This window comes from Pollicipes pollicipes, unplaced genomic scaffold (assembly GCF_011947565.3).
Source record: "Pollicipes pollicipes isolate AB1234 unplaced genomic scaffold, Ppol_2.1 Scaffold_7262;HRSCAF=8765_pilon_pilon_pilon, whole genome shotgun sequence".
In the NCBI taxonomy this organism is placed as follows: domain Eukaryota; kingdom Metazoa; phylum Arthropoda; class Thecostraca; order Pollicipedomorpha; family Pollicipedidae; genus Pollicipes; species Pollicipes pollicipes.
In genome coordinates this window covers 15292981-15434474 of record NW_023597055.1, presented here as the reverse complement: position 1 = coordinate 15434474, position 141494 = coordinate 15292981, and the positions used below count along the sequence as shown (strand labels likewise).

General features: G+C 55.0%; 4 protein-coding genes, 1 long non-coding RNA gene and 1 other non-coding gene across 11 annotated transcripts; 3 read left to right on the top strand and 3 right to left on the bottom strand.

Annotated features, from left to right (window-relative positions):
* Positions 1–21870: 21870 nt before the first annotated feature.
* On the bottom strand, positions 21871–26236 carry LOC119114177 (zinc finger protein 2). Of its 2 annotated transcripts, XM_037238382.1 has the most exons (4): positions 26065–26236; positions 25797–25876; positions 25115–25245; positions 21871–23745 (listed from the first exon to the last, which is right to left on the bottom strand). In XM_037238382.1, the coding sequence occupies exons 2-4, from the start codon at positions 25838–25840 to the stop codon at positions 22382–22384; spliced, it is 1539 nt and encodes a 512-aa protein (XP_037094277.1). In that variant the 5' UTR covers positions 25841–25876; positions 26065–26236; the 3' UTR covers positions 21871–22381. The 2 variants fall into 2 exon arrangements, 1 of the variants encoding a protein (XP_037094277.1); XR_005095998.1 differs by lacking the exon at positions 21871–23745 and having other exon boundaries at positions 25231–25245; positions 25797–25930; positions 26106–26236.
* Positions 26237–26846: 610 nt separating this feature from the next.
* TRNAA-UGC (transfer RNA alanine (anticodon UGC)) lies at positions 26847–26918 on the top strand. Its single transcript has one exon. It is a non-coding gene; the product is annotated as a tRNA-Ala (tRNA).
* Positions 26919–34151: 7233 nt separating this feature from the next.
* LOC119113487 (uncharacterized) lies at positions 34152–39841 on the bottom strand. Its single transcript, XM_037237793.1, has 7 exons — positions 39819–39841; positions 39288–39402; positions 37307–37421; positions 36539–36688; positions 35562–35789; positions 34841–34867; positions 34152–34158 (listed from the first exon to the last, which is right to left on the bottom strand). Exons 2-7 carry the CDS (start codon positions 39388–39390, stop codon positions 34152–34154), a joined length of 630 nt encoding a protein of 209 aa, XP_037093688.1. The 5' UTR covers positions 39391–39402; positions 39819–39841.
* Positions 39842–39971: 130 nt separating this feature from the next.
* LOC119114398 (uncharacterized) lies at positions 39972–41963 on the bottom strand. Of its 2 annotated transcripts, XR_005096032.1 has the most exons (4): positions 41927–41963; positions 41657–41739; positions 40577–40666; positions 39972–40004 (listed from the first exon to the last, which is right to left on the bottom strand). It is a non-coding gene; the product is annotated as an uncharacterized LOC119114398 (long non-coding RNA). The 2 variants fall into 2 exon arrangements; XR_005096031.1 differs by having other exon boundaries at positions 41657–41956.
* Positions 41964–50011: 8048 nt separating this feature from the next.
* LOC119113878 (cAMP-dependent protein kinase type I regulatory subunit) lies at positions 50012–135775 on the top strand. 4 transcript variants are annotated; one of them, XM_037238110.1, is made up of 3 exons: positions 50012–50341; positions 123544–123699; positions 135520–135770. In XM_037238110.1, exons 1-3 carry the CDS (start codon positions 50147–50149, stop codon positions 135610–135612), a joined length of 444 nt encoding a protein of 147 aa, XP_037094005.1. In that variant the 5' UTR covers positions 50012–50146; the 3' UTR covers positions 135613–135770. The 4 variants fall into 4 exon arrangements, with proteins under 4 accessions (XP_037094005.1, XP_037094007.1, XP_037094008.1 ...); XM_037238112.1 differs by lacking the exon at positions 50012–50341 and adding an exon at positions 64227–64412 and having other exon boundaries at positions 135520–135775; XM_037238113.1 differs by lacking the exon at positions 50012–50341 and adding an exon at positions 98449–98810 and having other exon boundaries at positions 135520–135769.
* Positions 135776–138339: 2564 nt separating this feature from the next.
* Positions 138340–141038, top strand: LOC119113486 (cAMP-dependent protein kinase type I regulatory subunit; the record flags this gene model as incomplete). The annotated part of the gene is given in 2 exon segments (XM_037237792.1): positions 138340–138359; positions 140927–141038. Coding segments are annotated over 2 exon segments (132 nt in total), but the record flags the coding sequence as incomplete, so codon positions are not given.
* Between the last annotated feature and the right edge of the window lie 456 nt (positions 141039–141494).

Sequence of the window (141494 nt, the reverse complement as noted above, 5' to 3'; positions counted from 1 at the left end):
GCAGCGTTTTTTTTTTAGACACATAGCACTCGGGCATTTATCACTCGTTTTCACATAAAACGTGACTTTAGCGTTTTTGGTGCATTTCTCAAGCATTTTATTTCTGATCCGTAGCGTTTTTTGTTTTGTTTTTTTAGATACACTGCGCTGTAATTTGTACGACCGACAAGGGCGGCGGGCAGCGACGACGACTGCGGATGGGCGCAGCGGAAACGACAACCACATGAACGAAGCCCTAAATCATAAATGTATTGCCAAAGCTCACAAAACCGTGTAGCGCTATGCTTAGAGTTAAGTGAATTACACGTCTGTGTAAGGTGCATGCTGCCACGTGGCATGGTTTCGTAATAGTGGACATGTTGAACTGAAATAGCTCAATGTTTACGAAAAATTGCCTTTGACCTGACCTTGTGGGGTTGATCATTGATCTGGCAATGCGAAGTTATCGTTGCCAGTTGCGGGATCATGTTGAGACGATGAAGTGAGTTCAGTAATTTTTACGAGGCTTTATCTTTCTTAGTTTGGAAACGGCAGGGGAGTCACATCGCCCCCCCCCCCCCCCTCTGTCCTATCAGTACGCGTCACGAAACACGGTGAATCAGAGTGGGGTTCAGGCATTCAGCTATTGGCTTCCGGCTATCACACCCTGTATGAATATAAAACATGGGAAATGTGTCATTAATACAGCAAAGACGCATTCGCTGTCCCTCTGTAACGCAGAAGTCCATGCAATGCTTTGTCGAGATTATCGCTGTCTCGCGCGGATGGCGCATGCGTACCTGCTATTTTCTGAGCACATGCCCACTCACTGTCTGATAACTAGAAGGTAGATACGCTGCTGGATTTTCCATGAGGCATCCGCCTGGACGCAAGTAGCACAAGCTCCTACAAATATTGACGAAGCGCGTATGCCCACAACCCGTCGCCCGTCCCCCGCTCCCCCCCCCCCCCCTCCCCTGCATGCGCCAGTGATCGCTCTCGGTTGGCTAAATCCAGCGACCGGGCCGATCGCTGGGCGGATCTGGCTCGTCGCCGCGGGACAGGGATGGCCGGCGGGCTGGAGGCAGACGCGCTTCGTCAATATTTCTTATGGTAATCCATCGTAGCCGGCGCCCACCTGTCGCTGCCTCCACCCTCGGCAGGGCACAGCCCAGCCATAATAAGCTGGCCACCGGACGGCTGCCTCTCAGTATCAGGCATTCCGTGCCGGCATTGGGCTTTGTGCCAGCGGTCGGATCAGTGTCAGAGGTGAGGAAACGGAGCCGAGCCGAGCCGACAGCCGACTCGCGATCAGCCGCCCTGCTTACGTCAGAGGAGGATCTGACCTCGCTATATATACATGCATATATTGCACATATATATGCATACATTTTATTATCTATTTATTAGATATTGATGTTCTAATACGTACACACACACACGTACACACACACACACACACACACACACACACACACACACACACACACACACACACACGCACACACACACACACACACACACACACACACACACACACACACACACACACACACACACACACACACACACACGTTAATGGATAATGTCATCAAAGTGAATCCGTTTTTTTACGTTTCGATCAGTTCCATAATCATTTTCAAGACAATTGTTACGCTTTAAACATGCAGTCACAAGCACAGTATATTACAAAAGCTGGGTTTCATCGAACCTATGCAAATCAAGGTCATGTAATAAGGTGTGGTCATCCGGGTATTTTTACGGCACTTTTCCTTCACCATTACAGTGACGTCATTAAGTCGCAGCATGGCACCACCGCGCCGCCTGCATCACCTTCGCGTCAGCTACACCGGTACAACTACTAATAAATGCATCTGGTGATGGCCTCAGGGCACTTCAAGAAGTACTGTGAGGAAATTGAAAGGGTTTTTCTGCCACGCTGGTTGTATAACAGCGAACATAGGCCCAGGAACCAGGAGTCCATGTGCCATGGCACTCCCATTTGCTGAGGATGCAAAACAAAGAAACAAAACAAGATCATATTCGTCACGCCATGCAGCCAATTCATCGAACACACGTGTGATTCAGAATTCGCCGCATATTACTAAAACGATTCTTGCGCCCAGCCACACTTCATTGTGCACACTTGGCGAGGAAACAAAATAAACCGGGGGGGGGGGAGCGGAAAACGCAACCTATATATTTTTCAGCTTAAATCTAGAGTCATGCGACGTGAAAACCAGTCTGAAACAGCCTCAACGTTAAGTGCAAAGGAACCGTCCATGCATCAGACAGACACACAAGCATGCAAGACAAAAAAGAAGGCATAACGATGCTCGCCTAAGCTCACTTACCTACGCTCCCATAAACACAACAATGTTCACTTCACGCTGTCCTCCTGATATCGCACCTGTTTAGCCGCGCGCTTGGCAACAGCTCGCTCAGCCCCAGCCTAATTAGGCCGTCTGAGGCGCAGATGGATGCGCGTCTTCACCAGCTTCCGAGCAATCCGCTTGTCCAGCGCAGAACTTTTTCAGGAGGAGCTTTGTGAGGCGGTCCACGATACCAATGTCTCGGTCCATGCCTCGGCCCATCACTAGCTGGAATACGATCTCGAAAGCCCCGACAATGCTCGTCCAGGCCGGTAACGGCACCATCAGACCACCCTGGCTAATCGCGTGTATCCATCTGTCTGGCACACAGCTGGGTGGTGCCTCTCGGGTCGACAGTCCCATACTTGGATAGAGGTGTTTGCGCTTGGCCGCCACGAAGCCGGCAACGAAGGCCAGCGCCCCGTGCTCGAAGTTGACCTCGTCCATCTGGTCGCCGCAACGGGGGCCATTTTCGGTTCTCCTTGCCGTCACCGCCATGCTGCCTTTGTCCCGGCTCGTTGAACCCGTCGTCCTCGTTCACTTCGTTCAGGACGGGCATTGGAGGCATCGCGGCTGCTTGCTGGTAGGTGGCCTCCACAGCGTCCGCATGCGCTGCCGCTTCCACCACAGCTGGATCTTGGATCTGCGACATAACCAAACAGTCATTTCCGCGTACCTAACAGGCGCATTTATCAGACCCTTTTACAGTTCACCAGTTTTGTTTTTCATTACGACAGCAAAACGTCTTAGACCCGGACATGCCCATTCTTTCGTTATCGCATGCTCGTTGTTACACACAGACACTTTTTTGTTGTCCAGCGTGACATAATCCGGGCGGGTGAGAAGGACCGTCAACGGCCGACGAGTACTGCACTGCGTGCACCACACTAACATCTACGGCTCCTGGCCATAACCACGGACCTGTCTGGATGGCTCCGTTTCATGGTCTCATTTCACTGCATCGGCTTCCCCAGGGGGCTGGCGCCGCTATCACTGTTTTTTTTCAGACGCAAAAATACACGAGAACAGCACTGCCCTCCGAGGCTCCAACCCCTCCCCATCCATTCGTCTCTGCCCGTGAGGTTTAAGGCCTATGGTTTAGGCACAGCAGCGGTTTTTGTCACGATATAACTGTATGTAATCCCGGACTTTGGTGACCAGGCAAATAGCTTTTATTTGAAATCTCAGACACTACCATGGACAGTAACACGAAGGGCCCAAAAGTGGTTTATAAGTGGTTTATAAGTAACAAGTGGTTTATAGTGGTTTAAAGTGGTTTATAAGTAACAAGACTCGTATATAGCCGAGTGAACATGTACGGTACGCAGATGAAAGAACTGTTTAAGGCACCATGGCAAACCAATCTCGGAAGTTCATTGATGCGCTAGGTACCGTTTACCGTGCTGTATCGTACCGTACCATTAATGGTTGTGGAATTTGTTGGTCAGTTCACAGTGCATAGATGTGCTGTCAATGGGGCTGGGACTCGCTCGTGCAAACTTACCCTCCCCCCCCCCCGTCACAAACCCTGGCTACATCCCTGACCGTCACCCCCTTCGCCCTGTGTAGCATGGATGGCTGTGCCACTTGTGTGGTAGTTAGGCCCCACTTTACAAACAAGATTATGGTCGGAAAATCTCGCTTGAATCTCGTATTGTAGTCTACAAACTGCACAGAGTGGCATAGATTCTGCATGCATTACTGACTGTGAATCGGACTCAAGGATTTCTGCATAAAACAGACGGAAATTTTCCTTTTAAGCTTACTTAAGCATTATTACATACACATACCATCAAGCATTCTTACTTCGGCATGCCAGCGATGTCCAGTTGCATAGAAAGAACGGAATTTGGCCGAAGGTTTAACATTGGGTATGAGACTGGCCTTAGCCAGATGGCCGGGATCATAGTTATGATCTTGACGATGATCAGATCAGATTACTGCATTCTTCGCATTTATAATGTTAGTCCAAGATCAACGGCGCACTCATGCTTTCAGGACAATTGGATCCTTTTTTGGAAAGGTAAAAAATGCCTTTATTGTGTCGTTTCACATTCTTGCAAGAGGCCACTTCACAGGATGGCATCTTGCGGCCAAAAAAACTGCCTTTGATGCTCACTCTTGCCCCATCCTCACACACCACTTCAAATTTCTCCCATCCGGGATATAATAGCACTCACTGAAGCCACATAGCAACACTAACATGATGCCACACTGCACGATAATCACGATATTATATTTGATACATTACACTGATATGACACGGCCTTGCCGACAATAGACAAGACCAACCACAGTTTTTCAAGCGACGCAGTCAACGTTGCCATGCAACGCCGCCGCGCGAGCCATTGCGACTTTGTGATGTCACCGCCTAACGTTAACCAGCCGCCAGCCCGACCAATAGCTCAAGCTGCGATGATGGCCCCCTGATGCAAATAAATGTTCGAAGCATTTTAAAAAAATTGCTTCATGCAAGCTCTAATTCCAGGCACACTTCTATATGGTGGAAAGTTCTACGTTTCACTATATCAAGTTTACAGGTTACTGGTGCGGTAGGTTTGCATTACGGGGGGGGGGGGGGGACGCTGCCCTATTAGTCGCATGCCGTAGTGGTACTTACGTTAGTTGTTTGTTTTGTATGTTGATGATGCATGCCATATCTCTGATGCATAATGTTTCGAGTGTGGTCAGGCGTCTGTGGTATGCGCAAGTAAAGAAGCGTTCATAACTAACGCATTTCTGGTTAGTGGGGAGCCGTGGTGCGTACGTCTATGTCATTACGCAACTATGCAAGTGCATCGTTGGACGTCGGCTGAAACTTGTTATCAGGACAATGTACTTACATTCCCGTTACATATATGACAGGGGGACAATAGGCCGAGAATAAATAGGGCAAAATAGGGCAAATAGGGCATAAATAGGGCAAACTTACACATTCAGAGGACAATGGTCTGAAGGATTTTCCGTCGGTTCCTCCTCTTTGGCGTCCCCGGATCTCCCAGTGCACTGCGTGCCCTATTCACAACGCGCGCCGAGTCTTCCCCACGCCAGGCTCGGGGTGTTTTCGGGCGGTGTCGGCTCACTACGTCTCCCATGCGTCCGACTGAGCGTCACCCAGCGGCACTTTCTGCACTGCGCCGCCGCCGCGTGGAACCGGCTGCCTGCGGCGGGCGTCCGCGCCCCCTCGCGCCAGGCATTCTTGACTGTTTTAAATCGCTGACTCATTGACTGAAACTGTGCACCTATGCGTATGTGTGTATCTCTGCACTGTGTGTGGTTTTTCTTGTGCGACTAGGTGCGGACCTTGTTCTTGTGCGGAACAACCACCACATGGATGCGCCTGAAGTAAAATGACTGTAACTGTAACTGGACTCGCATCGTAGACTCTCATATCTACTTACATTGTCACTTTGCTCCGACAAACGCAAGAGGCCCCTGGAATTTGGGGCCCCGTCCTTGTCCCTGTTCAACAAATGTTGCCCTGGCCGACTCGAGGCCCCTTGTCGACACTGGATCCCCCGTTAGGCGCTCTGGCCACTGGCCAGCAAATAAGCCCTCTTTGCTTCAGGGGTTCCGAACAATGCAAAGCGCGGATTCCGACCTTTTCCCGGCTGGGAAAATGGGCCCCCAGGGCGCAGACCGACGAAGAGCCGACTGTTCGGTGTTGGTGGTTCCGTGACCACAAAAGAGACTCACATTGTCCCAGGGTGTCCCCAATTGGTGCCAGAGGCCCTCTGACTGACCTTTGAGGACCTGGTGTTGTGGGCCGTGGTCCTAAAGGTGATCCACAGCCAGCCCTTCGTAACCTCCAGTCGGGCGCCTGATCGTCGGTCCCGAGGTCCCGGGGGATCCTCCGGCTTCCCTACGGGCCCCTGGAACGCTGTCCCAGATTCACTCTGGGTTCCTTGTCAACACAGTACCCTTGTTAGGCGCTGTGGTCTCCTGACCGATGTAGGGACCTTTCATTGACTTAGAAACCCGACCAAGGTAAATCGCGGGTTTCCGCCCTGTCCCTGCTTGGAAAACGGGCCGTGCGTCCCAGACCTGACGCTGGACTATAATCTGGCGACGAATCTTACCCGAGTCACGTTCGTTTAGACTCCAACATAGAAGTGTATTCCGCAAAATAGGATGAATGGGGCCGAGAGGAGAAACCTGGCACCAAATAAACTAAAAGAAACATGCTGTAAGAAAGAAACTAAAAGAAACTGCCCGGATTTGATCCAATTCCCGTTCAACGTTATAGAGTCGGCGCCCCCCCCCCCCCCCCTAACAGGATAAGAAACTACAGCCCCAATCAAATACGTTTGCTTGCCCTGCCTCGGTGAATGATGTCGTTGTGCTTCGTCACAATTAAGTTTGACGTCGATCGTCGAAACCAGGTTTCGGTAATCGGCGAGGGGCGATGTTATGTGGCTTCATACGTTGCTGGATGCGGGCGGCTTCGGGAACGAAGAGCGTGGGTTGATTTGCACAACTATTAATGTCTGCCACGGAAATTCCGACTGTTTCCCACAAGGCGCGGTGTAGGCTGCAACTCAGGGCTCGTGTTAGTCATGATGGACACGGCTCGTGCTGGTGGTCATGGTCGGACGATGCCCGCTAGGTGGTTAATTCGGCTTGAGTTGGTAGTCCGATTTTTGCAATTGTTTCATAGAATATTCACTTCGAAACAAAGATCCACACATTTCATTGGTTTGTCAGAATGCAGGCAGGTCATAACTTGGTCACGTTTTTGGATCCAAATATTTCACCGGTTTTTCGTATTCCGATAGGACGTCATGGCATAACATCGCAATCTGCTTCAGTCTGCTTAGCCTTAACATCGATGAATTATACCAAAATACTTCGACATTGGCGCAAAACTAGACAAGCGTCGACAAAAAGCATTAACTGTGTGGTTCAAAACATGCAGAGCGCAACAACAACAGCAAAAAAAAACGAAAAAACTCGATTAACAGAATGCAGACCTTTTAAAGCGAGACTAGGTCAGTCAGGCGTGCTGAACCAAGCATAAGATCGTAGTTTGTATGTTCGTTGGTTTTTTTTTGCTGTGAAACAACCATTGGAGGCTTTCTTCAAATTTGATATAATTCCGAGTTCCTATTTGTAATGTCCTACCGGTACTTGGTCTCTAAAAGGTTTGGGTGGGGGGGGGGGGGGCAAGCTCACCGTTCGTAGGCCAGATTGACAGTGGGGCGGGGGGGGGGGGCAGTGGCCCATCCAAATGAATACAAATCGACGCTGGTGCGTGTGGACATCTTTATCGTTACGGTCTTAAAAAGTTCCGATTGTCGACGCAAAATGTGACTAACATCAATAACGGACGTAGTTTCAGGATCAGTTAGGGTATCGTAAACACACTCATTCCCATGCATTGCATGCAACATCCTATGTTTCTTTTCTTACGACTCGTTCGTTAGTGCGGGATTTGAGGCTTGATTAAGGTGTTATTCACAATCGAGGTAAAAACATTCTCTCTTCAGAAATATGCAACAGCCGAGTGTTTCCAAAAGACCGTATTGTAGTTTGCACGCTGTTTCATTCTTCAAAGAGAAAATGCCCGATCAACGCTGTTTCAGTGTCAACACGCGCTTGCTTGAGGTCAATTTGACACCTAAAGGTTTTTCCAGAACCCCGACAGCGACGCGGCGTAGCAGCGTCCAAACTCTGACTGGTTGGAAGCAATTGAATGGCGGGTCAGTTTTAAAACAAAGCACATTTTCTTGGTAAGGCCACTGACCTGTGGCGGGTCAAAGTCAGGGTACGCCTGTCAGCCAAGGTAATTCTTGGGGAGGCTTTAAATCGGATGTTTTAACGGAGTGATAGATGAAGCCATGCGTTTTTTGAGATAGTGCCATGGACATTTAGACAATTCAATTTAGAATTACGACTGGTTCAATTGACCTTGGGTGAGGTATGGAGGCCAGAGAGTGGTCCAAACCAAATCTCTCTTTTATTGGAGAACTTGCTTAAGTGGTGGTTTTTGACACTCACTTTGGTGTTCTTGATCACGGGACGTCGACAGAATTTTTTTTTTAAATTTCACGACGGTCAGAGAAGGCCACTGACCAACACTCACTCCCATTAATCATGCTTTCAGGAAGACACCGCATAGTCCTTGACGCTTATATAGATTTAAATATTAAAGCAATTTTGAATGCTCTTGTTTACTTTGGCCCCCTAAAGGTCCAATAAGGTCATTGAAATGAAATCAACCCTGGGAAAAATTTTCTTAGAAAAGGTTTGTAGGTTAGAGGTGGCTGCATCAGGGGTTCTAAGGGCACTTCGGACAACAACCTGGCGTTTGACTTCTTCGGCCTTATTTGACCCAAAGGTCATGACTTGGGACCTCAAAATTTGGCGCAAGTGGGTTAATGCACACCCCCTACCTGTCATATGAATTTGGTATCTCTAGCGCTTTTAGTTTTTTAGCTTCCAGGGGGTCAAATTTAACCCCCTCCCGAGTGCGTGGCATTCAATCGGCCACCCGGGCGCGTGTTAAAAGAGGAATCGCTCAAAAAGAAGTCCATTGTTGATCGAACGCACAAATTAAGAGTTCATAGAAAGGTGCACAACCTAAGAGCTCCAGTCCCTGGCAAGGCCACTCATTCAGGAAAGCAAATCTCAAAGATTTCCAGCGGAAGTGGCCGCTGTCGCGGCATCAGTCGCACGGAGCCCGACAAAATCTATTCGCCGTTGTTGTCAAGTGCTTGAGCTGTCATGCTTGGATCGCCTAGCGTCCCTGAAAAATGGTTTGAAACCACACCTTTAACATACCCTGGTGTACGGAGACACGAATGCCGATTTGCCAGTGGCTCGCTGTCAAACTCAGGCGGAAACGGAGCTTCCCTGACGATGTCTGGTTTACTGATCAGACACCTCCTTGCTCAGCGGCCGACTCAAATAAAAAGAATGCGCGTGGGGGGGGGGGGGGAGGGCCGAGCTCAATATCGTTGTTCAGCTCGACCTCCGCACTCAGTGAAGTGTGTCGCATGCGTGGCTTTCTTAATACATAGCTTCATCGGGACGTGCTGGCTCGGGGAAGGACGGCCGCGCGGTTGCAGTGAATAAGCAGCTATGCGTTAGGTCTTCTGAAAGCTCTGGGGCATCTAAGACGAGCATTCACATGCAGGCGTGTCTGTCAGCGGTTTTTATAGAGCGGGCTTCATGTTGTACGATAAAACGAAGACGCGACAATAATAAAATACTAAGAACGTGAAAAACCCACAAAAGCAAACACTGTTCTCTGTGACACATTGATAAAGTGCAGACATGAAGACAGGACGGCTTCGGAGACCGTAACAACTAGCGACAGGCTGTTCCAGGACCAAGCCGTATAATGGGACAACGCCCTGCGCATTAATCTAATAAAAAGCATTTCACGATGTCTTTCTGGCTGTTCTAAACTGGGAAGCGGGTAGCGCCACAGCGGCGGCCACCACCGACCTCGTGACGCGCTACCGACTACGTGCGAGGGGTGGGCAGCGGCTGGACCCCCGCCGGGATGCAGCGGTCATTCAGGGCCCTGAAGGCGCCAATGTGGCCACAGCGTGTAACAAGGTCACCCATACCGTGCCAGCCCGGCGACTCCAGCACAGATGAAATGTGATCTCGGTACCGCGCTCGCAAGGTGACCCAGGCTGCGGAGTTCCCCTCGTGCACTCGGCCGAGATGGCAGGCGGCGGCCGTGAACCCCAGGCTGGGAGGCAGTACAAGGTGGGAGGGAAAACACGGGCTTCGATAGCGAATTTGTTTGTATCAAATGGTGACGAATCTGATTTAAGTATAAACAAACATGATGTAATTGCAATTTTGACTTATTTCGAGTTCTTAGTCCCAGGGCAGGACACGATCGAAAATAGCCTCCAATATTCTCACGGGCGGCAAGAGGAAGGACAATGGAGTGGTTAGAATTTAATGGCTATATTTTTGGCTGGCCTGGGCTGCCCGGTCAAAGTCGCCTGGCTCATTAAAACTATTCTATTTCTGACTGTCTATGTCGCGCAGGGCGTTTCCATATCATGAGACCTCGCCCTGGAACCGCCTGTTGCCACTCGCTGCGCTCCCCTACCCCCCCCCCCCCCCCCCCCTAGAGGTGTTCATTATTTGCGTCGAGATTGCTTTATAATGCGACATCATTGATAGCGTTTGTCCCTTTGTGTTTTTTCCTTATGTTTTACGTCATGGCTGCGCCTTTTTTTCGTCGCGTAGCATGCAACCCATTGCGAGGGTAGAGCTTCGCGTTTCCCATTGGTGGTGTCAAACCCATGAACCTTGTCCATCCTATATCCGAAGCATATATGTTCACGAATTTTGTCCACTTTACTCTGTGGTCATAACTTGACTTAAAACAGTTCATTCTGGACTTTCCAACGTCCAGCGCTCCTGGTTTTTCCGTATGATGAGCCCGAAGTTCTTACGTTGGATAAACGACCTTCGATATATCCGGAGGCACGGGTTTAACGGCATTGTAATGCTAAACAGCAAGTATTTCGACGGTACTCAATATTTCTGGTTGTACTCATCCTTAAGAGCTCATCTCTTGAGGACGAGCACGGGACGGCAGATGAACGTTTGCATTTTAGTTATGTTTCTTTACAAACGTTTTATAACCTCCGGAACTTTAGTATGCCGATTTTGTATCCTGTTTTCGTTTAAAAACGGGTCATTTGCTGAAGATGAACTAGCCATTATTCGGCCATAGCACCTGTCTGTCATAGTGAGCACCGAAAGTGCCCACAAAGGTTACCGCTTCGAGGACGCCCCGGGAGGCTGCAGGAATGCAGCTGGGCTCCTCCCAGAGGTACCAAACAGAGGCTCAATAAGATGCTTCGTTAAATAACGTGATGACAATGCTCCAGGACTGTCTACATTGGACCGTCTCATTCTGCGTGTAATCAAACGGAACAGACAGGGGCGTATCCTGAGGGTGGGTGGAAGAAGGCGTGGGCCATGTTACACAGCCCTATGATCATTCATGAGGTTGTGGTGCTACGGCGGGGTATCACGAATGATTCTGGTGCCTCCTCGTGGGACAAAAGCTCATGGTGACGGAATACCAAAACCTTTATTTCGAAACCGCAAAGGCTTTATGTCCAAGAGACACTTAACTCCAGACGCATTGAAAATGATCGCAGGTTTCCATTACCGGGAGGCGCCGAATTCCAGGGTACTACAATACGTGTGCCTTGTCGTTTGATAAAATCCGGAATCGGCCTATTCGGCGAACGAGCACTAAAACCATCACATATACACCATAGCCTTGATTTTCAAGAGGCGCCCAATTCCAGAGAGCATCCGGACAGTGGTCGCGATACCGAACGAGGAGCCCTCTGCACTGCTTCAACCAGGAGGTAGCGGCTGGTAAGCTTAATTGGTGTCTCGACGCCAATTAAGCACTAGGCCCCTTTGCCGGCAACGGATGCTTTTACGTAAGTGACGTGTCCTTGCGTCGATCCTGTGTCAGATGCCCGCGTCAGAGGGCCTGCCGCATCAAGGATGAGACCGGTGCAGGTCGTATCATTTTGAGGGCCCCGGATCGACCAAGGCACCCCGGTCCCCGCATCGCCAGAATAGCAGTTGCTTGTCACCCGGGCTGGGACGACAGGGACCTTCAGTTCCTGGCCTGGTTTGGCAGCACCTTAGCTTCATGCTAATGTTCCATGACGCAATCAAACAATGACGTATTGAGAAACATATTTACTAAAAGTAGAGTTTATGTTATCTAAAGCAGTATGTTGCACTTAGAAGCGTACGCATAGCTATACGCGGGCTTATTTAATTGTGTATTATGCTTGTTTCAATATCTTTAAAAGTGTAACACTCCTGGAAGATCCGGAGATGCAAGAAATATTTCGGGAAAGAGTATTTTCAGTTGGTTATGGGGGCTTGTTAGCGTTTCGCGCAATATCAGCGTTTCATTTCATTCTGCATGTGCATGGTACATGAAATACATCTTGCCATAATGCATTTTATTATTACTCAGCTACCACACAGCAGGAGCGTGCACGTGAAGATAGCGGCTGAATTTCCCGCACGTAAGACGGTACGGTAAGCCGTCGATGTTGTTGCAGCGATTGCAAGATTATGAAAACCTATTCTCAGTGATGCACATGGTGCAGGTGAGTGTGTGACCAATTGTGGGGCCGTTGGAGGGGGGGGGGGGGGGGAGAGGTACTGGGGAAGCACGATTCCCTGGAGGTCTTCCTTAACTCCTCGGCGCTGACATCGTTCTGATCCTGCAAGTTAATCGTCCCATCCCATGCGCAACAGTTTGTGACCGCTCAAACATCGGCGGGCCTATTTGGTGCCGAATCCCAACGACGCCACCGGACGCAGTGTGTGCAGATCGATCGGTGTACGAGCTCCCTTGGTTACCAACTTACCCAGGTGGTGCAAAACGCACTTTTCCGTCCATTGCATCCCTGGAATTTTCATACCACTGAAAACTAGGATCACTGACTCCACGGGTTCCAACAAAAAGCCAATAAAAACACAATGGTCGTCTGTTAAATAAATATTACAGAAATATTTGAGTCTAAAAGCAACTTCATTCATGTACCGCATATAGCGAGACCGATTCCCTGCTTACGTCTCTTGGTACTCAAGTTCACCGGCCAAAAAATTCAATGCAAGTATTGTACTGGTATCAGACACTTATTCGGTAAGCAGCTTCAGTGTAAAACTTATAATCCTGCAGTGGCTGGCAGCTGCTGCAATTGACTAGTTTTACCGAATAGTAATGGATGGAATTCCCGTAACCATTGGCTGAAATAAACCATCCATCGGATGAAGATATTGAGTTGCTAAGTGCGCATTACGAAAAACTGACACCGCATTGCGAACCGAAGCCCACTGATTTTGCTAAGATCAAATTTTGTATATTTTTAGCTGAGAAGGTATCCCGAATCACGGGCGTAGATCACGTACAATGCTTAAAGAAATGGAATACACCTTTGCATTGTTTAACCGAATTTCTTGCTTGGTTCAACGCCAGTGATCTGGGCTAAGATCACAAAATGAATCGTGATGAAAATGGCATTATCTTGTCCAAAACTATGTTAGATGGATTCTGGACCACGAACATTCTGTTATAACTCAGAAGCCCATATAATGAAAAGAAAACGTCTCTATGCTCGATGTAACGTCTCTTTCGTTCGTGATCTGGCATAGCTATTCGAGCGCGTTAATGTCTCATGGATAAGACGGTAGTATTAGCATTATTCCTCCGAAACACCAGGATAATGGAGATATAGTTAGATTGGCATTTCGGCAGCATGCCTTTAACGAAGCAATCGCAGAAGTTAATTTTTATTTAAAGGTCACTTCTGCTGCTGTTTCCATAAAAGCATGTCGCCGAAATATCAACTTAACTATATTTCCATTCTCTTGTTTTTTCTGGAAATAAGGCTGATACTATTGTCTTATCTATGTGAATAATGTGACTCACTAATGCACTGAACAACTTGCGTTAAACTTTCCATAATCAAACTCCGGAAACCTAGATCCGAAACATGAGTTGTGGATTCATTATGGTATCTCATCCACGTACACAGTTTCTTTTTTTTGTTATCAGTATAGAAAGAACGAGTACGTTCATCAATGGCTTTGAATTTAAAGTTGAGAGCTCTCTAAATTTCTAAGGGGAAGATTTCTTTGGATTTCTCTACATTTGAAGATGTGGAGGCAAGCATAAGACTTGATGAAATAAGCTCGCTTGTGATTATTGGTTTGTTTCTAAGCGTAAAAGACCGCTCTAGACAACCAGCGCATGAACCGATTCAAGGCAAACTGATGTCCATTGATGTCACGAATCGTGCTGACGCACGCCAGACAGAAATTATTCGATGGTCATTTTTGTCTCGCCCCTGAACACTGCATGACCAATGAGGTGGCTGCTTTTGAGCAACGTTTCCATGGCGTTATCGTTGCCTGGGTAACCTTGAATGAGATTGCACGAAACAGCCTCCACATGGTTGCATGCGTCAAATTAAGAAAATAGAGGGTTTTAAGTCTCATGAAGGTCACAGCCGTGAATTGCAATGAATGATCCTTAAAAGGCTGTTTCAGTTTTAAAAATACTCATAAATGAGAAACACTCCCTTTGAAGGAGGAAATGTTTCTCGTGTGTATGGGGTTTTGAACTGAAATAGCTTCTTAAAGGTCATTCGGTTGAGATCACAGTTCTGCCCTTCTTAAGACCTAAATCCCTCTCTTTTTGGGCTACACGGCCGCGAAGATGCGCAGACTATGTCCGGTAGACCATTTCAAGGTCACCTTGAAGGCCACGACGCCATTTAATGTCATTCGAAACTTGTCATTCCACTGACATGCGGTGATCAAGGCCAAGGTAGATAAAATTGTCGAGTCGTTGACATGTGGTGTTTGTGGGCACGATATCCACATATAACGGCCGTCAACTCGCTTGTAATCAGTGCTGTGCAAGGCACGATGGCGTAATTAAGCAATAACGTACTGAGGAGCACATTTTCAAAACAGAGATACTGTGTTGTCTAAAGAAGTCTTTCCATTTAAAAGTATACCAATAGTCATAAGTAAGCTTATACCATCATAGATGTTGCTTGCTTAAATATCTTTAGATGTGAAAAAATTAGAGATCGCCTCAATTCACAACTTCTATATTTGTGGTGTACGATAATGTATTGCCTTTCAATCATATGTATTTGTTTTTTTCGTAAAAAAGGAATGATTGTTTGATTATATGCAAGCTGTACACCATGTGGCGATTTGTGCATTCTATGACTATTTTTATATATTACGTGTCATTAGTCATTTTCACGTGACGCGCCACTTGGGTTGAAAAGGCACCCCATTGACACGTCAGACCGGGTAAAATATACAAATTGCTTGATAGCAGTACACAAATGACGCATCGCAGAAAACCCAGTCAACCTTCATGAAAAATGCAGTTTAGGTATGATTGCACGATTGAACAGGTAGTATAATCACTTACACCTCAAGTTTAAGTTAACGAACGACGGTAAGCCTAAATTCAAGTCTATAGTAGCATTGATACAAATGTAAGGACATGTTTTGTTGCTTCCACATGACGCGGTATGCGTAAAATATGTTACGGCAGTATGTTCCTCGAGACCTCCGGCCGCTGGCTGGCAATGTCATGACTTGTTGCTACGGCCTCCTTATGCATGGCTCAGGCATGTGACACACAAAAGCCATTCTGTTTCATTTATCGAGGTCGCAGGTGCATAATTTACGCGGGCAAGGGGCCGACATTTACGGGAGTCAGCCCTGCCACAGTCCCATGATGCTAGTAAATAAAGCATGACAATGTTCCTGTGATAAGCACTGATTTCGCGAGCTTTTCAGACACAGGACGTGTTTGCAGTATTTCTCAAAGGTGGCAGCGTGGCAGCGTCAGATGGCAGCGCCAGGTGGCACTGTCTGAAGGTGGCAGGACACTTGAGAATTTTAATTGCATTACGTTGCACCTTATATGCCCTGTGCAAAAAATCCGGGCAAGACCACGGCACGGTCGGACACATCATGCCATATTGCAACGGTTACCTGCACATGCACATAAGAACAGTCTTTTGTTGCAGTTTTTTGCGCATTATAGCATCATGGCGATGGTCAAGTCAAACCAACCAGACGTCAAAGCGACGGCCAAGGGCAGTGCTACCGGGGAGGGGGCAGACGGGGGTTCCTTTCCCTATACGTTTGGATACGATGGGACGGTTCCCCATCCCAGCAATCTCCTTGCAGGAATTAGATATTATCTGTATGCATCTGCATTCATAGACCCAGATTCTAATTTTAATACCTTAATAAAGGTAAATCACACTTGCCAGATTTTACTGCAAAAGTGCGACAGTACTGAGGCTTACACCGAAAGATTATCCAAGCGAATTTAGTTTATGCAGTTCGTTGTTATTTGTTTGGGATAAGAGAAGATCACCATCTGCCTGAAAAGCTGTGGATATTAAAGATTTTAAGAATGGACACGTGAAATTGCTTACTGAAATTACTAACTGAAATTATGAAAAACGTGAGGTAGTGCATGCACTTAAATGTGCTAGACTTTCCCGAGTGCGAAAGGTGTTTCCGCATGGTCTGGTTTGGTAGCTATAACGTGTTGAGCGTACCGCCCTCTCTCGAACTTTGACGGCAGGTTTAGAAGACAAATTAGTTGTAAAAGGCAGATAAGGCAAGAATCTTTATCAAATATTCTCTTGACTAATGCTTGCCGAATTTGACGACCTTGCAGGGAACTTTTTTATAAGCTTGCAGCTCTAGTAGATTTGGAAACCCCATCTAGTAACTTGAATTTCAAACACTAGTATTATCTCTACGAACAGGTTTTCTTTGGAGCGACCTGGATGTGGCTACATCTCCATTTAAAATTACCACGGAGTCTAAGCGGGGCCTGACCGGGATAAGAACGTTAATTCGTCTCCATCAAGGTTTACCGAGCTTGACGACAAAATAGTGAACGACATCGAACAAAATTTTGGGGATCTCTTCGTTCATTTTTGTCACCTCACAGGCCAATTTTATGTTCCGAGCAAGATAGGTCGGCTGTCGAGGTAACAGACGACGCAAAACTCCAAACAACTGGACGCCGTAAAACTCCCCATAACTTATTTAACCATGTACTGATTTGGTGAAATTAACGAAGGTATCTTGTCATGTGTCATATGTGTTTGATACGTTTATATAAAAATGCCCTTCCCGCTCCTCAAATGAAGCTAAACTGATCTTTTTCCTTCTCCATTTCGATCCTGGCTCATTCTGACCGGTTATGACCTGAGAGGGCTTCAGTACTGACCAGAGTGAACAGAACATTTGACTCACCGTCGTGTTTTCTATTTGCAGGCATCTCATTTTTTCGGCATTTTATTCCAGACGGTGTTGTACGAAAAGGCACAGGAGGAATTTGCATAGCTATGATTATTCACGAAAATGCGATGCATTGAACGCATTCTGTCTTATCGTTTTTTTTTCAAGTGTCCTTGTGAGGGAGTTTTATTTCATCCTCTCCCCCGCCCCCTCCCTCCCGATGTTAAAGATTGGTTGCGCTGCCTATGACGGCGGCCAAATAGATAAAAACTTTTGTTGTTTTTGAGGTTTCCGCAATAGCGATGACTTTAGGTCATCATCTCTACACTAAAAATAGTTAGGTTTTCGTCCCATTAGCCGGTCTTTTTAAAAGCGGATAATAATTGGCATCGCGGAATCTGTGCTTCAAAAAGGCGAGCTAGACTCGCGCGCGCCCATTGTGGCGCACTGGTGGTCGCCACCTGGTGCACTGGCTGCAGCCGGTGTCCGGTGGCCACAAATGTCATTAGGCAGCGGCGGCTGATGTCTCCGAGGTCAGGCGGTGAAATGAATCAGTGTGGTTGGCCTCAGTCACTTGTGGGAATAAAGAGCGATAGCTATATAACCGTACTTTTATAGAACTGACAGTTAAAATACAAAAATGGGGAGCGTTGCGTAACAGCTGTGACTCAGACGACAGAAAACACAAGAATAAGAGAGGAGCGACAGACTAACACAAGCCTCAAGCCGAAGTAGATGGAAGTAGCCCATGCAGCGTGTGACGGCTATCATAGACATTTAAGGATGTGCATGAAAATGGTACGCCGAACTTGACGGAGCATGTTCGAGACTGCATGAGGCATAAGCTGGTGATGAACAACCCATTCACGTTGACGGCGAGTTCTGGTGTGAGAAGGCGACCCCCATGTCGTTTTCAAGTTAATAAGAGTAAAGCTTAGCAGAAAACACCACCGAATTGGTGTCAATGGGAGCTCGCCATTGGCACTTGCTTTATGATGTTAGATAGCTAATTGACCCTCATATGGCAGGTCAAATGTCTCATTTTCTGGAAAACCGCACTTTTCAGCTTTGCATCACCATACCCGCGAGTCCATACTCTGAGGTGAAGCAAATCTCAAATAGGCGTTTCACTTATTTCTTGGTACAATGGCGTATACTTAATGTGTTTTTAACATACATTTACGACATATGGCTCGATTCCGTTCATGTAACAATGTCGGCCTGCCGCGCGAGTTGTGCTGTATTGTCTGTTGCCGCCCGCCCGCCCGCTCAGGCCGTAGATCTCCGTGTAGTCTTCAACTAAAACTGCCGCCGCTCCGAAATCAGAAAACCTAGAACAACGTTTTTGGTTTCGAAGCACGCGTAATGCGGATCCTCAAATGCTTCCGAAAATTTTCTTTCTTTCCTTTCCTTTCCTTTCTTTCCGAACACAGTAAAAGTCATCATGCAGGCAGTCCACGAAAGTCTGAATGTTAGTGGAATCTATTACCCACTGATCTCTGTACTGTCCCACCCTCGCCTCTGGCATGTGGCGCTCGTTGCTGCGACCCTGACCTCTGCCTGATCGCACCACGCGGCAACCACACGGAAACTTAATGAAAGTCTGGAATGCGTCGAAATTTGGGGTACTCTGAGCAGCCCAACCACCGCTGCCGGGGCATGACGATCGGGAGGTTAACTTGTTCATAACATGAATGTCAGTGGTAAGGAAGGCAGGCACTTTTGCAACGACAACGCATTCCGTCCCACTGGAGAGTCCCGTTCATGAAAACCGCGAGGTGGAGCGAGGAGGCGGGCCGCGCGAAGCGTTCGAGTGCCGCCCTGCCCATACCGCACTTCGCGTGACGGCCGCCAGGTGGCTGGAGTACAGACGTAGGGGGGCACAAATATGTGCGCTTCTTTTTCCCGTGATGGAATCTGCCGGGCTGGTGCGAAAAGTCGGAAAATGTCATTCGGCTCGAAACGCAATGCTGCCCCAAGAGCTGTGAAAAACACCGTGCAACGCATGTCAGAACAAATCTGAAAGCTTTCGCGGGTAGATATCCTTACGCCATCCACGCGCTTTCCGCGGGGCTGTGCCAAAAATCATCCCCAAAACGCTGTCGACTCGTGATCTGCTGGGTGAAGCCCTTATCTACCCTTCTACGCTATTCCGGTGGTTCGATTCCAAATGACCGAAATGTTTCAGGAAAATTCACGCCCACACACGCTATTTTGCACTGATCAGTAGAAAAGTAGTATGAATGGACAAAAACGTGACAAAAAAGACGTAAGCAGCGACAATGGGCAGTAGTTACTGAAGCATCTGCCCAACCTGTTACTCGTTCCATATGGATGCAGATGGATTTGCCCAACCGTCAAGTCCTCTGCTTTGTAAATACTCCGTCCTCCATAGTCTAGCCCACCGCTGTCCTTCCCCCCCCCCCCCCCCCCCCCCTGTTGCTGTAATGGTGACATCCATGCCACGTAGCTGCGCTAATGCCCTTCACTTTCTCTTATCTGTACAGCGTATTTCATTCAAGACCTTACAGTTGTCACACGAAGCTGTCACCGAAGACATGATTGCGATTGTTTTAGGGCCACTTGCTATCAACTGTCGACATAAATAGATCGTCAGGAGCATTGTTCAGCATGCATAACGAGCCCTCAAATGCCAAGCCAGGGGGCCTGTTGCAGCGGTCGGGGCCCCAAGGGACAATGCGTGCATCTACGTCGGGCAGACGCCACCAACTCTGAATAATCGGATGAAAGGGACCACAAAGAGGCGACGGAATGCTCCTCAGTTTGTCTGAGTTCAAGTACCGACGGGGTACTCCCGCCGAACTTCAGGTGGGCTATACCCAAATAACCCGAACTGGGGCTCGTGTGCCAATGGATCCCTTTGAGTCAACGATGGCCCCTGCGTCGATTTGGTGTCAGCTGTTCCGGCCAAAGAGCCTGCCGCATCAGGGAGGGGACCGACACAGTGGGCGACGCAGTGTCCTTCTCAGGTTGTCCTGAACGATGTGCTTTTGTTTCGTTTGTTGTGACAGAGGCTAGGTGATGTGTTCTGCGTTCATGGGCGTGGTCCTGTGCTGACCTCGCTGACCCCTGACGCGGCGCTGACGGCGGCGGCTCGGGACGGTACGGTCAATCCATGAGCAGCTCCCCCGGCGTGTACTGGCAAGCGTTCCCCGCGTAAAACTGAATATATGGCAGTCTGTTGAACGCAACCAGCAGACACAGCACGACCCCTGCTCTCCCGACTCCACGAGCCCCGTGGAGCCTGACGCACAACAGCCGACCCATGACGCCGTGCCAACAATGCTGAGGTTCACAACACGACTACAGCTCGCTCCATTACTTCGGCGGTCTGGTAGATATGCGTGCATCAATACTGTGACAGCCGCACCAAACGCAGGCCGCTTTGGCCCAACTGATGACAAACTTTGGCGCAAAAGTGGTTTCGCCGTCAGAATGTCCCAAGCTGCAATGTAAACCGCCCAACTTTGTGTGCAAATGGTCCATTTTCCACTTCCATCAATATATCTGGTTGACTTCATTTGCTTATCATGTCACACCCGCGTTGTCTTATCTAGCGCGCATTCCTCATCAGATTTCAGTTAACACGTGCTCGGCTGGCGGGTCGATGTCCTAAGGTGCTTAAAAACTTACTTCCAAACGGTGCGGCCCTGCAGCGCTAAATTTGGTTTAGATGTAGGGAACTGAATAGCCAACCGTTTAGCATGCAAAATTAGACATACTTTTCTAAGTTTGCTGACATGTGGGGGTGGGGCAGAGTCTGGCCATGGCTACTACGTACTTAATTTTTCGGGAATCGCTCAGTGGGTTGCGACAGCGTAGTGATAAACGAAATCATAGAACTTTTAGATGGTATCCTAGGCCACAAGATAGTAGAAATTATCATCACTAGTTCCTTGACGTTACATAAGTATGGTGGCAAGATCAAGGTGAAAACCATGCCGCTTTATTACTGGACAACAGGCTTCATCAGGAAGTTTTAATGCTCATACCAACGTTCGAGATCACGACAAAGCATTTAACATTTCGGCTCCGTGAGGGTCAAGGGGCTACTGCTCTAGACTGACCTAGACATTTCCTTCCTTTGAGGAGCATACCACCCAGAGCAGTACTTGCCACTGATTGTAAATTCGAATGCCAAAATAACCCCCAGGTTCCGGTGATGTTTACCTTCCATAGGTCAAATAAGGCGCAAGATCTCGTAACATCATTGACGTCTAGGCTAACGCTGGTCGCGTGAGGACACCTGGGGACCCTTCGGTCACCGACCTGGAGTTTAACCTTGATTGGCCCAAAAGCTACGGACTGGGCACCTCAAATGTGAGACGAGGGAGTTCGCATAAACAACTACTTACCCAGTGAATCGGTCGCCTATAGCTCCTAGCTCTCGAAATCACAAGGGGAATTGATTTCCCACCCTCACCTGAAAGCGGAGCATCTAACCGGCGCAAATGCCGGTGTCATTGTGTGGGAACTATTGTATGACAGGTGGTAGCGACACCAACGCTCATCGAAAGTACGCACGAAACGAAATTTTAGCATCTCATCGTTGAAATATGCTCCTATCGGCAGCTTCGCCACAACTTTTCTCGGCACTCTCAACCCCAGCTCACGTTCGGCTGCTGAATATGGATACACATGGTTATATCGGCTGCGGAATATGGATACACAGACGAGAAACATCTCCCAACATCTGGTTATTGGTGTGGACCATGAGACACCGCCGCTTTCCAAGCCTGGACTGCAGATCACAGAACGTAACGGCCGCAGCAGCACGACAGCCGACGACAGGCTTAATACTGATCACGGTCACAATAGATAAACACGGCTGGCGCCCGCTTCGACCGCGATGCCGGGCGCACTGCGATACACGCATCGTCGCACAATGTATGAGCCCCCAGCGACAACAGCGACCATTTCCTTCAGGGAAACCAGCCAGCCATGCACGCGTCCAAGACAACGCAACCCACCGCCACTGCCGCGACTAAAGCGCCGCTCAGCGGGTAGCCCTGCTCGGCAAGCATCACACGCCCGGGGCACGGTTGCCCCACGGCCGGTGGAATGTGGGGCAGTGAGCGCTCAGTCCGCACGAGGAGCACGCCCGCCCGTGGGGGGGGGGGGGGGGCAGGAGCGCCCGCGTCACATCTCCAGCGTGCCGCCGCGCAAGCCATGAAAGGGCGTAGGCTCCACTAAGCGTGTGTTAAAGCATGGGCGTTCAGACCTCTCCGATAGGCAAATGACGCGCCGCAGGTTTCGCACGAGTACGGCTTTTCACCCGTGTGGGTTCGCTGGTGGGACTTCAGGTGCGATTGCCGCCAAAATGCTTTGCTGCATGTCTCACACGAATAAGGCCTCTCGCCCGTGTGAGTCTGAAGGTGGACCTTCAGAGCACTGTGCCGAGAAAACGATTTGTCACAGTAATCGCACTCAAACTGCTTTTCTCCAGTGTGGATGCGAAGGTGCATCTTGAGATTTCGCTGGTACTTAAACGCCTTGCCGCACACAAAGCACGGGTACGGCCGGACTCCCGTGTGGATCCGAGAGTGGACATTGAGCTTGCTCCTGGACACAAACGCCTTGCCGCAAATACCACAGACGAACGGTCTCTCACCAGTGTGGGTGCGGGCGTGCAGATTCAGCTTGCTCTGCGAGGGGAACGCCTTGCCACAGACCTCGCACGCGTACGCCCGCCCGTTCCCGTCGCTGTGGGTCCGAAGGTGGACGTCCAAGTGCGACTGCCGCCAGTACGCCTTGTCGCACAAGTCGCACGCGTAGGACCTCTCGTCCGTGTGCGTTCGCACGTGCACCTTCATGTGAGACTGCCGCACGAACGCCTTGCCGCACACGTCGCAGCGGTACGCCCTCTCGCCGGTGTGCGTCCGGAGATGAGCGGTCAGATGCGACTGCCGCAGGAACGCCTTGCCGCACACTTCGCACGGGTACGGTCTCTCGCGCGTGTGCGTTCGGAGGTGGTCCTTCAGAGCCGTCTGCCGGGAGAACGCCTTGCCGCACGTGTCACACTCGAACGGCTTCTCGCCGGTGTGGATCCGCGCGTGGAAGTTCAGCTTGCTCTGCGCCGTGAACGCCTTCCCACACACCTCGCACGCGAACGGCCTCTCGAGCTCGTGCGTCCGGAGGTGGAGCGTCAGGTCGGCTTGGCGCGCGAAGGTCCTGCCGCAGGTGTCGCACGCGCACGACCTGCCCTCCGCGTGCTGGCGCACGTGCAGCATCAGGTCGCTGGCGCGCCAGAAGGTCCTCAGGCACACGTCGCACCCGTGCTGCCGGTGCAGCGTGGGCGCCCCGGAATAATCGCTGACGTCATCACCGTCCTGCTGCTTGCATGACCTCGCGCTCTCCTGAAAAGCCGACGTCATCTGTCCGGTGCCCGCCAGGCAGAGCCTCTTCACGTTGGCCTCTCGAGGCGGCTGGGGCGATAAGCCGTGGTCGTGGCCGTTCTTGCCCAGCGGCTGGTGTAGCGGTCCGAAGTAACGAAACGGACAGGGCCGCTTCGGGCCGCCGTAGTTGCAATGGCTGTAGCGCAGGGGCGCAGAACCTGGAATAAAAACGTGCATGGGTTGGTCTGCGGCTCGGACCGGAAACCACTTCTTATGTTGTTGTTTGTTTGTGTTTGCTTATCTTACGTTTTTGTTTTTCAATTTCTTCTAAAACGTGACTGCGCTAACAAAGAAGCGTAAATCACGCCAGTAATGGGCACACAGATTATTCCACAACTATACCACATCCACCTAAAATCGAATCGGAAAGCTTTCGAGCAAATCAACAAAACAAAAAACATTTGAAAATAGCTAACACTTAAAAGATCGTGTGCGCTGTGCCGCGCGTCGGCCGTTGGGCGCGCACAACTATTGAGGATCGGTGCGACCACACAAATTTTCTCATACTCATTTTGTTTCCCTTCATCTAGCGTGCGTACAACGGATGTGTCACCATGACAAGTTTTTCACAGATTATGGGCGGACGGGAGACTACTAAGATTCGTCGCTCGTAACTGCCTTACTTCACAGGCATCAGTCAGGCATAACTGCCTGATCGCACAGGCGTCTGGGGCACCTGACGGTGCACAGGTACACCACGTAACCATGGCAACCGAGGTGGTCTCTTAAGAGACCCCCTGATGTAACATCTCGGGTAGGAGGGTAATAAGTGCGTGCTAAAAGCAGCCTTGGGTATCACTTAATTTTCTTCGAAGATTTGACTGTTTCCACAGACGGTGAGTAGTTACTTCTTCTGGTGTCAGGCAAAGCACCGCCCCAATGCTGGAGCCCAGGAGTGGTCCGTATCCGGCCAGCACGCGGGGATACATGAGGTATACAAGTTTGTTCTCGGGGGCAGGCAAACAGCAGTCGAAGAGGTTGTTGCCAGAACTGTTATGATTTGCAGCTTGAAAGGAGCCATTGGCATTAGCAGCATTAAATCACTGTGTAAAAAAATGTTTGCACAGATTAATGCTTACACTGAACATTCACAAAAAGAAACATGTGCACCGTGGTTGTTACTCAATTTGGTGTCAATCATCCATTCCACAAGATAGCACACCTTCTCAGACACCTGACCCATGAGGCACCATTCCCATTTGTCACTATGACAAAGACCCGGCACCTCCTTCATACGCTCAGCGCTGGCTGGTTCTGAAACCCTCCTCTGGTTCCAGTTTCCAGAATTGAGCCCTGGTGAAGATTAACAGGTCAAGGCCTTGGTCAATGTGGGATGAAGGCAGCAGCAGCCTTAGATGACCCTCCTATTGGTAAAGAATGGTGTTATACCTTTCTCCTCTGCACTCTGTGACTAAGGCCAGCCTTATTAACCTAACTAAAAAACTAAACTAAACTAAACTAAACTACTGACTAAAAAATACTAAAAAAAATGGCAACCAAGCTATTCAGTCTTTTAAGCATACACACCAGAGGTAGATGCTCCAGTCAGTGCTGGGGAAATGTTCTTGGACACCTGCCAAGTGATATGCAGCTTCTTGGCGTGACAATCTGCACTGCCAGCGCCCAGCAGTTTGGAGTCCTTATGTGTCTGTTCAGGTCTGTAATGTGATATAAGTGATCAAATTGCTTCCTCAAATTAAGCTATCAGCTTAAGCTAACACATTCAACTTCTGCTGACAACCTGAGTCAGGCAAATAGGACATTAAGGAGCACTGCAAACCATCTCACATGTGTTACTGACTTTATATCAAACATTTTCAGAGGCAAATTAAAAAGCATGACATATTGAACAACTCTGGGTGGCAGATATGGGGTAATAGCCAGGCATCTGGCTTTAAAGCTGAGTGTGAAGCCAAGACAATGACAGGAGGCCAAACTCAATGCTAGTTTCACACCCATTCCTGCCAGGAAGCATTGCAAGTTGTACAAGAGCCAAGTAATTTGATTCAATCTGCATTGGAATGAACAAGAACAGGTAGAAGCAGTAAGTAATTAACAAGTATCTTCCAACAATCACAGCACATATGCAGATATCAAATTTGTCAAAATAAATCATGGCATATATGAATAAAAACTTAGGATACAGCTTGCATATATATTTCCTTTGCCTTTAATCATATAGCTTGTCCCAGGCATCTCACATACTCACATTCTGATGTCCCCATTCAAGAATCCCGGGATGCTGGATGGCATGTCAAGTGGAGTGCTGCAGGCTGCCTCCAACCGTGCCTCCATTGGGACAAGGGTAGAATTCAAAGATGGTGCTAGTGTTCTTAACACCAGCTGCCAGTGAAAACATACATTTCATAACAAGAAAAAAGAGAACCACTGTCATAGTCAGTCTGCATTAAAAATCCATCCACTGCACCAAATGCTGAAACCCACATATCAGTGAGCTGAACCTCATGCTTACTTACTTCAAAACTGAGCCCAAAAACATTGTGCTAAATTTACACACCTGATTTTTGGCCACAAATGATAGCGGATAATGTTGCCTACAACCAAACTCGAGACATCCCAATTCCTTAAAAATGACTTTCTAAGCACTTGAATTGGTCTTATGCACTAAGCTCACAACTCGTTGAAACTAAAATCTATCAAAAATAAAGTAGGGGCTGCGATGCAACCGTTGATACGCTTCACAGTTTAACATGACCACTTCATCTATCCAGAAACTATCCAGTGAAATTTAACAGAAAGTTGAATGGCCGATGAGAAAAATGGTTGGAATTCCTGCACAAGAGGTACGATTCCGAGCAGCACAATAATAAAACCACCCGAGAAACTGCGTCACACACCCTTCCGGAAAATTTGCAAAAACACCGCTATCGAATCATCTTCGCAGTTTTCGCTCCATCTGGAAATACGAGACAGCCAGTAGGAACTAAAATCATGGATATACTCAAAGCGATATACTACTCTGAAGTTGGTAGTCTTTCAGAAACTTCGGGCTGTTTGCATACCAAAATAGCAGCGTGCACAATTGATAACTTGCATGTATGTCAAAAGAACGTAATAGTAGTATTCCGGTGATTCCAATATTCGTCTCAAGATATTTCATTAAGCATTGTGATTTATTGTACAAAAAAATGACTTTTTGAGTTTGGCTTTATTCACGGGTTTGGCTGTATTTACTATGCCACCTGTCCCGAATCTACGGGTTTGGCTGCATTTACTATGGCACCTGCCCCGCACAGCTGGGGATGTAGCGCAGTGGTAGCGCGTTCGCTTTGCATGTGAAAGGCCCCGGGTTCGATCCCCGGCATCTCCACAGTTTTCCTTCCGCACTTCTGGAATTAGTCCTTGTTTTGGTGACTAATTCGAGCACTATTAGGTATTCATTCCTCTTACCTTACCTTACCTCCACATCCGTCATTTTCTTCAGCGCAACTTCCCAGCAAGGAAGTGAACTAAAATTCTGACAAACAAATTTTTACCTTTTCCGTCTAAGCAGTCAAATCGACTCTCATTACGAGATAATTACGAGCGATTCCCATAAGCCGAGATCAGATGAGTTTCCCGCCACATTTTGTAAACAAAGTCTCCCAGATGCAATTAGCGTAGAAAGGAAATTTTTCAAATTGCGAGAGCTGTAGAAACGGGTTGGAATCAGGTCCAGGTGTATGCGACACGCCGTTGCGGCAACCCGAGACTAACTTGCGTTACCGTAGAACACAGGCGAACCCAGTGGCAAAAGCGTGAGTCCATGTGTGCAGGCTATCATGACCCGTCGTACACAAAGTACAGATCAGCCCGGCTCGGAACGTTTTGTTTTTGTTTTTTTGTTTTGTTTTTTTTAGCTGTTGACGCATTTTAAGTTACCCCCTGGCAGTGGAGAGTTGACGTCTGTCGGCCTGCGCATCCAGTGATGGCTATATTACCATGATCCGGGAAAAAATACTGATTTTAAAACTCAGTAATTGCGACTGTGCGCCTTCCTTGGCACTGGCTTCGGACTGCCAGCTGTCATTAAAACCCACTCATCCAAATTTGGTTTCTACTTTTTCTGTCGACTACATATAGCGTTTCACTTAAGCTGGCTGTCCAGCTGGAGCACTGATTCGCAAGGATACAAGCGTCTAATCTGAGATGGTTCTGCTTGTTCACGAAAGGTGCAACCTTGCCGTAACATTGTTGCGGTGGGGACGCTGTCAGGCAGCGATGTAAATCTCGCATTGGCCGACATTACTTTTTTGGTCAAATCACCTTTTAACAACGCCGAGCTAACGGCGAGCTGTCTGCAGATGGAGCCATAATACGCCGTTTGGGGAAATAAGTAGAGTCGAAATGGAAGATAGTGACATGGCGCATTCGACAGAACTGGTGTAGAGATATCAGCTGCCAGTACAACACACTCGTCCTACTTTTGTTCCTTTTTCCATTCGGTAGGCCCCCTAGCAGCGTATCACATAATAGAGCGGTGATTTGAGCAGATATGGCGTTCAACTAAAAATATGTTCTCTTGTGCACGGGAGGTAAAAGCTTATATAAATGGAAGCCATTACCGGTCGCGACACCGTAAATCTCGCATCCGCCAACATGATCTTTCTTGTTCCTATTAGCCCTTGACGGCGCAGAGCTAATGGCGGTCTGCCTGCAAAAAGAGTGGCGGCCATAATACGGGCGGGCTGGAGAAAATACCTACAGTTAATCTGGGGGATTGTTCCTTGGTAAATTCGATAGAACTGGTGCAGGCTATCGGCTTCCATTACAACACACCAATCAGATAAATGTTTCGGTTTGCTTTCAGTCGATTCCCGACAGCGTCTCTTTCAATGCCGGCGGACCAAGTTGAGGAGTGATTTGAAATGATGCGTCGCTGAAATTTAAATCCTTTTACTTGTGCGCGGAAGGTCCCCCTTGCCGTAACGATGTCAGCGTTGAAGTACTATCGGCCGGCACTGAAAGCACTTGCATCAGTAGACATAACAAGTTTTTTTTAATTACCACTTCACAGCGCAGACCTAGCGGCGTTTTGCCTGCATGTGCAGTGATTGCCACAATACAGCCGCATGGGAAAATGCTCAGATTTAATGTCATCGATTTCAAATGTGTGCATTCGTTATCGGTGGTATCAGGCTGGCAGCACAGCATACTCGTCCGAGTTTGGTTTCGATTTGTTCGGTCAATCCCCGGCAAAGTAACATTTGATGCTGACGTTCGGATCAGAGCGGAGATTTGCAAGAATACGGCGTCGAATTCGAATTGCTCGTACTTGTGGGCGAGAGGAGCAACTTTCCCGTAATGATATTATGGTGGTAGAACCATAGGTCGAGAATGTAAATTTCGCGTCGGCAGACATGAACTTTTTTGTTCAACTCACGCTTTTATTACGCAGAGCTAACGGCGGCCGGCAGCACGTTAAGTGATGACCGTAACTCGGCGGCTCGGGAAAAATACCTAGGCATGTGTATATATATATATATATATATATATATATATATATATATATACTATAGATATGTATACATGACACTTACATGTATTCTTATGTGTATATATATATATATATATATATATATATATATATATATATATATATATATATATATATATATATATATATATGCAAGTATCTATACGTAGGTATTTTTCTCGAGCCAATGAGTTATGGTTATCACTTTACGTGCTGCCGCCCGCCGTTAGCTCTGTGTAGTAAAGGCGTGAGTTGAACAAAAAAGGTCATATCTGCCGACATTAGGCTTACACTCCCAACCTGCAGTTTTCCCACCATATTATCGTTGCGGGAAAGCTGTTCCTCTTGCTCACAAGTACGAGAATTTCGAACAGGACGCCGCATCCTTGCAAATCTGCGCTAACGACGGTTTCCCTACACGCGGAGTAATAAACATAACGCAGAAGCCCGGAGAAAAAACTTCAACTAAACCCAGCGGTTAAAGCCGAGTGCATTTTTTAGCACTGATATCCGCCTATCAGTTCCCAGAACGACACGCTCATCCGCTTCTGGTTTCGAATTTGTTCATCGATCCCTCGACATTACGTAAGTTGTCCAGTGCATTAGCGATGAACATTAGTCGCATAAATATGACAGTAGTATTCGCCTTTTTCATCGGAAAAACCAGGGGAACAGAGATATAGTTAGGTTAATATTTCGGCAACATGCCTTTCTCGAAACAATAGCAGAAGTGAATTCAAAATTGCGTGCCGATTATCCTACTCCATTTTGTATTCTTTTTTCGAAAGAGCATGCCGCATTTTTTACAGGATACGAACATTCAGGAGATTACACAAACAGCGATTGCCAGCCATTAACAAGATACGGTATCTATCTAAGGTAGGTAAGGTACAATGCCCGGACATACGTGAACATGCCTTGTTAAATTAACGTTACATCGTTAAAAAATCAAAACTGCGCGTACGCATAGCTTGGAAAAACGACCAGAAGCTTAAAAAGTCTCTGGTGAAATCTTTCATCTCGAAGCCTAAGTGTCCGGATACCAACAGATGCTATTTATGCAGTCCTGGGTTTTAAGGGGTTTGCAAGCAAAAAAAAAAACGTGATTACGAAACCAAGTGTAAACTGTGTGAAAATGTGGGAGGGACATGGTCTATGTCGGGGAGTCCATGCGTCCTATTTGTTTGAGATATCATGAATACCTGTGAGACGCTGAAAACAAAACAAGGAATACTCCTTTCGGTGACCATTTTTGGCAAATCACGCTCAGGCTGAAATCGAGGAAAGTATGCACCCTATGTCCCTTTTAGAGCTCAAAGTCATCTACAGAGCACAGAACCACCCAGACCAGAAAATAAATGAATCTATTCTTATAAAGGTCGGCGACCAAATCTTAATATACAGGGCTCATCATAGCCAAATGTGCGAAGGTGATATGTGCCTCTATGTGTGATATGTGCTAGCTTAATATCGTTCACGTGTGTCAGTGATGCCTGGCGCGTGATGTGCGATGCCTGTTTAATTGAGATCGTTTGCATGCATAGTTGATGCGCGATTTGTGATGCCTGTTTACTTCAGCTCGCTTGTATGTTCGAATGAAGCGTGATGGGTGATGTCTATTTGCTTGAATTCGTTTGTGGCTGGCAACCGCTCTTTGTTTAATCCCCTGAATTTTAGTGTTATGTAAAAACTGTGGCTTGCTCTTTCAAAAAACCTGAAAAAAATTCGGGTACGCCCATCCGGGGCCCCTCAAAGTTTATCTGGCAACACCGCTGTGACGTCACGCGCGCGCCTGGACAAGCCACAACTTTGTACGCCCATAGGAAAGAGTCTTTTTCAAAGGCAGCCTTTGGGCGGATTGAGAGGGTACAGGCGGCTGAAACGCTTTCAGCGTTAGACAAAACGTGTGGTCTCTCGTGCGCCAGGTGTGCTTTTAAATCTTAGTGCTTTGGTTTTGAAATGCAAGTCATTTTGCACAGTTGTCGCAACGCTCACCTAGGTGGCGTCACTAGTACCAATGCCTGGTTTATGGGTGCCGCTAGTATTGTTCTTGGGGCTGATGCTCATTCAGTTTTCCTGGACACTTGCGTCTTGTTTCTCGAGGCGTTATGCGTGTTGGAATGCAAACTGTGCTTGTTGGGTTGCAAATATCTTAACATTTTGCGTGCAAATGTTTTTCCTTTATTTTGTTCGGTCACCAAGGCATATTTTCGACTCACTTGCGCCCGCCATGCTAGTCTAAACGTCACATTCTGTTCGGTCACGGCATTGGTTACCATCATGTGTGAGCCTACTAAGTTTGACCTTGAATTGAAAGTTTGATAATCGTCTTGTCTTGACTGACGCTTTAACCCTCCTGAACTGGCTGAATGTTAAACGCGTGACTACAACATGCGACATTTCGACATTACCATCAACATTAGGTGAGCAAGTTGGTGTAAGAACAACTCGTCCGGAAAGCCGACGACTCTGCCCATGTCTGAGACACACACACACACACACACACACACACACACACACACACACACACACACACACACACACACACACACACACACACACACACACACACACACACACACACGCACACGCACGCACGCACGCACGCACGCACGCACGCACGCACGCACGCACGCACGCACGCACGCACGCGCACACACACACACACACACACACACACACACACACACACACACACACACACACACACACACACACACACACACGCAGACGGTGCAGGTTCGAGCTGCGATCGACGATCGATATCAATCGCAGCTACTTGAGCCAACTGGAGCGATGAAGGATGTGGGCAGGGCGGCTTTTTTAGAGTGGCGAGTGTGGCCTTTAGTGGCCAGCATTAGCGGCAGCGGCCGGCACACGAGAAAGCTTCTGATAGACCGAAGAGGAAATCTTGCAGGAACGATATTATTGCGGAGGTAATATCATTCGGTTATGTAGATATCACATCGTAAGACATGACCATTTTGTCAAGTCACCCCTGGACAACTAAAAGCTAGCGGTGGTGTTCCTACGCATAAAGTGGTGGCCAGAATACGGCGGCCCGGGAAAATAATAATGAATCTGGAAGATTGTGACTTTGTGCATTCGAAAATTCCGGTAAAGGATTTCAGCTTCCATTACAAACACAGCTGTTCGATTAAGGCATCCATTTTGTTTGGTTCCCCCCCCCCCCCCCCCCCCCGAGAGTCTCACTTAATGCTGGCGAGACTGCTCCAGCGCCGATTCGGAAAGACCAATTTAACAGGCAGCAGCAGGTGCGCGTAATTTGTGCGCAGCAGGTGCGGCCAGGATTATTTCTTTGTGCCACTGACAAAATTTTGGAAGAGCCCCAATTGACATCTGCAGCCAGTTATATCTGTAACCTTTGGAGAATAAATTCAAAGGCGATTGGCTACATAAATCAAGGATAAACAAAGTGCAACGTGTCATAAACCCCATAAATCTAAAAGTTGGTAGTGAGCTCATTTCATGAGTTTTATTTGCACCCATGTATCACTTGCTGGTCACGCGTAAAGTCCTGGTAGTAATGACGTTGGTCTGGATACACTAGAAGCGAGCTTAAGTCGATCAGTTCGTCGGTTCGGTTCAGACTAGGCGTCGCACGTGCGAAGGAAGACGAGCACAGGCGAGGTCAGTTGCCGGGTCACGACAACAAATGGCACGTGACAAATTACACAGACTATTTCACATGCTGGGGCGATACCGTTGATTGACAAAGAGCTTTTGCGGGGTTTAATCCATCCATAAAACACTTCACCGTCTTACTATCAGATTGCGTACTCTTGATTTGAAGTACTACAGTATCCTGATCCGATAATTGATATATTGTTTCATGTTACAACACAGCTAAAACTGCATTGTGTGAACGTCATTTTCATAGTTTCCATAGCAACCAATGTCTAAATTTTTACCCTTTACCATTTGCATCTGGGAAATCTTTACTCCACAGTCCAGAACCGCTGACCAGAAATCCCACACTGGATTACACGGGGCAACAGACGGTGATCGTAGCTCGTGAGCATCGCAGCCCGCCGTCCCGGGCACATCTGCTGTTTGCTTTGCGCTCGAGAGGCTCCAGCTCGGATTCCTGCTGTCCCCACGCGTTCGCCGCCTTTGCCTCTTTTCGCGATGATTGCAGTCTTATGCAATATCACTGCGAGTATCAATGTCGAATGGAGTAGTTGCGTGCACAACCCTGCCCAGACAGCAATTCAGGTTTCGGGGGAACGAGGCAGTGTCATGAAGTAGCTAACCATTATCCAAAATTGAACTTCTCGTTCGGTGTGATTCAAGTCGCTTCAAGAAAACTATCTTTTTGAGAGCTGGGGATCCTTTTCATCCCGCTGATTCTTTGTTGTAATCTATACCCCCAGAGTTGAGTTGGTCTAGCTGGAATGCATTATGAGCCCATTATGTAAAAGATTGCCCCAAGCAAGATTCCCTCGCCACCGGCTGAATTATTTATTGTATTAATTCCTGTCCAAGGCTGGCATTCAGTCCATCCACGAACATTGCAACATAACAGTCGGAAAGCATAAGTCCGTGAGTGGACTGTGGCACATAAACAACACTGTGTTCAACCCATATCTTGCTTGGTTCTGGGGCGCTTTTAGTCCCAGTAATAATGAGCGCGGGCGCCAATAAATAAACGTTATCCTTCATGTATAATCTATAATCATTTAAGTCATACCACTGGCATGAGCACGTTCCCCTCCATAGACAATTGCAGTCACGTACTGTAGCATCAATAACCAGTGGACCTTGGCTTACGAGCAACAAAGAACATGAAACACAAACAGTTAACAGCTGAAATATATTGCGGCTCGATCGTATGCCCTTCACTCCATCGCTCTGTCTTTCACAAACTTCGAGCGGACAGCTCGTCGACGAGACTCCCGAAGTCTTTGCTGGAGCCGGGCGCTGGTGAGCAAATTGAAAGGGACATTGTAACACCTGAGGCTCTTGGCCAAACGCCAACTCACACCACACCGCGTGTCGGAGCAGAAGATGACGTCGGCGAGGGTTACACAGCAACAGAAACTTAACAGCTCTGCCGAGCACCAATCTCTAGGCGCTACGCGACAGCGGGGGCAACAGAGCATGGAACAAACGTCATGCGTCAGCTGATCAACGCCCGCTGAGGTCCGGGATACGTGTAACAAAGGCCGCAGCCCGCCTGCCCACGTCGTAACAGCGCGCGCGGCACACCGCACCAAGCACTCCCTCGCTCGCCGCCGACGCCGGAGCGGCGCACAGCGGCGCACAGCAGCGAGCTTGGCGCAGCTGAAACAGCGCCCACACAGCACAAGGCGCTGCGTCGGAGCGCCGACCAGCCAGACTGCGCCTCGGACTGAAGAGGGCGGGAGGAGCGGGACATGGCGCGCGGCCGGGCGAACCAGCCGACTGCGCCACGGCAGGCTCCTGCGCGGGCCTGCCCCCGCACGGAGCCGCCAGCAGCCGTGATAAGGTGGCGGTGTGGGGCGCCCGGTTACGCTCTGTGCACTCGGCGATGGGCAAGCGCTTGCACCTTTTGAAGATGCCAGGTCAAAACTGCTCACCATTTCCAGACACATGGACGCACTTTGCAAAAGACAATGTTATCTCCGTCACCGACAGACGAGCAGCACAGGGCGCTGGTTTCTGCGGACGCCACAGCCACCCCTCTATCACATCTACGGACCAGCTAGCGCCCGAGGTGCGGGCGGGTGGCCCGGACGGCTGGGCGGCGCCGCTGGCGGCGTCAGCTGACCTCCGGCAGCGGCGCCAGGTCCGGCGCCACGAACCTGCAACGGCAGCAGGCTGGTGAGCGCGCGGAGTCAGCGGCCCGGCGAGTCATCTCCGAGTCGCCGAGTCATCTCCGGCGCCGGCAACGCGGCTGAGCCGTGGAGCGCGAAGTCGGGACACACGAGCGGGTCAACTATTGCGGAAGATCTCCAAACTTGGGTTGGAAATGGCCCCCAACAACCATCGCCTCATAAGGAGTGTCGCTTGATCGATGGGCAATGTGTATGCTTGCCGAGAGTATGTCGCCTGATCAATGCGCTCTACCAATGCGCGGTATTGTCCCACACAATGCAATCACGTCACCACGAATATGAGCCTCTCCATTTCAGAGATATGAATAGCCTTGAACAACAGAGTCGGAGCAGGCTTTGGTCCTAAAACAAATCACCTCAGCCCATACGATGATACTTCATAAAAATGGTACCCCTGTGAAGTTCTTTTAAGTTTTACTACACAACTTATCTTATACAAATGAAATCAACCATTTAAGTTTAGTGAACCAATGAATTCACGTTCAAAAATCATCCTTGAATTGTTCGATGTATCGAGGGGAAGTGGTTCGACCAAGGCGCAATATAGGCATTGGCCGAACTTCTCCTTGGTCCTTGGTCTAATTCTTCATCGGAATTAGCATACCCCTTCCCCTCCCACCTCTCTCCCCATCCACATCGCAGCCCTCCAGCCGACGCCCACCTGTGCTTAGCCTCGTCCGTGTCCAGCAGCGCGGCCGAGTAGTGGCGGCCGAGCACGGCCGGGTGCAGCAGGTGCGCGTGCTGACGCCGGAACTGCTCGAACGTGGCAGCCGGTGGCGCCGCCCGCAGCGCCGCCGCCACCAGCCGCACGAAGCAGCACGTCACCGTCTCGTGGTAGCCGCGTGATACGCGCGTCTTGTTCACCGCGTTGTACCGCTGGATGCCCTGTCTGGGGGCGAGACGAGGCGGGGGTAGGCGGCGTGAGGTTGCGGTGCGGGGCGGACACACAGGCCACGCCACGGGAGGAATCATGACCCTGGAGTTGGCCAACGTTGAAGCAAGCGCCGGACGGACGACACAAATGACAGCATTCGCTGCAGTGCCGGTCACAATCACAGCAATGGTAAAACACCGCAGCCAGACTACGTTTAAGATACCGGAACCCGCAGTCTGTCAGCGGAGTCAAAGGCAGGACTGGCGGTCTGCCTCCATGTACGGCAGTCAGAGGCCTTAGAAGCACCCAGACGACGTAACACGGGTGAAGGAGCCCACGCCCCCGTTGGCGGACTGCAGTGATCTTCAGAACCGGCATGCTTTAGAGTACAGGACCGGCCCGCGGCTTGGTCCCCTGCTGCCCGCACCACTGCTCCGCCAAGCCCGTGACGCACTACGCTCACTCTCACGCGGCCCCCGCCGGGCCTGCAGAATAAAACCGCAACGCATTGCCCGGGTGTAACCGATGCAATAACGCCAACGCGAAGTGACAACCAGGAATTCGTCCTACGTCACAAGAGTCGTCGAAGGTGATAGGAGCCCTTACAAGAGCAGAAGGGTCTAGGCTACGTTAACAGCGAGTCATCGCCGACGTCAGCAGCTACAACCCTGACCGCCGAAGAGCCAAGCCAGACTAACGCAGCACCCCAAGCCACTCGACACAGCACGCCGCCCAGGCGGGACCAGCCATCACGCCGCGCTCACTTGATGAGGCGCTCCGCCTCCTCCAGCGGGTGACTGATCAGGTAATTCCAGGCCATGCGCACGTGCGCCTCGTGCGTCCAGTCCTCGAACGGCAGCGTCTGGTGCTCGAACGCCGACATGAACGCCGCGTCCGCCAGGCTGTGGTACGACCTGCGGAAGAGTGTCCCGGTCAGCGGTCCGTGACCCCCGCACGTCCGGGGCTGCCTCTCAGCCGACAACCGCTCTCGTATCCGGCGCGCGTCCCTGCCACACGTCTGCGTGCCTGTGCGTACGTGCGTACGTGCGTGCGTGCGCGCGTGAGTGGGTGGGCGCGTGCATGCGTGCGTAAGTGCGTGTGTTGTGCGTAGCATGGCTATTGGCCAATGCGCATCACGTCAGTCTCAGGACGTAGCTGATATCAAGCGGCGGTCCGGGACGTCCCTTCCGCTGTGCGATAATCGAAGCGACGGGGTGCTGCAAGGAATTGCCCGGACTTGGCGCTGGTAACCACGCTCGGATGTGCTCCAGGAGAGTGAGACGTACGTTGTGAAGCTCCCACAACATATACAAGACGCGTTCCTCGAACACATCACAAATCATCAAGATCAGGGCATACACCAATACACAACACTGAACGTGCCCACGAACCCTGCGCCCTGTTCGTTGGTGCCTTACAGGATAGCTGCCACCCCGGGAGGCTTTTCTGTGCTGGCGTGGAAACCCATATCGCATTACACACACGAATTAATCTCACACTAAGGACACGATTCCAAACCCACGTCATCTTACCGCTTGTAGAACACCATGGGGTGGCAGTCCTTAGCAACTGTTGATTCCAAGACTTGGCCATAGATGACAGCATGGTCGCCGACCACATCCGACTTGAAGACGGAACACCGAATACCTAGGGTCAAGCAATGCGCACATTTCTCACGCTGGGGAACGGACACTTGTCTTCGCATCTGACCTTGGACAGGTCGACATGTGACATTCGATCACAAAAAGCAACGATTTCGTTCTGAATGCGTCACATGTTTTCCAGCACCACACCGCCACACATGAGCGAGACAAAAAGTAAGCTGCAGCGTAAGCCGCATTGATCCAAGCACGAGTGGCCCCACAAACAGAAACACCCTGGACGGTTTAGGAGGACCAACATTCCCCAGGTTCAGCATCCGCGCCCCAACAGCCTCCGACGCTGCAACAGCGACGCTAGCCTGTGATCCGGCGGCTGCGGCTCACGGGCAGAGGCGGCCGACGGAACGGAGACAGCGTAGCGGAACGGGGACAATGGAACGGAACGGAGACGGAGCGGCGGAACGAAGACGGTGCAACGGAAGAAAGACGGTGCAACGGAACGGAGACGGTGCAATGGAACGGAGACGGTGCAACGGAACAAAGACGGTGCAGTGGAACGGAGACGGCCGGTCAGAACGGATACAGGGCAGCGGAATGGGGACAATGGAACGGAACGGAGACGGAGCAGCGGAACGGAGACGGTGCAACGGAACGAAGACGGTGCTGCGGAACGGAGACAGTGCAACGGAACGGAGACGGTGCAACGGAACGAAGACGGTGCAACGGAAGAAAGACGGTGCAACGGAACGGAGACGGCCGGTCGGAACGGATACAGCGAAGTGGAAAGGGGACAATGGAACGGAACGGAGACGGTGGCACCGCGCAGGCCGCAGCCATTTCCAGTTCAACCCCAGCTCAACAGCTTCCGTCTCCAGTATACACAGCGTGCGGGATGCGGGGAGGGGGGTGGGGAGGGGGGGGGCTGCAGCTTGTTCGCCGCCGCGCTAGCACTACGTTCCGCGAAGTTTAAATCACAAACCGGACCGGCGGCCATGCGTCTGCGACAGAGTACTCTCCGCAGCGCTCCCGGCCACTTCGTACCTGTCCCTGTCCTGTCCCTGCACTGCACCAGCACCGATGCCTTCCGCGTGCCCCAACGGTATCAGTACAGTCACCCGCGCTCCTGTACTGGCATTGCCGCCCTGTCGCGGGGCGGCGCTGGTGTCCCCGTCCCTGAATGGGCACCGCCCTGGTTGCATCCGTACTGTGATACAAACGCCTCGGTTTATATTCCACCCCAGCTTTACGTAAGAGAACGCCATGCAACTTATCACGTACACTTCTATGTAGCGGCCGCGGCGGTTCTAATGGCGTTCAGGGGCTCTAGCGTAACGAGAGATGTCCCCCCCCCCCCCCTCACACACAAACATACAAATGCTCTAAGCACTAAGTCGTTACGCCCTCTCCTCGCCCCTATTCTGGTCACGCATCTTATTGATTTATTGACTCTAATGACTCTAAGCTGGAATGGTTGGCAATACTTTGTGCTGGGGCAGGCTCCGGCGTCCGTACCGGTGTACACGTCCGTGACACTGTGCCGGTACAACCGGCCGTGTCTCCGTAGAGGCGCAACTGCAAGTACACTAGCACCAGCACAGCCACCAGTGCCCCTGTGCCGGCACCGTCGCCTGTGTTTCTGCACCCGCATCGCCGTTCTAACCCCTCCATCTGTGCCGCCGACGCGTCCCTGCACCGGTACCGCCAGATTGCCGCCGTCACCAGGGTGCCTGCACTGACATACGCGCTGCCGTCCCGCAGTGGCGCAGCTACCTCCTCCCGCACGGGTACAACGCTCCGTGCACCCGCCGCCGACGCATCGACGCTGTGCCTACACCAGCCCCACCGTCCTGAGCCAGCCAGACAGCCGCGACCGCCGCTGTGCGCCCGTACGACCGTGCTGCCGCCGGCGTACCTGCGGCCACGTCCGGAAGCAGCGGCACGCCGTGCTCGTCGACGGTGTGCGAGATGCCGTCGAACTGGTCCTCGTCGGCCTCCGGCGGCCGTGCGAAGTGCATGCTCTGGCTGACCTGGGGGCGGGGGCGAGGGGGGCGGGGGGTGAGGTACCGCCACTGACTCGGAGCCCAAGTCAACAACGAGTCGTCGGAGTCCGCGCGTCTGTCACTGGTCCCGGCATGGCCCCCTGTGCCACCTCTGCTGGAGAGGGGATCAGATGTTGCTTTTGAGATGGCATTACAACCAGCTGTGCTGGAACTGGGGGCCTGGGCAGTTTCTTACAGCATCAAAACTATGCATGTCTATAATGATATATGACATATATATAATGATATGATATATATATATATATATATATATATATATATATATATATATATATATATACATGACATCATTCTGGATGCAGATCAGAATATATATGTTGACCAAATGCAATGATCCTTTTGCGCCCATCAGCTGGGTCATGCTAAGGGTAGTATAAACGCACCTGCGCCTCGGCCAGCACGTGCACGTTGAACCTGGCCTGTGGCCAGCACCAGGCGCAGGAAGCGGCTGGGCTGGCGCAGGCAGACGCTGACCAGCGGCGGGTGCGCCGACACGCTGGTGAAGCTGGTGCAGGTGAAGCCGCGCCGCGGCCCGGCCGGGCCCGGGGCGGCCGCCGTCACCACCACCACTGCGGCCACACCGGGAGTGACGTCACCGCCGGCGCTCGGTGTGCGCCGCGGAGCAGGCCACCGAGTCGTGGCGAGCAGGCAAGGGATCCCTACATTGGCTCAAAAAATCTACAACCAAGCCCTTGCCTTACAACACATAATCTTAGATTTGTGGTGCTGCAAAGGCAAAAAGGCTTGATGGTGACATGCATGCTGGTCAAATCAATGTACATGAGCATGTAACATGGGAACATGTAGCCTTAGATCATTACCATTAGATCACATCATCACAGCCGGAGTTCTGACTGCGTGCCATGCTGCAGTCAGCTCAGAATAGGCCTGAACATAGCTTGAACATGACAAACATAGCTCCTGAATGGAATTATCACAACAAAAACAGAGCTTGCCAATGGCATTACTGTGTTGTTAGAGGACATCAGTGCCCACATCAAATAGATCTCACTTAAAACATGCACAAATAATATCATGTTATATGTCATTACTCTCCTGAAGATGTAAAGGATGCTGTGAAACTGTTTCTCGATTTGAATGTCATGACATTACTGGTCTGCCTCCTTCGATGAAAACACACCTGGAGCAGGCACTTCCCGCATCACACTCAGAAACTGCAGCTTTTTCTCATCCTCTGCAGCAGATGGCGCTGTTGACTGTCTTCGCAGCCCTGGAATTAACAGCACATGAGAGCTGACAAAATAAAAGCAAGTAACCATGTGAACAATGTTATTCATAACATCCATTTGATATGGAACTGCGCTTGGCCTTTACCATTACAATTCATAGACCATAAGGCCCCTTTAACATAAAAAAATCAAGTTTGACCTTCCCAAAACAGACTTGATGGTCATTGACAGAAATCATGTTACCATGCCCTTGGGCAGGGGCATAGTCTCCTATTCAGTTGGGGAGAGAGGAGTGCTCTAGCCACATCAGCTTTAGGAGTGTGGGTCAGATTCCAGGAGAAAGTGACTGGTGAAGTATTGTTGGGTATATTCAGCTATTTCTACAGCTCAGCCCACATGTATTTGGCAAATAAACAATCCTGCCCCCATCTTCCTTTGATCATCCACATAAATCAACACTTTTGCACGGGCTTGTGTGATACAGTGCCCCAAACCAGATGAAAATTTAATTTTAGGGCAGGATAAGTCCAAAGTTAAACCTGCTCCAAACAGGGCTGCTTGCTGCCCTTCTTGAGGCAGGAATGAGACTACCCCAATGATCTCATCCATATCCCACCCAGCACAATCCACCAACATCACATTCCTGCTAAGTTTGTAGACTGCATATGTTTTCAGGCACTTAATTACTCCCATATCTTGCAAAATTACAGTTTATGGAAATTGTCTCCATTTCTGGGCACATTTTACATGAAATGACCTCCAGCATATGCATTAGCTCTGAGGTAGTTTGCTGCTTGCCAGCATATAACTAGATATAACCGCATATAACTGCATTGATAGCATATATCACCACCATCTGGGGCTGTTTGTCATAAAGCAGCAACAAAGGGCTCTTCACAACATCACATGATGTTTTGCATTACAAAATTGTGATGAATTTTATGTCATGTCAGAACAGGTCATGTAATTTTCATTGGTATCCAGTTTTCATGTGCTGTGTGAATGTCAGATTGGTCAAGACAAACCCTTACCATTCCTGGGAAGTATGTGACTGGCCCTGCCCAGGTTGTAGCTTAATTTCAGGATGCTCCTCGTACTGCAGTTCATGATGGGCCTGTGAAAATAGAAGATAGTGAGTTCTTGTCAATAAGTTATGCTCCGGCAAACATCCAATATGAGAACACCGCAACAAATATGAAATAAACATAGACAAGCATTGCAACTGAGGTTCATCCCATATCTTGTAGACAACCAATATAGACTACAGATATAGCTCCTAGCTCATGCACGCAGACAGCTACCTCGCCGCAGTGTTCTACTGCCCTGTTTGGCTACAGATCACAACTGACAACGTAGTAACTCTGCCTGTGACACTACTCCTTTACACTATTGCCCTGCTGTTACACAGCATCAGCTTAGGCATTCCCAGGCTTCACGTGAAATCGAACGAATCGGTAGAAGTTCATGCAGCAGAAGTTGGACCACGTTCAGCCCAGATTCAACTTCGCCTAGATTTGGCAGGAAAACGTAGAAAATTCCCTTTACGGGTTAACAACTCCTCTGCGAGGTCTAAAGGCGGGCGAAACAGGCGAAACATTTCCCTAACGAGAGAATCATTTCCTGAGATCTCTGCCTGATCCAAAGAAAGCAATGCGCAGAAAATCAGCTATCTTTGTCCTTCCCGACTGCTCAGTTGGTTAGGGTGCCTGCCTTCCGATTCAGCCGCTCTTCGCGGGGTGAGTTTGAGTCGTTTTAGGCACTCGCTGTTTGCTCTTGACAGATATGGCATGCGACTGGTAGCAGCGGTCGCGATCAAGGTTGAATGACGTCAGAGGGCAGGAGGACCATACCGAGCGTTGCGACACGTTAAGCTGTCGCCATCAAATTCTGCCGTTTACATGGAATTGCACGATCGGGTGGTAGGGGCCGGGGCTTCCACTACAAGCAGTGCTTAGGGTGAGCTCTGATCCCAGAAATCCATCGATTCAAATGGCTTGGATTAAATCGTTTTAAAAAATCGTGTCCACCGGGAAAGTAATCGATCATCACAAAATTCATGTTTGCAGGACGCCTATTTATCTATCCGATTTTCTACACCAGAGAGTAGTAGACCAGTCCCCATTAATCTGGCTGAGTGACCCTATAGGCCATTGATATTAACGGTATCAAACTCCTTAAAACACATAAATAACATATTTTTCACTCACTTAACAGCAAGCATGGGCCAAGCTGTATGTCGCATGAGACCACTTCACAACTCAAATACAAACGTGCAAACAAAAGCCGTCAATCTTGTGTATGGTAAAAGCTATAGACCATCGACATTGTCTATATAGGGCGGCCCACGCGATTTTCTTCAAAACTATCCCATCCAGTTGTCGACCGTTGCTCATCAGTCTGGCTGAAGAAAACTAATGGGCAAGACAGGACAGACAAGAATGGAATTTAATTGTTCGGACTATCGGCCTTGTCCGTTGTGGCGGCGCGCGGCGCATCTGTCTGTCACGGGCCACATGCCGCGTTTTCAAGATGCGAGTGCGGTTCCTTGTTACGCTTGGCCCGGGTGGTCGCTTCGCACATGCACGTCGGAACGATCAATAGGGGACGGTCCCTTTAAATACACCGACCCCATCAGGGACAGGGTCGCTTGATATACACTCAGACGGACATTCAGACACTGACGATGTTGGGACACCCTGCCGGCATGGCCGCCGACGGCTGGGCGATTGGCACCTACGCCTCTAAATAATGTAATTCCACCGAGGAATCACCGGACTTTCGGCAGTTTTCTGAGATCCCAGGCCCGTTCTGTTTTTGTTTTATATTACCACGCATTGTCTTGCACTCTTTTAGTGCTTTTAGCGTATTGTCCTAGCATGCACACCCATGATGTGAATGTGTCGCCATAATGTACGGTGTCAAATCACGTGCTGACCACTGTCTGGTGTTCCTCCGTGTGGTTCAATGAATTGGTCTTGGGAAAATGCAAAGGTGAAGAATGTGCAGCCTCAGTTATTTTGATAAGTTAGGACGCGTCGTAATCAGGCCCATGTTTCCACGTCAACATCAGTATCTTATAATGCATATATCTTGGGTATGACTGAAGATTTCTAACGAGTTCAATCAAATGTTTGTTTTGTTTTTTTGTCATGAGCTAAATGCGTCACAAATATTTTACTCGATAACTCCTCGCGGGTAGCAACAGATGAGGGCCTAAGCGTCACAAACGCAAGAGCTCCCCGCGGGTAGCGATGGAGAAAGTCCAGCGCAGTATGTGGGTAGTTGTCATAGCCATAGTCTGAAAGTCCCACTTCCTAAATATATTTGGGAGTTGGCTGTTGATCGATCTCTCTGTGACTCACAGATGAGACAGACAGGTGAGACGCATCTTTACATGTCGCTGGCTGTTCGTAACAGTAGCAGTTGCACGTGCCCAGCAACTTCCGAAAGATGAAAGTCGGAGAAGAATGTTGGATTTCAAGTATTAACAGTGTCATCTTGCGGGAAAGAAGAGCAATTCACGTTGATTGATTCTTCCGTCGGTGGATTACCTCAGGGCCACAGAACGAGGTTTTCTAAGATGACCATGAGTAACTGACCTTTGGCACCGGCAGCGAATTCCGTCACTGCTGTCGGCACCGTTGTTAGAACCATTTCAGCGACTCCAAAAGGCGAGGTTCGCACATATTGTTTGCCGATGAAAGATCCCGGCGAGCCGATGACTGATTCCGGCAATAAATTGCTGTGAGCTGTTGAGCAATTCCGGCGAGCCGTTGAGAAATGCCTGTGAGCCGTTGAGTGATTTTGGCAACTAAGCATTGCGAGTCGATGAGGAATTCCGGCAGGCCGATAAATGATGAGGTGCGAGATATAAGGCGACGATCCCGGCGGCCGTTTATGGGCCGATGTGAAGTAATGTAGGCCAATGTGAAGTAATTTAGGCCGATGCGAAATTCCGAAGAGCCAACGGGTGATTCCCTCATGTTTTCCTCCTTCATTCCTTCACGGGTGATTCCTGCATAGTTTAGAGAGTGGGGGCTACGTGGTGATGCCGCGGTGAGCCTGACACCAGGGGGCTTGTATTTACTGGGGATAAATTCCGAGGTTTCGTAGTATGGCTGTACTGTTGCGCCCATAATTCAGTGGTCTGCTCGCCGCACATAGCCTGCAGACTGTGTGTAGCCATCACACAGACTGTGTGTAGCCATCCTGCAGACTGTGTGTAGCCATCACACAGTCTGCAGGTCTTCCCTTTTATATGGTCGGTAAACAAAAATGAATAGATGGTGTGAATGTGTGAACACTGGTGGCGAAATCCCTGTAAAGTGACGTTCGCTCTCCAACATATGAGGGCGAAAACGTCTTTTCCGTAAAACCCCACAGATTGCTGCTGCATAAAATTACTGTGTGCAATACAATAAGGAATGCAAAGAAACCAGGTGCTGTCAATAATGGCAAGGTTAGGTGCGAATATACGTAACTTGGAACATACGCACAGAAACTTTGCCCAACTTTTTAAGTCAGCCCCGGAGCTTGCTACTGTTATGCAAGTTGGACTTCGGGAATCTCGTAATTGCCGTTCTTCCGTTCGTTCGTGTTCATACAAACGGTCGCATACGACGTTTACCTGCGTGATCTGTGTCTAGACTATGTGTGTCACGTGAAAGTCTCCCGACAAGTATTCTGTCACACAAACTGTACCTATAGCAGCTTTTTGCATTGTAAACTTTTCACACGACGAACTCTTTGCCATACGTACGTTGTTCTCGCGAACTGAAGCCTACAAAATGTATCCTAGAAGTGATTTTTATGCGATCTTTTTCCATGCGTGCTTTTGGCATTTTTTTTCGGTGCCGTTACCCAAGAACAGGTGAGCAGGAGTGCCCCTCCTACAATCCCATCGACGTAATAAACCGTACGTTAACACCAGAAAACATAAAATCAAGTCGCAGCACTCCCAGCTAGGAAGATGAAACAAACGTAAAGAAGCAGGCGAAGATGTGGTGCTGGGAATTGATGTGGATGGGAATTGTGCTGGGAAGTGTGCTGGGAATTGATGTGGATATTGATGAAGATGTGGTGCCGAAGGAATTGTGTTATGCAACAGGCAAGGAAAAATCATACATGAGAAGGCTTAAAGTAGTCATTAGCCAAAGTCAGCTAGTGACAGCCCGCTATAACCGCCCAATAAGCTAAAACCACTCAATTCACCGTGTTAGTAAGGGTTGTACAGTCACACAAGTCGGAGGGGGCAATTATCTGGTCATTTTCGTACTGGGTTTTGAGCTGGATGTTCAGGGAGTCCAACCAGCCAAGCGGAGCTTGTTGCTGGGAGAACTCCCGGAGCCAGCGCCATGAATTTGGGTACATGGGCATGACTTTAACCATATCAGAACGTGATTATGAAACATGAAGGAGGTTAAATATGAAGTGCTTTGGATATGTGTAGCGCAAAGGATTGCAATATCTTCGGATATGTTGGCTACGTTGATTATATGTTGGTTACGTTATATATATACATATATATATATATATATATATATATATATATATATGTATATATGTGTGTGTAATGTATCGGTTACGTTACGCTGGTTACGTTAATATGTATTCACGAAATGATTGTTCTTATACCAATCAACACCGTGATTGGTATAATTGCCGGATGACGCTTGAGGTAGCACAGTAAGGTGTTGCATCTGCTTGTGGACAAAAACGAGTATAGAAAAGTTCGTATGGCAGTTGTTTGCAAAGTACAAGTTTGCGTGTCTTAAGATAGTCAGGATAAGCTTACGTACGGTCATAGGCGCAGGAGCGTTTCAAAAAGTGGGGGGGGGGGCAAGCTCAGGGTGTCCTTCAGGAACTTTTTTTGGAAAGCGAGCCCGATGACCGGTGGAGGGGGGGGGGGGGTAGAGATGGAAGTTGTTATCGCTCTTTATTTACATTTCATGGCTGCTATGCTAAATATGCATCTAGAGCTGTTTATCACTGGTGCACAATCTTGCCTATTCGACTCATGTCATTTGGTAAATAGTGCTATCCAGCTTCCCTAGATTGTTCTTCCATTTTAACATTGTCTTTCCTGGGGAGGCGAAATTCCACGAGCGGGTAGACACTTTGGGTCATAAAGGAAGCATCTGCCTCCACAGTGTAGATGCCCAAATACGGTCTGGATATAGGCTGGTGAGAATTTTGAAAGTGAATCGATGGCTCACAGCGCGACAGATTTTTCATGCGCCTTCATTTCGCTGGCTGCTTTTCAAGAGATAAGATTTAACGCAGCATTTTAGGCGGGAACAAATTCGGGAGCTTGAAACTGCTAGAAACAATATGACAAAAGCCATAAACATGGGGATTCACTTTTAAGAATCAAGCCATATAATAGCGCCCATCTGTCATGCGTTCCTTATCTAGGCCCTGCTCCCGTCCGCCGTCGGTGGCCACTGCCCCGTCCCGGATGTGTCCCGCGTGACTGACTGCAAACTGATCGTATGACTGCTTTGTTGCATACTTTTGGACTAGCGTTACCACTACATGGTGTATGAAAGAAGTGTTGGGCACCTGCAACAGTATCTTTTTTCCGAACTATCTTCCCTCATACCTCACCATCGCAAAAAATAGCCTCCTGGTATCTGTCTGCCTTAGGAATGAATTGGCCTAACGGGCACTTCATTGCCCATCATTTAACGTATGCGACTTGATCTGCTTTTGTGTAGGCAGGGGCGTAGCCAAAGCCTTGCTAAGGGGGAACACAAGGTTGACAAAAGCCCATCTTATGGTGATCCCCCCCAAATCCCCGGATATAGCTTACTTGTTAACAAGTGACAGTTGCCTTCGCTTTTTTGATATTTTTACCTTGTAACCAGAACAGAAACCAGGAGCTACCGTGAGCTGTTTGCATTTTGAGGTCAATAAGCTGCAGAAATCAGGCGTTGAATGACTGCATGAAATAAATCACCGGCGCTCTTAATTTACAATGGTTAGTTGACTCTTTCTAAACCGATAGAATTCAGAAGCTTTGTCAATTTCTTTTTTATCTGGGTTCTTAAGGCATTGATGTCATCGCGAAGGGAGATTGTAGACCGATATGTTTGATCCAAATTTGAAGATGAAAAGTTAATTGCAGATCGAGTGGTCAACAATGTGTGTTAACATGGCCAAGCCATGTTTGCCTGAAAATGTTCACCATTCAGTCAGAATCGATTAGTGATACAGTTTACATAACATGTTGTTTAACGTATGCGCTCACAAATAGTAGCAACAAAAACCTCGACACTAGGCGCTGCAGTCTCCGTAGTCCGCGGAACGTTAGCCCGGTAGTTAACATTTAGCCGCGTCCCACCGGTGGACGAAAATGATGACGCTTCACCCTTAAACACTTAAATCGACTAGTAATACAAGTTATGCGATGTAATTTTGAGCATGCGCAGCCGAAAATTTTAGAAACACAAGCCTCCACCCCAGGCGTTACAGCCTCCGTAAGCAGCGCAGCGTCTGCCTAGCAGCTAATATTAAGTTGTGGCCAACGAGTGGACGAAAATGACTACGCTTCTGAAAAAGTATCCTTGGACGCTTCATGACATCAGATCTTACATTTAGAAGGCAGTCTGAGCGCATATTTCACGTGTGCAATTTTTAGACTGATAAAAAGAACGAATTGGCCCTTAAAGCACCAAGAAGTAGGGCTGGAATCTGGTGGTTGAACTGGAAGAGTTAAGGAAAAAAATCTATTTTTCGTGTTTTCGCAGCTATTTATCCATCCAGAAGACAGATTAACAAGGCGCCCGCCGTCTGGTAACACTTGCAGTGGCTGACGCGGTTCGGTTTTACGGAAGCTGTAGCCCATGCCATTCGTGTCCTTGCTCTCGAGGTTTTGGGCGGCCATGTTCAAACCTTTTAATGTAATAAATTTTACTAATCCATTCTGAAAAAATAAACGTTTTCAGGCAAACATGGCATGACCTTGTTGGTTTTTTAAATTCATTTCGACCCACCCTATTCAGCAATAATGAGACCCCCACTCCACTCAACAATAATAACACCCCTTATTTCCTTCCGGGCAAGGGGCCTCTTGAGTAGAAAACCAGGGGTACATTACCGTTCCGGGTCAAGGGCCGAAGGGCCATTCCGTGCCATCGCAAATTGTCTTCTGGCTATCATTCTGGTGGCACGGGGCGGGGTCTCCTGGCCGATCCGGAGGGCATCAGCAGGGTACATATCACAATGCTCCCATCCCTGACACGGGAGGCCTTCTGACCCGCGCAGTTAGCCCCGAATCAGCACAGAAGCCCTCATTGACGCAACAACATCCCTGATCACCGCAGGTAGTCCGATAGCTGTCACATAGATTCCAGTTCCGCGTTTTTGTTTTGTGTTCTTCAAAGATACCGAGTTATCCCTGAATGTAGATTGTAGATGAAATGGGGTTCTTTGTGTTAATATGGCTAATCCATGTTCGTCTTCAAATGCTCAAGATCCTGTCAGAGCTGATTACTGATGAGAAAACTACGCAATATGGTGCTGAACATGCATGCTCGCAAGTCATAACAATAACAGCCTCGACGCCCGGCGTTGCAGTCTCCGGGCCGCGCGGCTTGGGCCTTGCGGCTGTAATACTAAGCAATGGTCAATGAGCAAAGAAAAAAGATGACGCATTTTAAGAGAGACGGCTGATTAACTATGTAAACCGGCACGTATGTTTAATGCAGTGCAAAAGTAAGCCAAATGCAACACTGATCTGAAAGTGTGGGGGTGGGGGGTGGGGGCAGTTAATATTGTTGGCTCCCAACCTTGAAAAGCGAGGGGGGGGTATGGCCCCCTGTTCCTACGCCCATGCGTAGGTTACCAGTTTCATAAGGTCAAAGGGTTGTGGCATAGAAAATGCGCATGATGAAATGTTTATCGGAAAAAGCTCATTTCAAAGTTCCTTTGAATTCGCATGAAATTTTTTGCCTACGAAGGATTTTTTTTAAAAAAAATGCGCCCGTAAAAGTTCCTACGCAGATGTACGATGCAGGCACACAGATACTCGTCCCTCAAATGCCCATCAGAGATAAAAGTGCGCACTTTGGTACGCACGCAGAGGTGGAATTCTGATATATTAAGATGTCTACGTGCAAATATTGTGGCGCAAACAGTGCTCTGAGAGAAGTACTCCCGTCAAAGTTATTTACGCCATCGCTGATGGCGGGAAAAGTACATGTTAACTTACATCAGTACTAGGAAAAATATTGGCCCAAAATGGGTCTACATTTGTGCTGCCAAATGTGGGCTGGGTCGAATCTGGTCTGAATGTGGGCTAACTTCCGCAGCATCCTTGGCCCTACTTGCCGTGTTTGTTTCTCCGGTATTTCCAAGGACACAGACAGTGCATGCCGTGCGTCGCTTGTTGGGATGTGTGCTGTGGGGGCCGTGTAATATTGTGGTTGGTGCGTGACAAGGCAGGTCGTGGGTGTAGACCCGTTTAGGGAGTACTTTATTTTGGTGACGTGGTGGAGTGTGCGATACAACGTTGATACTGAATGGGATTGTCTTCGTTGCTCAGAACAGACGTGGACAACAACATGGATGAGGAACAGAGTCTCCGTGAATGTGAAAATTATATACAGCATCACAATGTTCAGCAAATACTGAAAGATTGCATTGTTCAGCTCTGCATCAATCGCCCAGACAACCCCGTCAGTTACCTGAGAGACTATTTCCAGACACTTGAAAGGGTAAGTGTCTAGTAGGCTGCCCATTATCATGTTTTGTGTAGGCACACTGCTTTCTTTTTTGCCCAACCCTGTGAAACCACACTGCAAGAGGGTGATTTAGCTAAGCAGGTACTTGCCTATTGGTTGTGATTTGTTTCACATGCATGGCCAATCACTAAGCAGGGATGACAGAAGTGAATAGGACAGAATACATGTAAGTAGGACAGAATATGTTCAAGTCCTCTGGAATGAACTGAACATAGGGTGTCTGCAATACACATGGAATAACAAGGTGATTTTTTGTTTGTCTCCTGGGCCAACTCCTGAGAGAACCCACCATTGCTTTCTGTGCTTCCTGGCAGGAAGGCTAAGTTTACTTATTGAAGGAATTGTGAGCAAAACAATGTGAATTGGGGTAGTTCTACTAGGACAGGGAGGGGTTATGGCCTAGTGCAGTTTACCAGGGGGCAAAAACATGCATTTCTTTCCTTGGCATTTCAGCAGGCCTCATTATGATACCAAAAGGCCTCAAATGGCTTCAACAGAGCATTCTGTAAATCTAAAGCAGGATCCCAACATCATATAGAAGATAATGTCTTCTGTATGGCATTGGGTTCATTATGTGTAGGGTTGTAATATTTTTAAAGTTCATTTTTAGGGTGACAGGCATTGTTGACATATACTGCACTGATTTTGTATCATGTTTTTTTGCACCTTAGTTTTCTTGGTTCTTGTTTTTTCATCATTGTTTTTCTCATCAGGCTTACACCTCATCTTGTTCAGCTCTAAAGATGTGAAGAAGGTAAACAATTAGCATAGTGCATGTCATCCTGTTGATTCTGACCTTCCAAGTGACATTGCAACACTGCTCCACCAGCTGTGCTGGTTTCTGATTTGAACCATGTGGAAAACAATGCTGTAGTAACATTGGAGTCTAGATGGCTGATCCAGGTACAAAAGTAGAAACTAAGGTGATTTTGTGAATGCATGTGTAAACAAATGTAAATATAAATAAGTATATGTGTGTATATACTACAGCATATTACGTTATAATGCACGGAATATCCGCGTACTGACACCAGGTGCGTCACTAGGACTGGCGCCAGGAACGCAAGATGCTTATTTGAGGTTCGATTGCACTGTTGAATCGGTAGAAAACGCATTTTGTTTTGTCATCCGAATCAACCGAATCATTTTAAACAACAAAGCCATCCACGTGTGGCCTCCAAACCGGCGTCCATCCCCAGTGCGCACTGCCCTGCCCGGTGTGTAGCAATTATGAGAAACATCAGTTCTGGAGTGTGCCAATAGGTGGCGATATCCCCCCGCGCCTGTATTGAGCCCGCTAGGCCCCCATTGAGGCAAAACGGTTCATTCACTACTGAAACGTTTCCTTGAACGCTGGTTTCCTTCCTCTCGATTCTTCTGTGCCCTCTTTTCACCAAAATCGTCAGCGGAGAAGGAAGGAGGAGGCGGTCGATGCAGCAATGACAAAACCCCGTGAGGTTTCGCCTGTCCTAAATCGAATAGCGGCTATCTAACTATTAAGGAGTTTGTATGCAGTGTGCGTCCATCCATGCCTTACATATTGGCGAAGAGAAATCATTTGCTTTCAATCAATGAATACGTTTTAGAGCAGGACATCGAAGCGCAGTTGCAATTTTCAGTTCATATCTGTCTGTCTTTCTCTTTCTCAGCATACGCATTTTAAGTCGGAGGAACAGAGGGAATGGTCCAGGTCACTTTGCGTCGATAAACATCTCGCCAGAACTGCGAGCTGAAAAATGGGCCTGAGCGTGCATAAAAATTAATCATGGTTTTAAAGGGCTTGTTTTACTAAATACATGGATTTTGGGCGTACGCGCAGCGACCCGGACGACCAGGAATCTATGCCGTCGACGTTATTCATGTCATGCCCCATAACTTCTACACCTTTTGGCGTTCGCTGCGATCCGGACGACGAAGATGCTACGTGACGTCATGCGGAATCTTTGTCGCACACGCAGAATCTATTTTTTCGCGACTTGAATGAAGTGAAACAGAAATGGCGCAGCAGATTCAATAAGAAACGAGTCATTGTGTGTGCCCGAGACTGACCACGGGTGATGAAACGTGTTGTATGTGACACATAGCTTAATTTGTAGTTTCCATTATGAGCGCGCGTAGTACCGGCAACTGAAAATTGTGTGTGTGTGCCTTTTCGTTTGCACCTACAGTCACGACAGTTTCGCAGATGTAAACAGCAAACGAGTTGCGCTGCGAAGACGCCCGGCAAAGATCCTACGTGGCGTCGTCATGCATAATGGAACATTATCGATGGGCTTGAATACACCCTGGATAGGTTTAGCTCTTGGGAATGTTTGACTTTGAGGTACTTCTGTCTGTCCTCTGTCGCGTTTACGACGACTGCTCTGGAGACAAACCGAGATTGCAGGCGACTCCACCATCTGATTCTGCTGCGGAACAAACACCTGCGTGTCCTGCGAGGTGCTGATGAAACATTGATGGTTTAACGGTCCCGCGAATTCGGGGAGGGTTTGGATCCGTTGGCGGCAAACACTACGGCAAACACTGGTGCAGAATGTAAACAAGCCGCTGGGTGTGGCCCTGCTCCCTGCATTGTTTGCAAAGATTTATCTTGCAGACGTGGGCTCCAGACCTGTTGCACGTCTGAACGATCTGCGAACAGCCCGTTCGTCTCTCACAAACGCTTTGCATCAGCGGGGAGGGGAGGGAGCGGCTCGCGGGCCCCCGCGAGCTGCTGCCAAACCGGCTCCGCGGTCCTGTAGGAGGAGGCCTGTGTAGAGGGTGGACCCAGAGCCGAGGCCTGTCGCGCCACCTCCCGTCAGGTATGCTGCAAAGGATCACCAGCGCGGCGAGCGACGACAGCCGTGAGGTGCTTACCTGGCTCCAGATGTTTCGCCTTCTGGCATGGGGGGTACTTTGGCAAACGCTACTCGTGCGATGCGAATGCGTTGAGGAAAATAAGGGAAGCGCGTAACCAGGCGAGGGTAGCCAGCGAATACTGCAACTGCAAATTGTTGACGCAGTAGCTTAATGTTACGCCTTGGGGGAAATTTTGTAGAGGTGCTACCGTCAGAAAAGCCAGTAGAACCAAGGCAGCTCAACTCTGTCTGGGTTCGGAATCAAAGGGTGACAGGTCAGTGCCCAGGCATTGCGTGGAGGGCTGCCGGAAAGCCAGGACTCTGGTAGCATTAATCTATTCTTACATCTTGCACACCCTACTGGATCAATTTTGGAATGTGGCCCCCACGCACTATTGAACCCCAAGATGGGTTCATGGACCCAGAATTTTTGTGTAGCATTACAAAAAATGAGAGATCTGGTGTCACTGAAATATTACAGCTTTATGACACCATTATCACATTACGTGACACCATGTCACCGTATGACGCCATGCCACCATATGACACCATGCGCTATATGACATCATGACACCATATGACATCAGTCATGGCTGATATGTCACCTAAAGGACTATTTTATGACAAAAATAGTGAAATGTTATTTACCAGCTTAAAGAGAGTCAAATCCATTAAGAACACACATTTCGGGAGATTAGGCTGTGAGGCATTCTGCACAGCTACGCAATCATTCACACAGATCAATGCCCTGTCTCACTGGATTTCGAAGCTATGCATTTCAGACAGGCCCGTTGCAAGATGGGTGCATTTGAGCATGGTTATCCCGTTTCTCATGAGAACTGGGATGCAACCCCAGCATGGTACTGTGCCGTCCCTAACTAGAGATATGAGGATTTCACAAAGTTGCACAATTTTTAAGTTGAAATCGGAAACAGTTGGCTTTACAACAACCGAAGAACCGGATTGTCCCACTCTCAAAAAATGACGTAAACTTAGAGCACCGTTTTTCTGATATACAGGTAGTTCCTGAGCGTGATCTTTCTATGAGCCTAGTTCCCAATGTTCATGCCGGTCTGTAAAGTATTTATCCACTGTAGGTAGTAATTGCCCGCAGGGCATCAGCGAACCAAACCTTGTGCTTGTGCGCGTCACTGCGATCAGGCCAAACTGATCTGAACATACAAGCTAGTTCGTGCGATGTTTCACGTATGTTTGCTTAAAAAACGTTTGCAATAGTGCCCTGGAAGTGATCGGACTGTTTTGGGACGCCGGTGTAAGGCCAATGAGATAAATCTGGCTCGGGATAGTCTCTGCACGCGGCTAAGCAGCCGTGGATACCTCGTTGCGATTCATAATGACTGAATGGAAAACTCGAATGTCTGTAGCTCAATCGGTGCTGTTGGCGATTACAAGCATTCGCTTTCCACCCGCCATGTTCACCAGATTACGCAATCCATGTTTCTGCATGCGATACTGGTGCTGCTGGGTTGATAAGTGCTCGATGGTCTTTTTCATTAAGTCTGAAGTGATGTCGGATTGGACGTCAAGGATTTGATAGTGCATTATCAGTGACGGGCATGAGTTGGTGACCTGGCCTGTGATAGCGTGTCCTCTACAATCAGTGCTGCGTGGCCTATGCTCGGACGTGGGGTGCCGAATCTCTGTTCGTCAGCTCCAGCCGCGTGACGTCGGCGAATTGGCCGCGCGGCGTTAGCCTATTAGCCGCGCGGTGGGAGCCGATTAGCCGCGAGGCGCCGGCCGGTTAGCCGCGTGGCTGTGTTCGTTTAGCCGCGTGATGTCAGCCGATTAGCCGAGGCCGCGCAGGCCATCAGCTGCGGAGAGTCTGCGGCTAGCGGACTGTCGCATACCACCACCGCCCTGACCTGGCGTCTGGCACGGGCGGTTGGCCGCGCGGCGCCGCCTCCTGCTGACCATGTGCGACCTCAGCCCACCGTGGCGGACGGCGCCGTGACGTCACAGCCAGCCATGGCCGCCGGCGGCGGCTCAGGTGGCGGCCACGGCCCCGCCCCCCCCCCCCCCCCCCCTGACGGCGGCGTAATCCTGCTGGTGCGCCGGCCGCACCTCAAACCGGCAGCTCAGGGAGCGAGCGACGCCGTCCGGGCGCGGCCCGTCGCAGCGCCGGCCGCTCTGTGCCAGGCGGCGGGGCTGGTGTGGACCGGAGGTGGCGGCGCCGCCAGCGCCGGGGTTCGGAGGCGCTGGCGCTGAGCTCGCCTTCCGGAGACAGGTGGCGCCCGAATGCGGGAGTTTCTCCGCAGCTGGGGTGCTGGCGAACGCGCGCCGCAAACGCTGGCGTGCGTGATCTGCATGCGTTGTAAGGACCATTCGCCATGTATTGAACGCCAAGGGGAGGAGACGGTGCCCCCCCCCCCCCATGAGAAGTCTAGATCCTTCTGGCCACCCTCAAGAGATCCGAGATTGCTTCGGTTTAAGAGATAAATCCTATAAAATGTTGAGGCGCACCGATGTCGTGTACTTTTTCATCGTTTCAGAAGTCCGTAGGGGGGTGCCGGTAGTGTAGTGGTTAAGGCGTCTGCGTTGACCACTGCGCGTCTGGGAAACCAGATGTACGGGGTTCGATTTTCCCGCGGTGTCTGCCCTTCCTGCCAGGGTGAGAGGCAGGCGATGCCGTATAGCCTCAGCAGCTGGGTGCGTCGTAGAGCCCCAATGACATGACACATGACAGAAGTCCGTAGGACCACTGGATCGGTCAAGACACTGGGTCGTTCGAAATGACGTTCCTGTTTAACGAAATGTGCGTTAAATTCGATAAAAAGGCGAAATCGGCGCGCTCTTGGCGAAACGAAACAAAATCTCACCGTACATTACATCCTGGATTGGACGTGACGCCATATCGTCCACCTCGAGTCATCTCTGACGGTCATTTAGCCGCCACCAGTCGACCTCCGTAGTGGTGGCATCTGCGTGCTGTTTATAGTGTCGGCGATAAGGACGATATGGACGGGTGGCCTGGCCAGCATTACGTCCGGACTGAGGTATTCTGCCTGATTAGCTTGGCAGGATCGCTGCGTCCCGGTAGTTCTGGCTGGTGATGTGGTGAATAACAGGTGGTGGGATGACGGGTTGGCGGTCGGGTAACCGACTGCTGATCTGATGACTGATGGTGATCTGATGAACGGGTGGTGAGTTGACGGGTTGGCGGTGGAATAGCCATCTGCTGATCTGATGGCGGGTGGTAGTCTGATGGCGAACAGGTGGTGGGATGACGGGTTGGCGGTGGGATACACGCTGGTGATCTGATGGCGGGCAACGGTCTGATGACTCGTCCAGCACAAGGTGGCGGCTGTGTCCTGGCTGCCGTTCGTCGGCGGGCCGCGCGCTGTTCTGATCTGAAGCATCTCCGGAAGACTGCACAAACTGCACCCGTGGGCCAGCTCACAGCGACAAACCGTGTCGCAGCCCGGTGCGGACGCTCTCTGACCTGCATACAATCTGCATGTCCGAATTTTCCCAGAGGGTCGTTCGTCGCGTTGGTATCGCAGACACGGCACGATTCCAGCCGCAGCCTGGAACTAAGCGTCTGGCGTCCGGCAGGCATGGTGAGCTCGCGCGATCCTCTCTTACTACCTCAGAATAGTTGCCAGAAATTACCTCTTTCTGTCACTTATGACCGTGCTTGAAAAATTACGTAGTAGAAATGTACTACCAACATACACAAATTCCTTGTATTTCAGGCTTGTTGATTGCTTGCCCCTTGCGCGAGTCCCATGCTGGTGCGTCCCTTTTTTGTCAGCGGCGCCCCTGTGCCGCTGGGGCGCCCCTCTTCGATGCGTCCCTGTACCGCTGGAGGCGCCTCTCTTCCATCAGCGGACCCCTTGCGCCGCTAGGGGCGCCCCTCTTCTGTCAGCGGAGCCCCTGTAGCGCTGGGGGCACCCGTCTTCGGTTAGCGGCGCCCCTGTACCGCTGGGGACGCCTCTCTTCCATCAGCGGAGCCCCTATACCGCTGGGGGCACCCGTCTTCCGTCAGTCAGTGGCGACCCTGTATCGCTAGGGGCGCCCCTCTTACGTCAGTGACGTCCACGTACAGCTAGGGGCGCTCCTCTTCCGTCAGCGGCGCCTCTGTACAGCTAGGGGCGCCCCTCTTCTGTCAGGGGAGCTCTTACACCGCGGGGGGCGCCCGTCTTTAGTCAGCGGAGCTCCTACACCGCTGGGGACGCCCGCCTTTCTTCAGCGGAGCCCGTGTACAGCTAGGGGCGTCCCGCTTCTGTCAGCGGAGCCCCTGTACCGCTAGGGGCGTCCCGCTTCTGTCAGCGGAGCCCCTGTACAGCTAGGGGCGTCCCTCTTCTGTCAGCGGCACCCCTGTACAGCTAGGGGCGTCCCTCTTCTGTCAGGGGAGCTCCTACACCGCTGGGGGCGCCCGTCTTTCTTCAGCGGAGCCCCTGTACAGCTAGGGGCGTCCCGCTTCCGTCAGCGGAGCCCCTGTACCGCTGGGGGCGTCCCGCTTCTGTCAGCGGAGCCCCTGTACCGCTAGGGGCACCCCGCTAGCCGCTATCCACGCTACTTTGGTCTGCAGCGACGGTGTACAAGTGGCCCGCGACAGGTTCGGTGGGGCCGCCGCTGGCGGTCGCGGCAAGGGAAGAAGATTCATAGCCAGCAAGCACGGCACATCCGGTTATCGCAAAATTATGCTGAAACCGTGGCGGGGAGGCACGGCAAGCGATCAAGCATCATCAGCAACATATTTTAGCGTCACGAAGGCTTCATTCTTCAAAGTCAAGCTTCCGGCAAAATCTTGGCGTCACAGGATCCAGGTCGTGGACCACATTACTCGGGAGCGCTTAGTTGCGGTGCAAACTGGGCTATTGCACGCCCAGATGAACGGTGGGTGATGGAGACTGGAGAGTTTCGGCCCCGCGGCCGCTGTTATCACCCGCCGCCGTCCACTGCAGTAGGCCACCGACGGCGGAATCTGCGGCAATCTGCGACGCCACACGTCCTCGGTTGTCAGCGGCAGGCCATTGGCTGCCGGAGGGGACCATATATCGCCGACGGCCCCGCGGCCCCGAGGCCGACGAGAGCCCTCCGACGCCCCAATCTCCTGCCGTCGTGGGCAGGCCGCCGGTGTAGCGGCCGGGGCGAGCGCTGCGCTCCCATTCAGTGGCCGGCCCTGGCGCCGACAGGACGTCAAGTATGTCATACTCCAGGGAATTGCCCTGCCAGGCACCAGGCTGCGCCGGCTACAAGTGCACGCTCGCGTGAGCCCTGAGCTTCTTCTACCTGGGGCTTGATTTTGGCGCTGTTCCTGTCCCCAACGCCGACCACCAACATCGGGGATTAATGTTATACGCACGCTTTGATAAAAATGCCTAATTACGCGCCATATGACCTAAAAATGTATGTCGCGGTAGTTGTCACGGAACAGCAGTATGCACTCCGGTCAATATGCCTCGTGGAGGCCCCAGCGAGTATATTTGTGATGTGGGGCCTGAGGTGCCGTGGCTCGAAGCTCCGCTCACGAGTATTTGGAGCGTTTTGAATGAACGCGGAGACGGGCTCACCTCAGCCTCCAGTACCCAGCTGCCGTTCACCCGCTTCGCAAACGGATCTTCGAAGAAAAAGTACAGATGTCGGGCGTCACGCTTCATGCGAACGGGGCAGCTAATTACGGCAACCTGAAATACGAATCAACATGCGCTGTGATAATGGCGATGGCTGGATGCCTCGCTGTTCATTCGTGTGCCATTGCTAAACGACACACTCATTCACCGCTCTTATTATGTCATGCTTTGTGCAACACTCACCGCAGCGTGGCTTGCGGTTTGCAGCCAACCTTTTGGAATGTTGTCTGGGCGCGAGCTGAAGGCTGCTGCAGTTCCTTCGGATGACTACATGCCGGCATGGATGTTTTTCCCATCGTGGTTGTCAGCTTTTGATTGGATCGTGCTCCGTTGTGCCAGCCGTGGCGGAGCGACTGCCCGATTTATTGGGATGTTCTGAAAGGTGCATTTGTTGGAGTGAGTGAGTTTGTAAAATGAGACGTCAAAAATGTTGGCTTCTGGCCACCACGCCACTTGGGTGCGGTGTCCTTGGATAGCTACGCCAAAACCTTGCGTCCTTCAGTTTTACGGGCTTCTATTCATATCTGCGCTCAACCCCGTGGGAAGATATTCACATCGCGCGGCTAGCAAAAAGCGGTCGATACTCTTGTTGGCTCAGTTTGTATTGCCTGTGTTCCGTGGTTTTCCGAACCGAAAACATAATTCGGTTGTGGTCGGCCTCATGGTCCGTGTGTGTCCCAACCCAATTTTATCGTTTCCAGTCTGATGTTGAACATATGTAACTATCTTGGAGGTATGGAGGGGTGGTGGGGTGGTGACATGCAACAAGTGCTCACGCATGCACGCGCGCACACGCACACACGCACGTACGCACACATGCACGCACGCACGCATGCTCATTCGCGCGCGGGCCCGAGGCTGTGAAAGGGTGTGATGTTCCCCCGTTTTTGTGAATTCAACACAAAGCTGGTGACCGTGTCAGAGCTCCACACAGTGTCACGGACGAGACCGGTGGGAATGGGAGAGGGGGAGGGGGACGCGCGATGTTGATCAAGTCTTATGTAGTGTGTTATGTGCGCTTTCCAGGACGCTCATCCGCTAAAGCCGAAGGCGTTTCCCCTCGGTAAACGAAAGTTTCCCACAAAAGAAAAAGTTGGATGGTCCGAGAGAGTACATGAGGGTTAGTTAACGTTCTTCTTTCAGTTTCCATCCGGGGTGGATGTTTGTATCAGCGATGTGTCAGGCGATCATTGTTACTAATCATGTACCAGGTGGCCATTGGTACCAGCCGTGTTCAAGATAATCATTGGTACCAGCTATGTACTAGGCAATAGGTCGAGGCACCGATCAAGCTCTTGTGGACATCACCAAGAAGGCTCTGTGTGATCATCAGATGATGACTGTAACTTCTCACCAGCCTCCGGCACAGGGCGCCGAACTTGTGTGCAACTAAGTAATTATCTGGAGAGGACAAAGCCTAGAGGAGACTTAGCTCTTAAGTAGGCGAGTTTAGGTAATCTCTGTGTCTGTCAACTGCAGCCAGGCTCTGCCATCCTGCATGCCGCTCATTGTTTGCTGCACACAGCCCACCTGCTCTCCTCCCCGGCCCCAAACGGAACTAGCACCGTCTGGGTCTTCCCCACGGCTACCACTGGACCGCCCTCACCGTAAGCGTCCGTGTTGGCCGCAGCGCGAGCCGCGTCCCGGTGCTCAGCGCTGTCTGCACGCCGCCCCGCCCCTGCCCCGTGTTTGCAAGCTTGGTCCGTCGCTGCTTATCGGCCGCCGCACCTCACCTGACCGCCTGCAGAAGACGGCCACCCGGCGCCGGCCGCCGCCGTGACCGTGGACCGGGCGGCGGCGGGGTGCGACCATCACTCAGGCGCGGCGGACGGGACGCGCCGGCAGGAGGGAGGCCTGGACGCGGGGCGGCGCGCGACCACCACTCCGGCGCGCGGGATGCGCCGGCAGGAGGGGGGGGGGGGCCTGGACGCGGGGCGGCGCGCGACCACCACTCCGGCGCGCGGGATGCGCCGGCAGGAGGGGGCCTGGACGCGGGGCGGCGCGCGACCACCACTCCGGCGCGCGGGATGCGCCGGCAGGAGGGAGGCCTGGACGCGGGGCGGCGCGCGACCACCACTCAGGCGCGTGGGATGCGCCGGCAGGAGGGGGGCCTGGACGCGGGGCGGCGCGCGACCACCACTCCGGCGCGCGGGATGCGCCGGCAGGAGGGAGGCCTGGACGCGGGGCGGCGCGCGACCACCACTCCGGCGCGCGGGATGCGCCGGCAGGAGGGAGGCCTGGACGCGGGGCGGCGCGCGACCACCACTCCGGCGCGCGGGATGCGCCGGCAGGAGGGGGGCCTGGACGCGGAGCGGCGCGCGACCACCACTCCGGCACGCGGGATGCACCGGCAGGAGGGGGGGGGGGGGCCTGGACGCGGGGCGGCGTGCGACCACCACTCAGGCGCGCGGGGTGCGCCGGCAGGAGGGAACGCAACCTGCGCTGGTTTCGTGGATGGGAATTGAAAGGGAACGTCGATGCTAGGTGCGCCTGCGGTTGAAAATGCAGGCGTGGTAGCGACAATACGTGCGGAATACGCGATTGGTCGTGAGTGGCGAATGGAACATGAACCACCAAGAGCGGCGTTCCCTTACCCAGTTGAAATTGCCCTCATCCACCCCATTTTCAGGTCGAATGCGCCGCGCAAGCGCCGATGCAAATAGCCCGAATAAACGTAAGCTGTTGAAATGAGCTGGTGCGAACCGCAATGACCAGGTGAATCCGGGAATCCATGAATCCAGGGACGTCTTGACCTCGAACCTCGTTCGCAAACAAGCCCACGTGATTATGCGCGCGAGTTACTACCGTTTAGCGGCAGCTGTGTGTACATGCCTCGAGTTGCTGCCGTTTAGCGGCAGCTGTGTGCACATGCCTGCTTTCAATATGTGCCTTCCAGTGGAAGTGCTCGCTGCTGCTGGAGCGGGGTCCCAGCCGGCCGGCAGCTGGCCGTGGCCGTCTGAATGTCTCGAATGTCCTAAATGTCTTGAATGTTTTGCCGCGTCTGAAGGATGTCTTGCTGAACGCAAACCGCCGACGTCCACGACAGGCGTCGAACGCTCGCCAGAATTCACCTCGGACGTACAGAGCACACGGCGTGTTCATTTCTGCCGGCGTTACGAAAACAAACTTACGTCTTATGAAAACATCGTGCTTAATTGCTGCGCACTTCTGTGAGGAATTTCATGGATGTTACGTCTGATCGCCAGGTCACGAATAGTTATTATTACAAAATATGCTGGCGAAATTGCGAAGTCACTCCTGGTGTTATGGCGTCTAAGCTGCTTTGACCGCCCGTTAAGGAGCAGACCTCGTAAACCGATCGTTTAACTTCTGATAGTACTCGCAATCCGTGCGTTCGAAATCCACATGATTTCGAACCTCAGCAGGTACCGGAGCATCGGGGAGCCAAACCCACACCCATGCATCTGCCAGATCGCGATGAGTCCCAAACATGAGAGTCCTCAGTATGAGTCCTGAAACTCTGTGAGTCATTTACACGTACATTTCCAACGCTCGTTGCAACGTTGCAGCATTTCATGGCGAAGCTCGCTGAAGTGAAGTGCAATTGACTACCAATCCACAGGGGCATCGGCTTCGGTCACTTAAGAGGAGAAGCGCTCCCTCGGGTCCCAGTTTTGGTAACCGAGGAAGGACTCTCAGGTTAGGTGGAACGCTGGAGCTGTAATTGGGGAACCATTATCGTTAAGCGAGGTGGTTGAGCGCAGAACTCACCATCAGCAGACCCTGGTTCGAATTCCAGCAGTTCGAGGGAAAAAATTCTGGTTGTAACTCGTACATGACTGAAAGCCTTATAGCATCCCGTCTTCAAGACTCAACACCCGACGACGGCGGGAGAATGAACGGACCGAAACGTGGCATACGATGCTGACATATAAATACCAGCGCACGAGACGAGGAAGATACTTTCAATTACCGTTTAATCCGTAATACTGGTGCTTCGTCTCGAATCGCCCGATGAGATCGCACATCAGACGGAATTCCTTGAATTGCACTGCTAAGAACCCATGAGGCCTCTTTGAACACTTGGCACGTTTTTTAGCAAACTCCCGGCTGCGTACCAGCCCCCATGTTCGAGAAAGGCCTTTGGGTGGTGGAGTCGACGCCCACCTCAGCTGCCACCGCCAAAACTGTCACTTCAAACAGCCTGAACTGATTCATATCTAAACAAAGTGAAGCCTTAACGACGTGCTGTCGGTATGCACACACGGAGCCATTCATCAACCATTTTGTGCAGCTCGGCCGGCCACGTTCTCAAGGTCACGCGGCGTCATCGGCGGCTCCGGCGCCGCAGACTGGTGGTCGAGGAGCCCCGATCGGTCGAGTCCTCGGCCGTTCGGGCCTTATCAGCCGCCGCGAGTGGTCAGCCCTTCCGGCGAGTCATCTCTAGAGGAAGTCGGCGAGACCGGGCTCCGTGTGGAGGAGGTGTCAGACCTTCCTTCCCGGCTGGCTGCGTCCGCCACTGCTGACCCTGGTTTATGTGTCACGTGGTGACCCGAGGCGCGGAGGTCGGTGATCAGGGGTGAGGTCGGTTGGCTGATACAAGTTGGGTCACGCGGCACCTGGCGTGTGGTTGGGCCCGCTCGCGGACGACCGCGGCAGAGGGTCGGCGAGACCGGGATGGTCCGGTGCGCACCGCGACGCTAATAACACCGGACGCTGATCCGCACCGGGCCGCGGCTTGTCTGGGTCGCTGCGGGGACGCGGCGGCTCGCGCGGCTCGCGGGGCGGAGACCGGACGGCACTGCAGCTGCGGCCGGTCTCGGAAAGGATCGGCGGAGTCTGGGCTGAAGCTGAAGTCTGGGCTGAAGAGTCTGGCACTCGCGACGACGCGTGGCTGTTGGACTGATCCCACACAAGATCGTCATCCGCTGGGAGATCACCCGCCAGTGGTCTGAAGCGCACTGGAGGCTGCACTGGTAGGCCGTGATGCTCCGGAAAGGACGTCGGAGAGGCGTTGTGCTTGGACGGCTCACCGCTTCTTCTTTATGAGAGTCTCAGGTGTTCGGGCGGGTAAGGGATGATTCGGGCGCCCAAATGCCGCTCCGCTGGATTCAACATCTCCCGGCTTCGTAGCAAGCATGTCAGGCATGTTGCTGCCTCTGCTTCCGTGGGCAGTGCCCACTGCCCGGCACGTGGGGGGCGGTGACTGCTCGAGCGTCGCCGTCAGTTATCGGCCGGCGACGGTGGCGCCACCCGCGGCCGGCGAGGAAACCAGCGACCGCGCGGCCGGCAATTCGGCGCTCAGTGCAGGCCGACGGCGTGCGGCCGCATTGCAGTGGGCCGCCGCCGGACGGGGCAGTGGTGCGTGGCGGCGCAGCCTCGACGGTGACGTCCCGGAGCGCCACGTGAGCTCGGTCGCGCGCGGTGAGCGGCGTGAGCGCGCGGTGAGCGGTGTGAGCGCGCCGCGAGCGCTGTGAGAGAGAGCCGGCGTCGAGCCGCGCCCGGAGCCGCGCCGCGCCCACCAGCCCGCCCCGGGCCATGGGCCTGCTGGACTGCTGGCGCCGGAAGCACAAGTCGTCGCCGCCGGCGCCGCAGCCGACGACACCTGCCAAGCGCGATGTGGTGTCTGCTGATACGACTGATGAAAAGGTGGGCACTGCTCTCCGCCGCGCCGCGCGCCGGGCGCTGGTGCGCGGCCGGTGACGCTGGCAGGCATGCCCCGCTAGCGGTCCGTCTGCGAGTGCGACGCCTTCGTGAGCCGGGGAGGGCTTTTTGCGACGTGCCCGTAGTGGCAAAGTTCGTCATTTCAGCGGCGGGCTTCAGGCTCGCTTGCGCTTGAACTTTGCCGTGTGTTTCGCTGTGTCTCTGGGGCGCTTCGCCTCGCTTCGGAGCGTTCCAGCCAGCTGTCTGGACTTGGGTGCTGCACCTGCAGCGCGCCCCGGGGGTTCGAGGCGATGGCTGTAGACCGTCGAACCGGTACTGGAAGTCCTCGTGTTGTTCCCTTGGCGCCAGTTGCAGCAAGCACCAGCACTCAGCGTCTCTTGCAGCCCAGGCCGTGGCCAATCCCACCTGTGACTGTCATCAGCATTAGCATTACCGTGGCCGCTATCAGGGCTGTCATCCGCGGCGTCCGGGGGCCCGGCCGGCCCGCCGTCGCTCGGCGGTCCCCGGCCGACCTCGCTCCGGCTCCGCGCCGCTGCCCGGCACATTCCGCCCGTCAGCCCAGCCTCCACGCCGTGACCGGCGGCCGCGGGTGGCGCCGGCCGATGCCGCGGGGGCCGAGGCTCCGTGCCGGCCCGGACGGCGGCGGCGCAGCCCAGACGGCGCGGCGTCGGAGCCGAGCTGCGCCCGGAGTCTGACCCGAGTCCGTCGGCCCGGCGCGGCAGGCGGGCGGACGGACGGGAGCTGCTGGCCCGGTCGGTGCCCCGTCCGGCCAGCGTGGTCTGGTGGTCTGGTGGGTTTGGGGGCCCGGTCGGTGTGTCGTCCGGCCAGCGTGGTCTGGTGGTCTGGTGGTCTGGGTCCGGTCGGTACGCCGTCCGGCCGCTGCTCGCCGGCGTTCGCGCTCCCTGGCGATGGTCGGTTTCGCGTACGTTTTTGCTCTTGGTCTGATATCGTCTGGTCCGATTTTCATTGATCAAGGAGACGAAGATCGGGGTGTTTAGGTCAGGTCGAGATTCAGATTCGGATTCATATCTGTATTCGCCAACGATCCAGAACCGTAGTGGCCTTGCACTTGACACTTCAATGAAGATATAACGGCGACTTTAAGGAACCGGGCATCACTCTAACGAGGTACGAAGTGCACACACGGGGTTCGCATCGGCGTCCTGACTGCATTCCACGCTTCTGTTCTCCACTGAGTGAGGGTACATGTGAATGACCACGAGATAATAGTCGCAGCCGAACCCGAAGGAAATCTTTCACGCCGTGTTTCGGTCATCGTCGCGGCCGAAGTCTGTCATCACCTGCTTCAAGGCGGCGGGCACGGCATTCGTGTCGCTCTTGGTGGGGCGGGTCTGAAGCCACCGCAGCCGCGAGTCGCTCGCTCCCAGGTAGTCCTGCCCGGTCCCGGCTGGTCCCTCTGGCCGGTCTGGTCAGCGTTGGTCCGCCCAGCCCAGCCGGCACCACCCCGGTCCTGACCGCCGCATGTGCGGTCGACTCCGTCCAACGTCGCGCCGCGCCTTCGCACTCGTGGGAATGCTGGCGGGGCCATGCCAGTGCCCGCGCCACACTGCACGCGCCGCTTTATCGAGCTAGCGCGCGCCACACCCAGCTGGCTCACTACGTGCAGGTCGTGAGCCTCCCTCCCCCCACCGGCATTGTGTGCCCGTCTGGACCCGTGCTGGTATGCCGAGCGACGCCCCCGGCTGCCGCGCCACCGGGGCAGCCATGCAGGGAGGGCGCTGCGGTTCCGTGCCGTGTCCGCTATGGTCCCGTGCCGTGTCCGTCGCGGTTCCGTGCCGTGTCAACTGCGGTCCCATGCCGTGTCCGCTGCGGTCCCGTGCCGTGTCCGCGCTGCGGTCCCGTGCCGTGTCCGGTGCGTGCCGTGCCGTGTCCACTGCGGTCCCGTGCCGTGTCCGCTGCAGTCCCGTGCCGTGTCCGCTGCGTGCCGTGTCCGCTACGGTCCCGTGCCGTGTCCGCTGCGATTCCGTGCCGTGTCCGCTGCGGTCCCGTGCCGTGTCCGCTGTGGTCCCGTGCCACGTCCGCTGCGGTCCCGTGCAGTGTCCGCTGCGTGCCGTGTCCGCTGCGTGGGGTGTCCGCTACGGTCCCGTGCAGTGTCCGCTGCGTGCTGTGTCCGCTGCGCCGCCGGAAACGGTGATCTGCGCGAGCGTCATGGCTCAGTCAGGGCGGTCTGTCGCCTCAGGCACGCTGTGCGTTACGGTTATCAGCAGAGCGATGGGAGCTGATAGCCGGCCGCCTGGACTTCGGTCGCGGGGCAGATTACTCCTCGCGTGTGCTTTGGGTGGGTGGATGTATGGGGATGGGGAGGTACGCCTGTCTGCCTGTCTCTCTCTCCCTTCACCTCTATGTCGGTGCCTCTCTTCGGCCTGTCATATGCCTTTCCGCCGTTTGCCCTTCTTCCCTCCGTTTGCCCGCCTGCCTTTCTTTCTCTATCCTTGTCTGTCGTGTCTTCCCTCCTCTGTATTGTCTCTCCTGTTCTCTCTACCCCTCTGTCTGTCTGCCAGATGTGACCCGTAGCAGCAGTTGTATTATGATGGCGCGTCGGACAGCCCCCTCCCCCTCCTGCTGCCTTGCACCGCCTCTGCTTACCTGTCCCCGCCATCCGAGCTGCTGACGCTACGAAGATGTCCTTCGGACGGCCTGCCGCCATCCCCGCCGCATGCAAACAACCCAGCCTGTCCGTACCCCGTCCCACCTCTCCGGCCGTCTCCCGAAGGTGTGGAGGCCGCTGCATCAACAGCGGCGCCCCCGGACGGTGAGGCGGGACGAAGCGTGCGGTCCGTCAAGTCGGTGTATTGAGAGCGATCTTCAATAGTCGGCCTCGGTCAACAATTCTCAGCACATTGATGGGCGTGAAGTGTTGTGCGAAGGTGATCCGCTTTGGAAACGCGCCTCGTTTCTGTAAACTATCGCGTTAGTTCGCTGGGGGGGGGGGGGGTTACAGTTAGCGAGTGAAGCGGCACAGTAAGACACGCTGCGCCGTTGAGCTGCACTGGCTGGGTGGTTTGTGTGCCGACTGTGTGCCGGCGGCTGGGGGCTCGCTGCGCGGCTGAGCTGCACTGGCTGGGTGGTTTGTGTGCCGACTGGGGGCTCGCTGCTTGGCTGAGCTGCATTGGCTGGGTGGTTTGTGTGCCGACTGTGTGCCGGGGCTGGGGGCTCGCTGCGTGGCTGAGCTGTATTGGCTGGGTGGTTTGTGTGCCGACTGTGTGCCGGGGCTGGAGGCTCGCTGCGTGGCTGAGCTGCATTGGCTGGGTGGCTTGCGTGCCGACTGTGTGCCGGCGGCTGGAGGCTCGCTGCTTGGCTGAGCTGCATTGGCTGGGTGCTTTGTATGCCGACTGTGTGCCGGCGGCTGGAGGCTCGCTGCGTGGCTGAGCTGCATTGGCTGGGTGGTTTGTGTGCCGACTGTGTGCCGGCGGCTGGAGGCTCGCTGCGTGGCTGAGCTGCACTGGCTGGGTGGTTTGTGTGCCGACTGTGTGCCGGGGCTGGATGCTCGCTGCGTGGCTGAGCTGCATTGGCTGGGTGGTTTGTGTGCCGACTGTGTGCCGGCGGCTGGAGGCTCGCTGCGTGGCTGAGCTGCACTGGCTGGGTGGTTTGTGTGCCGACTGTGTGCCGGGGCTGGAGGCTCGCTGCGTGGCTGCGCTGCACTGGCTGGGTGTTTTGTGTGCCGACTGTGTGCCGGGGCTGGGGGCTCGCTGCGTGGCTGAGCTGCATTGGCTGGGTGGTTTGCGCGCCGACTGTGTGCCGGCGGCTGGGGGCCCGCTGCCGGGGGCAGGCGACGCCGTGCAAATCGGTGCTGTGTCTGATGTGTTCCAGTCAGTCAGTGATCAAGTAACGATGGTAAATGTTAACATCAGAAGCACCCCACTAGTGAATAGGGGGGCCGCTGATGGCCACATTCACTATCAGAAAATAATAATCGATTTGCCGGGATGATGAACGACTGTGGCATGATAGAGAACGAACGAATCGGCACCCAGTTTGGTTTTCTGTTGGTCTTTCTGCAAAAGTAGTATGCATTGTGTTATCTGTTCCCACTGAACTTCGTACAATTGCTGCCAAGCTGAAAGCACGCTGATCCGGGATGTTGGTAGGTTATTATTCACAGGTGATCTCATCTTGCATGCATGTCACGTGCATTTGTGCACTCAATCACTATCCTTATCAAAAAGAAACTACATTCTCACAAGAGCTTTGTCCGGGCGGGCGCCCTCACTGAATAATGCATGATGACTGGTGATGACGATGATGACATGATGACATGATGACATGATGATGATGACAATATATTTATCGCTATTCAGACCGCAAGGCTGAAGGGCTTAGTACGGTTAGTCGCATTTGATACATTGTTGGCTCAGTAATGTTAGAGGAACGTTTAATCGAGCATCGATATTTAGGCCACCGTGTTCCCAATACTCATGCGACATGCTTTCTGGCGACTTATGTTTCAAGCTGATGAAAGGCTGCAATCCCCGTGGCGCGGGGTTTTGCGTTTGAGTTCTTGAAATTCTGTGGACATTATGTTAATAATTTTGTCACGTCCTGAGGTTCACGATGTGAGTGTGTCAGCTTACATCAGCGAAGTTATCGGAGCAAGAGGGAGCGGGGCCATGTCCCCACTTATCTTGGAGGCTTGACGTGATCTCTGTTGTGGTGTATGGAAAGACGTGACGATGGAAAGGGCTATCTTCCCGGTGTTGGACGTTTCTGCGCCCTTGCCAGCCAGTGCGATGCCCATTCGTATATGCATTCGTATATGCTGTGCTCTGATCAACGTTATATTCGCTGGCATAGGTGAAGCTTTCGACATTTCTGTCACGGAATTGCCTTCTTTCTGCTCTAATTCCGCATGCCATTTTCGACAGGGCTCGTAACAAAACGCTTAAAAATAGCACCACCAAATCCACGCCAGTGCCGCGCGTCTCGAGCGACCCGGTCACCCTGCGTCATTAAATGTCACCTCGATCTGCCCGACCCGCGAGCGACACGGAGAGGTCACCACACCACCCCTGCCGCTCGGCGTAGTGGCGTGGTGACGTGTTGTCACAAACCGACAGAGATCCGTGGCCACTCGAGCTCGAGCAGCGGTGGGAACTGGGACTCCTGCTGGGTTTTCTCCGTTGAGAAAGAGGTTGATCTTCACTCCTCTACTCTCAGATTCTACTTAGTCTTCACGCGACCTGCCGCATAATTCTTATTTGGGAAGAGCACAATCATCGCAGATGATACATGTGGTTTGTACGCGCAGCTGGAAAGCTGCTGATGATCCTCGACGATTCCATGAAATTATTCTTTACTTCTTACCCCTAACAACACAATAATTGCTCTGCAATCCAGCACTTCAAACGAAAAATCCAGCGCTGCGCTCATGTTCGTGCTCGTGCTCCATTCACCCCGGCCCGCCGCCGCCCGTGGTCCAGCTTTGTGGGTCATCGTACGCGTTTCACCGGCGGCCAGACACCAGACACCACGTGCACCACGTGACACCTGGCGTGACGGCGGCGGCCAGGCGCGCGTACACCACGTGACACCTGACGTCACGGCGGCGGCCAGGCGCGCGCCCACGGGGTTGCGGCTCCGTTAAGGCGGCCGCGTGCATATGGAGGCGGTCGGTGCGGCCGTAACCCGCGCACGTTCGCGACGATTGCCGCGCGATTCCAGCTCACAGGCCGTTATCGATTGGTCTAAATGTAAACGCGCGGACGATCTTCACACGCCCGCCCGCTCACAGCGACACTCGCCGATGGCGGCGGCTGCGGTGGTGTAGGCTACGCTGCTCGGACCGCTCCGTGTGAAGTTTATCAAGATCGCGGCGCTTGTGGGGTTTTCTAAGCGGTGATGGCAGCCTCACGCCAGCATGCGCACCTTTATCAGGCCGCCATTCATGAGAACACGTTGTTTTTTGTGACACCTCTATGGACTCCCGCTGTGGCGTGGCGTCTTCATCACAAGTCTCCTTGTCGTGCGTCGACATCGGCAGTGCCGTCTGACCTCGTCACCAGCGGTGCCGTCTGACCCGTCACCAGCGGTGCAGTGTGACCCCGTCACCGGTGGTGATGTGACCCCGTCTGACCTCGTCACCAGTGGTGATGTCTGACCTCGTCACCAGCAGTGCTGTCTGACCCGTCACCAGCGACGCTGTCTGACCTCGTCACCAGCGATGCTGTCTGCCCCATCACCAGCGGTGCTGTCTGACCCTGTCACCAGTGTGCTGTGGGCGGGACGGACGCGGCCGCGGGTCGCCAGGCGTCTCCTGATCCCCGCTCTCGGGCGAGAGAGGCTGAGCCGGCTGTCGGACTGGTCAGACCACTCGTCCGTCGCGTGCCAGGGTCACAGAGTCGCCATCTGCCTCGCCATGTTCGCCGCGTGCCGAGGTCGCACAGTTGCCAGCGGCCACCACATGTCCGCCGTGTGCCGGGGTCGCGCAGTCGCCATCTGCCACCCCATGTCCGCCGCGTGCCAGGGTGACACAGTCGCCGGCGGCCACCACATCTCCGCCGTGTGTAGGGGTCGCACAGTCGCCGGTGGCCACCCCATGTCCGCCGTGTGCCAGGGTCGCACAGTCGCCATCTGCCACCGCATGTCCGCTGCGTGCCAGGGTCACACAGTCGCCAGCGGCCACTCCATGTCCGCCGTGTGCCAGGGTCGCACAGTCGCCGGCGGCCACCACATGTCCGACAGTCGCCGGCGGCCACCACATGTCCGCCGCGTGCCAGGGTCACACAGTCGCCAGCGGCCACTCCATGTGCGCCTTGTGGTTCAGCTGGTGCTGGCTGTTCGGACACCGTGTAGTCCTGCGGTCACGGCGCAGACATCAGGATAGTCGCGACCAACGCCATCTGGAACGGGCTATCCCGTACGCCGCCGTCGTCCTGCCTGCCCCCACCGTCCGGCTAGATGGCGAATCAATACCAAGGGATTAGGCCGGCCCATGCATTCACATGCGACAGGCAGATACTGCCCGAGAGTTATATAGCGGCAATCAACGGGAGGGGCTCTAGTCTCAGGCACGTGTTCTGAACGCCCGGTTCCGGCCAGGTCAGGTGAGGTCACGCGGTCTGTAGGGTACGGGTGGGGGGGTAGGGGTGCCCTCGGCTGGACGGTGTGGCTGTGCACCCCACCCATGCCGGCCCAGCGCACACCTTAGCAGTGGCCTGACGGGTCTGAATATCCATGGCGAGTGCCGGGACGACTGGAAGGTCCACTGGAGTGGCCTTCACTGGCGTGTAGAGGTGTAGGCCCTCTGCAGCAGGCTGGAGCTGGCCGGTGCCTCTCTCGGCGAGCCTGTCCCGCTGTCAGATCGCCTCTCAACGCCGTCTTCACGGCGCCATGCCGGCTGACAGGCAGAAAAGTTGGTGGCCGTCGTCTTGGCCGCCTTTCGCTGCGGGTCAGAAGGGGACTGTCGCGAGTCCCAGCCAGGGAGGCGTCGTTAGCGCCAGCCACCACTCCTGGGGCGCTCGGCGCGAGTCCCAGCCAGGGAGGCGCCGTTAGCGCCAGCCACCTTTCCTGGAGGCGCCCGGCGCGAGTCCCAACCAGGGAGGCGTCGTTAGCGCCAGCCACCACTCCTGGGGCGCTCGGCGCGAGTTCCAGCCAGGGAGGCGTCATTAGCGCCAGCCACCTTTCCTGGAGGCGCCCGGCGCGAGTCCCAACCAGGGAGGCGTCGTTAGCGCCAGCCACCGCTCCTGGGGGCTGCTCAGCGCCCAGCGACCGCCTCTTGCTCAATGTGTTGATTCCGCCCAAGTTCGGGCGCTTGCGAAGCGGCCCGAACTTTGGGCGAGCCAGCGCCGGGGTTTGGTTACGACATGCCGCGGTCTCGCCCAGCTCGCCTTCTCGCCGGCTAGGCTCTCAGTGGCGCTGTATCGGCAGGTTCGTGCTGAGTGAGGTGTCTCTGGGGGTGGTTCGGACCTGCGCAGTTGGCTCCGACACTCGGTTGATGTGCCGCCGCCAGACTGGGCCGAGTGCTCGGCTTTGAGTGCTCGTGTTTGATGTTGCCGACCAACGAGACGCATCAAAGTCTGAGTGGAGTGGAGTAGAGTGGAGTGGGGTGGATTTGATTGCGCGGCAGGGTTGGACCGTCTTCCCTAATATCCACATTTGCACTTGACACAATTCGCTACTGGTTGTAGTCTGCACCGCGTTGCGTTGGCGAAATCTTTAACGCAGGAGATTGCTGTTAGGCACACATAGATGAATCTGATAGATGCAAGCGCTTCGTGAATTGATGATGGTGCATTCAGTTCCCCGCTTCACAATCTGGTGAAAGCCATGACAAATTAATGCATTGGTGTACGAGTATTACACGGATATTTCCTCTTGAGATTGGACCTGGGAATGACCGAGACCAATGAGCTGTCCGTCAAATTTTGCCACATCTTGTTAGAAACGGTTGTGACATTTGTAGCAAAATGAATAACGAACTGCCCGTTTTTCCTGACCTTGACAGTGGATATGGTGTATTAGGTCTTACACACGTGGGGCTGTTGTGCATTTCTGCCAGCTGCACGCGGTCATGTAAGACATTCCGTGAGCCTACTGAAAGCTTCGCTCTGTGAATCCAGCCGATGTGTCCCATGGATGTATAGGACAGGATGCAACCTTGCATATGTGTGGCGCCCTTCGTCGGTTTTTGGCTGCAGATGACTTATCTCCACGTTCCAATCGCTGCCTTGCACTAGGTCCGACACCTGTCTGTCCTCGAGACGAGACCGTACAGCCCGCCCTGGCGCCAAACAGGAACCATGGACAGGCGTGTGTCGCTTCCAAGCGTGAGCCGACTTACTACGCAGCCTTTGGATGGTGCGTTTGCAAAGACCAGGTTGTGATGGAACCCTTGCTTAGTGCAACTAGTTAGTAGATCCGTTCACCTCCATACCAGCAACGGTTGCAGTTCAGCGACTTATTTATGCTGCAATAACGAAGCTCTGGCGCATGTCATCGGTACCTGCCTCGTGTGTGCTTGTGTGTAACGCCGATCTCACCCGCTTTTGTGACTGAAATATAAACGAAGGGTTGGTGTATAAGTCGTAATGCTTAACACGCGCCAGGGTGGCCGGCTAGATACCCTTCGCTCGGGTGGGGGGTGGGGAGTCAATTTGACCCGCCTGAGATCTTGGGAACTAAGAAAGCTAGAGACACCAAGTTTTCAGGGTGTCTAGACCTGTGCGTGAACTCACTTAGGTCAAAGTTCAAGCTTCCTGGGTCATGGCATTCAAGCCAAATAAGGTGAAACAAGGTCAAATTCCAGGTTGGTCTCCAAAGTGCCCCCAGAACCCAGGCAACTGTTTCTAAGCAAAAGGCCAAAAGCCCATTTAAGGTCAGTGACCTTGTTTGACGTTTTGACGGTCATGGTGACGAAAAGCATGCAGGACTGCTTTGAGTTTTGCATTTGAATAAGCAACAAAGATGACGCCAGGCAGTACGTTTCTGAAAGAAAATGTCGACCCGGGTCATCGTAGGTCATTGACCTTTTCTGACCTCCAAGAAGTCAATGGAAGATGTGTAATACGATTTCTGCTCTCAATAAATTCGAAAAAAGCACCAGAAACTATCCCATACAGCAAGCCCTAGAGTGATAAATGGGGTTGGTTGTGACCTTGGTCTTACCTTCATACCTGACCTTAGGTCAACGTAATTTGTTCATTCAATATTTGTGGTGTCTAAGAAAGCATCTCAGAAATGTATGGCTTCGTCAAGCACTCCGTTATTGTACCAGATTGGATGATTCCCTAGAAATTTCTTTCGCTGAAACCATGGCCTGATTTTGACCTGCTATAGGTCAGAGACCTTACAAGGTACATCTAAATGTTTGATTTCAAACGATCCGCTATTTAATTGTGTACAGTTATGCAAAATTTGGCGCGGCTACGCCGCACCGTTCGGAAACCATTTTGGAAAAACCTTCGGGGGGTTCAGTTGGACCCCCCACTCCCACCCGAGCGCGTGTAAAATATGGGCACCGCTCTCAAAAAAGGAGTAGAGCAGAAAACAGCCCATGGGAGTGATTGGGTTGCCGGGTGACGGCAGAACACCTTCGGCCGCACGCTCCCAGCAAATCTTACCCAGGCGACCGTTACATCTGCGGCTGATGAAGGCCAGCGTTGAACTCAAACTTGGTGACAGCACGCCAGTATCGATGCAGAGAATTGCGGTTAAGGGGTGCGGTGCGCCTGTCTGCCACGGCCTGTTGCCAGGCGTGAAATTGAAAGTCGTCAAAGCCATCCTCATCCTCCTCGCATATCCGCCTGGACCAGCGAAGCCGCTGCGTCGGGCGGTGATATGGCGGCTGCTGAACGCTTCTCCTGCGCCGGCGGATGCCTGGCGAGCCGCGTGACTCCGTTCGCTAGCTGCGCGGCCGCGGAAGCTTTCTTCTGGGGCCGGGGGCGGAGCTGGCGCAGCAGCTCTGGCAGAAACAATAATCAGGACGATAAACCGTGGCGGATAAATACTGTGTCGCAGGCGGGTCCACCTGGCCAGATACAGTCGGGCCTGCTGGGACCACCTGGCCGGATACAGTCGGCTCCCGCTGGGCCCCAATACGTCGACACCTGGTTACGGATCGGCCCTGCATTACGAAGCAAACACTTTATCCAGACCACTGGATGGGGAAGGCAACTCGGAAAGCGCGCTTTGCTGTGCTTGGGGACTTCGGCCGACATGTTTTCGTTGTTCCGTTTCTCGCGTCGCGACCCGACACGTTGGCTCGCTGCGAGCCGCGCCTATGTGCCGCAGCCTCCCCGCTCCCGACCTCTGTCCGCTTGGCGGCCGCCGTGACTGGGTTGTAACCGGCCGTTCTGTGTTCCAGGTGAGTGGTGTCGGCCGGAAGCAGCCGGGCGCCGCTCCGTCGCCGGCGCAGCGTCACCGTAAGCCATACGCGGCTCTGGCACCGCCCACCGGCCGGCGCGGGTCGCACGCTGGCCACGCGTGACCCGAGTCCGGCGTCGTGTGTAGCCGAGTCCAGCGTCATCAGACTCATGTGCGCCGAATCGACCGCGCTGCGTGACCGGCCGTCGTCAGTCGCCGCGGTGCGATCGCCCCGCTGGTGGCCCTCCCGCCGTGACCTGGTAGCCGGGCCAGGTCAGGTCGCCAGGGGGTCGGAGCGCGCTCTGCCGACAGGGGCGTGATCTGTCGCGATGGCAGCGCCGTTCTCGGTCGGGCGCAACCCGTCTCGCCCCCCTGTCTGCCCATCCCCGCCTCCGGTCGCGGCGGCGGGGCTGAGGTCAGCAGCCGTCCGATCCTGTCGGAGCCGGCGCCGTACTGTTCGTGACAGGGCGACTCCGCTGGGGCGGGACAAGCCCGTTGAGGCCTGCCCGACCCGATCGGGGGCTGGACGAGGTGGGGCGTGGACGATTATGTCAGGGTTGACAGCTGTCAGCGGCGAGATCACGCGCCAGCGCCCGAAGGGCTGCCTGGAGCGAGATCACCGTCAGGTCAGACATGGGCGGCGGCCCTGTCCTGGTGACTAATAATGACTCCTGGTGACTACGGCGGGGTGGGGATGACCCGCGCGTGGACTCGCTGAGCCAGAGTCTCGCGGCTCCGTCACAAGCCGGCTGCCAATGGTGCACTGTCGCAGTCCCGGTTCATGAAGTAAACCATGCGTTGCGCACCGACTCTCCCCCCCCCCCCCCATCCCCCCCCCCCACTCGACCACAATTCTCGCTAAACACACGGCCAAACTCAGCGCGCTCCATCCAGCGGTCTGTGGCGGCCCTGCGCGGTGCCGTCCAGCGCCGGCGGTGGGCCGGCCCGCTCCGTCATGCCGTGGCGGCGGTGCGCTCGTGATCCGGCCGCCCGGGGCCGCGCTCGTAAAGCCGCCGCTGCGCTGTCGCCGCCTGCCCTGGGGGCCGGACCCGGCGCCGAGCTCTTCATGCGCTGCGCGGCGGCCCGCCTGGGGGCTGAGCGTGAGGAGATGGCAGCGAAGTCTCACGGGAAATGACTCGATAAGTGAGACCGAGTCATCGCCGCGGGCCATCCCTGGCGCGGTGAGGTCCGGCGGTAGTGATGCGCCGGCGCTCTGAGTGTGATACGCTGCTGTCGGTCTGCTCATCTCTCTACGATACGGCTGCCCGCAGTGCTTTGTCAATTACCACGCCGGGCCGAATTACCCGGACCCTCTCATCAGCGGCCTCGCTGGGCTGGCTATGATCCGGCGGGGTCCCGCTATGGTCATGTGGGCTGGATCGTCAAACTGCGGCACGTCTTGCCCTGCTGCCCTGCCCGGCCGCACCTGGCCTTCTCGGCGGCGGCGGGCTCACGCTGGCACGGATGGGACCCCAGCCCGTGCGCTGCAGCGTAAGGCTTCTAGCTGTGGGTGAAAACCCGCGGCGAGGTGCAGCTTGTCGGCCTCTTTTGGTTGATCAGGATCTTCCAGTTTTATCCATTCCGTCGCCATCGTTTAGTTCAGTGGTTTTCGACCTCGTTAGGTCATTTGCCCCTCAGGAGGGATTAACCTTCCTCCCCCGAGCCAAACAACAAAACTGAATAGACGTAAGCCAGGCCTGTCTTTACATCCTAGTGTTAGCAGGATCACATAAGCCAGGTTTCCAGAGAGCTGACAAACGTAGCCACCGTGCTCTGAGAACACAAATCAAACCACGTCGTCGCACCTTTGGTACGTCACCTGTGCGTGAACAGTGGATGTCTGTGACAACAGTGCCCCTGTTTTCGGCTGCTGTAGCGTGTATGCTCGGCTCAGTACACGTGCGTGGAAATTCGTGCGAAATTATATTCCAGTCAGTGCATACCTGTCTGCGCTTTTTGGACGGTTTTTAATGACTCAAACATGGTTCGGCTGGATTGCAATTTCCCCCCCCCCCCCCCTCGGAAACCCTCGTCCCCCCTCCTCCTCAGGGAATCCCCCTCCCCCTAGTGGGAATGCCTGCTTTAGTGGCCTACTCGTGCATGACCAGTCGTGAAGCCGTCAGGTTCAGTTTGGACGGGACTCTGATCTCGACACGCGAACGGCAGCCAACCAGCAACATCTACCAAAAAGATGCTTCAGTTTTGTCACGCGTTTTTACCAGGCTCATTCACGCGGCACGGTCGATTATATCGGTGGTGAGTCACATCAGTGATTTGCTAAACAGGGCGTTCGTCCTCGTGTGGCAATGAGCCTGGTAGAGTCTGAGGGGAAGCGCCGGTCACACTTGGACAGCATAAGACAGGTAAGCGTTGGTCACACTTTGTCAGCATAAGACAGGTAAGCATTGGTCGCACTTGGACAGCATAACACGGGTAAGCAGTGGTCGCACTTGGACGGCATAAGACGGGTAAGCAGTGGTCGCACTGGGACAGCATAACACAGGTAAGCAGTGGTCGCACTTAAACAACACAACACAGGTAAGCAGTGGTCGCACTTGGACAGCATAAGATAGGTAAGCAGTGGTCGCGCTTGGACGGCATAAGACGGGTAAGCAGTGGTCGCACTTGGACAGCATAACACAGGTAAGCAGTGGTCGCACAGGGACAGCATAACACGGGTAAGCAATGGTCGCACTGGGACAGCGTAAGACAGGCGAACAGTGGTCGCACTTGGACAGCATAAGACAGGTAAGCAGTGGTCGCGCTTGGACGGCATAAGACGGGTAAGCAGTGGTCGCACTTGGACAGCATAACACAGGTAAGCAGTGGTCGCACAGGGACAGCATAACACAGGTAAGCAATGGTCGCACTGGGACAGCGTAAGACAGGCAAACAGTGGTCGTACTTGGACAGCATAAGACAGGTAAGCAGTGGTCGCGCTTGGACAGCATAAGATAGTTAAGCAGTGGTCGCACTTGGACAGCATAACACAGGTAAGCAGTGGTCGCACAGGGACAGCATAACACAGGTAAGCAGTGGTCGCACTGGGACAGCGTAAGACAAGCAAACAGTGGTCGCACTTGGACAGCATAAGACAGGTAAGCAGTGGTCGCACTTGGACAGTATAAGACTGGGAAGCAGTGGTCGCACTTTGGGGCTGGATAAGACAAGGGCGAGCCAGAGCCTGGCCCGAAATAAAGTTGTCGAAAGGCAACAGTTTGTGGAACGGAGCTGCCCCCGCGGTTGATGTCGGGTGCTCAACAAAGAGCTTAGAGAAGTAAAAATAAGCTAGTCAAAATTGTACGGCGCTGCTACTGCGCACGACCACATATTTCGCCGCTCCGTCCTGGACACCGGCGTCACCAGCTGTACCGGAGCACGGCCCGCCGCACGGCCATCTGGCCGACGGGCTCCAGCGGTCGCCAGCGTCGCACCAGGTCCGCCTCGGGGATCATCCGGCTGTCGGGCCGGCGCCGTCCCGCCGGCGGAAGCGGCGCACCCGCGAGCCGCCGCTCCCCGACCGGCCGGTAAGCGCCTGGCTTGGGCGGTGCCCGAACAGGTTTGGCCCATCTGTTTACGCGCCGAGCAAGCCCGGCTGGCGCGCGCGGCTGGCACGTTGCGCTGCGAGATGCCCCCGCGCTGCCGTGTTTGGCGGGCCCCGCCGATGCGCGCCGTACCCGACGAGAGGATGCGCTCGCGATCGCCGCTGCCATGAGGAGCGGCTGCGTTGTGCGGACGAGCGAGTTCAAGGGCGCTGCCGTCGCCGTCGGCCACGGCAGCCGCGCACGCAGGCGGCTGTGAGTCAGCCCGAGGCGGTGGCGGCGACGCCACACGTGTTACACGCGCCCTGACTGACACGGCCGGTCGAGGTCGGGCCGTGAGCGATGCCAGCCCGGCGTCGCGGCGCCGGGCGAACACCTGCGCGTCCGTCCCCCTGTAGAGGTCACAGTGGCCGTCCGAGAAGGAGGGGGGGGGATGGGCCGCCGTGCGCGGCGCGGGCCGCCGGGAGCGTGCCCCTCCCCTCCCAGCCGGTCCGCTCTGGGCGGTAAGCAGCCGTGAGTTTGTGCGTACCGCACCCGCGGGCAACGGCGACGGCACAGGGGTTGGTCCGCAATCACGGCGCTGACCTGGACCGGGATGTTTAGCCAGATGTGTCGGCCTGGCGCCGCTGGCTCGAGCCTTATCAACAAACTCGCCCGCGATATGGCGGCGCCGCTCCGCGCGCCACACACGGGCGGCGGTGGCTGTCAGTAACACTGCCTTAGGTGTGGTGGACTAGGTGGCGCTGTGTGGGGCTTGGATTGTTCGGACTTCTGCCTCGTATCTTTTTTTAGTGATTCGGGCTCGAGGAAAGGAGTCAGGTCAACTTGATACCTGTACTGAAATAAGCATATGTTCGTACAGGTATAGTCGCAGTGTCACTTCAAGTTGCCTTTGATTCATTTCATGCGGAATAAGGCACAGGGGTGGAACTTTGTATCTTTGAGCGGGGTATGCCCCCTCTCCTAATGTTGAGCGGGCCCCGCAATGTTGGGCTGGGCCCACTATATCGGGCTGCCCCCCCCCCGCCATATTTGGGTGGTCCACCGCTACATTTTGCCTGGCCCACACAATTCCCGGCTCCCGATACCCTGCCAGTTCTTTGAGGATAATTTAAGACATTGTAGGAGCTCACAATTTTGTATACAGGAAATGCACCTATAGAACACAATGCCCAATAACTTATGTAAAACGAAACACGCGAAAAGTGGCGTTTTTGAAGTCGCTGTCCTCACAGTGAATGTCTTAGGCCATTTGAGCTTTACTTTGCTCACCACTGACGCCACTGAGCCTTGAACTATTTGAGCTTCTGAGACTATATGGCGAGGCTTCCCTCTCATCCCAGCAGAAAGGGCGGCAGCGCAGGGAATCAAACCCCACAATGAATGGCTCAACGCAACAACAATAACGTGCACACATTGTCTTACTCGTAATGCCACTCGAGTGACACGTCATAACGTGAATATTGAAATGTTTGCGGTGGTAGCAGGAAGCCGCGAAACTATTAAAATTCGTAGATTTTTGACGCAATATTGTGTCTTGAAATAAGACGTACGGCCAGCTCCCTGGAAAATGAGTGCCATGTCTTATGTTGTTAACATGGGCAGATTCTAATCTTGTGTCGCATGTTTTGAGTGTCTTCAAGGAGTGCGGCAATTTCTTACATTCTGATTGAGGAAAGTGGCACGAGCGATGCGTAAACAACGTGAGTTCGACATATTAAGAACAGAGATATTAGGCCCACTCCGCCCCGGCACGGAAAGTCGTCTTGTTTTAAAACTATGAGATAGTCGAAGTATAGCATGGCATCAGTTTGCAAAGAAGCATACCTTGCAATACGTAGTATACAAAATACGCAATATGTAACGCGTACGTATTTTGTATGCAATTGCCTACGTACATTTATATTCCTTACCATGTACAGCGCCACGGACTCATGACGTGATGGCGTAATCGCGGTTGCTTGTGATGCTGTAACTGCTAATTCCGCTCTGAAAATCTACCTAGAAATCGCCAATTGTCTCGGTCAGGAGCTGAAGGGGTTCTCCTCGTGCCAGCCCGGGTGACAAGCAACTGCGACTCTGGCGATACGAGGACCGCGGTGCCCTGGTCAATGCGGAGGCCCTCAGAGGGATGCATCGTGCACGGGACCCATCCCTGATGCGACAGGCCCCTTGACCTGGGCACCTGACACAGGATCGACGCTGGGACACGTCACTGACGCAGAAGGATCGCTTACCGGCGCAGGGAATTCACGGGGCCCATCCCTGATGCGACAGGCCCCTTGACCTGGACACCTGACACAGGATCGACGCTGGGACACGTCACTGACGCATAAGGGTCCCTTACCGGCGTAGGGGATTTAATGCCTTATTGACGCTGAGACACCCATTCGGCTCATCGGCCCCTGCCTCCTGGTTGAGACAGTGCAGACGGTCCCTCTTTCGGTCCCGCTACCTTTGACTGGCACAGTTTACTGTGTCATTGTTAGTGCCAATTTTTGCAGCATCATTGCCCATGTCTCCTGTCATTGGCAAGTGGTCCTGAACAACAAGAAATGTTTGGGCATATCAACGATACAAGACCCTTGTTGGGCAGTAGGGGCACATGATCAGGACAGGGGCCAGACCAATGCACGATCTTCCGAATTAACATTTACAGGCCCGGCCCCGCCCAGACTTGAAAGAGGCCCCAGAACCAAGACTGGCGCGGGACGGAGTGTTCGGTATTGCTTACTTCAGTGTTTTCAAATATGAAACATTCCTTTTAAGCACCACAATGCCTCTTAACCAGTACCTCCTGATAAACTGAAGGTCTTTAACTCAACGTAAGAACTTTGAGCTCAAATGATCGCACAAACCATTGGCTGGAGGACCTCTTTTCTTGTATCAAGATGAAATCATGACCGCAGAGTAAGGGGGATTAAATTCGTGAGAAAACGCCTCTCGGAAACAGGATAGGCAAGGTTCATTGGTTCGCCCACCTCCCCCAATGAAAAACGCGAAGTTCCACGCCTGATATGGCATCGATAAGGCCTCCACTTTCGGTCGTAATGTCTTGACACACGCTGTGATCTGAACACAGGTTTATGTTTCTACGTTTTGTCGTGATATGTGGCGCGGTCAATGCAGATAAATCGACACTGATGTTCGAAATTCCGACGAGATTGTGTTTTGGTGCAGTGGCGACGATTAATTGCTGGTCAGCGGATCGTATTAATGCTGGACACATGGAAGCCTGTTTATCTGGCTGGCTCACTACGTAACCTTTCGAAGAATCATGTCCAGATCGGTTCTCTGTGGCGTCTGGTGGGTCTAGAAAAATTGCGACGATGTCCTTACTCAAAGATGCTTCCACGTGATCTAATGGAGTGTTGCGAATGCACCGCAATTTGAACTAACGCTTAGACATGCCCTCATTCAGACACGTGATCGGTTCCAGCGAGGTCGCCACTACCGGCTGTGTCGCGACGGCTGCCGAGCTTTGAGAAGCCATCATCTTCGGGTGGGGCCCCGGTTGGGCGGCAGTGGGTGGGCAGCTCGGGGTGAGCGGACCGCGCGGAGTCAGTGGTGTGTGTCAGTGGTCAGTGGCCGGGGCGTTGCCACGTCGTGCGAATACCACACTCCACGGTTGCCGCTCTGTCGAATGCGCTGGGGATCCACCTTGGGTCAAGTATAGGGGAACGGACAGGGTCTTAAGGTGCTTCTTTGCACGGAGCCGTCGTAATGGGCAAACCACAGAATGCATTTCAAATATTTTAAATCGGAAATATTTGGCCCTCCACTTCCGTCCTTTGGCGGAGCCCGTGCACAGCTACAGAGCAGGACGCCTCAAAAAGTATTGGAGTGGCGAACTCTTTCAAAACCCATGTGTCTCAAATGTTGAATATCTTTACGCCAAGTGCAGGGGGGTGGGGGGGGGGGGGGGGGCTTGTCCCCGCACTCCGATGCTGCACAGACTGCGCTTCCTGGAGAAAACAAAGGCCCGGACACACCGCCGCCATTGTACTCGTCGTGGGGTCGCGGCGGGCGATTCTGGTCACGAGCCGCGTTATTGGCGACCGCTCCGGGCCGATTGAATCACGTCCTGGGCGCAGTGAGCGACGCCTCTGTCGTTATTGACTGACGGCTGAGCCGCCAATGAGCGGTGTTATTGTGTTACTAGCCGTCCGAGGCGCGGTGCGGCGGCGCCGCGCCGCCGCCCGCCACCGGCGGCCTGTGTGACCGAAGCGATCCAATTTGGCCGGAAATGTGCCGGCAGCCGGATCTGCGGCCGGTCTGCGCCGCGCTCCCGGCACGTTCTCTCCCCCCCCCCCCCCATCCAGCCGCGACAGGGCAGGGATGAGGGGCGGGCGCCATCGCCCGTGCTGCCGTTGATGACGCTGGATGAATGAGGCTCGGTGTAGCTGATCACTGCGCGCCCGCAGCGGGCTTGCTCGCGTGGCAGAGGAGACTCACGACGGTGCTGGGCGCAGAGACGAACACGCGTGCAGAGCGGTTACCAGGCCGCTCATTAGACCATGTGTTTGTCACGTGACGAGGTGTGGGGGTGCGTCGAGGGGGGTACCCGGGACCCGATCTCGGTTCAGGGCCGCGCGGCAGACAGGATCGGCCGGCGTTGGCTCCGACCGTACACACCGCTGCTCGCCACCGCTTACCGCTCATCGCTTCTCACCACTGCTCACAGCTGCTCACCACCGCTCACCACTGCTCACCGCCGCGCACCGGCCGCTGTCGCCTTCGATTGCGATGTCTCTCACGTAAAAAGGCCCGGCCGTATCGGCGGCAAGCCGCGTCTGTGGCTTTTTGCGGGCGCTCGCGGTACGTGTGCAGCCCTATCCGATCTGATGATGGCTGGCTGGGCTCCCGGCCGCGGCCGTCGGCGGCCCGCTGACAGGCGCGCTTCGCGGAGAGATTTGGCGGCAGGAAGTAACGAGTGATGCCCTGCCTTTCGTGCCCAATTCTGAGCTGCCTTTGTTTCACAACAGCGTAAGCTCTGTCTTCAAGACGAAATAAAACGGCTTGCTTGTAATACCGTGCCTCGCTGAAGTATCGAAGTTGCAGACTGTGCGGCAGGCTTCTTATGCAGTTTGCGGTGGAAGGCAGCTGCCGTAAATGTAATTGCGTAACTCTCTGTAACACTGTCGCGGTAACTCGGATGTATGACCTTGGGGTTGTTGTTCAATGGAGGCTGGTTTGCATATATGGTCACTTATCGTCGCTCTCCCTCCCTCTCTCCCCAAGCACCGCTACCCTCGGCAGGTGTGTTACATCGCCGCGCTGCAGCGGATAGAAAACGCTATTTGAGGGCTTGGTGAGGAAATCTGATAGCTCTAAAGGTGCGGCAAAAAGCTTTGGATGTGGCTGTTTTTTCGTGGTTTGTGTTGATTTTATCAGCCTCGTGAGGGAAGAACATGGCAGCATGAAGGCGTGAGTGCACTGGCGTGTTGATAAGTGACATGGATCAACAGCTACTTTTCGAAATGATGTTCCAGAGGCTCCATTCATTTTCCCCGCCTTTTGTCCCCGCCTGATCAGCTCGCCTTGAGACTTCCATTTCCGACACGTTTCTTCTCTTTTGCTAAAGTTTGTGGACCATTGGATATCTTCAGGCATATGACCTTGGGACATCTGCCAATTCATGGACTGGCACCAATGCTGGAAGCGCATCCTGTTCAGGGTGTAGACATACATACATACATACATACATACATACATACATACATACATACATACATACATACATACATACATACATACATACATACATAAATACATATATTCATGCATACATGCATACATGCCTACATACATACATAATACCTACCTACCTAGCTACCTACCTGCCTGCCTGCCTGCCTGCCTGCCTGCCTGCCTGCCTGCCTGCCTGCCTGCCTGCCTACCTACCTACCTACCTACCTACCTACCTACCTACCTACCTACAACCTACCTACCTACCTACCTACCTACCTACATACATACATGCATACATACATACACACATACATACATACATACATACATATATACATATATACATACATACATACATACATACATACATACATACATACATGCATGCATGCATGCATACACACATGCATGCATGCATACGGACATACATACATATACATATATTAACACGCGCTCGGGTGGGTAGGGGGGGCCAAATTGCCCCCCCCCCCCCCGAAGGTTTTTCTAGAATGATTTCCGAACGGCGCGGCGTAGCCGTACTAAATTGTGCATAGCTGTAGACAACTGAATAGCAGATCGTTTGCAATTAAAATTTTAGATGTACCTTCTAAGGTCGCTGACCTATGGCAGGTCAAAATCTGGCCATGGTTTCAGCGAAGTCAATTTCTACAGAACCCTTCAATCTGATGCAGCAACGGAGCGTCAGACGAGGCCATACATCTCTGAGATGTTTTCTTAGGCAACACAACAATTGAATGAGCAAATTACGTTGACCTAAGGTCAGGTATGAAGGTCAGACCGAGGTCAAAACCAACCTGTTTTATTACTATAGGACTTGCTGTATGGGATAGTTTCTGGTGCTCATTTCGAATTTTTGATGGCAGGAACGAAAGCAGGAATCAAAGCAGTCTTGTATTGTTTTGATCACCATGACCTTCAAACGGTCAAACAAGGTTATTTACCTTAAATGAACATGTGACTTTTTGTTTAGAAACAGTAAGCTAGATTCTGGGGGCACTTTGGAGACCAACTTGGACTTTGACCTTGTTTGACCTTATTTGACCCAAAGCTCATGACCTAGGAACATCAATCTTTAACCTTAGTGAGTTCACGTACAAGTAAACATGCCCTGTGAATTTGGTGTCTCTAGAGTTCTTAGTTCCCGAGATCTCGGGAGTCAAATTGACCCCCCTCCCTCCCCCACCCGAGCGAAGAGTGTCCAGTCGGCCGCCCGGGAGCGTGTTAACTGTCATGCAAAACAGGATGCAAAAGGGTTTCCGTGTGTCTCCTCACGTCCCCTGTCAGGGTGTAGCGATGGCCGCCTTTGCCAAAGCCGAGAGAAAGAGGGGGGGGGGGGGCGCGGGGGGCCGGGAGCGGGAGTGGGGGTGGCGGTGGTCAAAAGAGCCCTCTCTATTTTCTTCCGTGGTGCCCTCCCATAACTGAGCTTATAAGTCATGCTGTTACATCGCGTGGGGACCTCTCTAGCATGGGCCGTGTTATAGTTTAAATAATTCGGCGCCCCGAGACCAGTGCTGTGCGCTCACAGACGCGTCTGCGGCCGGCACAACTCTGCTGCGATTGACTGCGGAAGTGGCCGATGTCCTTTGGGACAGGGGGAGGGGGGGGAGGGGGCGCTTTCATGGATGTCTCGGGTGTCCGGCGATCTGGGTCACACGCGTCACGCGCACACTCAACAGGCGACAACGCAGGGCCTGGAGCCGGCTGTGCGTGCTGGCGCGGCGCCCCGCAGCCGCCTGTCAGCGCCGCGTGCGGCCAACCCCGGGCACGCGGCTTCCGGCGGTGCCGTGCGCCGCCGCCGCCGCCGACGGAGCAGACACGCACGGCTCGGCTGCGGCTCGGCGCTCACGTGCGGGCGTCCTCACTGATTTATCCTCACGGCCTCGTCCTCACGTCGAGTTGCCGGCGGTTACGCTGCGTCACCGCCCGGCCGGCCGAATTTTTGTTCGCTGTTGTTTCCGTGTTTGCCTCTTAGAGGTACAGTGTAAAGAAGCGGCGTTGCGTGGAACCGTGAAAATGAATTTGCATTCCCCACCGCCCCAGCCCCATCCGCACCCTGATTCGTCTCATTTTTACTGCAGCCCCAGGCTCTGATACCTTGCTCTGAGGACTGGCGCCGCCCCTGTCCTCTGTCCTCTGTCCTCGTGCGTCCTCTGTGCGGACCAGTCGGCGGGTGCGCAGCTCGCCACCCCGGGCGGCGCGTGCCTTCAGAGCGCGGCGGCTCGGAGCTCCCTCCGCCCACACCCGCCTGGCGGGGTCACGACCTGTGCGACGTGGGTGCCCATTGTCCTTCGCTGGCCGCTTAGATATTTCAGGCCCTCGGCAGAGGCTTTTGTTCTGCGACGCTAGTCTCACGTCTTTGATAGCTGTAGTGTGACTTTAACACGCGCCCGGATGGCCGACCGAATACCATGCCGCTTGGGTGGGGGGTGGGGGTGGGGGGGGGGGGGGATTCGACGCCCTGGTATCTCAAACATTCAGAAAGCTAGATACACCAAGCTCACGAGATGGATGAGTTCGTGTGTCACGCTTGTGTCAAATCTTGAGTTCCTCATGCCATGAACTTCAGCCAAATAAGGTCAAACTACAAATAGGTGTCCGAAGTTCTCTCAGACCTTCCTATGTAGGCACATTTTACTCCAATACCTCCACTAAGGAAATGATTACCGCTGTTCAGCTCAGGTTATTGATCGTAATTTGCCCTCCAAAGGTCACGGTGACCCCCGCAGGGGCATCGACTTTGGCCGCTGTAGGAGAGTAGCGCCCTTCGGGGCTCAGCTAGGGTAACGGGTGGACAGCGTAAGCTGCTCATCTCAGGGCCTAGCGACCCTGCCGGTACGTGAGCCTCTTCTCTTTATCCCGTCCGCTTCCTGCCCATCACCCGGATTCCCGCATCCGACCCTCTCACCATTCCTCATCCTCGTTTTATCGGGGTCGTCGTGCCCCCTCGCCCACGTCCCCGGGTTGATCAGATCCTGGTGGCTGAGGAGCGCGTCGTGCGGGTCAGTCACGGCGCGTCCCAACACTCCACTTTGGCAAGGATATCCGGGGGTGTTGGGGGACCGTGGGGCCCCACACGGGTCGCGGCTTGTCGGTTGCGCTGTGGCTGGGTGCTCTGTGCGAGTCTCCGCTTGGGGCGTGCGGCCGCGCGCGGCCGCACGCAAGGGGTCAAGGGGCGGCGACGCTGAACCGCGGTCAGGACGGGGAGGGGTGTTCCCGGTTACACCTGGCCGTGTGGGAGGCGTTGTTCGCCCCGTATAGCACCGGAGTAGCCCTGGCTGGTGACTACCTCTCTTAGGACTGTTGGACCGTCTTCCAGTTGGCCTCCGCGTTGGGTGGGGAGCCCCGGTGTCGAATGCTTGAAGCAACTTACATGGATATTCCTTCAGCCAACACCACCAACAACGACTCCTCCAGCGTGGATATCACCACGCTGGAGACCGTGCCGGGACTCCCGGCGTTCAGCGGCCATGTTCCGAGCATCGCACCGCTGCGCAGGACCCACCCCGATCCGACGCTCCACCGCCTCAGTGTCTGACGGTTCAGCGCTCTAAACTGGACTCCGATGGAAAGCCACTGCCGCTCGGCCTCAGTCCATGTCGGCGTGAGCCGGCGTCCGTTTGGATGTCCGTTTGGGTGTCCGTTTGGATGTCCGTTTGGATGTCCGCTTGGATGTCCGTTTGGGTGTCCGTTTGGATGTCCGTTTGGGTGTCCGTCTGGATGTCCGGCGGTGTCCTGACGGTTCCATCGGGGCCCATTGCCCGAACGACTCAGACGCCAAGCGTGTATTACACGGCGAGGAGCTGACGTGCCGTGTGAAGGGCCAGGACATCGTCAGCATGGTCATCGCCGTTAAACCGCATCTGCCAGAAATTCGTCAAAAGGCGTGACGACGTGCTGGGGTTTGCGAGGAGTGTCTGAGGAAGAGGTTGTTGAGGGGCCGTCGGAGGAAGAGGTTGTTGAAGAACTGTCAGAGGAAGAGGTTGTTGAAGGACTTCAGAGTCACGGAGTGACCTCCCAGACGCATCAGGAGCAGGGAGAGCGGCCGACTACTTTCACCGTCCCCGCTGTGCCGTAGAAGGTCAAGGTCAAAGTTGGGGGTCACTATTCCAGACATTTAATACCCGATCCGGTCTGCTGCGTCCGATGTCAAAACTTCCGTCACGTTACTGGCAGGTGTCTGAGGGACTCTCGCTGCACCAGGTGTTCCTCTTCAGAGCACCAGTCTCGCGACTGCGCTGCTGAGCACCTGAAGTGCTTGAACTGTGATGCAGACCACGCTGCCTCGTTTGGGAAATGCCGCGTGTTTCTTGCGGAGAGAGGTTATTAGCATCAAAGTCAAGGAAGGATTTTCATTTGGGGATACTCGACGTTAGTACAAGGAGTCCTCAGAAAAAACTTACCGTGATGCCCTGGCTTCTTTAGTGAGACCCATAGTTGCGTCGTCCAGTATTGGCCAGTTGCTGTCGTTGCGCGGTCTTTAGCACCGGGGCAAAGACAGTGGTTTTAAAAACATTACCGTCGGAGATTTCATCACCACGATCACCTCCGTTCCGGCCCCGCGGCCTCCGCTGGCACCTTCACTCGTGGAGGAAAGGTGGCTGGGCAGTTCGCGGCTACCATAACGCGCAGTGGTGCCCCGTCCGGCTCAGGACCGTAAGGCCTCCCCCGCTGGTTGGTCTCCTAGCGAGGTCCTCTCGGTCCCCGCCTGCAAAACCGAAAGGGGAGGGGGGGGGGGGCGGACGCTGGCGTAACGTGGTCGGGGTTCGCAGGCTCCCTGGTGCATTCTGCACCCCTTCAGCCTGCTACTGTAGCCGGGGGACAGCCCGGTGATAGCCGGGCAGCCTTCTCCATCACGCCTGTGTAGCGCGTAGAGCCTCCTGGTGGGCAGGCATTGGGAGGAGAGTTAACGTCCTCCACGGCTTGCAAGGGGCAGGAGCCGCCCTCCGTACTGGGAAGAGTGTGTCGGTTGGTCGTCATCCTCCGCCCTCCGTTCGGGACGGTTGGTCGTCATCCTCCGCCCTCCGTTCGGGTCGGTTGGTCGTCATCCTCCGCCCTTCGCTCGGGACAAGGGTGCAGACCGGCCTGACATGCTGGTCTTGGGTTCGCGGGGGCGTGCAGCTCGTGCCGAACACCCGCGTTTTTGCGCTGCCCCTCTTCCAGCGACCCCATCTCCAGCGTCCACGCCTCCCCCGGCCGGTGCATTGGGTGCGCCCCCAGCACCGCCGCCGAGGTTGGCAGGTGCGCGAACCCCGGACCAGACATCGTCCGCCGCCCAGGGCCGTGGCGCCAAACGGACCCCACCGTAGCCGGTGTCTCCCACGGACGGACCCCACCGTAGCCAGTGTCTCCCACGGACGGACCCCACCGTAGCCAGTGCCTCCCACGGACGGAGGGAGCCAGAGGGCCCAGCCCAGGGTTCGGTCCAGATACACCGAGGCTGCTCGTCAGAATCGTCAGCCTTTCGGAGCAAGAACCGGGACCGGATCCCATTGTAAAACACTGACAATTTTATACTAGAAGACCAGCATCCACCAGGTCGTGTTCAGTTTTACAATGGCACCTGCGCGGTTTTAGAGCCAACGTGACTGACCCGCAAGGGCCTCTAGTCTCCCGCAATCCAGTGCTAGCACGTATACAGGTAACGAAGATGTTTCCTGATAGAGGGCAAGTCATTAAATGCTACCGTGTGTTTATAAACGACGTGAGATCGGACATTATCGCTCGTGGTGGTGTTGTCGTTTTGATGCGTAACAGTGTTCCGACAGTGTGCCGAACAGTGTGCCGTAACAGTGTGCCGAGCGTAATATCCGCACCGAACTACACGCTGTCACTGTTTCGGTTGACCCAGGCGTTACAAGGGTAACAGTCTGCTCCATATACTTACCACCGACGGGCGACTTACGTGAATCATTACTGAAGTCTGTCGTTGACCAACTTTCATCACCGTTCCTGGTCCTCGGCGATTTTAGCTCACATAACACAACGCGCGGTTGTGCTCTTACGAGCTGCAGGGACGAAAGACTGGACGTCTCCTCAACAGATAGTCTTTTTGTATTTTAAATGTCGGACATCCTACCCACATTTCACTGCCGTCGGATGGCGATTCTGTTATTGGTCTCTCATTATGTGCGCCAACCCTGTGCAATCAGTTTTTGCGGGAGGTTGACAGCTGCCCCCTCGGCGGCAATCATTTCCCCATCTGGCCGTACAACAGCGCTGCTCGCCCAAGCATTCGGTCACCGCGATGGGATGCCTGACGAGCGCATTGAGCGGCGTTTTCTGCGGGGTGCCCAATCGACGCACGTCCCCCAGTCGGAGATCCAGCAGCATTCCTCGTAGAGCACGTTAATTCATGTATCGTGACGGCTGCTCGAATATCTATCCCCTTCGAGCAAACCCCGGCGGCTGCCGGCGTCCTGGTGGTCGGAGGAATGTAAGGCTGTCATTCATTATAGGAAGAAGGCATTTAAACATTTCGGCCGGTTGTCCACCACGGCAATTTTTTTTTCCAAACAGGCCCGTGCACAGGCCAGACTAGCTGTGCGCGAGTCGAAGCACAGGTCACGGCAGAACTATGTGACAGACATCAACCGTTGTACGCCATTGGCGCGGGCATGGAGACACATTCACAGAATGTCTGGCAAATGCCCGTCCGTTCTAACACCAGTGTTAGTTGTGGGCGGCGCTGCGCTTACAAATACAGTCGAGGTGGCCTCGCCACCCGACAGGCCCGCGCCACCACCCCTCACCACCCGGCAGGCCCGCGCCACCACCCCTCGCCACCCGGCAGGCCTGCACCACCACCCCTCGTCACCTGGCAGGCCTGCACCACCACCCCTTCGCCACCCGGCAGGCCCTCGCCACCACCCCTCCGCCATATGGCAGGCCCTCGCCACCACCCCTCGCCACATGACAGGCCCGCGCCACCATCCCGCGTCACCCGGCTGGCCCATGTCACCACCGCCTCTCCCTGGAAAAGACAGTGCATGTGCCTTCGAAGCATCTGCGAAACTTTTAGGCAGTCAGTGAGAAATTGCTTCGCTGACATGGATTTTGTTTGCTGTTAAGAATTTGCTTCGGTTGGTTGGTTGACGTCATGAAGCCAGGTCTTTGAGCCTACTGGTACCGTCTGCGTCGGCGGGCGCGGCATCGGCCGGCCGGTGGCTGCCCCCGCCAACGCGGCTTGCTCCGCGGTGCTCGGCCGCCCCGCCGCTTGCCGTGAACTCCACACCATTGTGGACAGGCGGCCGCCGCCAGTGACGACTTCGACACGCGTCGCCGACGGTGACCGGTCGGGTACCTTCTTTGCAGCCAACAGCTGGCGGCCGCGCTGCCATCCACGCGAGCACGCGGCCGCCTGCGTCGACGGCTGCCGCCCGCGCCTGCTCGGACCGCCGGTCAGATAACGATGCTCTGGCGGCGGGCGCGCGGCCCACTGATGACATCCGTCTGCTGGGGGGGGGGGGGGGGGGGGACGTTGTGGCGGTCGGCGGTCAGGCACCATTGCCCGCTGTCGGCTCTCGTTAAGGCAGGCGGAGTGCCGGTCGGTCGTGCCGTCCTGCCCCGATGCATGATGTATTGGGGTTGTTTGTGTGGTGGTGGCCGAGGCACGCATCCGGCATTGGCGTGGAGGAGAGGAAATAACAAATATTGGAGGAGCGACATTGTTTTTCGGGAAGCATTTTCGAAGTTCCGCTCGAACTCGTTGATTGAGGGAGGGGGGGGGGGGGGGGGAGAGTCGCGTGGCAACCTTAACGGCTCATCCGCAAAAATCCCTCTCGTTGGCGTTTTCCCGTGTGTTTTTGTTGGTCGAAGCGCGTCCTTCACTTGATTGAAGGGAAGTTGCCGCTACGGGGAAGGATGGGCATGCAAATTGCATGCTAGCACCACTATAAAACTCAATAATTGTATCCAGCATGCTGTTTTCATCGGATGCATCACTTCAAGCACCGATAGAACGCTGTCCCAAAGGCTGGTGTTTCACTGGTCATGGAATGGTTGCTGCGAAAGTGCGAATTTGGAGGCAAAAATCAACATAACCGTGTGCGACGAAAGTACAAGAAAATGCTTGGGTGCGCCACTTAGTCACAAAGCGCAGACGGATGTGGATGAATGAGTGCTGAGAAGCTTTGGGAGCAAAGTGTGGAAAGCGATGCAACGCGCTTGCGACCAGCTGCTTCCCGTATTTAAGAGGAAAGTGGCAGAGCAACTGAGTACTGAGAAGAATAGCCGACGCTGGCGGTGATCCGTTGGTGGGCAGAATTCAGCCCAGGAGAGGATCAGGGCACAGGAGACCCCACGTAGTCTCTAAAGAGGCCCCTGTTTTACTTTGGGAACTCTTGTAATATTACGGTCAAATTGCAGTGCCTTAAGGACCCATTTTTATGTTAGAAGCCTTGCGGGTGCCTTAAACTGTCAAAAGTGCTGCATGGATCCTTCGGCTCTGGGGGCCCTGCTACCCGCATGCGGCCTTAGCCTTATCTCCCCCCCCCGCGGTTATGCTGCTGCAGTGATCCACCCTAACAACAATGGCTTAGACTTGCCAGCGGTCTCATTGCTGACTGCCACGTGGCAGAGTTTAGCCGTCACTGATAGCGCCTAGCCGTATGTATTGCGGCGGAAGTCGGCTGTGTATTGCGCCACCCCGACGCTGGGGCGGCGCCCGTTGACGTCAGTCACTTGTTTCGTGATCCTCCGGAACCCCCTGGTGCGGTCTATGTGCCTCGTGCCATGTGTGTCTCGTGACACGCCGGAGCCCACCGGTGCGATCTGTGTGTCTCGTGATCCGCCGGAGCCCCCCGGTGCGGTCTGTCACGCCCCGTGCCGTGTGTGTCTCGTAATCCTCCGGAGCCCCCCGGTGCGGTCTGTCACGCCTCGTGCCGTATGTGTCTCGTGGTCCTCCGGAGCCCCCTGGTGCGATCTGTGTGTCTCGCGACTCGCCGAAGCCCACCACCGCGGTCTATCACGTCCCGTGCCGTGTGTATCGACGCCAGCGCTGCGGGCCGACCGACGCCGCCGCCGGTATCGGCGGCAGATAGAGCCAACCTCGGGTGTTGCCCCAGTCCTGAGCCGTCCCGGGCAATCGCCCGTTATCCTGAAACAACATCCTCCATCATGAGAGGTGCGGCCGCCACGAGTGGCGCGAGCGCGTGCAGACCGGGCGGAAATTGGCCCTCCGCGCAAATCTCGTGGCGCGTGATATGAGTATCCCCGCGCCGCGCGCGCTGGCGCCACCTGATGGCTCTCCCAGTGCGCGCGTGTCGGCTGCCACATCGTTTTCTCGCCCGCCGCCCCGCTGATGGAGGAATAAAAACACCATTCGTCCGCGTTCACGTCGGTGTGAGAGTTAAATCCCCCTCCGAGAGGGGATTGGGCGCAGTGGGGCTCGTGTTCGCGGCAGGGGGTTATTGTGAAGTGGCGCAAATGATTGGGGGTGAAGCTGATGTTCGTCGTGATTGGTCCGACCGGGCCTGGTCGGTGCGATTTCAAGAAGCGGATATCTTTGCGACTGTTGATCGGAGGTTGAGGCAGTTGTCCACAGCAAGAGGTGTGATGTGTTATAAATTGAACTGTGTAGATAGTTATATATTTGCTTGTAAACTTATCGGATGGATGTTTCCTTGAGCATGGCAATGCTTCTACCATTCGACCTCCCCATTCATTTAGCTTGGAAAGTATAAAATTGTCAAATTGGGAAAAATGAAGAACAGTTCAAAATCGGACTCAAATGTCGACGATCCGCCTTCGTAGCAATAAGAAACTATGTATGTGCTCACGGAGGAGAAAACTGACATTTGTGTTGCCAAAGTGTGGATCAGCGTGCGCAGAACAAGCACGTGCTATTGTGCGCGCACCGTGGATCTGCCCGGCTTGTAACTTTCTTTTGGGATTAATGCTGTGCCTGAACAGCCAGAGTAGACGAACACGTAAAACCAGCCGCACAGCGTCGGCAAACGTGCCGGGCGCGAACAACTGACGTGCCTCAGACTGCCCGACTAGTTGATGTGCCAGTAACTGACCTAAAGTGGCCGATGCCACCTGCTTCGAAACCCATCTCAGATACAAGGCACTGTACTTTAAATCTCTAAATCGAAGGAGACTTGGTCCTAAAGACATCACCGGTGTGTGATCCTGTTCATTGCCACCAATATCCATTCAAGAATAGTTGCGCTTCTCGCAATACCTTGGCCACAATTCCTCAGTGTCGCTCCTTACAAATTCGTCGATTTCGCCGATCGACAAGCATGCGTAGATGGCCAGGAATGGCTGGACGTGTAGCCAGCCAATGCACAAGCAAGGTTATAAATTTTTGCGGTATTGCTACATATTTTTGCCTGTTAAATTATCCTGAAAGATCCTTCCAATGCTTTGACGAAAGCCATTGGCACCGTTAGTCGCAGGCATATGCTTCCAGTTAAGTTTTTGGCAGCACGTTCGTGCCAACCACCGACAACTCGGACCACATGATCATCATCTGATCTCCACACAGACCTGTGATTGCCGGGCTCGCCCCACGCCGCACGATCCGGCCTGCTGGTGCATAGCACCAGCTGGTCTTGCAGCCGTGCTAAGCCTACAGCCCTGCTCATCAGGCTGTCGCCCGGTTCTGGTGACTAGGGCTTAATATGCAACTGCTGTCGAGCGAACTACAATGCCGGCTGCGCATTTTCTCGCTGCAGAAAACGCTGTTTTGTATGGTAAGACGTTCCAAAATTCAATTTGCGCTTGAGTGGCGGGGTGTTGGGAGCTAGGTAAACAATTTTATGCAGACGGAAGTTGAAGCGCATATTTTCTGAAAGGCAGGACAATAATTAGATCCATTATTTTCCTCTTCGCTATATCGGATTAACAAAGGTGGCGATGCCCAGAATAAGCTGGTCCTGGGCTCTGGGGCATGTGACGTGTAATGACACCTGTTCGCGTGTACAGATGGCTCGGAGACAAATGAGACAGTGGGGTGTGCATGTGCAAGCGACTCCGCCATTAGGCCATCCGAGCTGCCTTCAAATGGGCCAGTTCTCACGTATGAATCAAAAGCCACCACTAAAGCATTATATTTTGTTAAGGTTTTATTTTATTAAGATTACGTTTTGTTATTTTGTCACTTAAGCTCAATATATTATTTTGACCGCAGCATTTTGGTTGTAAAGATGTTTAACCCGCAATGTCCCTTTGTGCAAGATATTTGGTTGCGTTTGTCAACACTTGACAGACGGACAAGAAAATTACATTTGTTAGGCCCCTACCCATTTCAGCATTAAGGCAAACTAGCTGGGTGATGCGGTACCAAAACGAGCAGCGCCGCAGCGTGTGAACGTGCGGTTTCGCATCCTGTGCGGAACTTATACGCAGCCACCAGGACGTACATAAAAAACTGGCAACATAGCTAGATACGATGGCCAATAGCAAGCTTCATGCCATAACGCCCAGCAGGAGCCCAGGTGACCCTGCTCCCGCCGGTCTCGACGAAAAGAAATCATGCTTAGCGAGCTATGCTTTGGCCACGCCCATGCGAGTCGCTAGAACATACTTTGTGGCGAAGAGATACCACGGTGTCCTCACCGTGGTGCTCCGCTAACTGTGCACCATGAGATTCGATCGTGTTTGCATTTCAGTGCCGAACACCTGTGCTGCGTGGACGGCGTGCTTCAGCGCTTCAATTTGATGCTCAAGAAAATGACTCTCCTTTATTTGACACAGACAAACTTTTCCACTCCTGAGGGCTAGAGATTTTCAGCTACGTACCAACTGAGCTAGATAGTGAACACTTCAGTCTTCGGGTCGTTACGGTTGCCAAATGACCGTGGATGTCGGCGCGCCCCAAATACCCAATTATCATCATGCATCGATGTGGAAAATGAATCTGCCGTTTGCATACCGACGCCTTTCAAAACACCATTTATTATTTTCCCATGCCAAAAGTGGGTATTGGGTTACCGTTCAATAGTAATTGGGCATCCATCCAGGAACGTTTGGTGATGAGGAGCTGAAAGTTTCGGCACAAAGCAGCGAGAGAATATATAATGAAGCCTGTTTCCTATCATGTTCACCGGGCCCGGAAAATTATGTGACTATGGTATCAATAGTTATTGGTCCACGTCTCTCACTTTCAGAGACCTAAACCTATGCTTGGCCAACGGTACATGCTTCGCTACGGCGGCGGGTGGCGCGGTTTGGGTGGACTGGCCTGGCAGGTTGAGGAGGGAAGGGGGGGGGGAGGGGCTAAGCCAGCCCGGTCGCCAGCTGGCACAGGCGCTGGGGCCTCCCCCGGCTCAGGAATGTCGTCGCCTCGGGCGCCGGACGACTTCGGCCCAAAGTTTGGCAGATGGCGGGCTTCGGTGCCGCACGCGAAAGTGCGACGTCGGTGCTCCGCCCGGCATACTAGGAGCTTCCTCAGCGTGTTAAGGTTACGTAATGTAAGATTTAGGCACGGGCGAAGATGCGCACGAGTGTCCGTTATACAGGGCCTTTAAGTTACAAGTTAAGTTTAAGTTAGCTGACGTGTGGACATTTCAGTCGCGAAATGTCGGACTCGCGGGCGGACAAAAGCGCATCATTCAAACCGCCAGGCTTGCGCATCGCCGAATTACGCTCCCCAACCTTCATTATGAATCCGTCGAGATAGCACGGCCACGTCCGAGGTCCTTGTTTGGTAACGCCGGCGGCGGGTGCCTCTCGCCGCGTTGGCCCCGACACGCCCACACCAAGCCGCGCCGCACGAGGTTCACACCTGTTCACACCTGTGCGCTGGATTCCGCGTACGATGGCTGCCATTACGGCGCCTTGGGAGCGATATTTCCGCCGCGCGCCAATACATTACCGAAGAGAAAAGCGCGTATCGATGAAGAACAAGCTCCGCTTGAGGCAAGTGGGGTACCAAACGCAAATTCTGTGTTTAATGTTCCGGAGGGGAGCAGGTACAACACGAGGAGGGCAGGGCGCTCGAGGGATGTGAACACATGGAGAAGGCTAGAAATATGCTAGCGGCGGCGTTTCATTTCACCAGAGATAGTTCGCCTCCCCCTCCCCCCCCCCCTTCTCAACTTGTTTAGTTTCTAATGCCAGCGACCAACCAGCCTGGGTGACTGACTGGTGTCATATACCATGATTCGATGACCGATACAGGTGTGTCCGATTACGTTGAAATCTCTATTCAGCTAGTCGTTGGTGTATAGAAACTAGGACTAAGCGTGGCGTTGCCTATTACGCTACGTTTCCTCTTACCCAAATTGCCCATTCAAAATCATGCGCGATCGGGCGTTATTTATTAACCATGCTTTTTACGTTATTTGCAGTGGCGGGGCCATGAGGGAGCTTTTGAGAGCATCTCCTGTGAAGATGACTGGGCTCCCTGGCGTCAAGGACTTTATTATTTATGGCGTTTAAAAATCGCCCACAGGTCGGGGCGTAGTTTTTCAAATGACCAATGCGGGGGGGGGGGGGTAAGCTGTAAAGAAGAACGGAAGCTAGCCCCAAAATACACCAACAAGCGGGTTTAGCCACGGCTTTGGCCCATTTTCTTCTCAAAGTTGGCGGAGCCCCCAACCGAATAGGAAACTACACCACTCCCCATAGACCTTCTAAAACATTTAAAACGAGTCTATGGTGTATCGAAGTAGCATCTGGATGCTAAATTGGTGCTCTAAATTCAAACCCTCGCTACGTGGCTGGTTATCACCCACCTCGTACCCAGCGTCAGTCCCACTTACAAATGGCTGGGCAGTTAACCAAAGACTTAGCCTCGGAGTGATGCGTCGATTCGACTTCTCACTACGCTTCCAATAAACGTCGACGCCCTCGACCTGCACCATCCGATCGGGTCGTAGTGGGCGCGTAGTTTCGCGGCATGACGGGGGCCGCCGTGACGTCACGACGCGTGCGCTGTTTGGCCCGGGCACCTCCGGCCCGGAGAGCCGTTCGGCGTGGCTGGCGGCCAGTCCTGGGCCGGCCGCCCGCCGCTGAACGTGTGGGTGGTGCGAGTCCGGCAGAGAGGCGAGCCGGTGCACAGCGAGCTGTGTCCTCGCGTTGCGGTGGCTGTGTGACCGCGCCGAGCGACCCCGTGCGCCAGCACCACCGGCCTGCAGCGCTGCAGATGAGCTGCGCCAGACGTTGCCGGTGCAGCAGCGCTTCAGCCACGAGCGTCGCGCGACGCCGGTGATTCCCGGGGGACGACCCCCCCCCCCCCCCCGCCCCGCTCCCGTCCCCCGTGCCTTAGTGCGGTGTGCACCCGTGAGAGCGGCGCCGTGCCCGTACGCACGCGGTGACCCGCTATCCGACAGCAGCGACCGAAGCCATGGCGACCAAAGTGGAGGTGAGGAGCCCTGCCAAACGTGACTGGAGCACGGCCAGTGAGGAATGACTGATAATGTGGGGAGGCTCAGTGCGGACAGCGGAAGGCGCAGGGGCAAGCGAATATCCCCCCGCTGGGCCGGAAGACCGCTGGATGGAAACACCGGGACATGGAATCACTGGATCGGTTTGCAAAGTATGCTCAAATGGGAATTCCTCTATAAATTCACCGTTGAAGTGCTTCTGTGTCCACTCCATTGAGGGTGCTCGTTCAGGTCGGATTGAGTCCCTTCCATTGCCACGACATGTCGTCTTAAGGTCTCCATTTTGCGTGCCTACGCTTGTGGGAATGTATATTTAGTGACGACGGTGCGTTTCGCGTCCCAAATGAGCGATTCTGCATTATTTCGGGCGGCTAGGTCTATCAAGCTTCGTTTTCATTTATTTTAGCTCATATTTCTCCGTTATTCGCTATGAGTCTGTGAGTGGTTTGGACCCAAAACTAAGGGCCGTTTTGTTCTACAAAAGTGATGGCTGTGCGTTGCCTCTTCCGCCTTGGCTATCGCTTCTGCGCCTTAACTCATCACGTCGCCTGCCGTTCTCCATCCCACACTGATGCCTTGTTCTGTGCGCGCCCTGGAGAGCTGTCGCGGTATAAGCATTCCGTTCGCACGCGGTCTTCTGCTGACCTCCCGGCTTGGCCGTCGGGATTGCCAGCGGGCATTCGCCGGGTCCTGTGAGTGTGGTCCTGTCCCCCGCGCGGGGCGTCAGATGTGCTCTTGCCACCGCCGGGTCCTGTGAGTGCGGCCCTGTTCCCCGCGCGGGGGCGTCAGATGTCCTCTGGCCAACGCCGGGTCCTGTGAGTGCGGTCCTGTTCCCCGCGCGGGGCGTCAGATGTGCTCTTGCCACCGCCGGGTCCTGTGGGTGTGGTCCTGTTCCCCGCGCGGGGGCGTCAGATGTGCTCTTGCCACCGCCGGGCCCTGTGAGTGGGGTCCTGTTCCCCGCGCGGGGGCGTCAGATGTCCTCTGGCCGAAGCACGGGTGGATGGTAAGTGATTGCAACGGCCTTGATTGAACGCCAGCGGCGAACGTGCCAGCTCATGACCAATGGGCTGGCACGTGATTTCTGCTCTGCCCGGTTTGTGGTTTTTTGCTGTGTTGGTGCGGTCAACGCTACCCGCGTTGAAGGGCGATTGTTCTCTGCATATGTCCATCTTATTTCCCGTGGCTGCTATCTTTTGCCCTAAGGTTTGCGTCCAGTTCTGAACCGGCTGTTCACGTCTTCCTGGGCGACGGCCCGCCCCAGCCCCCCCCCCCCCCCCCCCTCCCCCCCACGGTCGCCGCTCTCCGCGACCGCCGGGGCGGACCTGCGGCGTTACGTGACAGTTGTGCGCGGATCCGGTCATCGCTTCCACGGCGACCGTACAGCCCGTCTCATAAATATCGACGCAGGCTTTTACTGCCTGGGTCATTGCTGTCGTTAGAAGGGCTCATACACAATTGCAATGCTTACTACCCGTGGGAACTCCTGATTCTTGACGTTGTTCGTCCCGGACCCGACGGCAGGTGGCTTTGGTGAAGAAGAATGATGAATTTATGACGCGGTGCTCAATTCTTCAGCACGTGGTTGGCCGTACTATTCCAGGCTATGTCACCAGCCTGTGTGCTAGGCCAGTTTGTGAGAGGGAGGGGGCGGTGTAACCGGTTCGGTGCGGTCGAACCTGTCCTGGCGTTCGGCAGCCGCCGAGGTCCTGTGCGCCCCGCTGGCAGGCCAGGGCCGGCGCTGAGACCGGCCCTGGATGTCGCCCCCGAGCCTCAGACCGTATCTGCTGGCGCACAGATGGGTGCCTTCCGCGTGGTGACTGTTGGCAGCTCTCTCGCGTCCTACCATTTCGCTTGTTGCGCGTGGCGTGATGCATCCCACTGTTGTGATGTCTTGCGAACGTCGCCACGTAATAGCCCCGCCTTCCGCCCTGTCCGTCGGCCGTGCGCCCAACAGACACCCGGCCCTGTCTGCCGGCGCGTTGTTGCCGTTACCGCTCCGACAGTGGCGCTCGTGGCCGCTCCGCCGCCGCCGCCGCCGCCGGCAGTGTGCGACAACTCGGAGGCGGTGCGGCGACCGGGACCGGGACCAGCAGCACCCCCGCAGACGGGCGCCGGCGCATCGGGGGCGCTCTGGGCCGGTGCCGCCAGAGATCGCTGAAACACGCGGTCAGCGGCCGCCGCCTCGGAGATATGTAGTGCGTGGCCCGGGGACTGGAGAAACAGCTAGCATTAGGCCTATGCGTTACGTGATAAGAAACGCGTCGTAAATATGTATGTCCCCCCCCCCCCCGGAACATGTTATGAGCCCTCCCCCCCCCCCGCTACGTGGATACAACATGCTGACCAGAAGATATATTGACAGGATGTGCGGTTGGTAGAAAATGGGCTGATGACGTTGTGTGCAGATTTGTCGAATTTAGGAGCTTGGATGACATATCGCATTTCATACTTCATACGATATCTATTATATATATATATATATATATATATATATATATATATATATATATATATATATACACGTATAAGCCGGGCATTATAACTTAACGGTACATAGCGCACTTGGGCATCCATAAAACGCAAAATAGTCCTTCGGAAGCGTCAGATGACGCACAGACCATCGTCACCCAAACAGGGCTGGTGTTGTAGCTTCGGCTTGGCTTTACCTCGTGTTGCTATTACCGTGAGTGCGAGCTCGGTCGCGTGCTTGGTACTACGTTCTCCGACCGCGTAATGCACGGGGGGAGGGGGGGGGGGGGCGAGTCGCGTGACGATCCCATTGGCGGTCGGTTCCGAAATATGTGAAGTAATGAGGAACTTTGATCTGAAGCCAGCGTGGTTTGTCGTTTGGCTCAGCAGCCCATTGTCTGCGGCAGCCTGGCTCAAAGCCTTCACAGTTGGCGTCGGTTGACGGAGCGGCGTTGACGTTGACGGTTGGCGTGGGTTGGCGGGACGGCGTTGACGGACGCGGTCCTTCACCAGCGGCAGGTGACGTCACGAATCAAGTGTCGGTGTTCAGCTGCCCGCGCGGGCTGAGTCACACCAATGGTCACCTGTCAGGGACCGACGCGGTGTCGCCCGGGAGCGTCGCTGTTGCAGCGGCGGGCCTCTAAATACCGCGCCGGTAAAGGGCGCCCGATTTGCAGAGTGTCAGAAACGCCGCCATGCATGTGGTAACGCAGTTATGGCGGCACGCAATTCATAATGCGGTGGAGCGTAGCGTGGGCTATATGAATAATAGATATGCGGTGGTGTGCTCACTAAAACGTATTCATCGGCACTTCCGTGAAATGAACTTTTGAATGCCGAGGTAGGGTAGCACCAGCTGTAAATGCACAGACGGCGACCGAGCAATAAATGCCATTTTCGTTGCTGCCACAGAGCCGCAAGGCGTCTACCGCCGGGAGTGCAGTGGCAGTACTCAGCGCCCCAACCAGTCGCTAAGTTCACGACCTGAGCCTGGTCAGCCTGGTCAGCCCGGAGCCACGGCCTGCGACCTTGAAGTGCGCGCAGGTCAAGGTCGCAAGTCGTGCCACCCGGCGAGTCGGGGGTCTCCGGACGCGACCCTTCTGTCTGACCTGTCGGCTTCAGTCCCCCAGTGATGGGCTCACTGCTTTCGCATTCCCTGGCCCGAGTGGCACTCTGCTGCGGTCGCCGATGAGGCCCAGCGACGCTGTGCCGTGCCGTGCCGTGCCGTCCCGTGCCGTGCCGTACCGTGCGTGTCTTGTCACCTGCACCGCTCCCGTGACGGGCCAGCTCGGTCGGGCGCTGGCTGACAGGCGGTGCCTGCTGGCCGGTCCCGTGGCCGGCGTCAGCACTTGACCCGGCCGGCGGCATGGACAGCACGTCCCGGCCGGTCCCAAGCCTTCTCACCGGGCGCGCTACTGGGGTCCCTGGTGCTGGGAGAGACCCGGTCCCCGGCCGGTCCCGAGCCTTCTCACCGGGCGCGCTGCTGGGGTCCCTGGTGCTGGGAGAGACCCGGTCCCCGGCCGGTCCCGAGCCTTCTCACCGGGCGCGCTACTGGGGTCCCTGGTGCTGGGAGAGGGCCGGTCCCCGGCCGGTCCCAAGCCTTCTCACCGGGCGCGCTGCTGGGGTCCCTGGTGCTGGGAAAGAGTCGGTCTCCGGCCGGTCCCAAGCCCTCTCACTGGGCGCGCTGCTGGAGTACCTGGTGCTAGGAGGGAGCCGGTCCCCGGCCGGTCCCAAGCCTTCTCATTGTGCGCGCTGCTGGGATTCCTGGTGCTGGGAAGGAGCCGGGCTCGACGGCGTTGCTGTCGCTGCACTTCTGCAGTGTTGCTGTCGCGTAAGACCAGCTGTCGCACAAGCGGCCCTGCTGCGGTAACCTAAGGAGTTGCCCCCCGTGACGTCACTCTGCGCCCAGCTGTCTCTCACCATAATAATGCCGTGCCCGGTGCCGTAACGCTGCCCTCGAACTGGACTCTCCGTGGGACTCACCGCGGGCCTCTCCGCGGACCTCTCCATGGGGCTCTCCGTTGGACTGAACTCTCCGTTGGCCTCCAGCTTAGTGCCCGGCGTGGCCGCCAGCCGAGAGCGGCAGCTTCACTCAGCTCCAGCTGTGAACACTCCCGCTCACCGGGAGCTGAACAGATCGGCCGGCCCCGGCTGCTCGGCGCTGTGCCTCGTGGACTCTCCGTGGGGCTCTCCGTGGGGCTCTCTGCGGACCTCTCCATGGGGCTCTCCGTTGAACTGAACTCTCCGTTGGCCTCCGGCTTAGTGCCCGGCGTGGCCGCCAGCCGAGAGCGGCAGCTTCACTCAGCTCCAGCTGTGAACACTCCCGCTCGCCGGGAGCTGAACAGATCGGCCGGCCCCGGCTGCTCGGCGCTGTGCCTCGTCGGCCCGGCACGCGGCGGGGGCCGGTGGTCCGCAGGCGGCCAGTGGGAGGCCCGGTGCGGACCGCGAGACCCCCCGCCAGCGGGCTGATGAGTGAAATCCGACATGGGTCTTGTTCGAAGTAACGGACCGACCAGCAGCGCGCGCCGTCTACGGAGCCTGGTATTGGCCAACTCGTCGCTGGGTTGTTATTGTCTGCCCAGTTTAATGCATACGATCGCTTCTCGAGCCGCACCGTAATTCAGATACTAATGATTAATTAAGGCATGCACCAATTAGCAATTCAGATACCAACGCGAGTCAGAAATTATGCCGCGTTTCACAGGCACAGTATCTTCATTTTTGTTACAGAACTTCGCAGTGCTCTGGATTTGAGGTCACACGTGCCGGACATTCCGCGCCCAGTTTCGAACAGCGGTGGTTCCTTCACGACCTCCACGTGCGCCAATCTAGACGTCAGCTCACGCCGCGCGCCAGTGAAGCCCGCGCCGATTCCCAGCACCGGCGCCCATCTGCGCCACCTGCGTCGCCCGCCGAGCGCTCCCGCGCGCCCGACCGCGCCGGCACGGACCATTCATCGCCATTGGTCGCGGCCCGCGCCGGCGGCCGAGCCTGGGCCGCGGAGGGGCCCAATCTGTCGGCTGTGAGCGGGCCGCGGCCGTGGCGCGGCTCGAGGCGTGGCCGCCTTAATTAGCGCCAATGGCTCGGCCGGCCGTAGGGCACCGGCGCGGTCGCGTCCATCACTCGGTAGTGGCGGCTGACTGCCGTCGCGCCGGCCGCTGCGGCGCCGCGCGCTGACGCTCGGTCCGCGCCGGCTGCAGCGACGCGCCGGCTTCGACGCCGTCCAAGCGCCCGGCCGCGCGGACGCGGACATTCCGCGCTCCGGCGGGCCGTCGCCGTCCGGACGTGGGGGGGGGGGGGGGGGAGCTGCAGGCCTGACCCCGGGCTGGCCCTGCTGGCGGGGATCTGCTGGCTAACCCGGGGACGTGTGGGGGCTTAGGTGCCGCCTGGTGTGGCGCCTTACCACCGTACACCCGAGCCTGCCGACCGCCGAAGCTGCCGAGTACCGAGCCGGCCACGAATGACCCGCGGTCACTCTCCTCGCAGTGGGACGCGCTACTTCAGATGTGTTGTCTCTCACGACACCGTTCTCAGTCAGTCCTATCGGAGAACGTTTGGGAACGGCCTCGCCGGTCGAAGGTCCGTTCGGCGGGATTTACTTGTCGAGCTGGTGACGCTTTCCAAGTACATGTGGATGGACCAGATGTGGCCGTTCGCACCGATCGTCGTGTACGGAACTGAAGGTCAAAGTAACAGCCGCTTTGGTGCTGACGATGACTACCGCGGGGATGAGAAGTGTGGCTGAATGATGTCACTCACGGTATGGCACCATGGGACTGAGAAGTGTGGCTGAATGATGTCACTCACGGTATAGCACCATTGGACTGAGAAGTGTGGCTGAATGATGTCACTCACGGTACGGCACCATGGAACTGAGAAGTGTGGCTGAATGATGTCACTCACGGTATAGCACCACGGGACTGAGAAGTGTGGCTGAATGATGTCACTCACGGTACGGCACCATGGGATTGAGAAGTGTGGCTGAATGACCTCACTGACGGTCCTAGCACTACAAGACTGAGGAGTGTGGCTCAATGATGTCACTGGCGATCACGGCACCACGGGACTGAGAAGTGTGGCTGAATGATCTCACCGACGGTTATGGCAGCCCGTCCCTGGTATGGCTGGCTTGAAGGAATGCCGGCCGCGCCAGGGGCGGCTCCGGTACTCTGGATCGCTTGCCCGTCCCCTTATCAAAGTCCGGCACGGTAGACACTGACTGCCCCAGCTGACGTTCGGTTCCGTGTGCGTGTGGGTGGGGGGGGGGGGGAGGGGGGCTATATCAACTCACATGTCCTCATACGCACGGAGTCAGATATCCTCTGCAGGTCTACGCTGTCATCAGATAGCTTTTTGTGGCGGGATTTGGAGGCCGGATAGACTTGGAGGGGGAGGGGCGGGGGGGGGGGGGGCTGAATAAATACCCTGTCCGCATCAGCGTGTACTTTTAGGGCTTCTTCTGAAGTGTGCGCAACGTTTGTATCATCATGAGGAGCACGGCTGTGTTTTTCTCCATTCCTCCGCCGGTGTCGGGTCCTTCTGTCGAGCTTCGCCAGTCCCGCGTGAGTGTGTGTGTGGGGGGGGGGGGGAGGGGCATTGCAGCTCGCGGCTGCTCCACGCTCGTGTGCGGGCGAAGGACCACTCGTGCGCCCTCGACCGCGCCACCAGCACGGGCCGCTCCTCGGCTGGCTCGTCGTATCGACCTGGCCCGGCGCGCGGCGGGGGTGGGGCCGCGTTTGGGGCGCGGCACGCCCGCGGCCGGCCCCGCGGCGCCTTCCCCGCCCCTCCCCGGCCCTCCCCTCCGCGTCCGGCCGAGCCCCGCGCGCGCCGCACAGCCGATCAATCCAATCAGCCGCCTCCGCTGTCAATCCGATTAGGAGCGAGCGCAACCGGCGCCAGCGCCCGCCGGCCCGGTCAGGTCGGGTCAGGTCGGGTCTGGCTGGGTCAGGTTGGGTCAGTTAAGACCGACGATATTGCCGGGCTACTCCAACTCGCCACTAATTTCGTTGCGATTTTTCTCTCTTGCGGCGTGCATGCGCTCTGCCGAATGGTCCGGCCTCAGCTGCTCCGTCGATTCAGCTGATATGCCTGCTGAGACCAAACGCAGCCGTCAGCAGGGCCGTATCTGGAGATAGGGTCGTTATGTGTCCGAATAATGCACGCGATTGGCTGTCATGCCATCGCCATGCATCACCATCATCATTAGTGTCCGAGTCAACACGGGCGCATCGTCGGCTGCGGCCGCTGAGGTCGAGCCACCGGGTCCGCGGCCGACGACACGGCCGGCTCCCGGGACTGGGGCTGGAGCTGTGGCAGGGGTGGGCACTGGTGCTGCTGCTGGGGCTGGAGCTGGGGCGGGCACTGGCGCTGCTGCTGGAGATGGAGCCGTGACTGGGGACGGGATCTGGGATTAGGTCTAGGACTGGGTCTGTGACTGGGACGGAGTTAAACTGGAGCTGAAACTGGAACCGGAGCAGGGACTGGTGCTGGAGCTGGATCTGTGTCTGTGCCTGTGTCTGTGTCTGTGACTGTGACTGTGACTGTGACTGTGACTGTGACTGTGACTGTGACTGAGCGGAACTGGAGCTGACACTAGATCTAGGACAGTGACTGGCGCTGGAGCTAGACTTCTGTTTGCGACTGTGACTTTGACTGGGTGTGGGGACCGGGGACTGGGGATTTGGGAATTGGACTGGAACTAGAACTGGGACCGGGATTCGGTGACACTGGCCGTTGCCATGACGGCGGAAGCCCACTAGCCTGCGCGTGGCGTTGCCAAGCCCAGCCTCGGCCGGCCGAGACAGGCCTTTTGTGTCGTTCCGCTTACTAAGCCGAGTATTTTTTTTCCGTGGGGGAGAACCACCAACAAGGAACTAAAGTTGCCAAACCACTTTCCAAGTCCTTCGTTTTGTCGCAGTTTTCTTCCATTGCAGTCGAGCCTTCGGTGGCTTTGTTCGGGGCCATTTTTGAGAGCGAACGAACCCAGAACTCAGCCCAGCACATCTGGTCCAGCAGCTTCCCCAGCCGTCCGGAGGTCCGACGTGGCCCTCCCGGGCAGTCCTGCCCGGACAGGCTGGTAAACCTCCCGTGACAACCTTGCTGTACTGCCTGACGTATCGGACAGTCCCACCAGGCTTTCCCGATAGTGGGACTCCCCACACATCACGCCTGCACCCCTCTTCCCACCGTCCGACACGTCTCCGTACCGTCCGATAGCCGAGCGGCGCCCGCGGTCTGTCCCTCACGCCTGTCCAACACGTCTCCTCGGCGTCTGACGGTCCGATGGCGCCGGCGGTCTGCCCCTCACGCGCCGCCGCCGTCGCTGATCGGCCCGTTCAGACGGGATGTCCTCGCTGATCTCTCGGGCAGCCGGCGACACTGACAGCCGGATCAGGCGACCCCGACCAATCTCCGCGGACACGGCCGTGTGCGGTCTGCTGAAACGGCCGTGTCCGGTCCTCAGACACGACTGTGTCCGGTCCGCGGACACGACTGCTCGGGCCGCGGACGCGACTGTGTCCGGTCCGCGGACACGACTGTGCCCGCCCGGGCCGCGGACACGACTGTGTCCGGTGTGCTGAAGCAGCGGTGTCCAGTCCGCGGACACGACTGTGTCCGGTCTGCTGAAGCGGCCGTGTCCGGTCCGCGGACACGGCTGTGTCCGGTCTGCTGAAGAGGCCGTGTCCGGTCCGCAGACACGACTGTGTCTGGTCCGCGGACACGACTGTGCTCGGGCCGTGGACACGACTGTATCCGGTGTGCTGAAGCGGCCGTGTCCGGTCCGCGGACACGGCTGTGTCCGGTCTGCTGAAGAGGCCGTATCCGGTCCGCGGACACGACTGTGTCCGGTCCGCGGACACGGCCGTGTCCGGTCTGCTGAAGTGGCGGTGTCCGGTCCACATGTGACCGGCGCCTGCATACCAGAACGGTCATCTACGGACACCGTCGGGCCTGTGCCAATCCCAGAGCGGCCTGGATAGTGATCAGTGTGATAGTGATCGATGATCAGTGATCAGTAATCGGTGATGTGGACGGTGATCCCGACGGTGCGCCGTGAGTGCACGTGATGCCTGTCGCCATCGTTGCCGTGATGGCTGTCGATTGCCAAGTGCCCGTTGAGGGGCACCGGCTCTGTTGCTACTGGCATCGGACCCTAGAACCATCAACAAAATCCTGATTCCCCGAATTCTTAGGATTTTCCCAGAGCGGCCAGATCTACAAGGAGCCTAACCACGCGGACGGCTCTGAGCAGGCAGCGTGGTCTAAACCACAACAACCAGCGCCGCGGTTGCGGACCCGACCCGTGTCCGCCGCGGCCCGGCTGGGCGTCGGGCAGGTGTCCGGCACGTCCGCTCGTGCGGCCGGCGGCCGCTGCGCCCCGGCGCCACGACCGCTTCGCCTCGGGCCATCGCAGCGATCAGCCGTTAGCGCAGTAACCGCGGACAGTGCGGAGCGCGGCCACTGAATATTCATCGACGCATTCTAACCGAGCTGGTGGCCGGCGGAACGCCAGTGACGGGGCGCCCGACCACGCGCGGTCGATTGGGGCGGTGGTGTCTGGTGCAATTGTGGGCCGGTCGGGTGGTGTATCGGTGCCGCGCTGGTGTTTACGTGCCGGCGCCGTTGTTGCACGGTCGCTCGCGGTGACACGTGACTGGTGGCTCCGCACTCCGTGTTTATTTATTTCGTCGTTGGTGAGGTGTTGAGAGCGCTTGTCCCAGCCGGCCGGAGCGCTTGTTTTGACGGAGTGGAGGGATGTGCCGTGTATATACATAGTGCGGTCCAGTAACGCCCCATGGGGCCTTTCGTAACGCGTGGACATGTCTCCTCAACAGACAGTAACACGGACGCTGGCAGGTGATTGACGCCAGCGCTGTTCCACCAAATACCGGGGCGGATGTCCGTGCTGATAATGGGAGCGAACCTGATCCTAACGCTTACGGGGACAAAACATCGATGCCCCTGACATGGACGCGCTCTGACTCCACAACCTGACGGGTGCCAGCATGGACGCGGGTCCTGCCACACGCCGACTGCTGACCTACACTCGGGCGTGGACACCTACACCGAAACGGATCGGCGCCCGCGCCGACACAGAGCCTGGCCCTGGCCCCGACACGCGACATGTGACACGGCCGCCGGTCCGGCGCCGGTGTCGGATGCGGCCTCGCCGGCCGCCGCGCCAGCAGCCGGGCCGGCCCCGGCGCCCTCCGAGCGGCCGGGTACAGCCCGCGCGCTCGCAGCGGCGCGCCGCCATCCGGCGCGTCGCAGGCGGGGCGGCGCCGGTGCCGAGTCTCACTCTGAGTCTAAGTCGCAGTCGTAGTCACAGTCGCAGTTGCAGTCGCAGTCGCAGTCGCAGTCGCAGTCGCAGTGGCAGTCGGAGAGGGAGGGGGAGCGATGTGTGGAGCAGTCAAATGCACTGTGACCTGACAGGGCCCCACTCCCCGGCGGATCCGTGAGAACCAGTGACCACATGTTTGCACTCGATGGTCGTGCATACACCGATTAAAGCTGCATGTGTGTGACTCCTGAAAGGAAGGCATAGGATTGATTGGTGAAGCTTTGATTGGTGAAACTGTGATTGGTGAAGCTTTGATTGGTGACTCTGTGATTGGTGAAGCTGTGATTGATAAAGCTGTGATTGGTAAAGCTGTGATTGGTGAAGCTGTGATTGGTGAACATTGGTAGCGCGCTGAATCTACGAGGGCGGCCCTGGCTGAGAACCATGTTCGCCGCGGCTCGGTTTAGGTGTGGCGGTGATGAATTGTATGTCGCCCTTAACAATGGGATCGGGCGACGGTCGCGAGGTACACGGGCTAATGGAACCGCCCCGGCTCCCACCATTACTGCCGTCGCTCTGTGCTGCGCCGGCCGTCCTATTCGTTCTGGGTGCCCCGCCATCGGCCCGTATGGAAGCCTCTCCCACGGCGAGCTGAAATGGAGCCACAGCCGGGGCCGGGGCTGGGACCGGGGTCAGAGCCGGAGCCGGAGCCGGAGCCGGAGCCGGAGCCGGAGCCGGAGCCGGAGCCGGAGCCGGCGCTGGAGCCAGGGCCGGAGACGGGGCCGGGGCCGGGGCCGGAGCCGGAGCCGGAGCCGGAGCCGGAGCCGGAGCCGGAGCCGGAGACGGAGACGGAGCCGGACTGGAGCCGGAGCCGGGGCTGGGGCCGGGGTCAGAGCCGGAGCCGGAGACGGAGACGGAGCCGAAGCCGGAGCTGGAGCCGGAGCTGGAGCTGGAGCCGGAGCCGGGGCTGGGGCCGGGGTCAGAGCCGGGGCCGGAGACGGAGCCGGAGCCGGAGCTGGAGCCAGAGCCGGGGACGGGGCCGGAGCCGGAGCCGGAGCCGGAGCCGGCGCCGGCGCCGGCGTACGTTGAGAGAGGGTGGATAGTCGAGACGAGTTCAGCCGAATCGACCTCGCCTGATCTAGCCTGTCCTCCTCGTGGGAAGGAGCCGAGTCGGACCTAGCAGGAGGGGCAGACCTGACCGGTGTGGGGTGGCCCCGTCCCCGTCCCGCCCAGCCGGGCGGAGCCGGCCGGCTGCCGCCTGGCGCCGGGGTCGGCTCCAGTGTCGTCAGCGCCTGCGCCGTCCCGCCGGCCGTGACGCCGCATACCTCGCTGCCCGCGCCGGACTGGGAGCCGTCAGTGGTCCGCAGCACGGTCGGGCCTGGGATGGCGCCGTGGCGAAGCCCTGGCTCAGGCACGGCAGCCGCGCTCACGCCGCGGGGACGCGGCCCCGCCTGGGGCTTACCGCCCGACGCTCGCTTTCTGCTAGACACGGTGTGCTGGTGCAGTCCCGTACCCAAGATGGATGTTGAAAAATTACGCTTTTGTTAGTAAGAACCACGCTGGAGGGCTTACATGGCGGTATGACGTCTTACCAATGCCATTAATGCGACGTTTTTTAAGTGGCGCTGTCAGCAGTGAATTGGGTGTGCCGGCCTCATGCTGGACGCATGCTCCATGCCGTTACATTGCGCCCTGCTGTCCCGCACTCTCCTGTGCAGAAAGCGGGCGGCAGACCTTGTAGTTCCGAGGAGGCCCACCAGGGCGCGGGTCAGGAGGTGCAGAGCAGGTGCGGCCAGCGTTCCCGGCACACAAATATAGAGCACATCATGCGCCCATTTCGCCAGTTTTATCACGACATGATTGAAGCCTTGCATCTGAAGCGGGCCGAGGTCACGAAGGCCATCTGTAAAATATTGCAGCAAGACGAGCACTTAATTCCGCGATATCGGTGTCTGTCAAGCTCTCGACAACAGACCATAGGGCACAGGCCACGTCGTAAGACAGCGCTCATCTGCAGAACGGGTCTGGCAGCAGGGAGCACCGGCCAGGATGTCACGCGGGAGAGCTCACCGGCCGTGCCTTCCGCTCAGAAGATAGTGTCTTCAGCAGGCGCTGCACTTGTTTTCTCAGAGTGGACAATGCGGTAAGGAAGTGCTGAGAGGACAGAGGGAGGGCGCGCTTTCGAGTATTGCTGCTCCGGCGTGTGATTTAATTTGTGACCTACTGGGCGAGCGGCTCGGCTGACCATGTGCGCCTGTGCTGTTGGGAGTGACACACAGCTGACAGTCTGACAGGCCACTGTCGGAGGCGGCCGCTCCTGTACCTCGCGCTGTTGGGAGCGACACAGAGCCGATTTAAAGTCCCTCGTTTGTCGCCATTGGGGCCGGTAACAGAACGGTGACCTGTACATTAATGCGTTTTGCTCTGTCCTGCGGTGGTGCTGATCGTTCCGGTAGCAGTGATGGCACTCACGAAGACTCCAGCCACCAGTCTACCGTCTCAAGTGCCGGAACGACAAGCGCTCGTTCAGTCCCTGAAAACGATAGTGTACCGGCCATTGAGTTTTGATACGACGCTTCAGATTGCCCGGGGTTCAGAACGTCCCAGGTCGGGCGCAGGCGGTACAATGCCGGGCTCACAGTGCTCATCTTGACGACCAGCTTCTGTGGTCACTGGCGCCCGAAGGTGTCGCGTCGTTCTTCGCCGTGAGATGGTAAACAGCACATGGCGTCAGTGTCTTAAGTTAGGAACAGTCGACACAGCCAAACTATTCAAGGAAGGGGAGGGGTACATGAGTCGGGCAGCCTTGGAACCTGGAGTGCGGCGGTTACATCTTTGGTGGCTCGGTCGGCTTTTCGTGAGGTGTTAGAGAAGGCGTCTCCGTGAACGGTTGCAAACAATGTTGCTGGTGATTCGTATCTCATGATTTGTTGCTGCCACATCCTGGCAGTATATTTGTTTTAGACTTTTTAATGCATGTGGAGGGTGGAGAGAGTCTGCATGATTGCATCGTTTGAATGGAAAGTCACTAAAAACTTGATTAGAAAGTTGCAGTCACCGGAGTCACACTCACGTGGTGTCGGAGCAGCCGCAAACACTCAGTTCACGATTCCCGTGAACCAGGATGCTCACATGGACGACCACTCATATTTGTGCACACTTTTGTTTTACCGTTGCTGGTGGCGCGAACAGCACAATGCACTGCCCGTGCCGGCTCGGGAACGTCACTGTGCCTCAATCCCGTCACAGAAGCCTCTACCATCCGTATTACGTGTGCTCAGGCCTGCAGGCGCGCCTTCTGTCTGTCGCTCGTGCTTGCATTGGTATCCGTGGGCACTCGAAGCCCGTCGAGACGCTGCGAGCGGCTTTGTTCGTCGCAAAACAGATTTGCAAAATGCGTTCTTCGTCGCAGGATGCGGCGCGCGCGGACAGACGCAGAGGACGGGTCCACGGAAGGGTCCACAGAGCACTTAAGCAGGTCTCAAGACGGACACTCTTTTATCTGTTGTGCGTACTCAGTGCGTTATCAGATTGCGCCGCCGAACGATAGTTTCGCTCGCGTTTGCGGAAGGTTTGGCCGATTCTACGAAATCGATGTGGTTAGCAGCCGTTCGGTAGCCGCGCCAGTGCTGCTGTGTTGCTTTGTAATTCCTCTCACGGGAGCGGTTACAACGCTTTCCCAATCTTCACGACAGTCGCAGACGCAAACAGACTTCACAGGCATAGACAGACAACTCAACTCTTCTGATATTTGTCAGTGTTTTGCATATCTTGGAGGCCATGACTTCCCTCACAACTATCTTCTGTCATTCTGTTTATCTATCTTCTATCTATCTATCTAACATTCTATCTATCAACTATCCTCGAACCTTCCTCCCACGATGATTTGTCTTAACCCATCTTTATCCCGTCCTCTTTCGAAACCTTTCCGTGTTTCATCCCCGGGCACCACCTGCTTCGTCCGGGTTCCTCATGTGCCCGTCTTCACCTGTCCTCGTCCCGCCCTTCTCCTCATTTGCCCGTTCTCACTTGTCTTCGCCCCCCCCCCCCCCTGGTACCTGTTCTCTCCCTTCTCTGTCCCTGACACCTGTCCTCGTCCCGTCCTCTGACGGCACCTGTGTTCCTCGTCCTCTCTCAATCACTGTCCGTATTCCATCTCCGGGGACCTGTCTCATCCTGTCTCCCCATGTACTCGTCCTCACCTGCCTTTGCCTCGTCCCCCCCCCCCCGGATTTGCCCTCGCCCGTCCCTCCCCAGGTACCTGTCCTCGTCCCGTCCTGTGACGGCACCTGTGTTCTTCGTCCTCTCTCAATCACTGTCTGTATTCCAGCTCCGGGCACCTGCCCCGTCCTGTCTCCTTGCCTGTCTTCGTCACCCCCCCCCCCCCCTGCTGGCACCTGTCCTCGCCCGTCCTTCGGCGGCGCCTGTTCCCATCCCGTGGTGGGGCGCTGCGCCTGGCGTCCGCCGGGCCGCGGCCCGATGAGATCTCGGCCGGCGGCGGGGCGGGCCGGCGGCGACCGAATAAGGACAGCCGGCCGGGCGGCGCGCGAGGTCGTGGCTGCAGGCCGGCGGCTCCAGTCTCGCACCGCCGCCAAGCACGGGGCCGCCGCCGCCGCCGTCGCCGCCGCCGTCCGAGAGCGCCGGGTGCTGTGCTGCTGTATGGGCGGACTGGGGATGCGTGCGTAAGTCAGGTGTGTGGCAGCGTGTGCATAGTGTGGGCCGCTGTCGTCACTGACGTCTCTGACGGAATGTCGGCGTTTGTTTCCTAATGTCGGTGAAAGGAAATCGGATGAATTTATGCATATAAATGCTCGTTGTGAACAGAGCATGAGACTACGTACTCTGAAAAGAGAATAAGAGCTTGTATCCCAAAACGAAAGGGTATGTTTTTCTCCCTGCCCGCTCCTCCCCTTCTGTTTGCCTTTGGAGATGCGCGCGCAAGGCTTGGTTGATAGCAGGTCTGTCCTTCATGCCAGCCGGGCTGGACGAGCCTCTTTGATGTCACGTTGGCACTGACATCTGTTTAGCCACTGCGAATTTATCTGAATCAGCTTGCGGATCTGGCGCAGCGGAGCGCCCTTCTGAGCACCGCGGAACCGTGTCGTCGGGCGGTGCTTATCACACGATCCAGTCAAAACAAATCTGTTTGATATTTTATATCCAGACTCTGTGACTTCCGGAGGGCTTGGCTTGACAGAGATGAAGTTGCCTTTCAACAAGCTGAGCTATGGTACATGCAGATAGCAAAGTTTAAGGTGGCAGCCAAGTGGCTGAGCTCGTGCATTATTGATGCGAAATACCTCCTGGGTAAGAATACGAAACAGATTGCCAGCGCGTTTGACGTGAGTCGTAATTCAAAAAGACTCGAATGTATAGCTGCCTTCTGGCCAACGGCGCGGAATCGCCGTCAGCTGTGAATTCCGCCGGGGCACGTTAAATTTAACTACGGTTATGAGCTGGTGTGAATTCCAGTGCGAGATATTCTTGGTAGTTGCTAGATGTGCGCGACCATCATGCAGGCCTCAATAACTAACCACTGTGCAGTAACTTCACATGCATCAACGTGTTTCGCATTCACGAACCCGCGTCGTAATTCAAAACAAGTCTCAGTAGCCGCTGCAGTGCACCTGTTGCGGACCTTGCCACCCGATATGCAAGCGCCGCTGCGGTCCTGGCCGACGTCTGCGGCTCGGCCCGCTCCAGCCGCAGTGTAACGGCACAGCGACCGGCGCGTGCGGCGCGGTGACGGCGAGCCGAAGAGGCCGCTGTCCGCACGGGCGGCCGTATATCGGCGGCCACATCTGTGGCGCGTTCGCCCGCTGCCGCGCTGAATCCATAATTTCCGCCGGGGCGTGCCAGCGCCAGCGCCGTGCGGCCGGCGGCGACGGCGGCGTCGACAGCAGGGTCGCTCGGGCCGGCCGGCGGTCCGGGGCCTGGGTGGGGTACGGGTCGGCCGGGGCCCGCCGGGCGTACAGAGGTGGCGGGCGGGGCTGCAGGCGCGCCGCTGGCCCCAGCAGCTGCCCCTCCCCGGTATATTTAGCCGCGTCTGACGCTGGACAGGGGCCCGCCGGAGACGGAGCGGTACCGGCCGCGGCCGCGGCTGCTGGGGAGCGTTCCGCCAGACAGTGTGCCGTCAGACAGCCGGTTATGTTCGGCCGCAGACGGCGTGGCGGCGCGGCCCGTCGGACAGCCGCGGCATGCGGCCGGTACCGCGGGCGTGCCCGCCGGACAGTTGGCGTGCCCGCCGGACAGTTGGAGTGGCTCCCGCGACAGCTGAGACCTCGCGCCGCGTGCCGGGTGTGGCACCGATGGCGGGTGAGAGGCGGACGGCGCTGCTGGTCCCTGTCGGTGCTGGCCGGTACAGGATACCTGTGCTGCTGGTCACTGCCGGTGCTCGTCGCACCGCGGCTTGGAGGAGCAGCCTGCTTGTGTGGTGTGGCGCCAGCTGAGCTCAGCTTACGCTGCTGACGCAGCTACCTGAGCTCGTGCCAGCTGCCGAACCGTTGACAGCAGCTGGCTGTTGCTCGGGCAGTCAGCTGCGCATGTGGTGGGCCAGCGGCTCAGAGGCGTCGCTGGCCGAGTAACAGTGGATGGGCCTTCTGACAGCCAGCGTTAAATGCGGCGTGCGTGGTATGTCCCCTCCCCCTCCCGCCCCCACGCTGTCACTGGGCCACCCCATTGCCAGTTTGTACTTTTCTCTTTAAATCGATTGATTTCCGTGCGCGACTGCGCCATTAAGAGATCGCGATGCCTTTAGCATGTTGTCGAAACCGACGGTCAGCGACGGGTGGGAGAAGAAGGCGTATCTTTACGTCATACGTTACAAACAGCATCATTTGCAGTGTCCATGGGTAGGACACAGGCGCAGTGCGTAAGGACAAACATGATAAGGTCACGCATGCGCAGTTGGAAAAGGCGTGTATTGACGTCATACATTACAAACAGCATCATTTGCAGTGTCCATGGGTAGAACACATGCGCAGTACGTGAGAACAAATATGATGAGGTCACGCATGCGCAGTTAGGAAAGTCTGAAAGATCACGAAAATGGTAACGGGAAACAACGTATCATGCAGCGAACGCGTGGAATAGAGCATTCTGGGTGCGCAGTGAATGCACATACAATATTGAGGTATCAGTCCGAATCATGGCACAGCACAAAACTCCCTCCCCAACTTGTTCCCAAATTCACCAGCTAAGTGAATTCGCCCATTACCGAAGCAGTACGCCCACCTGCTGTTTCGGTTTATCACTGATCTGTCGTTCGCAGGCGTCAGGCGCGGACAGGCAGGCGTCAGTCACCTCTTCTGCTACTCCCTTGAGTGACATATCCTACTGAACACTTCCCCCTGTTGCGGTACCGGTCTGTAGTGGGCCTTGTCGTGTCCCCCGCCTCGGTGCATCCACTACCCGCCCGGCGACGGGGCGCGAGGCAGCCTTTTACGTAGCCTCTGTTACCCAGCCGTGGTGCATGTGGTAAATCAACTTAATGTGCGCATTTGGGGATAATTGTTTGCTTGGTTGCAACCAATTACTTCCGATTATGATAATGGTGGTCGCTGGTGGGATGATCTTTGAACTGGCCGGGAAGGGTCCGCGACGCGTGGTAAGACGAGGGCCGACTGCGATGTGTCTCCACCCTGGTCAGCTGGCAGTCGGGTGTTCGCTGACACGGATGACCTGTGATTGACCTTAGGGTCTGTCCACGCGAACCAGTGCCATCGAGCTCAGAGGCTTTCGTGCCAAGCAGCGAAAGATAGGCTCGATCGATGGGAAGACAGGTCTTTGAACGGAAATTGATGTATGAAAAATGCATCCGCGCAATCGCGGCAAAAATTTGCTATCTTTCATCGATCATTTTACCGCATTTGTGTTGCGTGATGACAATTCGACCGCAATCTGTGGCCGATAGGTCGGTTTTGGCGCGAATCGACAGCAGAACAAAGAAGTTCGGCAGCAGTGGCGCCTCGCGCGCCGGCGGTCGACAAGCGGGCCTGGCCGCCGCCTTACCCGATGAACACTCACGCTGCGGCCGGCGTGCCAGCCGACAGGTCCAAACAGCCTGTTTGTGCGCGGCTCAGTGTGTTGACGGTGCACCCGCCGGGCGAGGGGAGTGGGCGATCACGCGGCGTGCTCCACGTCACAACAGCGCCACGCACGGCCGGGCGGCGGTGGCGTAACAGTGGCCGCCGTTTTCCTCTCGCCGCGGCGGCCGCCACCGTCGCCTGCATCCTCCAACCGTCCGATCTTCTTCCTCCAACAGCCACCCTCTCCAGCACTCTCCGACCATCGGATCTCCACCCTCCAACGGCCGCCGTCTCCAGCACCGTCGACCGTCCCACGCCCACCCTCCAGCAGCCGCCGTCTCCAGCACGCTCCGACCATCGGACCTCCACCCTCCAAGGGCCGCCGTCTCCAGCACCGTCCACCGTCCCACCCCCACCATCCAGCAGCCGCCGTCTCCAGCACCGTCCGACCGTCCCACCCCCACCCTCCAGCAGCCGCCTTCTCCAGCACTCTCCGACCATCCAACCTCCACCCTCCAGCAGCCGCCGTCTCCAGCACCCTCAGACCGACCTTTGCACCCTGGGTCCGGGCCGTCCTGTCGCCTCACTGAGCGTCGCGTCCTGAATATTTGCTGACTCTAGGATGGGCCGGCGGCTCGGTGGGCGCGTCGGCCGCCGTCGGCTGCGGCGCGACGGGCGGCGCCGGCCCCACCACCGCCCCCGAGCGCACCCGCCAGCCACCGCCCAGCTGTGGTCGCGTGCCGTTGACGCTGCCGCGTTCCGTGCGGGACGCCCGCCGCGGCCGACGCGTGGTTTCATCAGCAGTTTGGCTCCGGCGACGCCCGTCGCATGGCACCGTCAGCCCGCGCCGGGCGCCGCCGCAGAGAAGGCAATTGATTATTCAGGAACCCTTCCACTGTTGTGGCAGAGGCGTGGCAGCAAGTTTGCGGGATCAAAGGTTAAGGCCTTGCACGCGATGGACGCGTTCGGAACTGGCTTCACTATCCCTCAGTAGAACTCGAGCATTCCGTCATTTTGGGAGCTATACAGCTATCACGGGCGGCATCACTTTGACGGACTACTTGTAACCGTGAGGCACTAGATGTATCCGACCAGATGCAACTGTCACCAAACGGTGGGCACCCGCGTGTAATCACCGCCCAGCTTCCAGCTCGGACGCCTGGTGGGAAGGCGCCGACTGGCGCACATGCGCAGCGCGCGACCCCTGCCGCGACGACCGTCGACCATGACTCCTGGTAGCCGTTATCCGACTGGTTTGTGGGACGGATCACGTTCGCAGTCACTCATCATCAGCGGCACTTATCGTGGAGCGTTGGGCAGGCCGGCAGCATCGGGCCCGGAGACGCCGGCGGCTACTCGCGGCGCCGAGGCTTGTGGTGTCCGTCCGCTGCCCTGACAACGTGGGCTATCTTGGAATGCGACGACGGTCGTATAACGTAAGCTTGTTGAAAGTAAACCTGGCCGCCAGCCTCTGTCCTTTTGAGTGTCTCTCGTGCTCAGCAGTACCCCTCCATGTCTGCCTCTGGTGGCCACGCGCGCGGCGGCGGACGCGCGCCAGACGCTCTGCACGTGACAGCCGGCGGCGGCGGAGGTCAGGGGTCACGGTACCGGCTCGCGTTCCGTGCTGCTGCGGTCGGCTGACGCGCTGCCCCATTGGTCACCGGCTCCGGGCGTCATTTGGCCTGGAGTTGGCACGTCTGGCTCTGCCGGGCCAGCGATCAACCAAACTGGCCCCTTCCGGACCTGCTCGGCATCGCGCCGTATGTTTAGACGTCACATCTGCAGGCACACGTTGTCCTCTCTGCCAACGCCAATTGCAGTGAATCTCTGTCGGCGTGGATCGGGTTGGTCTGAAATTAGTTAACAGTAACAGTTCAAGAACAGAAGTTCTTAGCCCAAAAAGCTTCGACGTATTGACATGCACTACCAGGTACCTGGAATCGTTCTAGAAGCGGTATATTCGGCGTCTGTGTCCGGGCGCGGATTCAGCCAGCTATAGCTACGTAACGGTTGAATGAATTAAGGTCAACAGGTTGACATTCAGTCGGGCCTACAGCGGTTCAGCTCTGAACTCTGTGAACTTTAGTTTGGGTAATCGATGCTGCTGACGTACCAGCATCGACCATCGTGCTGGGAATTGTGAATTGTACCGGTGTGAATTCTGGCCGTGGCACGCGCCAAGAAGCAACACCCGCTTCCGTCGCTGATGCGTTCAACAAGCTTTTGGAGATGCGCCAACGCCGACGGAAGCTACTGCATCGTGTCTCATGTGTCAATGTTGGGCGGGCGATGTAGCCGTGGCTGATGGGGAGCTGCGTGGGGCTTCCTCCCGCTCCATGGTGAAAAATCTCGGTGGAGGGATTCTACCTCTTCCTGAGTATGTTGAGTATCAGTATGTTGAGTATGAGTATGAGTATTCGCTCGTCCAGGTGTGTGTGCGTGTGTCGGCCAAAAAGTAAAAAGAAAAAAGGCTCCTTGCACGCGAACGCATGCTCGATATAAACTTGAAAGTCATCCAACTTGAAACCTGCAGACAAGCCGACTTCTGCCTGCAGCTCTGTGCCGATCTTTCAGCGCAGCGGGCCAGTTGCGCTTGATCCGCTTGTTATGGGCGTCGTGAGATGGGTTTCTGGGCAAATTCTGGGCAAATTCCACGTCAAGCGAGCTCGCCGGCCGTGGACTCTGGCCCCCGCCTCCGGCCTGTCACGCTGCGGAGCTGGCGGCGGCAGTGGGGCCTCGGCGGACGGCGGCGTCACCAGCCCACTGCTGCCGCCGTCTCCCTTCGTTTTGATTCGCCCCGCCCAGGCGCCAGCTGTGTTTCTCGCTGCTGCTACGTCCGGCGTGGTGCCAGGAGTGCGCGCGGGAAATGGTGAGAGGGGAGCCGAAATTGCGAGCGCATTTCATTGCGAAGACGGGATGGTCTGTTCAGGAAGGCAAGCGTTCTGAAACTGTTTTGGGCCGTGTTCCAGGAGCTCCCGCTGTTTTTGCTGTTCTCTCGCTGGGTTTTGCTGTTTAGTGTTAGTCTGAACGTTTTCCGGACATTGAATCACCGCTTTGGGCAGTCTGGACGTTTTATTAACAGTCAGATTGTACTGGTACAGGTGTGAGCGTTGCCTTAACGCTACATGACCTAAACTGTTGAACCTGAACCATGACCATGACCTTAACTGAATATTGCCGCATGGCAGGCTTCCACAGGGTCTGCCTTATAGCCCAAACAGGGTGGAAACATCACAGCGTAAAGAGCAAATGGCTGGCAAACAGATAGAACCGGTATGAACCAGGACAAGATTTCGCAACTTTCTACATTTGAAACAAACTTGGAAAATCGGCTGCTTCAATTCTGCGTCAGATAGGGACCCCCATATAAATGCCTCGTCGAGCTGCGCATTTATCTTCTGCAGGCGATAAAATACCTAACGCAAGTTAAATTGGATAGTTCGTGAGTGGCATGATAAGTCATTATGCTGAAAAGCACGGCCCCTTCATGCAATGCATCAGGAGGGGCTGTATTATGGCAACGCTCCACGCTTCCCGCGCCGCCGGATCGTGAGTTCAGGCCTGAACGCTATACTGATGTTTCGCTTCCTCCGCCACCGGTAAATATGTGATGCTACCGGACCAAACGAGCTGCATGCGTCGTGAAATAACCCAAATTGCCGTATCATTTTCGTGCTCGCATAGCGCGGCGACGAGTCCAGGTTATCGAACCACCCCAATGGCGAATTATTCATGAATTCTGGGCGAGTGAAACTGACAAGCTTGCCTCGCGTGCGTTTGCGCAGCCTGAATTTGTAATGGTTTGGCCTCCAGGATGTGGATCGTTGAAATAGAGGCTGGCATGCTATCCGGCTGATGGCTATTTCCGAACGCCTTGGCCCCCTGCCCTTGCTGTGAAACTGTTATCCGGCGATCTTTAGACGCCAGCTGCTGGCAGGGAGCGTGCTCCCGTCGCTTGTTTTGAAAACGTCGCTTAATATTACGATCGGCTGCTCAGTGTGTATTTATAGCTGGGATAGTCATTTTCACCACAATTTATATGCATAGAATGGAGGAATTCGCGTGCGCTATGTCAGGCAGCGCATGGGCGTTAGCGCGAGTCGTTTGGGTTTCAAATAAGGTCTGGGTCTCAAACTGGAAGGATGGCGTGCCGCGCGACATTTCCGCTTCGCTCCCGATTGAGAACCCCGCGTGACTTGAGTCAAAATCACGCACTGACTGACTTGAGCACATTTTCACCTATCCAGCTTGCTTTGTTTGTGGGCTGGCTGCGACGTGGTTCGGCACGCTCGCCCGAGCAGGTGGTGCTGGTCCGGCGAGCTCTGAACGTAGTCCGCCTACTCGGGCCGGGTTTACAGTGCTCTCGAGCTGGTCCGAGCAGGCGGTGTCGGTCCGGAGAGCTCTGAACGTAGCCCGCCTGCTCGGGCCGTGCTGACAGTGCTCTCAAGCTTTGCGCTGTTTTGGCGCTGAAAGTGAGATTGATCAGCAGAACGTCAGCGTGTTATCCAGTCACCCAATCACTTGGTCTGGAACGCCAGGTGTACTTCCGCTGTTGCGAACCGTGACATGTCGCGAGGGCATAGAAACGATAGTTGGTCGTGTTCCGTCGTATCTCGTGGCTCTCAAATCGCGCTCAATATATCGCCGTGTGCTTGCATCGCTGACAGCAATAAAACAGTCCCCTGACAGCCCGTGTCAAGTGTTTTATGGCGCTTCCTGCGCGCACATCCTGCCTCGCATCGGCGGCGTCAGCACCGGATGACACGAAGTGATCTCATAAAGATGGAAGGCTGGCAGCAGGCGGCGGTCGGATGGCGGCTGCCATTTCCGCCGGGGGACGGACCTGGTGACCCGCCATGTTCCACTGACTGGCGGCGTCCCCTCCCGTCTCGTGAGTGGTGCTGGTCGGGAGCTGTCGTCGGCGGTGGCGTCATTCGGGAGGGAAGCCCTCCCAACCGGCGGACTTCACCGCACTTGTCTGCTGCCTGTGTGCGCTGCCAGACAGGCGGCGCTTATGACTCGTCCGGGCCAGTCAGAGCGGCCCCTCTGACCAGGTCAACCAGATCTACGGGCCTGGCGGGCGCAGTCCCACAGGCGGCTCCTGGGACTCGTCCGGGCCAGTCAGAGCGGCCCCTCTGACTAGGTCAGCCAGTTCTGCGGGCCTGGCGAGCGCGGCCCTCACAGGCGGCTCCTAGGACTCGTCCGGGCCAGTCAGAGCGGCCCCTCTGACCAGGTCAGCCAGGTCTGCGGGCCTGGCGGGCGCAGCCCCACAGGCGGCTCCTAGGACTCGTCCCGGCCAGTCAGAGCGGCCCCTCTGACCAGATCAGCCGGGTCTGCGGGCCTGGCGGGCGCGGCCCTCACAGGCGGCGGGGTGTTGGTGACAACGCTGACCCCTGGTGAGGTTGGTGCTGTGACCAAGACGGTCGCTGGTGGTCCATAAAAGGGGCGCGGCGACGTACGTCGCGTTTTTTCATATAAGAAGTGTGTGGGACTGGCTCCACACCCTGCGATGGGTGCCCCGTCAAGCGTGTCCAGCGTGCGCCGGTTTCCTGTCACGTTTCAGTGTCCGGTTGTCTGCGTCCGAAACCCATGTGCCGGTTTTTACCAGCACTGCGCCAGCGGGAAAGCTGGCCTGTTTGTTTTCCCGTTTTTCTAACTGGGCTGCTACAATAGGCGATCGGTTGTTTCCGTGTCAGTGTTCATCTGTGGCTTTAGTCAGTTTGTTTTCCGTCGGCGTCTAAGTTGGCTGTTGTGGTCGGCGATCTGTTTGGTTCTGTCAGTTTGTTTCTCTTTGCGTCTAAATCAGCCGCCACAGCAGGCTATCTGTCGGTTCCTTGTCAGCCGTAATCGGCTGCTTCCCCCATCGTCTGTCCTCGCCGTGTCTGCATCAGTCGGCCCCTGTTCTAACGCGCCCGCATGCGCCCCTGTTCGCAGGAGCAGACCCGGGAGTCCCGCAAGCCGCCGGCCTCGCCGGAGGACGGCGATGACCTGTCGCCGCTGCCGGCCCCGTCGGCCGGCCCGGTGCGCCGCCGCGGCGCCATCTCCGCAGAGCCCGTCACCGAGGACGACGCCACCAGCTACGTCAAGAAGGTGAGCGCGCGCGCCACGCCGGGCGCGACACGTCTCGGCACGCGGGCCTGTGCCGCCCGCCAGCCCCCCGCCGCCTGTGTGGCCGATCACGGACAGCCTGTGCCGTCGGTCACGGCTAGCCTGTGCCGCTGGTCACAGCTAGCCTGTGCCGCCAGTCACGGCTAGCCCGTGCCACCGGTCACGGAGAGCCTGTGCCGCCGGTCACGGTTAGCCTGTGCCGCCCGCCATCCTCTGCGGGGCGCGGTGTTGTCGAGGAAGACTACACGACTTGCTGCCTCGAAGCGGGATCGCTGCTCCTTTCCAGGCATGCGTTTCCGACCACAGACCGTGCTGGGAGTGCCGCCCGTCATGTTGAGGGGGTAGTTTTGCAACGCTGATCACTGCGTTGGTTGCATCGTGCCACTGGACCTACCACTGGCTCTGAGAACGCCCGAGGCATGTCGGAGACACGGGCGGCACGCTGTTAACAATTCATCGCCGGTCGACGGGGCCGACACCGGGGAGATGCCGCAGAAGGTACCAGCCCGCTGACGTGGGTGCGTCCCCGCCGCGAGCCGGTGTAGCTTGACGAGCACGTCGCGGGCACCATCGCCGTGCTCTGGCCAGCTCCCCTGATGGTCAGCCGCGCTCCTCGCGCGTCATGGGCTACGTCAAGCGTCTCGTTGCCACGCGCGCCGGCGTGTTTGCCGGCTTTTTCGGACGTCATAAGCTGCGTCAAGGAAAGCCGCCCACCGTCGGTTATGGTGGTGGTTATTGGCACGTGGATGTGTCTCGTGGGATATTTGGGGTCGTGTACATAAAGTTCAACAATATTGGTTGTAGCTGTTTGACCTAGCGGTATCGACATCATCTGTTGCCGCCCCATGCCCAAACTGATCTACATCATATAGATTGCTGGTTAGATGTCGTGGTACGTGCTAGTTACCTTCAGTAAGGCGCGTTTTGCGGCATGGGAAAAACAGGTGACACCAGATGTGTTATCTTCATAAAGATGACACCAAGAGCTCTGCGAATGAAGCCTGTCGCCTTTGGGAATTCATGGAGACACTAGACCTCTGCGAATGAAGCCTGTCGCCTTTGGGAATCCATGCAGATAGTTCATGTCATTGTATTATCCCTTTTTGGGATGTCCCTCCTTACTGAGTCTATCACGAAGAGACGCAACGATTTTTGATGTCCAAGCATACCTCTACGAACATTGCGGCCTTAAAGTCCAGGTGGGGTCAGGCTTGGCAACGAATGAAAGTTGTAATCGATGAAATTGATGGCTGGAGCCGTTAGTTCTTATGTGCAGCTGCGAGGAACATTACGCATGCATTAGACAATACTGATTGCTTTTTTCCTCTTCAAATAGCTAGGAGAAAGGAGCTGTACATTTATTGATTTACTGGTGGCATGCCTTCGTCAAAACGATAATGAACCACCTCAAATCGATATGAGCGACACTTCGGCATTACTTTGACTGAGGCATGTAGCCCAAATATTGATGCATATATATATATATATATATATATATATATATACCCTTTCTCTCGGTTATTCCACGAGGAATTAGGCTAACAGTACTGTCCAAGTTGCAGTGGTGTACGCTTTTGGAAAGAGTGACGAAAGTATTGCAAAACATAACTATGTTGGCTTGGTCTCAGTCGCAATAACCTGCACTCAAATCTGTGCAGTTTTTGTAGTGAGAGCCCTCATTTTGGGCCTCGACATGTTGTCCCGCTTTGTTGGATTGGCGCCTCTCTGCCCATTACTGACATGGATATGAGATGACCCTCTGCTGAGATCGTGTAGCGCGTAACAGACGGCGCATTCGCACAAGGAGAACTGTTGGTTCTTCGTCTTGCCCTGCTCCGTGTGCCACAATCTCCGATCGCAGCCTAAAAACACCACTTCCCCACCCAAAAACTTCGGGGTCGGAGTTTTAGTCTGAAACCCTTGGCTGCCTGCACGCATCGACCTGCTCTTCTACCAGCACGATCGTCCGTTCTTTCCGTCGTAAAAATGCGTTGTCTTGGCTTCCTGTGGCGCCAGTTCGTCCATATTTCAGCTTAGTTTGAACTCGTGCACTTCAAAAAGTTTGCAGTCATAAAGCCGTGTCTTCCCCGTTGTTGGAAGGTGGGGAAGATGAAATTGTGATGATATTGAAATGTTCCCGGAAAGCTTTCTCGTTGATACATGCGAGTAAGCTCTTGAAGTATTACGGAACGTTTTAAATAATTATACTCCTTGTTGCCGCAAGCTGCTTTTTAAGACAGTCAAAAACACGACTCGAGGCCTGTTAAAACCGTGACTGGCTGGCCCGAGCCACTAAGGTACACAATTGTTGTTTTGTTGTTGCCAAGATTCTCTCAACCCTCTGCTTCGCACGTAACAGTAATGTGACCACGGACAACAGCATCGTCCCGGTAACAGCCCCGGCCCAGTTTCCCCCATCAAACGACACCCCGATTCACTCGGCGGACGTCGCGCTGCCTTACTGGACCACAAACGGACATTCGCCGGTGGCTGCGACACTTTATTGGACCATAAATGAACATTCGCCGGTGGCTGCGACACCTTACCGGGCCACAAACGGACACCCGCCGGACGTCACAAGCGTCGGCAGTCATCCGCTGCTCACCGTCATGCACTGTCTGGTTGTCGGCTGATGTGTCGTGCCCGGGCCAAAACCGAACGCTGGGTCAGTCGTGAGCGGTCAGGGCCGTGTTCGCATTCCCGGTGACTGCGTGCAGCGGTGTGAGGGGTGCGGCTCAGCAGGTGGCCACGTGGCGGGCTCGATCGGAAATCAATGCCAACAAAAAGACGCTTGCCGGTTCGGAAAGCGCTTGCGACGGCTGCTGGTTGTTTTGGCGGGTTTTTCCTGCTGCGGATGTCTTTTTTTCGGACGGTGGCTAGACTGTCCCATTTATTGTAAACGACGTGGAGAGTGCGTTTCGTACTCCGTGATCTGTCAGATATAATGTTCTTGCGGAGGGAGCGATGGCACACGTGCCGCGCGTGGTTTTTAATTACTTATGAGATGGCTGCGGTGGATTCAGACTTTTACTGAACGCAATTTACGTGAGCTTGCTCATGTGCTTATTTACATGAGCTTCAGGAGGAAGCTCATTTACATGAGCTTCCTTCTACCCTCATCTCTAGCGCTGATGAACGCGGCCAACGTGGCGGGAGACTGGTTTCAAGCGTCTTTTCCGTACAACAGGCTCACGCTGTGGCCTCCTCAGCCGGTAGGCAGGCGCTGGTGACGTCACACATGGCCTGGGGCGCACGTAAGATTTCACTGTGCGGGAAGCGCAATTCGGGAATATCCCGTGAAAACAGAGTTAAGTATGCTACAGTCGCGCGAAAGTTTGTGTTTTCGTCAAACAAGATCGCATGTCTTGTTATGTCTACATGTGTACCCAGTAGTTCACGTTTATTTTACACACACCGTAAATTTGATAAGGAGGGAGGGGGGAGGGAGCTTGGGTAATAGGCAGCTTTGTCGCAGCCGGTAGTTAGGTATCTCTTGATTTTCGGCGGAATTATCACAAGCGCTTACCCTCGGGAGCCCCTGCCCCCACCAGCCCCCACTAGCCCCGAGTATGGCGCCACACCCCATCCTCCACCTCGGGTGACAGCGCCCCGCTTAGTCATAAATTAAGCAGCCAGGAGACACGTGATGACGCCCGCTCAGAACCCTATCGACCGGCCACGTAGCCACTGCATGGAACTCGAAGACCATTTATCGACTTAGCCGTATTGTGCAGAGGGCTGAAAAGTCGTTATTTACAGGTAGTTAGGCACACTAAATTGAGTACGACGACCGGCCGCGGGCGACCAGACAGTGGCAATTGATCAGAGAGCGCCGAGCGGTCAGACAGCGGCGAGCGGTCAGACAGCAGTGAGCGTCCAGACAGCGGAGAGGGGCCAGACAGCAGTGAGCGGCCAGACAGCAGTGAGCGGTCAGACAGCAGTGAGCGGCCAGACAGCGGAGAGGGGCCGGACCGCTGCAAGCGTCCTCCGTGCTTCGCGCCGAGCTGTCTCACTTGCGGACGGGCTATGTCCCGGTGCGTGCTAGCCTGTCGCGGCAGAGCGCGCGAAGCTGGTGTGGTTTATGAACGACACGTAATGTTCATTTGCCAATAAGTACCGACAGCACCCACTCTTTGAACGCGGCGTCAGACCGAAACGACGACAGCGAGGCTTGGCTATGTACTCCCACATGCAAGTGGTGTCAGCGCGAACTCCTGGGATCGATGTAAGCTGCTGGCCTATCACGATAGGGGGCCTTTAGGCTCATGAAGTGATGGCTAAGGTCGCATTCCGGGTGGGTGGGCTCCGTGTTCAGTTATGGCCTGTTGCATGCTTTATGAAAAGACTGCTAGCCCTCCTGGTTACCGCACTTTGCCATCCGTGTGCAATATTGCACGCGGCTGTAACGTGAGCGAGCAGCGAACGCGGGGTTAACGGTGTCGGCGCGCGCAAAAATCAGTGCTCGTTTGAGTTGTACCGCCAGCAACGTACGACACTCCATGTGACCCTGCCCGTGGAGATTGGACTGATGTGTACGCGTGACATTTTGTACTCCTTTACCTTGTACCTTTGTACCTTTCGTACCAGTATTAGGAACAAGGCTCTTGAGCCCACACTCTACCCAAGCGGCTGGCCCGACACCAGTAGCTCATTAATAATGGGCCTTGATAATTGAGACCCGCGGATTATCGTAGCTACCACTCGCAAATGCCCATTATTACAGAAATAGGCTTTGTCGCTACGGTATTTAGGTATCTCCTGATCCTCGGCTGAATCGCTATTAGCAACCATTAGGAAAACGAATGCGCCGTAAGAAGTTTTAATTGACGGTTACATCCTATGCCTGGTGTCGTTTGCAGTCGGTTAATGACATCTCATTATATAGAATGTGAGAAAAATAGAATCAGTCCTGACTGCTAAAAAAATCGTGGAGCTCAGGACGTAAACAGTCCAGCGGTGTGATCAGCCCAACGCGGAACAGAACAAGACCAGGTGTTGCGGCATCTGTCTATGGACCTGTTCACGGAGGCAAGACGTTAGTAATAGCCTCATTCCTCGGAGGAAAATCAGGAGAATGGAGATATAGATGTCTTGATATATCGGCAACATGCTTTTGTCGGAACAGAAGTGCCATTGTTTTGATACAGGCATGGTGCCAAAATATCACCGCATCGATATCTCCATTCTGTTTTTCCTCCGAGGAATGGGGCTATTACTACCGTCTTATCTATGTGAATGATGTTCCTCGCAAATGCACTTAACAATTTACGTCATTCTGTTCACTTAATCGTGCATTTGAAGCGCCGGCACGCCTACGCAGCGTCCATCACGCGTGTAGATGGGACTGTGACGTCACGCCTCGAGCTGCTGGGGATTGGCTGATGCTGGGCCCACGCAGTTCAACCGAGGCATCGAACACCACCCGAGGGCGCTTGCTAGCTGCTGATGTCTGATACTGATACGGATATGATACTGATGCCTGCACTGATACTGATGTATGTGCCGATGCCGATACCGACGTATATGCCGATGCCGATGCCGGTGCCGATGTCGATGTGGATGTCGATGTGGATGTCGATGTCGATGCCGATGCTGATGCTGATATCGATACCGTACATCTATATCGATGTTTACGTCGATCGACGCCGGCAGCGTGCGCGCTGCATGGTGCACGGCACAACCACTGTGGAGTGCCGGAGCTGGTCCAGCGGTTGAGTTGGTATGGCTTCGCTGGCCCCGGTATTAAAATGTACAGTCAGTCTGCTTGTGATGGCGGTGGACGGTGGCTGTTGCTGCTGTGTCGAAATCGGGCGTCGACGCGTCCCTCATGCTCAGAGATCTTGGAACGAGCGGCGAGCGCTGTCCCTCAGCTCATGGGTCTGCGGCCGAAGACAAGGTGCAGAAATAGTGATTTTCCAGGCTTGGAAGTTGTTAGAGTCGCAAGACGTGCTCTTCAAACAAGACCTTGGTGGTTGTTCTCGGAGAAATGTGTTATGCAACTGCCTTGATAAGCATAATCCCTGTCAATCACCACTGCAGCACAGCGTCGCCACAAATGTCCTCCTAAGCAGCTGCTGATAGATGATACAGGACACCAACCTACCTGAAGGGTTAACTGCTCTTCAAAGTTACATAGAATTACTTGTTTTCTTATGTGCACCACAGCGGAAGCTGTCAGCGAAGGACCCAGTCGTTGCCGCGATCTGGATTTTACACAGTGTTAGCAAAACGAAACGAACTGTGCGAGGAGAAACGAAAGGTGCGAAAACGAGCTGCACCGCCTCAGTAGTTCGGCTGCTGCAGAGCCGCGGGAGGTGAACGGTTTGTTGTGCAAATGTGAATTCTGCTCTTGGGTGGGTTGGGGTGAAGAGAAAATATTATATCCCGCTGCTGGCAATGTAGCTATGTTTCTTAAACACGCTGTTCTCCGAGCGTTTCTGATTGTATGTTTCTTAATCGTGCTGCTCTCTGAGCGTTTCTGGTGGCAGAAACTTTGAAATGTGCGGAAGCGTCTCGCTGGGCAATGGTTAAGCATTTGTAAAACCTGTCACCTTGTTCTTGTGGGCTTCTTGGTCTTGTTTGAACCAAAAGCTGTGGTTGCGTTTGGTCATAGTAGGAGAATCCTATCAATATTTGTGTTTCATGTCATGCGTGCATGCATTTGTTACCTGTGAAAAATTTGCATCGTTCCTGCGCTTCCATTGGCGTGATTAATTGGTTATTGATGTCCCAGGACGTAACAGCAACACCTATTATCTACGTATAGTTGGTAAGCAGTTCAGTGCTAGTTAAACGGTGCATCGGCAACACTGCACAATACATTGCGCCCGTTAGAAAGTTGAACTAATTGAGCGCCTGTGGCGCTGCAGCACTGTCGGTTTCAACGGAACTTGGACTCCGGCTCAGACTCGCCCAGATGCCGGAGAGAGAGAGAGAGAGAGAGAGAGAGAGAGAGAGAGAGAGAGAGAGAGAGAGAGAGAGAGAGAGAGAGAGAGAGAGAGAGAGAGAGAGAGAGAGAGAGAGAGAAGAGAGAGAGAGAGAGAGAGAGAGAGAGAGAGGAGAGAGAAGAGAGAGAGAGAGAGAGAGAGAGAGAGAGAGAGGGAGAGAGAGAGAGAGAGAGAGAGAGAGAGAGAGAGAGAGAGAGAGAGAGGAGAGAAGAGAGAGAGAGAGAGAGAGAGAGAGAGAGAGAGAGAGAGAGAGAGAGAGAGAGAGAGAGAGAGAGGAGAGAGAGAGAGAGAGAGAGAGAGAGAGAGAGAGAGAGAGAGAGAGAGAGAGAGAGAGAGAGAGAGAGAGAGAGAGAGAGAGAGAGAGAGAGAGAGAGAGAGAGAGAGAGAGAGAGAGAGAGAGAGAGAGAGAGAGAGAGAGAGAGAGAGAGAGAGAGAGAGAGAGAGAGAGAGAGAGAGAGAGAGAGAGAGAGAGAGAGAGAGAGAGAGAGAGAGAGAGAGAGAGAGAGCGCACTATGATACCATACCCAGATGCGTAGAGAGGCCGCAGATAGCAGTACAGGCCGTACACACAAGATGTGCTAAGCGTGTGCTGATCGATGTGTGTCAGGCGTCCGATAAGCCGAAGGAAACACGCTTTAGCTCAACAGTCAACTATCGATCAATAATGGGCTGTCAAGAATGACTCAGAAATAACCTGCTGATGGGCCGGATGGATGTCAAGTGCCATCGATGTGGCCAAGGAACATGTACGCACCTGGCTCAGGGACTGCATATTCGTTGACGTATACGGCCGGGTGTTACCGAAAGCAGCTGTTTCGTGTTTTATTTAGTTCTTCATTTGCTTGGTGCGAGATATCGCGGTGCCTCGTCGAGTGGTTGGAAAGCTATATGGAGACGGTGTCAGGAGTGGTTCCGTTTGCTCAGGAGTGGACATTCCTCCAAACTGAGCACACCAGTTCCGTTCGCTCAGGAGTGGACATTCCTCCAAGCTGAGCACACTAGTTCCGTTCGTTCAGGAGTGGACATTCCTCCAACCTGAGCACACTAGTTCCGTTCGTTCAGGAGTGGACATTCCTCCAAGCTGAGCACACTAGTTCCGTTCGTTCAGGAGTGGACATTCCTCCAACCTGAGCACACCAGTTCCGTTCGTTCAGGAGTGGACATTCCTCCAAGCTGAGCACGCTAGTTCCATTCGTTCAGGAGTGGACATTCATCCAAGCTGAGCACACCAGTTCCGTTCATTCAGGAGTGGACATTCCTCCAAGCTGAGCACACCAGTTCCGTTCATTCAGGAGTGGACATTCATCCAAGCTGAGCACACCAGTTCCGTTCGTTCAGGAGTGGACATTCATCCAAGCTGAGCACACTGTTTCCGTTCGTTCAGGAGTGGACATTTATCCAAGCTGAGCACACTGGTTCCGTTCGTTCAGGAGTGGACATTCCTCCAAGCTGAGCACACTATTTCCGTCTGCTTTCAGCCCAGATATGGTGAAAACAGCATTGCTGACGCAGGTAAACTGGCAAACAGTTGTAAAACCAGGGGAATTCTTAAAGGTTGTTTGCTTAGTTTTGGCCAGTGGCTGTTCGGTATACGTTGCTCCGCATACTCGTATTGGATTGTGTTACGGGGCATTTACGGAGCTTTAAGTGGGTTTTTATAGAGGCGGTGAGAGCACTGGCTCAGAGCACCGTGGAAGTGGCGACCGATCTGTTCCAGTGAGTAGACGACGCAGTTTCCGGCGGGGCACCAGTTTTCCCCGTATCTCCTTTTGCACGCACTCTCCGGGTCGCCACGCCTCGGTCTCATCTTGTCAGATCCGCGTGCGTCGATCGTCGGTAGTTAACCGCCAGCTCGGTGTGAAGTGACGTCACTGGATCAGCTCGGTTTGTAGTGACGTCACGGTCTGGCAGCATCCGTCTCCATTACCGTCGAAGTCATTCATCATTCACATATTGCCTGTCGGGGCTGAGGTGTCGATTTTTCATCCTGACGCCCCTCCAATTATCGGAATTTCACGGCCGGGCTGCTGCGGCGTTCGTGGCGTCGCTGCTGCGGCGCCACCCGGCTGAAATGCCACCTCGCGCCCACTAGAGCGAAAGGCTCTCGCGATTGGCTCTCGCTCCCGAGGGTACGCCCTCAGGGCATGAGATTGCCGGAGTCAGCCGCATGTGGACGGCTGCTTTCGTGCAAGGTAGTTGAGAGGCTATGGCGGTGTCAGATCGCTTTGTGCTGCAACATCTCTTTCGAATGCAAGGTCGTTTCGTAGGGGATTAAAAGAAGGCGAGGCCAGAGCCTCGCACTGGGGCTTGATCCTCGTGGGATTGTGAATGCAGCGGTGGCCCAAAATTATCGCGGTGCTCGAGGCGACTGCAAGACGAAACAACCGGAAGGAGATCTGCGTACTTTTTCGGAAGGTGCCTCAGCCGCCGCGCGAAATCTAGATATTTCTCGCTTGAACTGGTTAACGCTTTTCGGAGCTGGGCAGGATTATTGCTCGAACGTGCCATGACCGCCTTCCAGCATGGGAAGTTTATTGGCAAATGGCTAGGTGGATCTAAATTCTGATCGGCGAGTGCATAGGTACATCCATCGTCTATGAAGCGCCGCAGGAGGTGCATGATGTGCTCCAAATATTAGGAGATGCCCGGCAGGATGGTTGCGCCCGTTTTCTCCGAGGAACCTCTGCGTGCACGAGTCAGTATCAGCCCTTATTCCTTTGATGTTCCTTTGCCATTCACTGCCAATGGAGAGTATCTTGGGATGGAGGAAGCGTCTCTGTGCAATCACACCGCACCATCCAGCTGAATGGTCCAACGACGACGGCGCCCATGATCCATTCATGACGGGTGGATGCGTCGGCACCCGGGGGCATCGTCATCCCTTGGGCGTGTATGAGGTCACTGTGGGGGAGGGGGAGGGGGGAGCGGGGCGACTGGCGGGGTGATGTCGCGGCGCCAAGTGACGTCAGCGCGGTACGTTTGCAGTACGCGGTACGCGGTACGTACGGGCTGCAAATGTTTCAGCGATTTCAGAACTGTTTGTTTCATTGTAGGTTTTATGGATCATTTTATGATAGACCATGATAACTGCTCGTCAGAGATGTTGCCCATCGCTTTTGATCTTCGCCTGACCTTATAAAAAGGCTACTTCACATCTAGAGAACGAACAAGGGTGACGGAATAGTTAATTCACGTGAAAGTGCTCGTTTAAGAAGGTGTTCAAGTATACCAGATATGCGATATACTCCTGTGAGCATATCACACCATTTTCACAATTTTAAGTGCTCTGCAACACCGGCTATTACGTTGATTGTCTGGTTCGACGGCATCTCAATTTCCCGTGGAAAGGTCTGTACACTCGTTGCATACCCCGTCGTTTGTCTCTCAGCTCAGTGTGCAGTGTCACACCGCGCCTCGTGGGTGAAGAGGGTTCGGAACAAGGCGGCGGGTGCCGTCTTTGACGCTGCAGATCCCGGTGTGATGCCCTATAGTAGAATAAGCATGGCCAAAAGTGAGTTAAACAACGCACAACGCACCGATGCAGAAGTCCTATGCGCTTTGTCGGTGGACGGATAGACTTGCCCAAGTGGAAAGGTCACTGCCCAGCCGCAGCCGCTCGCCTGGCTTTGGCGGCGGCGTGCTGACTCGCGCCGCGCCACCCGCGCCGGCGCCGACCCCCGGCCCGGGGTCGCGCCTGACGCGTGACCCCTGACCCGGCGGCGCGTCAGATCGACGCCGAGCCTGTCTGTCTCCGGGGGCGGCCGCGTGGCGCGTCCTGTGGACGCCTCGGGCGCTCCGTGTCGGCGCGGCCGGGCCGTATATTGGCGTCGGCTGGTTACGGAGCGGATTCCCGACTGTGGCTGGAGCCAGTTTGGACTGCGGCCAAACGAGCTTCTTGTGTGTCTTCATCGTCTACTCAATGACACGAACTGGCATGAAATTGCGGTCGTGGAAGAAAACATCGGCAGAAGTATTTCTAAAGTGCTGTTGTAGTTGATTAATCGCTGTTTTGGACAAAACTCAGACAGATAAACCGCCTCCCTAAGAATAAACGGTTTTTACTGTCCGCCAATTTCCCCGCCCTCGCCATTAGTTTGGTCAGCGCCGTGGGAAGGAGAAATGAGAACGCCCATCAGCGCCACATACAGGCCGAGTCGCCGAAATGAGCCGACTCGACGGCTGTCGCGCGATGGGCCGCGCTCGCCACCACTGACGCCGGACGTTCCGGTCCGTGTGTGTGCCGGCGGCGGGGCGTGCCGCTCGTTGTCGGCGATCCCGCCTGATTGGGCCATAAGTCAGCCGGCGGGTAGTCGGTCGGCCGCCGGCCGCGGCTTCGGCGGGGTGGTGGGTGGGCCACGCCTGCTGTCGCTGGCTAGAACACGGCGCCTCTTGCGCCGGTCGGGTGTGGCGCACCGCCGGAACGTCACCGTAGGGGACTCGGGGGAGGGGCGAGGGCTGGGGCCGGTGGCCTGCGATGATGCCCTGCGATGCTAAAACTGAACGTTACATTTGTGTTCTAAGTGCGGCTAAAAGCGGCTAGGTCAACGCTTGCCGATGGTTTGAAGTTGTTTCCGTGGGGCAGCAAGGCTGTGGCCCTGATTCTTAAAAACGGTGTGTTTTGACGCCCATTGCTGGAGTTCGATGTGTTGATTTAACGTTTGACTTTACCCGGCTTAACCCAGGGGACAATGTAAGGTTATTTCTTTATTTGATGTGGCTTAAAGAAGTTTGGAGTTCTGATATGAGGTCTTCAATATTCATTTCGCACCAATCAGCTCCTCATCGTGAACTGCATGCGTTTGCTCACTGGTGTTCGCCATGTTGACTTTGTCCTAACCGTGCGCCTTTTCCGCAGGTGGTGCCCAAGGATTACAAGACCATGGCAGCTCTCAGCAAAGCCATAGCCAAAAACGTGCTCTTCTCACATCTGGACGAGAATGAGAGGTGAGAGTGCAGGGCTGGTGGACTGATGCGGTTGGCTGCGTAGCGTTTGTACACTGATGTCACTGTCGGCAAATGTCTCTCGTGTCGCGTGCAATGGTCGTCTCTGTGGTTTTCTACCGAAACCGGTGAGACCGTACACCCGACGGTACTCCGTGTGTTGACTCTCTGCAGACACCAGGCAGTGCTCCGTGTGTTGACGCTCTGCGAACACCAGGCGGTGCTCCGTGTGTTGACGCTCTGCGGACACCAGGCAGTGCTCCGTGTGTTGACGCTCTGCGGACACCAGGCAGTGCTCCGTGTGTTGACGCTCTGCGGACACCAGGCAGTGCTCCGTGTGTTGACGCTCTGCGGGCACCAGGCAGTGCTCTGTGTGTTGACGCTCTGCGGACACCAGGCAGTGCTCCGTGTGTTGACGCTCTGCGGACACCAGGCAGTGCTCCGTGTGTTGACGCTCTGTGGATACAAGGCAGTGCTCCGTGTGTTGACGCTCTGCGGTTGACGCTCTGTGGATACAAGGCAGTGCTCCGTGTGTTGACGCTCTGCGGACACCAGGCAGTGCTCCGTGTGTTGACGCTCTGTGGATACAAGGCAGTGCTCCGTGTGTTGACGCTCTGCGGTTGACGCTCTGTGGATACAAGGCAGTGCTCCGTGTGTTGACGCTCTGCGGACACCAGGCAGTGCTCCGTGTGTTGACGCTCTGCGGTTGACGCTCTGCGGACACCAGGCAGTGCTCCGTGTGTTGACGCTCTGAGGACACCAGGCAGTGCTCCGTGTGTTGACGCTCTGTGGATACAAGGCGGTCTTCCACGTGTGGGCGCTCCCCGGGGCGGGTGCAGTGCTCATATGGGCTGGCGGTATGGGCCCCGGCGGACCGAGCCGGATGATGGCCTGCGGTCCCTTGGTAGCGGATCTGCACGCGACCAGACGCCGGCCCCCGTCACTGGCGCTCGATTCCGCCCGTCTGTAATGGCATGTGTAATTGGTTTTCTGCAGGCAGACGCGCACTGTCAATGAGTCCCGCTTTTATGTCCCACGAAGACCAGGCTAGGTTATGCAGAGCTGCAGTCCGTTTTATTTCGCACTGAATTGCAAGCGAAGCTAGCTGTTTGTAAAATTACAGTGGGAGGGGGGGGGGGGGGGGAGGAGTTCAAAGCTTTGGACGGGACTTTGATGAGACGCCTATACTGGCAGAAGTGGGCGTAGTTTGCGGGACTACCTGGACATTGCGGCATGCTTCTGCGGTGCTTCTACCTACTTCTCTTCCCCCGTCCGCCCGTTCGTGCCGGTGTTCGCCGCCGCCTCCTGCAGCCGCCTGCCGGCAGCGGCTGCGCCAGCGGCAGCGGCCGGCCGCTATTCCTGGCCGGCCCGTACGGGGCCGTCGCCGCCGCCGCGCTGTGATGGCGCCGCCGACGGCTGATGTTGGCGATAGGCGGCCGCCGGTTATAGATAGCCGGCCGCCGGTTCGCCGTACGCTGGCAGGGGTTCTGGGGAGCGGCGGGAGCAGCGACAGGCGCGCGGCGGCACAGACCGATGGAGGCGCCTGTCGGAGCGCCGCCCCAACAGCCACGCTGGAGGAGGTCGGCAGCCGCTGGCCGCTGACGACTCCGAGCGACCGGCAGCTCGGCAGAAGTGGTGGCGAAAGAAACGTTGGTTAAAATTTCGCTGAATCTTGGCGTAGTCTGCACATGACGGTATCGAGAGCAGGTGGTTCAAACCCGGCGCATTACGCAGCATTTTGGAGGTCCTATGGCGACAGCCAGCCTGAGAGTGTGCGACGCCAGTGGTCCAGCGTTTGATCTGTCGGTGAACTATCGACGGTTGAAGTACGCGCCTACGGATCTGCTCGTCCAATGAATGTGAAGTAGGGAGCTGAGGTCAAATGGAAATGATGTCGCATTCATATGCCGATGTAGTTCGCGCCAATGTGTGTACACATGCAGGCAAAATACAAATATCAGGAGGACAGAGGATGTCCCAGCTTCTCTTCTGTGAGGAAGACAGGCTGTCAGATTATCCCTTCTGTGCGCAGCCCCAGCGTCACGTGTAGAAAAGCAAGGCGCCATGCATCAGCCTGTGTGCGCTTGTTGCCATGCCCACCATTGTTGCACACACTTCAGACAGGTGCCGTGACGTCACAGTCGTCTTTCGGGGGCGCTGGGCGTCGGCTGGCAGCGGCTGGAGACGGGTCAAGTCGGGGCGGCTCCTCCCACCGTCCGGCAGCCACTGACAGCTGGCCCCGGGGTCGGGCCGGGCCGGGGTGGCCGCTGTTCTGTACCGGGCCGGGATCGGCGGTGATCTGCGGGGTTTGGTCACCTGGGCTGGGCCGGGGATCGGCGGTGATCTGCGGGGTTTGGTCACCTGGGCTGGGCCGGGGATCGGTAGTGATCTGCGGGGTTGGTCACCTGGATCGGTATCGATGCGTCAATAGCTGAGGTGATTGCGTGGCCCATTCCCCCGCCCCTCACTGCACTGGCCACTGGTCAGCACTGGTGCTGCACCGGTATGATGTTGTGTGGAGGAGTGTGGTTCCCTTTTCAGCGGGGGTTCCTCCCCAACTTTAGGAAGAAAATGATCCAAACTCGGGGCGAAGTCTTGTGTGGGTGTCATTTTGGGTGCTTTTTTTATTCCTCTTTATTTATGCTTGCTCCTTTTCTTGCTCGGCCTTTGTCACCAATTCATTTGTTTTCATTTTCTCCTTTTCTTTTCAATTCATTTTTCTCCCCAATTCACTATGTCCCTGGCCCCGGTGGCGTAAGATTTTTACCCGTGAGTGCTCCTGTTGGTTTTTCCACCATAAGTCTATTATTAAAATTTGCAAAATTCTGAGTGTCCTCATCCCCACAGCCTTCATGTGTCTGGCGACCAGCCGGCATCATGAACAAAATCGGCTTAAACGTCGGTGCGAGCGCGCTGTTATCTGCGAACGGTTACGCTGGAGGCCGCCGCCACCGCGGTCGTCGCCCGCCGCCACCATTCATCCAGCATAGTGTGGTCGTATTCGGGCCGGTCTGGCGCCGCTGTCGGCAGCAGCGACAGCAGCGGCATCAGCAGCGGCACCGGCCGCGGTGGCGTGCCGGTTGGCGGCAGCGCGTGGCCGGGCTATTTTCTGAAGAGCACCGGCATCATCTGGATAGTCTCGCCGCTATCACCGCTATCTTCAGGCTATTCTCACCGCTATCACCGCTATCACCCGGATCGTCTCGCTACCATCATCCGACTAGTTCCGCCGCTCTGTTGAATGCAAACGAGACCATCGGCCAGGTCATGGCTGCCGCCTACGCCCCCGCCCCCCCCCCCCCCTCCACTGATGAATGCGGCCCGCGAATTGACCGTGGCCGGCCAGCCGCCATTTCCGTCCCGGATAGGCGGTCACGTCTTAAGGAGACCATTGGAGAGAGAGCATAGAGCCTGGGGTGACCTGTGACGCCCCCAGGGAAGGGGCGGGAATACGTGTTGCCGAGTCGGCGCAGCGGAGGTGCACGCGCGCGCCAGTGGTGTCCTGCTGACGGAAATGTTGGTGAAGACCAAATGCGATGTGTGCCGCCTGGGATGAGGCATAGCAAAACTGGACGTTGGCTCTGAACGCTCCGCTGAACGGTAGCCTAGAACACAACGTGTGGAGCCAACGCGTCGATTTCTGGTCCTGACGCAGCTCTGTACCACGGCTCTGGTGTGACTCCTGACGCCTCCTGGTCCTGGTCTGCTCGTTCTCTGAAATCCTTTCCGGCCAGCCAGGCCCAGTCAATCATGGCCACACCTGTCGTTGAAGAAAAGTGCTGCTGTCCGATCGCCGCCGTCGCCGCCGTCATCCGGAGACGCTCCCGCCGGCCGTTGCCAGCAGCTTGCTGGCGGGACCGGCGGCGCTGCGCCTCCGACTGGGTCGGAGGTGCCGGGGAGGTGCCGGGCAGGCGCGCCGCCGGCACGGGTGGAGCCTGGGTCACAGCGCGGCACACCTGACACGGCACGCGCGGCGGCGGGCTTGCCGCAGCGCCAGCACTGCGCGACAAATTGTGATTGGTTTTCCGCGGGCGCGTGCTGGTGAATGCCGCGAATACGCGTCTTTATGGCTCAGAGTGTCCGTGTATTTGTGCCACGGTCTGCGCGTGTCTGTTGATCTCTGCGTACACTATTGCGTGTGGAAACGATGAGAATTACGACCGTGCAGAATTTCGGCTCGGTTAGGTTCTGCTCAGATATGCACGTGAAATATCCGCCAGCAGCTTTTCAGTGCGTTCTTTAGAAAAGTAAGAGGATCTTTGAAAAGCGCGCATATGTCAAGCTGAGTATGGTATGACTTCCACACACGACATCAGCACATTTTACGTATTTAAATATCTGGTCTCCTTGGAGAGCAAGCAATTTTGAATGTCTCCCAATTACCATATCGGGACCAACCCCATTGCAGAAGTCATAAACTTGAGTGTCGTCGTCGGAACAAGCTGCCTTCCCCAGCCTTGATTCTGATCCTCGCTAGTCACATTTGGTTAGCATGCCTGACATTGCGTCTGTGGCTATTCGCCAGGCCTGGGTACCGACGAACAGGGCATCGGCTTACTTAATGCTTACTGTACTTAAAATGCGATGGTATAAGGCCTGCTCAGCGATAGGTACTAGGTTCAGTACGTTGGGCCTCCGTGGATCTTCCCTGGCAAGTTTCCTCGGCCGACGACAGACACTGCTGCCTCAGCCGAACAGCAGACATTGCTGCCTCGGCCGGCCAGCAGACACTGCTGCCTCAGCTGATTGCAGACACTGCTGCCTCGGCCGGCAGCAGACACTGCTGCCTCGGCGACAGCAGACACTGTTGCATCGGCCGATGGCAGACACTGCTGCCCTCAGCCAACGGCAGACACTGCTGCCTCGGCGACAGCAGACACTGCTGCATTGGCCGATGGCAGACACTGCTGACTCAGCCGATAGCAGACACTGCTGCATCGGCCAAAGGCGGACACTGCTGCCTCAGCCAACGGCAGACACTGCTGCATCGGCGGGATGGCAGATACTGCTGTCTCAGCGGCGCAGCTTAGCTCCCTTGAATCGCAGCTGAGGGGAATGCCGGGTAAAATGCCAGGATCATGTCAGGGTTTAAGACCTGCAGACCTGATGAACAATGTAGCACGCAGCCTGATCAGTCCTGTTTCTTTCTGCCGGCTGGCGGCGGGTGGCCTGTGGCGGTTGCTTCTGCTGACTGGTGGCTGGTGGCCTGTGCCGGTTGAGCCGCAGTGTGGTCTCGGCGGCTTCCTCGGCTGCGGCGGACTGCCAGACTGCCACGCTGTCGGGCTGGACGCGCCACCGCTGACCCGGCCTTCCGTCCCCAGGTCGGACATGTTCGACGCCATGTTCGCGCAGACGTTCCTCAAGGGCGAGACGACCATTCAGCAGGGCGACGAGGGCGACAACTTCTACGTCATCGACTCGGGCGAAGTGGAGGTAGGTGGCCGTTTGGGGCGGGCGGGGCGCGGGCGCTCCGCTCCAGGCCCGGAGCGGGCCCTCTGCCGGTGGGACTGGGTTGGAGCGGGGCCTGTCCTCTGTCGGCCTGCCTGAACGAGCGCTGCTGGGTACTGCTACGCGGGAGAAGTACCATCGCACTTGCACCATCCTGTGTGTGGCGCTGGGTGTCTTAACTGTCCGTGATGTATGCACATGCCTGCTGATTTTGGTGGTCTGTGTGTCCCTTCTTCTGAGGACTCCGTACACAGGCCCATCTGTCCTTTCAGCCGAAAAGCATGGACGATCTCCCTAGACCGTGCATGACGACATACGACATATGGCATACCCTGTGACGAGATAGTGGTGTGTCCAGCACCTGACGGCGTCTTGTCAGGCCTTGCCTTGGCTTTGGACCATCTTCCTTCAGCAATACCAAGTGAAACCCGGACCGTAGCT

What these genes read in the sequence shown, in the direction of transcription:
- LOC119114177 (XM_037238382.1), bottom strand. Translation starts at nt 25,840, where the DNA reads ATGCCATCCAGCATCCCGGGATTCTTGAATGGGGACATCAGAAT. An exon ending in TTGAATGGGGACATCAGAAT is followed by an intron (nt 25,246 to 25,796) that starts GTGAGTATGTGA and finishes ATCACATTACAG; the next exon opens with ACCTGAACAGACACATAAGG. An exon ending in GACTGGAGCATCTACCTCTG is followed by an intron (nt 23,746 to 25,114) that starts GTGTGTATGCTT and finishes TTTTTATTCCAG; the next exon opens with GTTCTGCGCCCCTGCGCTAC.
- LOC119113487 (XM_037237793.1), bottom strand. Translation starts at nt 39,390, where the DNA reads ATGCACTTCGCACGGCCGCCGGAGGCCGACGAGGACCAGTTCGACGGC. An exon ending in CCCATGGTGTTCTACAAGCG is followed by an intron (nt 36,689 to 37,306) that starts GTAAGATGACGT and finishes ACTCTTCCGCAG; the next exon opens with GTCGTACCACAGCCTGGCGG. An exon ending in ACGGACGAGGCTAAGCACAG is followed by an intron (nt 34,868 to 35,561) that starts GTGGGCGTCGGC and finishes CTGCCGTTGCAG; the next exon opens with GTTCGTGGCGCCGGACCTGG.
- LOC119113878 (XM_037238110.1), top strand. Translation starts at nt 50,147, where the DNA reads ATGGGATTGTCTTCGTTGCTCAGAACAGACGTGGACAACAACATGGAT. An exon ending in ATTTCCAGACACTTGAAAGG is followed by an intron (nt 50,342 to 123,543) that starts GTAAGTGTCTAG and finishes CCCTGTTCGCAG; the next exon opens with GAGCAGACCCGGGAGTCCCG. An exon ending in CCACCAGCTACGTCAAGAAG is followed by an intron (nt 123,700 to 135,519) that starts GTGAGCGCGCGC and finishes CCTTTTCCGCAG; the next exon opens with GTGGTGCCCAAGGATTACAA.